The following is a 144,179-nucleotide window of genomic DNA, read 5'->3' on the forward strand; positions in this document are numbered from 1 at the left end:
GCAAACATAACAGATCATCATGAATAGTGTCAGGATTGGTTCTTGCCCATTGGATGGGTCTCAATTTGGGACCCAGTTTTACTCTTATGCTTAATTGTTGAAAAATCATGGTCCACAGATGTAAATTTTACCAAAATCCACGAGTTAAATTACATATGAATATGAAGTAATAGATATGTTTCTTTGGGTAGATGGGACCTATAGACAGCTGATAAAGAGGCATGATCAAATATTTCTTTAAGATGAATGTCAGATTGCAGCTCAGTACAATTCCATTAAAAAATCAGCAGATAACATGTTTATGTCAACTGAAAATGTAGTTACACATAGCCTCACATATTACCCCCATCAAATTTTAAAATTAGCTTTCCAAATCTTGTATCATTTGAAAGGCAAAACTACATTTTTCTTAGTATTTCCATCAATATAGTTAATGAACATGTTGAAGTTTATATTTGCCTTGATTTAAGATATTCATAACCTCAGTTTAGTTTAGAATGTTGTTATGATCTGAAATACTATATTGATAAGTTGGCTTTCACCTTGAAGGTACATATTTAGTTCATTTACATAAGAGGTTAATCCATTAAAATTGTAAGTCCATAAGTTTTACTTATCATATCTGGCATACCATTAGTAACTATAGCAGGTATATTGGCAATGGACAAGGAAAATTACTTTAGCACGTCTTTCATGCTTCACACAGATCTCTTGATTCAGCAGTTGTTAATGGATTTGTCATCGGAGCTCTTAATAAAAATGTCAACGGCACCTGGATTTGTATTATCAGAGCTTTCAATCCCGACCAAAGCAAAGCCTTTAAATTGAGAAGCCCCATTACCTGACATCCTGTGTTGGACCACCACAGAGAGTGATAAAACTGCTTAATAAAGCTCAAGACTGAACAAGTACCTAACTTGATGTTGTTTTGGCCAGCAACCTCCCCTCTGTCAACACTCACCACTACTGAATTGTTTATTTTCTCTTCTCCCCAACACTCTCTTCTGGTTAATAACATTCTAAAGGAATCGTTGTTCTCTGTACTTTAGGCATCTCCTTAGTAATTAATGTTACTCATTGAATTTCTGATTTAAGATAGAGACAGACATTTTAAATTTTCATTATTGTAATCAATAGATCAGATGGATCTACTTCAGAGTAAGGAAGCTTTTAAGAATCCAGAAAATATAGGTCCAGTAGCCATTCTTGAATAAATTAGGTTATGAGGAGGCACATTATAGCACTTTATTTAATTTTCAAATTCATCTAGATTTCATAAAACTCTATACCTTTGCTGTGTAATGACATTTACTTGACTAAACCATGTCCAATATGTTATAGTTCTTCAAAGATGCAGAAAGTGAAGGATTTGAGGAGTGGGGAGGTAGATTCTTATCTGGTCCCTTTAACTCAAAAACAACTCTTCCATGATGTTAGTTTGTTGCCCTGGGGACAGTTCAAGCAAATTGGATTTAGATGCTTGGCAATAATTTGTCTTTGAAATTTTAAATATTGATAGGTTTGGATCACATGACATTTAACAGTCCTACTGAGGTAGGAGTAAATCTTAGATGGCACTATTTTATTAATGCTATGTAACATGCCCCTTGCCAGAAGTTCCAAAGAAAACAATGAATCCTAATTAAGTTAGATGGTTATTTGAGTGAAAAAATAATCCAAACAATAATATTTGTTATTCTGAGGAATGGCTTAGATGTGAGGTTGGCTAGAAGCAAATTTACTAAATGTCAGGGTGAAATATAATGATGAAATTTGGCTCATTCTTATTGATAGAGGAAATTCCCATGGTTTGTTTTCATAGTTAAATTAAATTTAATAGAACTTTCTAACTGGCAGACTTAATTTTGTTATCCAACTCCCTTCATTTTACTGGAAAGATGGAAATAATTGAAATCAATACATACCTTATTCTTATTTTGTGGCCACTGTAGCAGCAACTGAGGGTATTGTAATAACAAGTCTCTGAGGTTCTTCAATACAGTGCATCTTACTTTTCCTATATGGCCATCCAGTAGTATTTGAGAAGCAAGGAATTCTATTATTTCATCATACTTTACTATTTAATTTTAAACTCATCTTTCCTGTTCAGTCCAGCTTGGTTACTGGAAGTTCAGGGACATAGTATTAGCCACTTTCCCAGTTATTACAGAACCTCCTGGCAAAGACAATCTAACAGATCAAAGGTTTGGTCTGGACCACATTTTGATATGAAAATACACCAGGGTGAAAGAGTTGGGACTGTGGGATCTTGAGACAGCTTGTGGAGTCCAGAAGCCAAGCCCAGTGTAAGTTAAGTGTAAGTTAAATCTTATCACCTCGATTAACCTAATAAAGAAGGTCTCTCACAGGTAGGCCAGAGGCTACCTAATCTATATAACCCTGTACAGGTCTGCAGGAGGCTTGTCTCCCAGGTGTTTTGATGATCAATATTAATCATTACATTTAGTGAGTTCTGCAAGCCATCAATGAGAAAATGAACAGGTTTGGTGGCATTCAGTCTACTGTGTCTGGATGCTTTTCCATTTTACAGCTTTACTTTTTATAACACTCATATCTAAATGTAAAGAAATAATGGTTTAAAATTGATCAAATTTGAGGTTATTTTAACCCTGCAACTTTCTTGGAATTACTGTTCATGTAAAGGAGAGTTAGAGGGACACAGGTAAAAGCAAAAGTGAAAGTGAATTCCCTGAAATGATGGCTTCTCAGTGCCAGAAGATTTGGGGTGAAATGGGAGAAAGGAACCAGTGGGTGGTGGTAGGGTATCTAAAGGGACAATTGAAAGAATGGGGAGGACCCAGTTGTCTTAAAATATACAGGAGCTAGAGCCTACTTAGTAGACTCCCAGCCTTAGTCCCTCTCACATGAGGATCTAGTAGGCTGTTTCTTTTCCATTTTCTGAATGTCCATCTTCCATCTTTCCAGACATTCAATTCCTTCTTCATTTCAGGAAACAAGCCTGCCAATCCCCTAGACGGTTACCAGCATCACCTTTCCCCATTACAGATATAGGACGTGAAGGAGTGTGGCTTGGAAAATCATTAACTCAAACAAACTGCATGTAAAACACTCATAAAAATTGTTCATAGAACAATTATCCCTTCCAAGTGGAAAGGATAAAGGGATATAGAAGATTGTTTAAGAAACTTATTTAAACAAAGCTGGAGCTGTTAACTGTACACATAATAGCATGCTATAAATTAAGGTAAATTTTCTTTGTTTTAGTTTAATAGCTAGGAAAACTAGAAAGTCTTATTGTTACCTTCTAAAATAGAAATGAGTCTACATGTTCTGAATTGACGAAAATTGTCAAAAAGTGGATGAAGCGCTCTATTGTCTGCAAAAAAGAAATAATGGGGACCAATTTTATTCTCCTTCTTAAAGCAATAGAGAGGGGGAAACTCAGACAGAAAAACATGGTTTTCAAGGGCAGTGGCCAACAGGAGACAGGAAACAGAGATGGTAAATGCTACAAAGGCCCCAGCTGGTTGCCTTGGGGATTTCTAGATGGGAGGTTAAGAAGTGGGGTTGGGATGTAGGTGAATGGGTAATCACTGAAGACAGCAAAGTTCAAAACACAAGTGTGCTGCACAGAGTGAAGAATGTGAGTTTGCATAGATCTCCCCTATCACAGAAGCAGTTCACTGAGAACTGATAGTCATATGTGCACAAGAGTAATGGAGGCCCATAAAAGAACCAACCAAGATGGCTACCAAGGGTAGATCCACCAGTGCTGAAAATTCCAACAATATTTAATACACAGAAAAGAAAACTTCATGGTCCACTAGCATTGGAGTAGCTCATTCAACAGGCCTTTGTTTCAGTAATGGGAACTAATTAATTGAAGAATAACCACATTAAAAATTAAAGACAACAAAATTTGCCTAAAGAAAGAAGTCATCATGCACTATGTAAAGGGACAGATTATACCAACTGTTGAGAATGATACACAAGAATTAGAAATCTCACCCCATCACCAATAGGCATGTAAAATGGTGGCCACTATGAAGACCTAGCAATTTGTTATTTGGCTGAATTATTACTGCCACATGCTTCTCCCAGTGTGCTTCTGAGTACTTTCTAGAAGAAAAAATACAGTACCTGCTTACCCTTCTTTGTTAAAATAATTGGTAAGTTAGTCAAATATCGCCTTTTGGAATGTCCGTGAGGATGTTTTCCACAGAGAACTAATTAAGGATAAAAGACAGACACTGGACTTTGACAGTGACACATAATAAGCTGGAGGCTGATGCAGAATATATAGGAAGAAAGAGGAGGTGTAGGAATGTTGGCATTTTCTCTGTTTCCTATCGCCAAGCTCACTTTTGTCATAGTTTCCTGACATGATGGTTGAAAATTTGAAACCATGAGATAAAATAAGTATTTGTTCTTAGGCTAGAGAGATTGCTCAGTGGTTAAAAGCATTCATTACCCTTCCTGAAGACCTGAGTTGGGTTCCTAGCATTCATGTAGAGTGATTCATAGATACCTGAAACTCCCGCTCTAAGGGATGCAATGTCATCTTCTAATCTCAGATAATCAAACACATATACACAAATAAAAAACAAATTAAAAAACACTTCCAAGGTTTATTTTGTGGTTGCAGGGTCGGCATGATACACCAATAGAGTATCCTTACAAAAACTTATAGATAAATGAACAAACCATATTTATTTATAGATCAAACTGAAAGGAACATAAATATCCAACAGTAAATGAATAAAAATATTAGTTTAGCTATATAATGTAATAATTACACAGTTTTTAAAAAGAATTGCTTACTGAATGATGATTAATCTTAGGGCTTTTGGCCTTGAATTTGAAGGTGCATTCACATTCCAGTTATCAAGCTTTGAACTGAAAACATCAATGCTGATCTATTCAGTTTGCATAGGGCATCCATAATCTTCAGAGATGATCTCATAATAAAATTTCTCACATGCATGTATGTATATGTAGTAGTTGGGAAGAGAAACTCTCCCTATTCGCTTTTGTACATTAATTAGAATGCAGTTGAAGGTGCTATTTGGAGAGTCTATAGAAATTTTAGTGCTATTGGCAGAAGTATGTTACTGGGGATGAGCTTTCAAAGTCTATAGGATCAGCCTACTTCTATTTCCCTTGTTTTCTTTTCTTTTTTAATTAGACATTTTCTTTATTTAAATGTCAAATGTTATCTTCTTTCCCAGTTTTCCCCCTGGAATCCCCCTATCCTATACCCCCTCCTACTGCTTCTATAAAGGTATTTACCCACCCACCCACCCAGTCCTGCCTCCCCACACTGATATTACCCTTACCAGAACCAAGGGCCCCTCCTCCCATTGATGCTGGACAAAGCCATCCTCTGTTACATATGTGGCTGTAGCCTTGAGTCCCTCTATTTGTACTCTTTGGTTGGTGGTTTAGTCGCTGGGAGCTCTGGGTGGGGGTCTGGTTGGTTGATTTTGTTGTGACTCTTTGTGTTTCTAGTATGCAAATAGTAGGGTCTTATGTATTTCAGAGCATGGATGCTTTCAGGGATGGTGAGCATCACATTCTATTTAATTTTGTAACTGTTCTTGACAATGAAGTCATTGGTTTAAATATTAAGCAAATTACATGCCATTTAAAGCAAGCACTTGGACTTGTAATGAGCTCTATTGTACTTAGGCTACATCTAGAGACATTTTATGGACTGGATAGTCCAATTAGGCTTGTGAGTTGACGTCAGAAACATCAGTTTTATAGGTCCTCTGTTTTTCTAGCCATAAGGATTCCACTAAATTTGCTGCTGTACCCTTGCTTATATGGAGCACAAGGACCTGTGTTCATGGCTAATGCAAAACACTCCTTTTCAAATCAAGTGTTTGCTCCTAATAGCAGAACAGTTCCCAATGCAGTTCTTGATAAAAGCATTTTCTTTGGTGAGCCCTTTTTTTTTTTTAATAGAATTCCAATAATTGAACAGGTATTTATTGGGCCATCTTGCATAGCTGCCTTATCAATTGGAGTACAAATTCCTTTCAATGTAGATTTGGACAGAACTATAGTTTCTAATGAAAAGCATTTGCTTTCATCTTGTACAGCCATATGAAAACTGTGGACCATATTTGCCAGTTTGCTCACAGACCTGATAGAGCATTCAAAGGATATCTGTCATAATAAATGCAAAGTGTTTGAATATGCAATGTCAGTGGAAGTGCTTTTTGTGGACATCATAGAGTTTGAGTCCTCTACCTCTGTACTCCGCTCTAGACTCCAGAGTCTATATATACCACAGATTCAGTTCAAGACATTCACATTTCAACATGCAATAACTGAATAAAATGCCTGCTATGAGATAATGTTTTAAAATTTCCTTGATAGCAAGTTTCAAAAGAAAAGGAATCCAAACTTTGTGTCACCATTCTGATAAACCTAGTGTTTTATCAGACAAAGCTTAAGACCTGTGAAATCTTAATATGTGAATGCTATTTGGTGACATGATGTCTACTTTGAGCAATACTCAGAAGCCCAGGCTAGCAAGGCCCTGACACATTCCACCGTGCTTATCCCATTACCCTGGATGACGACATGTATCTGACAAACAAAGGAACTAGGGCAGAATCATGAGAAAAGTTTAATATGTAGACATGAATGCAGAGAAAGTCACTTTTCATATCCTGTTGGTCAGGAAATTGTGATGTAATTTGTTCAAATGTTGTTTGGCTGTTGACAAGTTTCACACCTGGAACAAATGGCTGAGGTACCTATTTAACAAAACAAAGCAGGCCTGGCCTCTGGATTTTTCCAGCATCCTTCAGTCTCTACCTGTTGCAGGGTATGGCTTGCATGCCTCACTCTCTATACTAAACTCTCCATCCCAGGACCTGGGCAGCCCTTCTCTAAGAGGCTTTTTCTTATATAATACAGACATTACCAGCCCTTTTTACACCTTTGGGTTCCTGGCTGCTATACTTGTTTCACCTTTCTCCTTTTTCTGTTCCCCTTCCCCTCTCCTACTTGGTTCAGGGTTATTACCACTCTGAACTCTCCCAGAGTGTCTGTTTCTGGCTATGCGTTCCCATGTAACTATAATAAACTGAAGTGGACATTTCTAGAAAAAGTCAGATCCTCCCCTGATGCTGACCAGAGAGAGATCTGGAGTCCTCTGCTTCTACTCTTTTTTACTTTGATATACAGGATTTGGCTCCACTCTGGTCACTCCTCAAACTAACCATTTTCCTCAAAATGAAACTCATCTCTGGCATCCTCTCCATCAACTCAGTGCCTTAATGTTAACCTGACCTCAAGTACACTGTCCCCATCATCTCCCCCAGCTCATACCTGCTACTGCACTTATGGTTTTTACTCCCTAAGAGGAGCAGCAGGCTGTAATGGTCTCCTCCATGTACATGTGCCTTTTTCTGTGCAGACCTCCTCCAGATAGAAAAGCACCTCCTGTCTTTCTCTGTTGACTCTTCTAACATTAGCAAAGAGTTCTGTTGCCTTATTCAAATCTATAACATCACCTGGCATTAACTCTATATTATTTTTTTCCTCTAATCTTACCCCTGAGAAAAAGGATAGGGTCTAGCTGCCCAAGACCCCACACAGATGAGGTCCACTGCGTGGACAATTTCTGAACAGTTGGTTGAGGCAGACTAAGTTTCTAGTGGGCCCCCTACTGGAACTACCAGGCTAATGCTGAGAAATAGTCCCTGGGCAGAGTAGCCTGAGACTAAAATGGTTACTTGTCTCTTGACTGGCCTCCAAAAGACCCCTCATAATTTAATTAGTTTTAACAAAGAGACAGAGGCCATCACCCAATGGCCAGATGAAAGTCTTGCTGTATTCCTTGCCAAACTTACAGAGGCCCTCCTTCAGTGTATAAAGATAAATTCTAAGTCTCAAGAGGGCATACTTGTCCTCAACTCTCACTTTCTGTCCAAGTTAGTTCCTGATACTGGAAAAAAAAACCTTAAAGTGCTAGATTATGACCCTCAAACTCCCCAGAGCTATCTGTTGAACACGGCATTTAAGGTGCTGAATGGAAGAGAGGAGTAGGTAAAGATATATGAAGGTTCCTGTGACAGCTCTTGGCAGTTGCTCTTAGGTCCCTTCCAAAGATGATGGGGCACAGAAGAACTCCAACTGCACCTTTCTTCAAATGTGGCAAAGCTAGCTACTGGATAAAATACTGACGTTCACTTTGACTGCTATGACCCTGTCCAAACTGTGGACAAGCAGGATACTGTAGAGTTGATTGAATTTGGTCAGACAAGATATGCCAGTTCCTCCTCCATAGAAAAGTCTATAGGATCTTTGGGGATTGGCAGCCAAAGACCGACGTTATGCTGAGTCCTCTTTCCCCAAGAAAATCAAGATTACTATGGAGGAACCTAGGGTGATCTGGTAGTTGATAAGTCTCTGTCAGGTTTAATAAATTCTGTCTATATTTTCTTCTTACTCCAGTGAAACTTATCCTTCTCAGATCTCTGTGATAGGTTTTGACAGTCAGCCCCACCATCCATGTGCTACAGGCTCCCTCCTCTGCTCTCTCTCTTTCTCTCTCTCTCTCTCTCTCTCTCTCTCTCTCTCTCTCTCTCTCTTTCTCTGGGGCCTCCTGATAGCTCACTCCTTCTTCATATACATAGTTATTTAACCCCATTTTGGAGCAGAGATATCATGGTTAAGTTACAGTTTTCTCCTCTCAGAAGTGGTGGTGGTGGTTGAATGGGGTAAAGAACTCTGGGGGGGGGAGGGACTAGAAAGGTGGGCAACATTTGGAATGTAAATAAAAAATAATTTAATTTTACAAAAGCTACACTTTTCCTTTTCTTTTCAACCAACCCCTCTGGAATTTTTCCTCTCCTAGCCTCTGAAGAGTTCCCTCATACTAACATTAACGATTCCCTTACCCCTATTAGACTTCCTTGTTAAGCCATAAGTGTGGGACATTTCATCTCCCTCAGTTGCCTCACATCATTTGTTCCTTTCCCCCATTGAAATCCTATTCTCGGACTTAACCTTCTATCTATGTTGCTCTCAATACCATATTCCTCTAAAACATAGAGAAGGCTTAACATCTATCGTATGGAGCTTTCTGGATAAAGGTATTCTCAAGTGCACTTATTCACTATATAATAATGCTGTCCTGCCAGTATTAAAGCCTGATGGTTCTTGTTATCTAGTTAGGATGTCAGGGGTATTAATGCAGCTGTCATTCCTATGTACCTGGTAGTTTCTAGCCCCTGTACTCCATTCTCTCAGATTCCCTCCTCTGCCTCTTCTTTTACTCACCTAGAGTTTAATGATACTGCATACTCAGATTCACAGTACCTCTTCACCTGGTGGGATCCTGACATGGGTACAACTTACTTGGACTGTCCTGCCTTGGAGATTGTGAAACATTTTTTTTTTTTTTTTGTCTCGGCCTTTGGTCATTGACCTCTTCTCCCTAGATGTGTCCTCCAGCAACTTAATAGAAAATTAGATGTGCTTCTTCTCTAAAGCTCTTCACTTAACATTCTGTACAGTCTCTCAACTTTTTAGAACACAAAGGATACAGAGTCTTCCCTTCCAAAGCTAAAATTTCTGTCTCTCAGGTAAAGTACCATGTTTTTTTCTGCTATCCCTGAATAGTCATAAACTTACTCTCGATCACAAATAGTATCTGCAGTACCTCATACCTCCAAGAATCAAAGAAAATATTTTCTTCTTCCTTGGCCTGCATGATACCTTAGAACCTGTATTCCTAACTTTGCTGTTCTTGATCACCCCTCTACGAAGCACCTAACATCTCCCTAACTGAACCTCGAGAGCCTATCAAGTTTATTATGCCTGATTGTCTCACTTCCAAGATACACTTCTACAGGCCTCTGCTCTATCTATTCCTGATCTTAACCAACCCTTATCCTATATGCTACTGAAAATTGGAGAATGGCTCTAGAAATTTCAAGACAAATGAGAGGTCTCACCTTCACCCCTGTTAACCCGCTTTTCCAAAGCTAGATACAACAGCTAGAGGATGCAGCCTTACTGATGTTAGTGGTAGCACCCCTACTGCCCTAGAAGGCTTCTAAGCTCCCCTTTTTGGTCACCCTCTCTTTCATGACACCAGCTCAAAAATCTTCTGTCATACAAGAGTCTTTTCATTCTGTCTCCTTCTATGGTTCAGCTTTTTCATATTACCTTCCTAGAAACACCCAATATGTAACTTGGTTTCTGCCCTCCACTTATCCCTGTTCCAGTCCTTCCTAAGGCCATTAGTCTCACCAATTTTTGCCCAGAGTAACTTGCAACCCTTACTCACAGAAATCCACAGCTTTCTATTTCCCCTCTAGCATGTCTTGTCTATACTTGGTTTATAGATGGAAGCTTATCTCTCAGCTCTGCTAGCTCCCACCAAGCCATGGCTATGCCATAGTCTCCTCTGACCAGGTTGTAGAATCTGCCCCTCTACCACCAGGTTCAACTTCTCAGAATGAAGAGCTCCAAGACCTCAGTAGAGCCCTTACCTTAAAACCATCAAGATATGCACAGATTCTAAGTATGCTTTTCACACTCTATACCACTATGCTTCCATTTGGCAGGAGAGAGGTTTTCTCACTACCAGAGGCATAGCTATTACAAATGGGCCTCTGATCCTCTAAAGCAGTTAGAGGCCTCTTATCTTCCTAAACAACAGTTATTCACCACTGGGGTCATCAGGCCTCTACTAATGATATAGCCTTGAGAAATTCTTTTGCTGACAAGATTGCTAATGAGGCAAGACAACATTCTTACCCTCCTTCCTCTATTTTCCTCCTGGCCCCTCAGTGTCTAATCCCTGTCTGCTCTGAGTCCCAATGACAGGCACTCCAATCTATGAGAGTTTACATGGCTCCTTGTTCAGAAAAGTCATTGTCTCCCTGACTGTGAGTCAAACAAAGTACTTCCTGAAAGCCATTCCCAAACTTTTTATATCTCAACCTCTCTACCAATTCCTTTAACCCATCTTCTGCCTCAGCCTTTCTGACCTCCTTAAGGTTATCATCTAGGAATGTTCTACCTCCACTTGGTGTCCCCACAGGGACTCTTGCCACCCTCACCTTCCTTTAACCTACACCAATTTTAAGGAAGCTTTCCAGGGGAGGACAGGAAGACATATTTTACATGCATGCCTGTTGGGGACCACACTAGTCCCACCTTGGGGCGGCCAAAATAAATGTTGCAGCCCAGGCAAAATGTTGAGGCCCTGGCCGACCCACGTTTGGGTGGCCACTGTATCCCGGCCCAAGCTGCTGCTCCGGTCTGCAGGTCGGGGTTCAGCAAGAGCGAGGGTGACAGCAGATTCTACCTAATGTCTGTTGTGTATGAATCTCTCTGGTCTGATGTCTGGTTCTGTCTTCTATAGTCTCCCTAATGTCTGAATCCTACTGTCTGCCTCTGCATTTTATATGTCTTACTTCTAAGCCACGCCTCTAAGTTACACCTTTAATCATGCCCTTAGGTCTTGTCTCTAACTCTGATCTCTATACTTCTAAGTCACACACCTTTAATCTCACACACCTTTAATCTCACGCACCTTTAATCTCAAGGTATCTAAACCAAGATTATCGGAGTGTGCTCAGCTGTTGTAGGCTATTGTAATCCAAATCTCATGTCAGGGTATATGGCTCAAGATGGCTGCAAAGCTGATAGCCGCTTTTTGCTAAAAGTCAGCCCCCAACAGGTCCCCCTTTTTAAATTTTTTTCAAAAGGGAAGGCTGGGAAAACTTACAGAAACCGTGCCTGTCCTAGGTTGGAACAAAGGACCCCAGCCTCCCTTTCCCGTCCTTGGATACTCAACAGCCATTGGTTGAGCTCCTGTCTTAGGATAGTGAGGACTCCCTTCTTTTAGGGGCAAGGGTCTCAGTATGCTCTCTTACCCGTCACTGACTATCCGGCTTAGCGCGTAAGTTAGGGGATACACCTCGTTAGTCTTGATGACAGAGGTTTTGCAATCTCTTACTTCCAGCCTGTAATAATGGACCTGTGTGGGTTTCATTTGAATAGCATCTCATACAAAAGCCATCAGTTTGTTGAACCACATGGACCCAAAAGACAAGAGACTTAACAACGCCTGAATAGTTAGTATGACAGCAACACTCTTTTTAAAGGGCAACATATAACTCCCTCTATCAGAGGAGTAAAAAGTGTAAGCCTCTTCTATTCTGTTTATAAATGTCTTATATCAGAATCTAAATCTATATAAATACAAAACTGATTATAGCTTTGATCTAAAGAAAACTAAGGAAATCCCTGTTCCTGCTCTAGTCAATCTAAAACCCAAAAAACAACTATAGTAACTGTGGTAGTGGGTTTTCTCTTGGGTCTAAACAATCTAAATTCCCACTAAATCTAAAACAATCTAGTTCCCCACTAAATCATAAGTCAGGGAATCAAGAGTCCAATAGAGCCACCCTGGAGATATGGGTGGTGATGTCTCCTTCAGCACTGATAACTTTTCAGGTCAGATTTACTCGTTGATCTGTTCCAGTTTGAAGGCAATTGTGAAGCATCTTTATGTTTCCTGTGAAGAAAAAATATGCTTCTCAGGGGGTTTCTCCTCCCTGGATTTGTTATTGTTGTCTATTTGTTTAATCAGTCTCTCTGGCAGCCAAGGTGCAGCATCTGCAGTTTGGGAATATATGCAAACAGAACCTCTTCCCCAGATAAGCACTGGATCTGGCCCATTCCAGGTTCCAGTTAATGGGTCTTTCCAGAAGACTGTTGCAAAATTCTTTTTGGTATCAGGATGCCAGAATCTATCTGCAGCAGATTTTCCTTCAGAATCCAAAGTTAAAAAATTTAAAATAAAGAGTGCATGATGAAGGATATTTCTGGGGGATCCCTTGGTAGGGTACCATTCCCCCTTTTTAATTTTTTCAAATTGACATTTAATGGTTTGGTGTGCCCTTTCTACCATACCTTGGCCCTGTGGATTATATGGAATAGCCGTTTTATGTAGTATTCCCAATCTTTCACAAAATTGGTGGAAACTGGAGCTTGTATAACCTGGGCCATTGTCAGTTTTTATCTGTTTAGGCACACCCAATACAGCGATTGTAGCAAGCATATGAGCAATCACATGCTTGCTTGCTTCTCCAGTTTGTAATGTTGCATAGATGAAACCACTGTATGTGTCTACACATACAGGTATATATTTTTGCTTGCCAAATTCATTATAATGAGTAACATCCATTTGCCAGATACTGTTTGGTATCAGTCCCTTTGGATTTACACCCAAATGAGGAACTGGTAAAAGTTTAACACATGATTGACATTGTTTGACAATTTGTCTAGCTTGTTCTCTGGTAATTTTAAACATACATTTTAAAATTTTAGAATTTAAAGGTGATGTAACTCATGAGCCTTTATGGCCTTATCCAAATTAGAATTCTGATTTGATAAAGTCACTGCAGCTATACGAGTAGCTAGTTCTGTCTTGGTATTTCCTTTAGAGAGAGGGCTTGGTAGCCCTGGCTAACCTGGAACTCACTCTGTAGACCAGGCTGGCCTTGAACTCAGAAATCCACCAGCCTCTGCCTCCCACCGCTTGGCCTAATCCAAGTTAGATAATCCCTTCTACACTTTTTCCCAATCCTTTCCCTGGGGGAAAATCCAGGGTTTATCATTTGAGGTGTGATTACTTCATTAGGGCTGCACATAATCAATCCCAACTGGGATAACAGATCTCTGCCCCAGAGATTAATGGGAAGGCCTGAGATCCCATTTCTGGGGTTAATACTGTGTGGGTGGCAGAACTCTGAGGTCTAGTCCTGCGCTTCCTGGTGTTGCTCCACTAAGTTCTGAAAGGGATTGTTGTTCGCTGGTAGGACACTGACTGCTCCATAAGCCTGTTGTGGCTTGCATCGGTTCGGGTTCTGGAGCTGGCCCCTGTTCCCGTTTCCCTGATTATGGAAAAGGGTATTACCTTGTGCGTCTTGTTTAGACCTACAATCACTAGCCCAATGCCTTCCACGTTTGCAAATTGGGCAGAGCCCAGGCTGTTTTCTGGGCTGTCTCTGGCTTAACTCATTTTCTACTTTGCAATCTCTTGCAAAGTGTCCAGGCTTACCACATTTAAAACATGCCTTTCTGTCTTTACTTGCCAAAAAATCTCTTACTGATTTTCCTTGCATGGCAGCCACCATAGCTAAGTCCTGTTGGTAAGAGGGACCTATGTCAGATCAGAGTCTGATATACCCCGTAAGGTCTGTCTTCTTCCTATAAGGTCTAATGCCCGCTTGGCAGGCAGGATTAGCATTTTCATATGCAAGTTGTTTCACATAGTCTACACCTGCCTCTGCATTACCAAAAATCCTTCCTGCTGTTGTCATTAATCTATGAACAAAGTCAGAAAATCGCTCATCAGGCCCTTGCCTGACTGTTGTTAAAGATGCACCAGGGTCTCCCTTTACAGGAAGTTTATGCCAAGCCTTCATGGCTGCATTTTGAATTTGAGCAAATAAACCTGGGTCATATTGCATCTGGTTATCACTAGAAGCAAACTGCCCTTCTCCTACTAAGGCATCAAAGGACCAACCATTACCTGCCTGAATATTTCTCCTAGCTGTTTCTTTGCAATTCTCATGATACTCTGATTTCCAAATTAAATAGTCTCCACCAGTAAGAACTGCTCTCGCTAACGTATTCCAATCACTAGGAGTTAGCCACTCCTCTGCGGCAGAGTCTAAAATTGCAAGAGTAAAAGGAGCAGTGGCACCGTATTGAGATACTGCATTTTTTAATTCCTTAATAATTTGAAAATTAAAACCTGTGTGATGTCTCCAAGCAACTCCTTGATTGTCTCTAGTCTCAGATACAGGGAAAGCCTCAGCCTTTCCCTCCTCTGGTTGATCTGTGGCTAATCTTAAACTAGGTGATAGGGACTGCCTTTGGATTCCTGGTTGAGGAATGCAAGGAGCCAGGGGATTTTCACAGTTTACCTCTTGAGACATCTTTCCTGTCTTTAATTTTTGTAGCTGATTAATTAAGTCCTGATACTCTTTTTCTAACTCTATTTGTTGTTTAAGAACAGATATTTTTTTCCTGTAACTCCCTTATGGGATCTATAACCACCATCTCCAACACATGCCTTCTAACCATAAGTGTAAATATGTCATTACTATGGTAGATACTTTCTCTGGGTGGGTAGAAGCATTTCTTACTACAGCTGAAACTGCAGAACTGGTTGATTACCATCTCAGGAATGGTATCTTACTCAGATTTGGACTTCCTAGATGCACATAATCAGATAATGTCCTGCCTTCATTTCTAAAATCACTCAGTTAGTCTTGAGGGCCTTAGGGGTACAGTGGCACATCAATCTTTTCTACCAACACCAGTCCTTAGAGAAGGCAGAAAGGACTAATGGAAGTAAGACTTATTAAAACTGTCTTGTGAACTCTATGTTCTTTAAAGTCAACTTGAATCTCTCACTTTCGCTCACATCCAGGCCATGCCCAAGCCTCCTTTTCCTCAGCCCTTTTGAGTTAATGCTTAACCATCTCTTTCTTCTCAGAAATTCACTTCCTTTGAGACCATCCCTACTTTCTAACTATCCCTATCACATCACAAACCAAACTCTTCAGCTCTCGACACAGTCACCATTCTAACCCAGTTCTCAAGGCAACCACTTCAGCCCCCCTCCCAAGGTGACCACTCCAACAATCATCATATCACATATCAACCCATATCACAGAGTGCCCAGTCTAATACACAGTGGATGGCAAACAATCTGACTCATATCATAGGGCTACTACTCCAAACTACATCACAGGGTGACCATCCCAACCTCCATTACACAGAGACTTCTCCAACACACACCAGAGGGTAACCACTCTAAACTACTCTGCAGATTAACTATGATGGTAAAAGTTATTTTTTTTTATTTAATATTATATTTACATTTCAGATTTTATCCCCTTACCCCATTCCCCCCACCACCCAGGAACCTCCTATCCCATCCCCCCTCCTTCTGCTTCTATGAGGATGTGCTCCCATCTACCCCCCCACTCCCACCTCCCCATCCTTAAATTCCCCCCCACTCGGTGTTCAGCCTTCATGGAACCAAGGATCTTTTCTCCCACCTATGCCCGACAAGGCCATCCTCCCCTACGTATACAAATGGAGTCATGGGTAAAAGTTATTTTTAAAGTTTAAATAAATGTGCTGAAGAAATCTAAAACAAACATGTCTCTAACCTGTAAGCCCCACTTTCCTAAGGACAGATAAACCTGTAAGGTCACTTGCCCAAGAATAACTTCCTGGAATGATGGAAGCTGTTGCTCAAGTGAGAAAATAAGCCATGTGTTTTGGCTTTTGTAAACAAGGTTGGTTGCCCCAAATGCTCACCATATGCTTGATCACATACATGTAGGTGGGAGGTACGTAGGCAGTAGGCAGGAAGTACAGCAGAATGTCTGTTTGTCCCTGATTGGATGACAATAGAAAAGATGTAGCCTTGTGGGTTTTGGCTTTATAGGCCTCTGACTAACACAATCTGGCTCCATGCTCTGGAATTCCCGGATACAAACCTGGGATAATATGTCTACTGTCCTGACCAGTATTTAATAAAATTTGCTTCAATTTTTTTTTTCTCAAAAATTGTGGTAGTGGTCTTATTCTTATCTGGTGGTATTAATATAAAGACTCCAACCCACACCACAGGTTAAACACTTCAACCTACCATGCCATCTCACCTCAAAAGATGACCACTCCAACCCACTTCATGGAACAGCCAGTCTAACCCACTTCACAGGACAGCCACTACAACATACCTTACAGGATAATCACTCCCAATACATCTCACAGAGAACCCATTCCAACTCATCTCACATGTGATCCACCCTGCTTCCCAAGCACTGGCTCTGGAAACTATTGGATTGTGAAAAACTTGAAAGAAAGGTTTGGCCATCACTCTAAGGATTCCCTTTGTGGAAAGTATGATTTATTATTTTGACTTGAAAATTGTTAGGTCTTATTCCACGTGGATGCGGATGTTAGACACTACTGTCTTCCCAGTGGTGCAGTTATCTTGAGGTAATTCAAAGAGAGATTCAACAATGTGCCTATGAATTGCCTTGTGAAATGGTCAGAAAAGCCATTTCAATGATGGTTCAGCCTCTTTAAAAATTGGCATGGCTTTGGGCAAAAATTTCAGAAAGGCATGAATTATAATTTTTGCCAAGACTGAAACTGTCTCAAAAGCTTTATAAAATCTACAACTGTATGGCTAAATTGATAAAAAAAAAAAGTCTTAAGATTTTTAAAACTACCATACTGATATTCCTTCACTGCACAAACACATTTTTATTCCCAATAAAAACCACAAAAATATCATTGGGAACCTTTGATACTTTGAATACTTCAAAGGGAGATTGTATCATACATCAAAATTTCAAAGCTTTTCAATGGGACATGAGACACTTTTGGCAAACAGCACAGTGCTTGTTTTTGGAATTCTGCCCTCATTTATTCTATACAGATATTCATAAGTAGGCAATCCATTTCATCCTTCAGCTCCCATCTGTAACTAATAGATTTTTGGGAATTGTTCCCATGAAGAGTTCTGGACATGTTTCCTTTCTCTTCTGTCCTCACAGGTTGTCCTCTATCCCAGTCCTAGAAGGTGTGTCAGAATAGCAATAACAGGCAGATATCCACACACGCCACAAGAATCTGAAGAAATTTAAACAAAGACTCAGATTGCACAGAAATAGCTACTTCTGGAATTGGCCTTTCTTACAACTTAAACCATTCTGCATTTGGTTTGAGATGGATTATTGATCTGCAATAAGTGGAAGGAGATTCTGCTCCTCCAGCTCTGAGGGCTCACTAAATTTCCATTTCCAAAGCTGTATAATCAAGCACTTGAATAAGCTCTTAACACAGTCATAAATTGGCAGACCACATACCTGGGCAGCAATTGGGACATACTAAGTGGGAGGAATTAATGCAGATTTGTGAAATGAATGGCAGGCCACTTTCTTCCTAATGTTTTAAAAGGAACAAGGAGTATCCTGGTGTCAAAGTAAGTGGATATTCAAATATGTGACCTCCCAGAAGCTTCAGGCTGCACTCCAGAGAGCTAACCTTCTGGAATAGCACAGTAATTAGTGTCAAGAATCTTTTCAAAGCTGACCACAATTTTAACAGCAAAGAGCCCGAGAGCCCTGAGGATATGTCTAGAAACAGACTTCTGAGGACACAGTGATGAATCTGAAGTATGGTCTGTGTGGCAGAGAAGCTGTAAAGTTCTCTGGAGCAATCTGGTGTGCTTTGGAATATTTTTTTGGGGGAGGGGGGATTTTAAAATGCTCAGGAACATATATACAGTGGTTCTCTGGGGATTCATCAAGTTCAGGACCTCTGGGTAAATCACAGAGGGGCTGCAAGTGCATTTGCTGATGTTTATCAAGTTAATATCTCAAAGCAGATGGATGTTACTTAACTGACTCCATTCCTAAGTATTCACAAGCATATATATATATATATATATATATATATATCTTATTATAAAAAATTATAAAAATGTTTTCATTAAAAATCATCACACCCCTAAATTCACCAAACCTAAAGACAATTCATTGAACTTATATGCAGTTAGCGTAGCCACTCAGCTTTTTCTTATAGGTTTGATTTTCTAATAGGAATATATTAACCCATCAAGGACAGAATATAATTTTACATTCACATTTTAAGTTAATCCAAAAAGGCAGTGGTTTATTTTAGAACCCTCCAAACTCTTTTCACATTTCTCCATTCTTTTACTACCTTGTCTTAGTAATTTCTTACCTAGGGAAGAAAACTAATCAATCTCTGCTTTATCTGATTTCTGCAGTTCTCCAGTCCACATTCTTCCCTTGTCTAACCTCTGACAGAAGTTTGGGCACTTGATCCAGATTTACTGTTTAAGCCAGTGTACTCAACCCCTGCTATACATCTAGGGCTGTCACTAATGGTAACACTCCCTTACACTCTTAGATACTGTCTGTTCACTGTCCCAGAGAATCATGGGATCTACATTTTTCTGGATGGATGATGCAAATCTTGGTCTTCCTATCTTATTCTTGGAAAAGCCTGAAACTAGCTACTGCTCAGTTTTATCTAGAACCACTCTTGCTGACTATGCTTCACACACTTGAAGTTAGTGGTTTGCATATATCAGTGCATATTCATAGGTATCCAAGGCCTTTTTCATTGCATGCAAAGCACTTTATGAATGGTAGAGGGCGTGAACAATTTTTAAGGAAATCATGAGAGCCTTTTTCTCGCTGCCTGTGCACCATGTCAGTGGGCTTTGTTGATACTACAAACAGCATAAATGTATACCTTATATGCAAATATCATAAAATAAAATGAATAGACCTACTAAAGACATACAACAATCTAGTTACATATTTTTTATGTTAACTTGTAATAGAGGTGAGAATCCAGTTTGATTTCCATTATCTCTGGAATTTGTGTTTTGTAAGTCCCAGGGAAGTCTGGCGTCTTACTATTGTTTACTGAATAGAAACTGCCCTCATAACAGCAGCAATGAAAGACACAACATATGTAAAAATGTGTGAAAATTGGGTGAAGCACAGAACAAGGACAACTTCCAAAGTTATTGTCAGAATTAGAATAATTAGAGGAATGATCAGTAGATATTTCTAATAGGAAAGATAGTTCCCCATCAAAATAAAGGCATAAGAGAATGCTTGTTATTTTTCCTCTTAGATGCAATAATGGAATCATTAGAAAAGATAAAGGCAATTTAGAGTATGAAAATGTAGAAATAGTAAACTCCCATGTTTTTACCTTCTTTCATCTTCTAGGTTGTAGAACAGCTCTTACTTCCCAAATACTTCATATACCAGTCCAAATATCATTCTTTGTACACACAGCTGTGTATGGTTGGGGCTATTTTCTTTTATTACCACTAAGATACAGTTATAGACTTTACTCAGTCTCTAAATGGAATAAGATCATAATTTTATGCTTCAGCAACTTTCTTAAAAACTGTCTTATTGTCAACCACCCACACTAGTTTATATAGCACTAATCTCTTATTTTTATATGTGTATTTTATATATGCATATTATAAATAATGCAAGTTTAAAAATTTGTTTTCAGAATGGTTATTCACTGATCTGTGCTGAGTAACTGTTCTATATAATTTGAGAAAGAGGCAAAATCTCTGTACTCAGAATCACCTGACTGCAAGTTGTAGTTGTACATATGTTTAACTATGTGATGTTGGCAGATTATTTACAATCTTTTAACCTCATTCCTTTCATTTACAGAATAGAGATAACAATATTTAATTCTTTAGATGTTTTCACTATTAAATAAAATGCCATATTTGTTTGCCAACACAAGGTCTAATTGTACACGTCCAATTAACTTTAATTTAATACAATTCTGTGTCAAGTAGAAACATGGTGTTGGTGTTTGATCATTGGGTAATTGAATCTTAACTAATATAAAAAGGCAATTTCTCATGACTAACCTAATGCACATTATGTACTAAGCTTCATGCTCATTTTCAGGGAAGAATTTTTATTGAGGAGATGTTGAATTCAGGTAGTCCTTCTTACTAGTTTGTTTTGTATTACTGCAATGGAATAATTAATACCATTGACTTAAAATGAGAAAGAATTGTTTCTGAGGCTGGTTTCAGGAGAGTTCAGTCCCTGGGCCTTTAGAAGTGCAGTATAATGTAGAAGCAGTGCACAGTAAATCAGGCTACTTGCTTCTAGACCTCTATAATGCAAGTAAGAAACAAAAAGTTTTCAGGGACATAAGATTCCCCTTTAAGGGCACACTATCAAATGATAAGACTTCTTTTCATTAATTCTCTCTATTAGCTTTACTTCATGAGCTCCATGTTCACTGCCTCCCAGTAGCTCCAGTGGATGGAAAGCAACCCTTTCTTCCAGACATGGGTGTTTGAGGGGCATCCAGTACTCTAACTATAATATTATTTAATGGCTAAAGACTCAACATAAGGCATAACTCTATGTTGAATTAAAATAAAGATAATTGAGGTAATAATAATGCATGGCTGCCTAAGGTATGAACTAATCCTTGACTTAAAGGTTGAAACTTCTAAGGGAAACAATTGAATTTTCAGAGAGCATGATTGATTAGTCAGCCTCTTTTAGAAATACATGAAAATAAACATTATAATTTGAGAATGTTAGTAATAGGAATCTTGTTAAATATTTAGTTCAAATAAGACTACTGGAAATTAGATGATCATCTTAACACTGTAATTTGGTCAGCTACAAGATACTAGAAAAATTATACCACATGTATTGCTTATAATTAAGAAATGATGGCAAATTTAAGCTTACAAATACTAAATTTATTTTCTTATTTTTAAGCTTTAAGGAATAACATCTAAGAAAATGCTACTTGGTGACTCATGTCTTTAATTCTAGCACTTGGTAGTCAAAGGTAGGTAGATTTCTCTAAGTTTGAGGTCAGAATGATCTAAATAGAGTTCCAGGACAGCCAGGGTTATATACAAAGACCCTGCCTCAAAAAACCACACAAACACACACACACACACACACACACACACACACACACACACACACACACACAAACACACACACACAAAGAAATGCTACCTGTACAGTTAATCTCTTGTAGGATACAGAAAAATAAAACATGGCAATAGCAGGGAAGGATTAAAGGCAAATGTCTAGAATTTGAAACAAAATTAACATAGGTTTGTGGGCTATGTAAAACCAGGAATGGTAAACACAACACAGTCTTTCAGGAAAGCATGCAAATGATGGAGCAGAGAGGGAATAATCAAGGATGAGGAAGAGGCAAGTGCAAGATACAAAACACCCAGGACAGAAGAGGCCGGAAGATTACAGAATAAATTTGTGGTCTACAAAAGCTACTGCAAATCAAAGAAAATGAAGGGAAGATTGCATGAGAGGATTGATAATAAGATGCATTTCAAGTGCATGAAAACAAGATGCCTGTACAGAAGGCAAGAGTCTCTCACAGGTGGCAGATGGAATTTATTGAGACAAGAGATAGTGTTTCTGAAGCTAGATAATTAAATGACTCAGTTTTCCCTAACCATTTAGTGATGACAAGAGGGGCATTCACTTATAAGGGGACAGATGAGAAAAATAAGGCTGTTATTAAAATAACTAAAAAGGGAAGTGGATTAAACATTTGATAATTTACTTAAGGCTGACTAGAAACATGCTGGGTATAGAAAATTTGGACAAACTTTGTGATACCAAGTCAGTTGTTGAACATCTCATGGCTCAGCTTCACTAACTAGAGACTGAGGAGGTTGGAAAACATAAACCCTAGGTTAGTGCTAAGATTTGAATGTATCCTGGTCACTGGCTGTCCAGTACAACAATATTGAGATCAGGACCTTTACAAAGGTCTTAAGCCATGAGGTCTCTGGCCTTATTCAGATTGAAAAAACTCTTATGGAACTGTTACCTAACAAAGTTGTGGGATGAATGCCCACCTGAGAGCAGCAGAGACTCTTTTGACCTCCAGCCCTTTGGTATTGAATGAAAATGCAAGAAAGTCTTTACCAGATGTGGGCCCCTTAAGCTCTACAACTGTGAAACTTAATTCTTTTTTTTTTTTTAACCAGTTACTCAGTTTTAGGCATTTTACAGCAACAAAAATGGATGATGACAGGCAGGCTTGTTTTAAGAATGACCTTTGGGCCCAAAAGTCCATGTGTTATTTACTGACTTGTGTCTACATAAGTACAGACTTAGAGGATACTTAGAAATTTTATAACAAGCTGATATTGCTGTGACACTAAAAATATGTAATATTTTATTTTTAGAAGAGCTGATCTTCCATGGTTAATAAATTTTCAAAAGATAGCTGGAGAATCATTGTTATAAGGAACATTACACCTTAAAAGTTATGCTTATATTAGTTTCATATGCCTGCTAGGATGAAAGATTGTAGGTTTGATGGCTTAAATAACAGAAAGTTATTTTTTAATGATTATGGAGGCTGAAAACTCAAGATCAAAGTGATGCTAAGGTTGATTTCCTCTGAGGTCACCTTCTTGATTTGTCTTCCCAATGATTTTACTCAGTTCAGTCATATTGGGTGTCTGTGTTCTAATATATTCATAGATGATCACTAGCTAGATTGGATTAGTTCCATCCTACAGGACTCATGGTGCCATATTTACATTTTTCCAGGCCCTATTTCCAACCATGATCAGTAAAATTCTGAGGCAGTATGGGTTAAGACTGCAATAAAAACTTTGAATGAAACACCCCCCCAAAAAAAATGTTATTGCTTTTCTCATGTGAAGCATCATTCTGTAACCACATGATCAAATAATGCATAATGTTTGTGACATTAACACTAATATAAAAATTAGTGAGACACATAGAGTTTTCTGTGAGTTTGTATATTCTAGAAGTATCAGGAGCTCTGTCCATGTCCATGAAGTCTCTCTTCATGTTAGGGGATACCTAAACATGGCCTGAACAAAAAATGATACCAGTAGAAATGCTAACATGGAAGGGGAAATCTAAGAGACCTTAATCCCAAACGAAGAACTACAGGTATCTAAGGAATGTTGAAATCAGTAGAAATAGTCTTACCCAGGGCAGAACCAAGGCCACATTGTCAGTCCTGAAAATGTGTGCATGTGTGTGTGTGTGTGTGTGTGTGTGTGTGTGTGTGTGTGTGTAGAGAAGAAATGGAAGGGGAAAACAATGTAATTATATTACAATCTCAATTTTTCTAAGTATTAAAAATACAGTGACATTTTAATATAACTTTATTCAATTATATCTTTTATCCAAATAGCCCAATATTCTACACGAATCAGCATCAGAATGGAAACATTTTAGTTGTTCAAATCTCAGAAAGGCTTGGTCACATGAGAACTAGCCTGTCTGAGAGGTGATTCTGTCACACTTTTGTGAGGTCATCAGTAAAGGAAGCAGGAAACCTGGTCATCATAGAAGATCTCAGAATCAGCATAGTCACATATCAATAGATATGAAAATTCTTACCTATACTCAGCAAATGATTTAATGCATTTTGAGCTGTATTAAGTAGTTATTGACTTATAGAGTTAATTTTCATTCTGTTCTTCAACCTTCTAAAGCACATACATCTTCTTCATTGTAGACCAATCTGTAGGCATATCTAAGATGAATACCTTAGATTTATAAAAATAGATTACTTGGCCAAAGAGCCAACTGCTTTTCTGTAAGTATTTTTGTTTCTACAGCTGAACTGAAAATGTGTGCTTTGCCTTTTTCAGTAGAATATGAGAACATCTTTTCCATATAGTCTGTCCAGATTTGATGGTCACTATGCATTCTGTGTCTGAGAAGGAAAATGTGCTATCATTTTACTTTGTATACAAAGTTGCACAAAGTACCTGTTACAAATAAGCTTTCAGCTTTCTGGTTCACCAGTCATTATGTCTGTCCATTGATGTTCTGTTTAGTATAATGTCCTTACAGAAAACTCAAGGGATAATTTCCAAATTACTTTGGTTTTTATAATAGGAAAATGAAAAAAACTTAAAATCATAAAAATGTAACAAATTTATTTTTGTCCTTTTTGCTGTTCTTTCTTTTGTGCTTATAATCATGAAAGTTCAACTATTATGCAATGAGAAAATTACAACTAAGTTCAATATTTACTTTAATTTTAGTCCAAATGCAGAAAACAACTTCCAAGTTCACCAAAGAGAACAAGAATTGAACCTGAAATGTGTTCTTTGGTCAGGTCTCAGCTGTGCTCCGTGGCACTGCTTCCATAAGCAACAGTCAGAGTCATTGGAGACCATGAAACATGTGGAAGTCCCTTGCAGCTTATTTCTACATGGAGTCCTAAAGTTGTCTTAGTGATAAAGAATAATTTTTTTTCTATTTTGTGCCTTTCCTGTTGTCCCACAAATGGCCTGAGGTACTCTACTTCTGATTGGCTAAGCCTCAGGGAGTGCTTTGGAGATTTATCAATAAATCCCCACTCTCCTGAAAGACTGGCCTTGTACACTGCTTATGTTGCACAAAGGAGGGCTGAATTCCTGAAAATACTTTTTTATATCCAAAACATACTATTTCCACAGGACACCTATTTTGTATAAAGGGAAAACACGAAGAATGAAACAATTGGTTGAGCTAATGTGTGTGTGTGTGTGCATGTATAATATATATGTATATTCAGAGAGAGACAGAGAGACATAGAGACAGAGACAAAGACAGAGAGAAAGAGCAGGAGAGACAGAGGTGGGGAGATATATTAGTCATGGATCTCTAATATAACTCTTAGAATGAATCTCCCTATATAGAGAAAGAGGATTGATTAGGATGACTTATAGACTGTGGTCTTGGTAATCCAGCATTAGAATGGATAATACAATGGCTGTGAATGGCAATTTCAAGAATCCAGTACTTGCTTGGTATTTGAGGCTGGATATCTCAACCAATCTTCAGTATGTTAGAATCTCGAAGAAGTATTCTCTAATGCCAGTGAAAGAATAGACTTGCTATCAAGGCAAAAGCAAGCAAAGAACAAAAAACTTCTTTTATTCTATGTCATTATATAGTCATCTAGAAGAAGGGGTGTCCTAGGGTAAAAGTGTTTTTTCCTAAATCTAAAATCCTGGATTAAGGCAAGTCTTCCTGCCCCAAATCTGTATTAATTGTGTGTCCTCCTACCTTTTATATCCAATAGACCTTCCTATTACAAATTAAGAAAATATTCTTCATAGGTGTTCCCTCCATTTTGGGGTTTTAGTTAATTCCAGATATACAGCTAGTTACTAACCAAGAATAGGCATCACAGGAGTGAACTTTTACAATTTTACATAATATTTATTGGCTTTGTTGCAGATGTCTTTGGACTGAATATTACACATTTAAAATTTATATTGTTATAAAATAATTAAAAGATAAATTTTATCAACTTAACTGTTTATGAAAAATATTTCAAAGATATTAATTTGTATACACAACCATCAGCAGAATCTATCTCCACAACACCTTTTATTATGCAGAGATAAATATCTACAGGAATATTGAATATCTTTCCATTAGTCCTTCCCCAAGCTATAGGTTCTTTCGTTCTGTTTAGTGTTATTTTATTTCATTTTCTCCTTATACAGCATGTATCTTTCTGTGATGTGCTTATTTAGAATAATGTCTCAAAGTTCTTCCATATTGTACCAAAGAACAAAATTTCTTTCCTTTTTGAGACTTGAATAATTTACCACTGTATGCATATGTACAGATGCATGTGTGTGTATATTTACTGTTGTTTTCTTTCTCCTACTATTTGTTATTGCACAATGCCAGACTGTGGCACATTTTAGATTTTTCAAGTAATTCCACTACAAATCAACATTCAGATGTTGAGACTGTTTTCACTAATTTCACTGTATGCTAAGAAGTTGAAATGCTGGATCTATTTTAAATCTTTGAGAAACCGCGACTATTTTAGGCACTTTCTGTACTGTCTGTTTGCTTATCAACAGCTTCCAAGACATTCTAGTGTCTTCAAATTATTATTAGTCTTTATTATCCTTATTTTTTTATGGTAGCTGTTTTGATGGGATTTCACTAATGTAAGCTCTGACTTGTATTTCCTAATGACTGAAACTGTCGGGTATCCATCCTTTTTCTGTGTCCGTGGCTACTTGGATTTCCTTAGTTCTTTTTTTGCTAAATGGATTATTTAACTGTTGTTCTGTTTTTGAGTTTTAGACATTTTTTCTATATTCTGGGTACTCACCTTTTCATCGTATATGTAACATATATTTATCTCCTCCACTTTGTGAGCTCTGTTTCATTATGTTTGTAGTGTATTTTGTTATACAAATATTTTTAATTTTAACAAAGTCCAATTTTTGTATTTTTTATTTGATTATATCTTCAGTAGTTTTTCCAAGAAATCACTGATAAATCCAATATTGTATACATTGAGCCGTATGCTTTCTCCCAGCATTTTTATACTTTTAACTCTTATGTTCAATCTTTGACTAATTTTCAGTTAATTTTGATATATTAGGAACAGGTTTCAATGTGGTGTGGAGATGTAGCTATCTGTTGAGAAATAATCCATTTCTAGTAGAATGGTCTTGGCTGCCTTCCCACATATATGAGGATCTGTTTCTAGGTTTTCTGTTTGATTCCATGGGTCTATCCCTTTCTTTTCATGTCAGCACTACACTGTTTTTATTAATATAGGTTTTCAGCAAATTTTGAAATAGGGAACTATGAGCCCTCCAATTTTGTTTTTCTCTTCAATATTGTTTTGACTACTTAGGATTCCTCGAGGAACTATATGCATTTTAGGATAGATTGTTTCTCTATCTCTGCAAAAACATTGTTAAATTGTGACAGGGCTTACTTTTTCTCTGGCTTTTGATTGTATTATGAATTCAACAGGATAAAGGCTTCCAATCCATGATTACAAGACAGCACTCCATTTACACCTGTCTGTAAATTTCTTCAAGAAATGAGCATAGTCTTCCTTTTGTATTTTTTTTTGTGTCGTAGTTTTGTCAATTCCTAAGGTATTTTATTCGATTTAATGGAGTTGAAACTCTTTTCTTAATTTATTTTTATAGATGTAAATTCACTGGCGAGAGTTTTGTAATGACTTTATAAACCTGATTTGTGGTGAAGTTGTTTATAAATTCTTACATTAACAATATTTATGAAGGCAGATAATATTTTTCTTCTTCTTGTTTTCAAGATTTGCATATTCTTTGCTTCTTATTTAACTGTTCTGTTTGGATAAGTAGTGACAATTCATCTTATTCCTTATTTTTCTAACTCTTCTGTTGGAATAGGGCATCAACTGTGGGGTTTTATACATAATTTTTATTATATTGGGATAGTTTTCTTCTACACATATTTTGTTGTGTTTTTAATCAGAAAAGATATGGATTTCAGTAAAACATTTTTTTTCTTTATTTGAAGGAATCATTGTGTTAATGTGGCATATGATAAAGACAGGCTTTTTGTAGGCTAAATTTCCATTGATTCCAAGAGTAAGTTCTACTTGTTTCTGAAATAAACTGCTTTTCTGCAGTTTTTAATTGTCTACAATCTGTACTTTTCTTGCCCTGTCTCTGTCTGACTTTTGTATCAAGGTAATGCTCATGACATCACAGAAAGAATCTAAAAAAGATTGCTACCAGTGTGGTACAATCCAACATGGAAGTCAACAGGTCCAGGGCTTTGCTTTATTGCTCAATAAATGCTGTTGAGATGTTTTTGATTTTTGATTCAATATCTGTACCATTTAAAGTCGTTCTTTGACGTTTGTAGTTTTTCATTGTTCTCTCTTATTATTAATTTTACTTCTAGGAATTAATCCATTTCATCTGGGTTTTTTTAGTTTTTTTGGTGAGCATTGTCTTTAACACTTTCTTACAATTCTTCTATATTTTCATATTTGGATTTTGTGCCCCTGCCATTGGCTTTGATCTTACCATTTCAATCTTCTTCTTTACCATTACTCATTCCAGTTATGAGTCCATCAATTTGTTCATTAAAAAAAGAAACTACCTTTTAATTCTATTTGTTTAATTTATATTTAAAACTTTATTAACATATTTATAAATATTCATAGGGCTGATTGTGATATTTTCAAAGCTTAGTTTCCCTTCCTGGACTCTCCTGTATTGTTTTTCTAGTCTCAATCTTTAAAAATGTTGTTGTGGGCTCGAAAGCTGGCACAGTGGATAAGAGCACATTCTGTAGCTACAGAGGACCAGAGTAGGAATAATGTGAATTTCCACAACTTCTGTACTAAATGCCAATCTTAAGGATATAGAAACTCATTGGTGTTGTATAGATGACACAACTGATTAATTTTGGAGTATTATGTATCTATTTGAAGGGTTTGTTTTTAATAATAAAATTTATAAACTTAAAAATAAAATGTTTTATCATCAGATGTACTTTGGATACGTAGTCCATATTTTATCTATTCTAACAATCTTCTTTCTGGAAAAATTTTAAATCATTTACATTTAACTTAATGATTGATAGAGATTTGCTTTTTCTATTTTATTCCTTTTTTTATATGCCTTACAGTTTTCTTTCTCTCATCCTCTATACATTTTAGTACAATATCTTAATCGTCTCCTTATTTCCTTTTATTGTATATTTTATAACCATTTACATTGTAGTTACCAAGGTGAATAAATTTCACATTTGAAAGTTATAATACTCTAATTTAAATGTATGCTAGCTTATATTCAATAAAACATAAAATATTTTATATAAGAAACTCTTCTTTATGCCTTTCCATTATTGGTGCCACAAACTTACATGTTCGTAATTGCATACCCACAATCTTAAACTAATAATTACTTTTATTATACATTAATTTGTCAAATTATGTGGAAAACAAAATGTGAAACTGAACAACTCTGGATTTATAATGTGTAAATAGAATAATACCTGCTGCTGCAACACATTTTTAGTCTTTATTTTTAATACCTGTTCTCTAAATGGAAAAAAGAGAAATGTAGTGAAGGGTAAGCATCAGTCAGTTCTTCATGTTGTTAGTCTGGCCCAAGATGGAGTCTTCTAAGACACCTAGAAGAATGATCCATGTAGGAACTAGCCCTTTTGGGGAAATGGGAACTGAATGTTATTTTTCAGAAATAATCTGACCAATACATCAGCAGAGCAGCTTGATCCCAGCAAACTGATATTTATTGACCAAAAGTCCCCTTATAAAGATTTTGCTTACAATGGTTTTTTTTTTTCCTACATGCCCTTTTTTCTGGGCTGTTCTCCCTTTTCTAGCAAACAGTCTGGCATTTCATGCTCACAAATAAAGCTTTGCCTTTTGGTCCCAGTACAGCTCTGCTGAGGTAATTCTCTCATTAAACCTCACACATGTGCCTTCCATGTCGCTTTAGGGAGAGGAAGAGGCCAGCATCAGTATCAGGATGTTTGAACACTGATGGTTGTTCACCTGTTTCTCTGTAGGATGAACAGTTTATAGGATAAAGTCTATTTTAGTTTGTACTATTATATCTATCCCCCATAGGCTAATATGTTATAATTCTTGGTTTCCAGTTGGTAGAACTGTTTGGGAAGGATTAGCCTTGTTGGAGGAAAACGTCACTGGCAGTGGGCTTTGAGGTTTCCAAAGCCCATGCCATTCCAGTTAGGGAAGTTAGGGTCATGAGAGTGATCAGAATGTATTGTATACAGTTATGCCATTGTCAGATAATAATTTCTAAAATTATGTGCATACAGCTGCCTGCCACTGGATCAAGAATTTCAGGATAAGTATCCCCTGATAAACCAAAACCTGAAATTGACAAGTAAGCTTCTTAATTAATTAACTGGGTATTTTTTTCCATCTAACCTGCAAACCATTAATAGCAGAATGCTGAAATAGTTGAATTGAGCTGGAGAGACAGCTTAACTTACGAGGACTGGCTATTTTTATTGAAGACCTAGTTCCCACATGGCAGCTGAAAACCACTTCTGACTCCAGTTTCAGCTGATTCAACAATCCTCTTCTGACCTTCACAGGCAACATACATGTGATGCACATACATACTTGCAGCCAGAATGCTCATACATGTTAAGTTTTTGAGAGTTTCAAATGGTTGTATCAGACAGATTCTATGACTTTATTGTCTAGGTGGACAGACAGTCAGAGTCATTCTGCTATCTCTCCAGAACCCTACTACAACTACACTAATTACCAATGTTGAAAAAAAATCTGGAGCTATCACAAACAAAGGAATATTTCTAAACTCTGCTAAAAAAAAAATTGGAAGCTTTAATGGGCACTTGCTTCCTTTTGGCAGCAACTGGCAGAGCTGGTTGGTGACTCACTCTTCCACAGTATGCTCTTTTTAGTTTGGTATGACTTTAATCTCCTAGTGAACCATCATTTCATTTAGCCATGAACATGTATGGCCTACTGCATTAAGTTTTGCTTCTTGTAAGGCTCTTTTGCGGGACGTTGATTTATGGTGCTTATTGGTTCTTTCCCCAGTAACAGAACTGTGTGACATAAATGAGGTATCTCTATTCTACACTGGCTTGACTCATTTGTATACCTTTGTTAGATTGTTTTCAAGTGCTGCTTAGATAGGATGAACTCTATCTCCTAGAGAAGCATTCTGCTAATTGGACTTCATCCTGTTACAAACCTGTATAAGTTCCTTACCAAGAAAGCTGTCAGAAACCTTTCATAATAAAAATGTTACTCAAGTTTATCTACTTGTATGTGTTTATTCTCACCATTACATAAAGAATAACTTGAAGTTCAGTTTATCAATTTTTTTGATTTATTAATAATTAATTATTGGCATATTTACTTTTATTTTATAGTTCTTAGAAACAAAAAGGTCTCCTAGGTAGCAACAGGGCCTTGGGCACTTGAAATAGTGTTTGAAAATAACTGCCATCACAAACTTTCAAACTGGAAAGCAACAGTCACTCAATAGAACTTGGTGGGAAACATACTTTTGGGTAAACAATCTGTTTACACAATGGTGTAACCCAGGGTGATGAGTGATTTTTGAGGAGATGATTAGAGAATTCTTGTTGTGATTATTCTCGACAACCTTGTGAGAAGCAGCTGGGGATCAGCTGGTATAAATTCAAATTAGAGTGTAATAACTTTCAGATGTGCAATATAATCACCATGGTAACCACAAAAAAATAGTTACAGACTACAGAATAAAAGAAAGGGAAGATAATTCAGCATTTTATGAATATAAGCAAGTGAAAGATTTTTATATAGGTAATGGAGCCTATAACTGTTTTTAGTGTTTCAACTTGATTTATCTTTAGGCAGGGATTATCATTACAAAGATTTTTTTACACTTTTAAACTTTCTCTGTGATAATTCAATGAGTGAAATACTCAGTGTAAAGAGGTAGTTTTTAGTTCTCAAGTATTGAACTATGGAGTTTGTCTAAAGTTTAGACATTGGCCAGTGCTCAGTCAAATGTTGTGATTTTAAGTATAGGCATACTGATGGATGGATTCATTATCCATGTTAGCTGTAACTATCCATATCTGAGAATGTTCTATTTGACACCCTTAGGAACTTTGTATTTTGTTCTCAGAAATATGGATTTGAAGAGAGTAATGCTGCCACAACGGATCTTTAATTTGTGTTGATTAGTTCTTGGTATGAGTCTGTACTCGCTAGTTACTCAAAAACTCCACTTTTTAATAGTTACAGTCAGGTCAAGATGGCTGCAAGGATGATAGCTGCTTTCTGTCGGCTCCCCACATTTTAGTTTCTTAAAAAGTACACTAAGTGTTGGGTTAATTGTATCTAATGATAAGAGTTCTTATCATAGTCTCCACTATATAAAGTGGTATTTTTCTGAATGTTTGATGATTTACTTCTAAAGTTTTGATACTTAGAAAATTGACTAAGATATGTGTAGAATACAGTCAAATTACCAGGCATGGACAACTCAGACTCTGTTCATTCCCAAAATAGGTCTGTCTTCAAAGTGTATCCTTGGCTGGTTTTATGGAAGAGATCTTACCCTTAGAATATTCTTCCTGATAAGGATGTCTGTGTTTACTGAAGGCACTGAGTTATATAATATAGGTCCATATACCTTTATGAGCATGTAGTTAGATATGCAAGGATTAGATGCCTGTAGGAATGAGAGACAATAAAATTCTAGGCACTATGATTTAGGGATGAAAACAATGATTCTGTGAAACTGATTAGCTTAGATGCCTTGATGGAAACTGAATCATCTATAATATGCTTTAATCAGCTCCTAGAGAAATGATACCTTCACATGGCATTGGGCATGTGGAACTGTCTCATGGGATGTTAAGGAAGAACAATTCAAAGAGAATCAAAGCAAAAAAAAATCATTTATTTAATCTGAAACTCTTAAGATAAAATTAAAAGATAGTGTTGAGACAGCTGCCATAACTGTGCCTTGAACTTAGCTTTAGGAATCCTACTAATAAAAAAAATTATTCTTAGATGATAGATAACATATCCGTGACCTTGAAGATCAAGTAGGTATTACAGTGGGCATAGGCTGGGAAAAATTAAGAATGTGCTAAAACCAGAATGTTACTGTGTTTATGAGTTGATGTTTTTTGTGTATTAATGTAAAACCTTTCTCAGAATGAAAAATGAGCATCCACCAAGATGGTTCAGTAGATGAAAACACCTTTCACCAAACCTGACAACTCAAGTTATAATCTCTGTGACCCACAAGATAGGAGAAAATAACTCTTACAAGTTGTATTCTAACTTCTTCATGTACATTATATCATGCATGTACATAGACACATATGCACACACAAAATAAAATAAATGTAATATATATTTTAATAAAATGAACAATAAAACGACTAACTTAGGACCATTCTCCTTTATTTTCAATGCTATAGATTAGAGGAGTATATTCAAAAGAACTTTGAACTTATATATTGCTACTGAGTAACCACCAATAACTATACATGAATTAAGCACCTAACAGGTTGTTCCCAAAGTAACAGCTAGCATTCTGAGTAGCCTCTGTGAAGTCTGTTACCCTCTGAATGTAAAGTGTATCTCTTAAATGGCAATTGGAACTCCTAACCCAGAAACTGTTTTATGTACTAAAACACTCTAGCCAAACTTAGTACATTATATCAGGTTCATCTTATCTTGATTGAATCTTGGGTATTTGCTAAAACTATACATGGCTAAAACCAGCTATTATATTATCAGTTAAATTTTAATCAAAGAACTGAGAGTGATGAACTCCAGGAGCAGATATATCCTGGTGTTCTCTTCTACAGAAATGTATGCACACCTGCTCTTCCTCCCATGATGCCACTTTAAAACCTCAGTAGTTGAACATCCTTATTAGATGGGCCTTACAGAACCTGGAGCTCATCTGTCAAAATCATTTAATGGCTAAAAGGCCACTGTTCTGTAGAGTTGATCAGCTCTAGCTTGCTGATCTAAGCTTTTCTTCCCTGTTTGCCTCCTCATCCTATGGTATGTTCTGTGTAGCAAACCACTCCAATTCTTCTAGATATTTATATTTATAAGACAGATAAAGCAACAGTGAGTATTTGAATATACCTAATATTTGAAGAGCCAGTTTATGGTAAGAATAGGCATAAAGAATAATCAAGCTCTCTGTAAGTCCATTTCACAAAGATATATCTTTCTTTTATCTACTATTTTGATTGCTTATTCCTCCTACTATGTAATCATTGTAACCTGTTATAAAATTGTCCTGAATACTCTACTCAGCTACCAGCTTTCTATGTTCTCTACACACCAGTAGTTTCTCATTTTTAAGCATTATACCTTAAGGAGGCTTCAATATTATCTTTGAATACATTTGATCAGCCCTGGCAGTATTATCAGATTATTTATTGATATAAGGTACTTGACTGTTACCATTATTTCTTTGATACAATTCACTTTCATCAGTCATCAGTCACCCAGTCAGAATAACAGTGTCATTTACTCATTTACTATGTCTTCTCAAGAGAAGAGAGTCTTATCAATGTACAACAATATGATGAACAGACTTCACTACAGGTGATCACAAAGCAGTAACTTTTGTGTATCAGATCAGTGGGAACTAAAGCTACATGTTCATTTTTGCTTTTGGCTTGTAACTGTCTTCTTGTGATCTCATGCAGCCAGGGACCTGTCTATGCCATGGGAAATAATGGGATAGTAATCAGAACAACTCCAATCTGTTTCCAAATAGCACGTAAGAGCTGTCTTATTAAGGTCTGTGCTTGAAATGAGGGTGCACATGGCCCACCATGGCCCACCAGTGTAATTTGCGCATACCATGAGAAGTTTTTGTAAATTTTGGGAACTACAGTCTTTCCATCAGTGTTTCCCTTTGACCTAGGTTGAAGGAAAATCAAGTCATTACTATACGGCTTCTGAACCTATGGAAAAAGTGAATAGAACCTAATGAGTCAGGATGGGAGTCCCTTCTGAATGCTGAGACCTATCCTTATCCCTTACTATTTATTGATTTCATTTTATCTATCCTGAATTATCAGTGAAATGCCATTATTTCCAGGCCAATTCTCCTGTTTTTTGTCTAAAAGAGAGTTTGCTCCAAAAACTATTTAGTCATTTTTTATAAATTTACTATTATTCATTAAATGTGAATTCAACTTGGCTCACAGTGGTTTTCTTATCAGATACATTCCTAAATTTCTTCTATGTGTTGTGGGACAATGGTCGATTTAGCATTGTGGTATTACCACTATGTGGTATTTACCCAATTGAAACTAAGATGCATGTTATATGAGCAAAATGTTTGGCTCTTTATGCCAGCATCAGAAGTGTTGTCACCACACACACATGCCAGTTAGGTCATATATGCCATATGCCCTGTCACAGAATTCTTTGTCTCATTTCAGGGTCATTCTCAAGGAATTAGGATATAACATGTGGCAGCCATTTTTTTTATCATCATAAGTAAATTTTCTTATCCTATTGTGGTTAATAATCTTTCACAAAAAGAAAATACTGTGACAATATATGGTACACTGTAACTTAATTGGTAGGCAGCTACTATGTCAATTCTAACCAAAGTTCCTTTCTGACTATTTGGTCATTGAGCAATGTATATATAATGTTGTCTGCTGAAAGTCAGTCATAGGATGGTCTTCCTGAATGATATCCTTTGCAACTGTAAAAGTAAGTGAGAGCTGTCCGATTACTAGAATTCCACTTATGCATTAATAATAGATGCATTTAATCATCATATCTAAGGCTAAAATTATTGAGGAAGAGTATCTTGCAACCATTCATGTCCATTCTTAGACTTTTGCCATTTGCCAAGGCACAGAAAAAATCTTTAAGTGTCACTATACTATATGCTAGCCAAAGAGAGGACACTTTCTCTGTGTGAAGTCTGTGCTATTCCCATAACATAGGTGGCATATCTTCTATCACAGAATTCCTTGGGTGGATGAATTAACTTTTCTAGTTTGTAATATTTGTGGAAAGATTTTGCTTATAACTTTTTTAGTTCCTATTTCAATAGCTTCCCTTAATAAACACTATGTAGTGTTGTAAAATAAATAAACAAACAAATGAAAGAAATGATAAGCTGCTTGCATGCCAAAATTTAATTCTGAACTTGAGACTACACTGACTTCACAGTGAAGTACCCAGAACAACTGCACACAGCTTCAGAGACATAGCAACTGTTTCTGTTGGTGTTTATGAATTTCTTGGTTTCTGGTTATCTATCACACCCAAAGGTCTTCACTGATTTCAGGTCTTGGACTTTACATGCGTGGCTACAGTCTTGTTTCAGGAGAGCTAGCAGAAATTAAAACTATGTGCTCTGTCTTGGTGAGCTCTCACTATCTTGGAAATAACTGTTTTTGTTTGATTTCCTTGTTTTGTTTTGTTGAGAATGTGAAGCAAGCTTAAGAGGTTATATGTACACATGGAGCAAAACAGAGCTGGAGTTTCTATAATTGTATTCTAGTTTATTATTTCAGCTCTTTTCATCAATAAAACAGATTTCAGAGTCTATATAAAAATCAAATTAAGAGTCACTTTTGAATCTGGTACAATTGAAATGGAACCAATTATTAAGAGTGATCTCAGTGGAAAAGTAAATGCAATTCCGTCTGAAGTTTCTTTTGCCTTATTTCATTGTCACTACCATTTGTACCCGTATTTAGACATTAGTATTTACATGAAGGACAGTATGTTCTTCATACTGAAAAATGAAGAGGAAACTCCAAATCACAGAGGAAGAAATGTAAACTTATTTAAAGTAAAACCTGCCACTTTGAGTCCCAGTATAATAAATCACTTGTGGTTTGTTTTTCAACCAGCTAAGCAGCAGTGCCCCATGTTTATAATTCTCTTTCCATTTATGGATTACCCCTTTAATGGATTTAGATAGCTTCTTTATCCTCATCTCTCTCTTTGTATCCTGATTAAAGTTGCCTGAAGCTAGAAAATGTCAGAATTCATAGTTTTCCACTCTACAGCATCTCAAGCAAGCAATAACAATATATTTTCCATATACCATGTTGCTTTTTTTCCATGTTTGTTTTTTTATGTGTTAGGTTACACATTTCTGAAGCTTATGAAGTTATTAGTTTTAGCACAGAAACTAATACTTCCTAAATGCATAATTACAAAGTGCCAAGAAGATTAATTTGCTTTTCTCAGGCATGTGAGGGTCATTGTGGTCTATATCTTTTCAGTGTTGCTTCTAAAAATTTCTGTTATGTTGTCTTTATCCACCAATGCTTCTCATTTATTCTGATGACATTTCCTCCCCCCCCCCTTTTTTTTTTGTTTCCTAACCTCTTTCCACCTCATTTTCAAGGTTCAAGTTCAATGGCAATGTTTCTGAGATATTCCCAGTATAATTAGTGGTTTTGAAAATACAATTTAAAAAGCTGGGCTATGGAACTATGCTGACTAGCTATATGTCAACTTGACACAAGCTAAGGTCATCTGAATGGAGGAAAAAAATGCCTTCATAAGGTCTGTTTGCAAGAAATTTTCTTAATTAGTGAATGATAAGGATGGGCCCATGCCATTGTGTATAGTGCCATTCCTGAGGTGATGGTTCTTGGTGCCCTAAGAAAGCAGACTGAACAAGTCACAAAAATCAGATAATAAGTAGCAACCACACGTGGTCTCCGAATCAGCTCCAGCCTCCAGCCATGTCCATGCCCTGTTTCTATTCCTGTCTTGACTACCCTTGATGATGAATTGTGATGTGGAAGTATGAGCCAAATAAATCCTTTCCTCTCCAAGTTGCTTTGGATATGGGGTTTCAGCACAGCCACGGTAACCCTAACCAAGACTGGAAGTGAATGGAAAGTTCTCCAGAAACAAAAGGCTAGTAAATATTTTTTCAAGTGATCAGCTTCTGTTGCCATTAAGAAAATAAAAATTAAAACTACTTTGAGATTTTATTTCACCTCATTAGAATTTTTTTTTCATTTTTATTGGTTATTTTATTTATTTACATTTCAAATGTTATCCTTCTTCCCAATTTCCCCTCCACACACCCCCCCATCTCATTCCCCCTTCCCTGTACCTCTATGAGGGTGCACTCCCAAACACCCACACACTTCTGCCTCAGCACCCTAGTTTTCTCCTACCCTGGGTCATCGAGTCTCCACAGGATGTAAGGGCTTCCCTTCTAGTGCCCAATAAGTCAATCCTCTGCTACATATATAGCTAGAGCCATGTGTCCCTCCACACCCATGTTTACTCTTTGGCTGGTGGTTTAGTCCCTGGGAGTTTTGAAGGGTCTGGTTGGTTGATATTGTTGTTCTTCCTATAAGGTTGCAAACCCTTTCAGCTCCTCCAGTTTTTGCCCCATCATCTCCATTGGGGTCTCCATGTTTAGTCCAATGTTTGACTGCAGGCATCCATGTCTATATTGGTAAGGCTCTGGCCGAGTCTCTCAGAGGACAGCTTTACCAGGCTCTTGTCAGCAATAATGTCTGGGTTTGGTGTCTGCAGATGGGATAGATCCCTAAGTGTGGCCATCTCGGGATGGCCTTTCCTTTAGTCTCTGCTCTACTTTTTGTCCCTGCATTTCCTTTTGCCAGAAGGATTTCTGGGTTAATGTTTCTAAGACACACACACAGAGACACACGTGTGTGTGTGTGTGTGTGTGTGTGTGTGTGTGTGTGTGTGTGTGTGTGTGAATGTGTGTGTATTTTTAGCAACAAATGCTGGGGAGAATGTGGGGAGAATGTAAACTATGCAGCCATCATAGAAATCATTGTGTAGGTATTTGACAAAAATTTTAAAATAGAGCTGTTATAAGACTCAGTTACAACACTTATAAGCATATACCCCAAAGACATTATGTCCCTCTACTGAGACATTTATACCCATATTTATTACTACTCTATTCATGATAGACAGGAAACATGTCAGAGGTACACAGACTATGAATTCTACAATCTCTTGTGGCAGAAGTCTTTTGTTATAGATCCAGATAGGAGACCCATGCTCACCCAGGGTGGAAGTATGTTCACATAGTTCAAAAAAGATATAAATGTACTCCAAAAGAACATAAAAGACCTAAATGAAATTAAGAAGACAATTCAAGAGATGAAAACAGAATTCAAGAAATAGAAAATCCAATAGTCTATAAGCCACTCTACTAAATCCCATATACGTATTAATTCTATCAGACCTGTTCTTCTAGAGAACCCTAATGCACCAAACGTAAACTGACTAGATGACTCTTTCCCTGATGCTTAGCTTTCATAGTTGTCAGAAGATGATATGCAGGCTTCTGGGAGTGAAAAGACACCAATGATCTTACCCTTGGGATGTGATAATAATCATCAATCTGGCATGTGACTTGTGGGAAAGTCAACCTTTTTTTTTATTGAGTATAGGATGTGCTCCATAGGAAGAATTTCTTATCTGGTATTGTAACATGGAAAGTTGGCAAATGCACATGACTGAGGAGATGCTAAGCTCTAGGCCAGAGCCTAATATTGTTCACTTTGTTAAATGGCCATGCTATCTAGTTGCCTTCTAATTATTTATGCTTATATAAATTTGTACAAATTTCAAATGTGTTCAGGGAAGTTTCTTTTAGTGGTTAATGCAAAGACACACAACTAGTCAAAATAATGAATATAAGTAAGTAGGAGTCCTCCACAGTGGATGGATTATGTATATCATCTTTGCCCCATTCTAGATTCAGGAAATATTGTAAGAGAGGGTGTGGAGAAAATATGAGAGCAGATAAATGTGGAGAACTGTGAAATGTTAACTTCTAGATGTGGCATGGTATTTCACATATAAACTCACAGAAACTATTTCTTGCATGAAACCTGAACAAGATCAAGCCAGTCAAAATTCTACTTAGTTTGAGCGAGGAATTCTTTAGGTCCTACACTTAGAGAGGTGCTACTGACAATTTATCAATTCTAAGGAAATAAGATAAATTGATAAATTGATAAATTCTAAGGAAATGAGAGTTCCTTAGAAATGACAATTGATAAATTCTAAGGAAATGAGAGTCATTTTTCTGTGGGCAGTTGGCCTCAGATGAGTTGCCCATATGATATGGATGGCCACATACCCATATGCATATGGGCAACAGTAATTTTCCACAGGGAGTTATTAATGTACAAATTTTTCTTTATTTTTCAATTCAGCTGTAGGCCCTTGTAGCTACAGCAATAACCTGTCTGACAGGTGCAACCTTTGGTCCCATAATCACATGACTAGAAAGAGAATCTGTTCTAACATGAAGTATATAAAATAGAAAGATAGAAATTTTGTAAATTCTAGAAAAATTTTAAAAACTTTGAAGCAGGAAGGATACTTAATCAAAAGTGGAAATGAAATAGAGAAATAAACTCTACAATTAATTTCAAATAAGAAGGAAAAAATAAATAACTTAAGAACTTAGCAGATAAAAATTACATTTCATATAAATGGTCTAAATATGTCAAGTAAAAGGCTGAAATTGTTATACAAATATATTCTACTTTATGTTGTCTAAATGACAACTTATTTTTAAATATAAAACCCACATAGTAAAGAACACAGAAATAGTTAACAATATATCATATAACAATATACTATATAAATTATATATATGTATACACACACACACACACACACACACACATATATATATATATATATATATATATATATATATATATATATATATTCTATATAAACACTAACCAAGTAAAAGTGAGAATTACTATATTTGTGTTATATGTCATGCAAAGAATAAATTATATGGCTAAAGTGAAACATTATCTAGAGAACCCAAAAACATTATCAAAATGAATGAAAAACATCTGAAAGTTGTTTTTCATCTGAAATTATTGTTGATATTTCAAGAAGTCTCAGTGATGGAGCTAACAAGTAAAGCATCTATTAAGACACATAAAAGTTGAACAGCATCATGTACCAACTTGTTCTAGTTGACATTTTTATAGAATTAAAAATCTGAAATGTAGTTTTTAAAGCAGAAAAAAATTCAAGATATAATGTATTTTGAGCTATAAAAATCTTATTAAAGAAATATATTTATATTTTATGATTTTATTTTTACATAACAGAAGTACATTATAAATAAATTATGAACAAATATATGGTCACCAAATAGTTGGCTATTAAACAATTAACTTCAAAACTAACAACGAATCAGAGAAAGTTTTACAGAGAAATTAGATGTTTGAAATTATAGAAAATAAAAGCACAGAATCTAAAAGTTGTATATGTAACTAAAACAATTCTATAAAAATTATAACTACAATTTAAAAGGCTTTAAAACACAGTCTATATATTCATTTAAGGATACTAAAGATGAAGTGAAAACAAAGCTCAACTAACTAGAAGGAAGAAACAAAGAACAGAACAATAATCAATGAAAGATAAATAAAGTCTCTGGATGTAGATCAGTTGCAGAACACTTGACCATCATGCAGAGGACTGGTTGTTAGATTCCAGTACATAAACAAATACTCATTCGCAATGTAAAATGGAGAAGAGGACAATTAAGAATGCTAATAGTTTGTTCTTTGGAAATAATTAAGATAAATTTCTAATAATTCATATTGTGATAAAACAATACAAATGCTCTGCCTCAAAGGAGAGAAATGAGAGTCAGTCATGGAAGCATAGAAGTCAAAGGGATAAAAATTTCTAAACATTTGTCTTTTAAAAATTTTTTTGATTATTTGTCTCGCATCAAGAACCCCAGTTTCACTTGTCTCTCTGTCCCCTCACATCTACTCTATGTCCTTACAACCTCCTCCTCCAAAATAAAAAACATACAAACAAAAGGACAAATAAATAAAACAATAATAAGTATAGAAAAAGATCTTGTCCTAGAACTATAGAGTGTCACATAATATACTACTATGGGTATACACATCTTCACTTGCAAATGTTCATTGCAGTGAGTGATTGGTTTGATTCCAGGTCTCCAGTTTCTGTGATACTATCAATACTGGATCATTACTGAGACTCCTCCTAGTTATCCTGTTGTTACCCTGTGTTATGGAGATCCTGCCGTTTTGGGTCAACAGTTTCATCCCATTCCGGTGCTCCAACAGTGCACAGATAACATAGATTTTAGGGTGGGGATTTAATTCAAAGCTGTTATCTGGACCACTAAGGCAATCTCTTCAGCACTGATCCTGTTCTGTCACCCAAAGCCACCATCGACTGGAAGCAGAGTCAGCTCTTTTGTTTTCTTGCCCTTGGGGGCTAGTTCACACACATCCATGCATTCAGAGTTAGCTCCATTGTGCTGCCCACTCAAAGCACAAACCCCACTTTCCCATGTCGCAGCAGGAAGTGGGCTGGGCCACTTCTCCTGATCTTGCAACCTCAAGGCTAGCTAACCCACACATTTGCCATCAGTGCCAGCTCCACTGTGTTTTCCAGACATGTCTCAGGGCTCTGGAATTCAAACCTTAAGGGTTTGCAAGGGACAAGGCCAGCTCTCTCAAGTGCTGCTGCCAAAGAGAGGTAGAGCCAGCTCTCCAAAGCACTGCACCCACTGAGCAGTAGAGTCAGTTCTACATACCCCTGGACATCTATGTGATTGTTGAGAGCTGCTAACACCAGGAACATCCCCATGATTTCTTGTGAGAAATATGAACCACAGACACAGATCCCTACCAGGGCTTAGCCATGGACCTAGACATGCCCTTCAGTGGTAGCATGAGTTGAGACTTCACCAAGGCTTTAGTTGGTCAGTCTGGCTACTCAGAATAGGCTACTCCTCTTCTTCCTTGGGTTTTCAGTTTCATCTCTCTTCTTAATACTCAAACGTTTCCATTTCTCTTTGGTTCCCATCTGTCCACCACAGACTTGTACACTGTAGAAGCTCTTGCTGTAGGTGGGCCACAAGTTTGGCAGGTGTCTGGGTGACTTCCTCTGTCAGTGGTGGATAGTGGGCCTCTAGGTGTTTATAGCCTGGCCATGTGGTATGGCAGTGAGCAGGTCTGTGGACATTTTCCCCTCCTGCACTCATAGTGGTATATACGGGCTCTCTGAGTCTATGGCCTGCCCATGCAGTGCAGTGGCAAGCAGGTGGGTTGGTGACTTTCTCCACTGGTACCACATGGCATGGCGCTAGACAGCTTACATACCATAAAGAAGACAACTTAAATAAAGTGAACAAACTCTCCCAAAGACACAAGTTACACAAGCTTGCTAAAGAAATAATTGGTCCTGGCTCCACTATAATTTTTGAATCTGTAGCTAAATACATTCCAGTAAATAAAACCAAGAAAAACATGAGTAGACCTTTATATAGCGGGTAAAAGACTTTCCTTGGAATTTACTGACAATTCATGATTGAATTACACTACCCTACTCAAGCTCCTCCAAAAAATGAAAAGCAAGATTTCCATCTTAGGTTTGACATAATAATTATCTTGATATCAAATACAAATAAGAAAAATCAATTTCATGTATGTATCCACTAAATCATTAACAAGATGTTAGCAAATTGAATCCATTAGTTTTTAAAAGTATAATTCTTATTTAGAAAAAAGTCTTTATCATTAGAGAAAAGCAATTAATACAATTCATCATTTTTATCTTAAGAAGAAAATTCACATTATCATCTGAAAAGATGTAGAGAAGCATCTGGTAATATTCAACAGACAATTACAATCTAAAACAGATACTATGAAAAATAATTTATAGCAGGATCTTGAAAGCAAAGACTGAAACATTTTTTTTCTGAAATTGAAACAAGTTACAAGTCAACATCATCTTTTATTTTATTCCTTTTAAAAATAAATACATTTATTAATTATTTGGAATTTTCATATGCTCTATTTTATCATATTGTCTCAATTTCTCTCTTTAACTCTTCCCTATCCCAGCTTCCTGTTCTAATTTTTAAGTGTAATAAACATCGACTTTCTTAGCACTCTCCATGTACTTTTGAGTGTGGTATCATCAGTGGGAGTATTGTTGACCTACCAGGGACCACACTTTAAAGAACCCGAACCTTCCCCCAGAAATCATCAACTGTCCACAGCTTCTCAGAGGAAGGGCTCATGAAACACTTACTACTCAATGATGTCACATTGTATGGCTTGATCCTATGTAGGTCTTGTTCAGATAGCCACAAATACAGTGATCATTAGTACAGTGATTCTGTCATATCCAGAAGACTCTTTCACAGTTTTCCCTAATGTTTGGCTTTTACAACATTTCTACCCACTCCTCCATGATGGTCTATAAGACTCATGGATGAGGTCTGATATAGATGTAGCATTTATGGTGGAGAACTTCAAATTCAATTATTCTATGCATGTTGACTAGTTGTGAGTTTCTACCTTAGTCACCATTTACTGCACAAAGAAGTTTCCATGATGAAGTCTGAGAGCTGCACTAATTTATGGATAGAGAGATACAAATTTAAAGGGTCCACCAATGCTATGTTAATTTAGTCAAATAGCAGTAGTAGATTTCACTTGATGCCTGTGAGCCCAACCATAAATTCTTTGTTTTATTTATAGCACAAGATATGTGTTTTCTCCTGTATAGTGTACCTTAAATTCAATTAGAGTCATCGGTTACTTCATAATTTTCAAATAATTATTATACCCAAAGCCATAACTTGCCATATTGGTTATTATTTCAGTTCACAGAATTCACAGCTAGGTAAGACCATTAATGAATTTGTCTCCTCAATAGCCTACACATAAGATGTTTCCATACTATGAGAGCTATGCAGAGGGAAGTAGCTTCCTTGTTCTTAATAACTTAAATTCTCCATTTCATGTGACAAAAGTGTATAGTCTTTGTGTCTTCAGCAATAGTTCTTACAAGTTTTTATGAGTAACCAAGGACAATAGCAATAACCTGTATTGTTTAAAGCATCTTTGGTATGCTTCTGACATAAGGGGAGATGCAAGGGGAGATGTCCCACATGTGTCACTGGACATTTTATTTTACAATCTATAGTTTCTAAGATGAGCATATTCCCCTTTGTAGGGTAAACTATTTTTATATGAAAACACACACACACACACACACACACACAGAGTTTGAAAAAGCCACATGAGAACCTGATACTTTCTGAGCTTCATATATATATATATATATATAAAACTGTATATGTGTGTATGTTAGTAATCTCCCCCAACTCTTTCCCCTGCTCTATACTCCCATTTCTTTCCTCACTTACACCTTCAAACCCCACTATTCCTTTTCCCATTCCATATCTCCTGTTTTACACTCTAGACACTAATTCTGTGTCAGAGTAATATTTTTCCCTATTCTGTAGGTTGACACTTTAAATCAACACCTGGAAACCTTTGTAATATAGAAGTTTTTAATTTTATAAAGTCTCAATTTGTTGATTGTTGGTCTTATCTTTTGGATGACAAGAAGTCTGTTTATAAAGTCCTTACATAAACCTCTAGTATTCCCTACTATTGCTTCTAGGATTTTTATAATTTCAAGATTGAGATTGAGATGTTTGATCCATTTGAAATTGATTTGTATACAGTATAAAAGCAAAGAAACAGGTTTTATTTTTCTACATGTACAAATCCAGATTCCCCATAGTATTTACTAATGATGCTGTCTTTTCTCCAATATATGTTTTGGCACCATTGTTAAGAAACAAACAAACGAAAAAATGGTTGGCTATAGATGTGAATATATATATATATATATATATATATATATATATATATATATATAGTCATGAATTGTGGTATCAGATATCTAGTTGCAGCAATGCCTTAACTACCATTTAGTAGTTCCATGTAGGTTTCTTTTATTTATGTATATATTTTAGGAAGCTTATATAGTAGTAGGTTTCCACATGGTTTTCAAGTAGTGTTTAGTGAAAGTTGTACTTCCCCATATTCCCTTTTTACCCCTTTTTTATGGAGACAGAAATGTAAATCAGTGATACAAAATATTTCTCTAAATCTTCTCTTTTAGGGCTGTTTTAACCAACTGATTTTAATAATATATCTGAAGTGACACCTTCTGTTACATTATGTTTTCCCATAGCATTTGTGGTCTTTTTAAAACAAGTAGTCTAAAAGAACAAATTAGAAGACCCATATATGAGTATATATTACTGTACCATATAATATTTGAAAAGGATGTTAAAAACATATACTGGAGAAAATATTCCTTCTTCACAAATGGTTCTGGGAAAACTACATGTCCACATGCAGAAGAGTGAAATTATCTATCTATCTATCTATCTATCTATCTATCTATCTATCTACCTCATCACCTTACACAAACAAATACTAACTCCCAATAGACCAAAGGCTTTATTTTGAAACCTGAAACACTGAAATTGCTAAAAGAAAACACAGGAAGTGTCATACAAGATATAAGTATATGGAATGATTTTCTGAATGTTATCCCCTTTGCACATAAATTAAGGCCAATCGTTGACAAATGGGACCTCATAAAACTGAAAAGCTTTTGCACAGCTCAGGAAACAATCAATCAAGGAAAGAGGAAACCCACATAGTGGGAAAAATCTCTCCTAGCTATACATCTGCCAGAGTCTTAATATTTAGAATACATAAAGAACTCAAGAAACAAAGAGTCAAGAGCCAAAAAAATGGCCCAATTAAAAGGTGAGCTATGGATCAAAACAGAATTTTCTAAGGAAGAAATAAAATTGGCTAAGTAATATCTCAAAAATCTCATACATCTTAGCAATTAGGTAAATGCAAATCATTACAACTGAGATTTCATCTTACCACAGTTGGAATAGCTAAGATCAAGAAAACAAGAGACAACAAATACTAGAGAGAATGTGAGGGAAAATGGAACCCTCCTTAACTGTTGGTGAGATTGAAAAATAATCCAAACCACTCTAGAAAACAAGATAGAGAAGCAATAAAAACACTTAAATTAAGTTTATTCTGTGATCTAGCAATGTCACTCTTTGGCATATGCCTGGAGAACTTAAAATAGTATTTCACATCTTAGTTTGGGTTTCCATTGCTCTGAAGAGTCACCATGACCAAGGCAACTCATGTAATGTAAACACTTGAGGATGGCTTACAGTTTTATAAGTTTAGTCTATTATTGTCATGGTGGTAATCATGGCACGATGCAGGCAGACTTGATGCTGGAGGAGCCAAGAGTTCTACATATTTATCTGAAGGCAGCAAGGAGTAGGCTGCCTTCCACAGGCAGCCAAAAGGAGGGTCTGGATTACACTGGTCAGACTTGAGCATGTATGTGAGACCTCAAAGCCCTGCCTACATAGTGACACACTTTCTCTAACAAAGCTACACCTCTTTCAGTAAGGCCACACTCCTAATAGTACCACGTCCCATGGACCAAGCATATTAAACCACTGCACAACAGATACTTTTTCAGCTATATACATTGCTACTCTGCTCACAATACCTAGGAAGTGGAGACAATCTTCAGCTGACAAGTGAGTAATGCAAACATGGATGGATAGAAGGAACTGTAAAATATTATATTGAGCATAGTCTCTCAGAGCCAGAAAGACAAATGCTGCACATTCTCTTTTACCATTGTTTCTTAGCTCCAAACATACAGATGTGAGTATATAACCTGGAACAACTGAAAAATTCCAGTAAAGTAAAAAGAATTATGGAACTATGGGTTGAGATTGGAGATGGAAGAAAGTGGTATAATTATTTATTATAAAGCTATATATATATATATATATATATATATATATATCACATGATTTATTAGAGTGTCTTACAGGTTGTCATCCAACTAGTCTATAGTGCAACACTGGCTGTCTAGCAATGGATGGCCCACGAACACAGTAGTTGTTCAGTTAAGAGTGTATTCCAAAGAAGTGGGCTCTAAAGTCAATGAACTTGTTTTCAAGAGTGACCAAAAGTAGGCAAAGAGAAAATGTTACTTCTTTCATGTCCATTATATAGGCTACCACCAAAAGATTCAGCCCAGATTGAAGGGGGATTTCCCACCTCACAAGACCTAGATTAAATGGGTGGCCTTCCCAGTTGAAACTATTTAATTAAGAAAAATCTCTCACAGGTGTACTGAGATGCTTAGGTTTTAATTAATTTCAAATATAATAGCATGATACAAGTAATAAGAATATCAATGGGAAATGGGAAAAATATGAAGGAATCTTTAATTAAGAGGGAAGGAGAGAGGTTAATATGGAAGAAAAAGCAGGAAGAAAGGCAAAATAACACTAAGGATGTTTTAAAAGGCCATAAGAAACCATAGTATTTTATTTACCTAAACTTACATAATATATACACGTATGTATATATATGCATACACATACATATACACAGAAATGCATATGTATGTGTATTCATATGCATATGTGTATATGTGGCTTGACTATGCTATCTTCAAAAAACGCCTAGTACTAGGCAGGAAACTGCCACATTTAAGTTATTGGTCAGGGTTATTCAAGAGCCTTTCCCAAACAAATAATATATCTATGTGGCCTTTCTTTGCCTTAAGATCGGAATGCCTCATCCTTGATGACTAGCCTTCTTAAGACCAGAAGCTAATATACAAGCTATTAATAATAGATGTAACCAACACTCCTACCCAGCCCCGAATCCAATGAACCATACAATCAACAACATGGCAAGATATCCATACAGGTACAATAGTTACACGCATATCATGGTGGTACCCAACAGTTGACTAATTGGATGTAAGACCCCATCAAAAAGATGAAAATCATGCCTAATCCTGGAACCCTAGCCAATATGCTGGAGTTAGTGAGGTCATGGATCTTAGAAGAGAAGCTTCTAACACCACTTTACTAAAATGGCACAATTTGTAACTACATTCTAATACTTATCCTTATACCCTTGGTTAGGGGTGGCTCTCACCCCTATCAAAAAGCATCCCGCTGTAGCAGACAAAGACCATTACGAAGCACTATAACTGAGTTAATATACAAATAACAGCCAATTATAGGATGACTATCCCCAATAAATACAGCTACAATCCCTACACCTAAGATTCAATGAATATCTCAGAAGAAGCAACAAATTGTAAGAGCCAGAGGACCAGGAAATCTGCTATGAGATAATGACTCATAGAGATGGCAGGAAGGTTCACCCATGATACCTCAACAATATGGCTGTCTAAGAACCTGAAAAGATCACCTACGGTAGATAGGCATGGCCCCCAGTTGAGGGATGGGCCCACCCACCCATCTCAAAATTTTTAACCCAGAATTGTTCCTGTCTAAAGGGAATGCAGGGACAAAAAATGGAGCAGAGACTGAAGGAAAAGGCCATCCAGAGACCACCCCACTTTAGGATGCTTCCCATCTGTAGACACCAAATCTCTACACTATTGTTAATGCCAGGAAGTGCTTGCTGACATAACTGGAGTCTGGTATGGCCATTCTGGAAGAAGCTCTGCCAACACCTGACTAAGACCGAAGCAGATACTCACAGCCAACCATTAGATGGAGCCCGGCGACCTCAATGGAAGGGTTACAGGAAGAACTGAAGGAGATGAAGTGCGTTGCAACCCCGTAGGAAGAACAACAATATCAACTAACTGGACCACTGAGCTCTCAGGGACTAAATCACCAAGAAAAGAGTATGCAGCTCCTGCTACACATGTAGCAGAGGATTGCCTTATCTGGCATCAATGGGAGAGGAGGTGCATGGTCCTGTGGAGGCTTGTTGCCCCAACGAAGGAGGATGCTAGAGGGGTAAAATGGGAGTGGGTGGTTGGGGAAGCACCCTCTTAGAGACAAAGGAGATGGGGAATGGGATGCAGATTTTTCATAGGGGAGACTGGCAAGGGAAACAACATTTGAAATGTAAATAAATAAAATAATCAATAAAAAACAAAAACAACAACAATATGACTGTCTAACCTATCAGACCTGAACAATACTGATAAACAAGCTAAGGTGGGGAGGGAATAGGGATGTCATGGGGTTCATCCTTAGATAAAGAACTAAGGCAACTAATGACTGTTCGGTGAGGAATAGTCTTCCTCACAGTTGAGCATCATAATCGGTCATCCAATTCTAAATGATCATCCTTGAAATCCTACACATGCAGCCAATGCTAAAGGGACTAAGCAGGTTTTGTTTGTATTATCAATGTATTTGTATATACATATAAAAATAACAATTAAAAGAAAGAGCCAAGAATTCAATAGTGTGTGAAGGAAGTCGTGAAACATATAGAGGGAAAGAAAGAAAAGAAGAAATAATGCAGTTACCTTATAATTAAAATGTGAAAATATAAAAAATGAAATTAAGTTTGTCACATTTTACACACATATATACATATGTGTGTACGTATATATAATATAATATGTACATATACATCTTTGAAATACATATTTATAATCATAGCAAATGTCTGTTGAAATATTTAATAAATCAAAATGTTAATTTCAAATATTTGCAAATGATATAGTAAGAAATTATTCTAATCCTTTTTATATGAAGAACTCCTAAAATTCCATTGCAATTCACTAAAAAATATTCTAAACATTTATGGAAACATCTCATAGTTGATCAATATGGACCTAAATTAATGGTGAATATCATTAGTAAGATGATACAAACTAAAGTCACAGCTAGACAGTTCTAAAAACCTCCTAAAGTGTCTTCAACTAAACCACAACAACAAAATAAACAACAACAAAACCCACTTCTGTAGACCTCCTAGGCTTTCTTTACTTCTGAGAGACATTTCTTCAAGCCTCCTAGAGAATTCTTTACCCCAGAGAGCCATCTCTGTAGGCCTCCTAGAGTGTTCACAACCCAAACTATTGACCAGGTCATATGTCAATTAGGGATTGTTCATATGAATTGTTGGTGGGGTGATGTTAGCTGCTTTGAAGTTAAATATGCCAGGCAATGTTTCTATTAGGATTTTTACCTAAGTGAAATAAAACCATGTATCCTCTCAAAAACTCATATGAGAATGGCCATAAACTATTTTTTATGATAGTTTCAAACTGGGAACAAATCAAGTTTCTAACAATGGAAATACACAAATTTGCTGTAGCCACAATAGACATTACTTATCACTAAAGGGAATTAAGTAACATGTAGCAACATGGATGGAGAGGAAAGACTTTTTTTGGGTAGAAGTTCTGCTGGGAAGGAAATTATATGTATGATTCCATATATAGATACTTTTTTTTGAAACAGCTAAACTACAGTGGTATAAATCAGATGAGCAGTTACTGAGGATAAATTATGAAGGAAAGATTTATTACAAAGGATGTGAGGTGAATAGGCCAATAGGAAGGTTTGCATCTTATAAACCTATCTTACAATGTAGTAAAACACATGTCGTATTTCTACCTATTTGTTAAAACTCATTTAGCTAGATACTTTTAATTAGTAATTTTTGCTGCTTACAAGTTATACCTTAATAAAACTTGTAAAAAATGCTTTCCTCATTCAATTCAGGAAGCAAGCTGCAGTTTGTTAGAGGGTTTTGTCTTTTTTTTTCAGTGTTAGATGTTTTGTTGCAATCTGCTATTCACCAAGAGCTAAGAGGACTGCACTAATAAACAGTACACTTACTTTAAGGATAATGTGTGCTTCTATATGTTGAGTGAGCTGACAGTAAAAGTAAATACTCATCGGTCATAATCTAATTAGTTGCTAAGTGGCAGGATGTAATATGAAGAACTCCATATATGAAGAGAGCTCCTTTGGCTTAAAGTGCTTTGTTTAATGCCTGTTGAATGCCAGGTGTGGAAAGAAAGAATAACAAAATCCATCAGCAAAGCTGCCAGACACATTCAGGTCTTTGGCACTCTGAGGGAAAGGTCACTCTGCTGCTGAATCCAAAACGTTAATAGTAATCTTTCTTAGGCAGTAGCAGAGGTTTTATTACCAGCTAAGCAGGTTCTATTCTGAGTGATCAACAAGGTTTCCACCTTCAGATTCCTTCCTCCATAACAGTGCTTAATAGCTCAGGCTTTGCAGTCTTCCACATGTAAGAATTCAGTAGTGTTTGAAGCACAGAAACAAAACAGTTTCATGTGGTATTCATTTTTCATCTCTGCACTTTTGTGTGCAAAGGGATACTCTGCTCAGTAAGGCAGGCTGGTAAAGGAAGGGGAACCTGGGAACTTGGACTATGTTCTGCATTGCTCCAACGCTTCTCAATTCTTTTTTTGTAGCAACTTTCCAAAATCCAGTGTGAGTGGATAGTAATGTTTCTTCCCAAAGTGAATATGAGATGAGTTAGAAGGCTGACTTAACAGAAATAATGGGAACTGGAAACGTTACGACTGTTGCTAATGTGATGATTCAGAGAACATCTCCTGTAAGCCACGAGGTCGTAAGGTGCACAGCTTGTGAGAATTCACAAAGTCTAGACCCACAGACATGGTTCCAGAAGAGCCTGTGCTTGGCTTATTGTTTTCTTCATAATAACTTCAAACTGGTAAAACTTTTCAAAACTTTATTATTTTTGTTGTTTGTTTGTTTTGAGACAGGCTTTCACTATGTAGTTGTGGCTGGCTTGAAATAACTTTTATGGACCAGACGGCCCTGGAAATCATAGAGATCTCACTGCCTCTCCCTTCCAAGTTCTGGAATTAAAGGTATGAGCCACTGCACCAGGTACAATGACAATTTGGGGGTTTGGGTTTCTTTTAAAAACATAGAAAGAGCATAAGGTATGTTTTCATTTTAATTCCATGCATGAGATATGGGGCTGCTTCAGATTGTCCACAGCAGCTGACTATGATTTGCCTCGTGTTCTAGCATGGGCATGATTTTACCAGCTGTAGATAGTGTTTGTAATTGTGTAATGTTTAGTATTCTGGGGACCTTTTAGAGGTTATATAAATGATGAGGCTCTGAGAGGTGTGGTGCATGCATTGTGGGGGCATTTGGTTGTTTGTTGGTTATTGTTGATTGCTGTTGATTGGTTTGTTAAGTAGTCATGAATGAAGAAGAAACAAGAAGTATTTGGATATCCTGACAGCTAAAATCAAACTTGTCCCAAGGAACTTAAATCCCTAATCAGCAGGAAATACTATATCATTAATATTGCTCACTTTCAGACCTCTGACTTTATTCAGGGACATCATTCTTTCCACCTCTATTCTTTTTTCTCTCTTATCTAATGTTAGTGGAGTTGGAAGGGAGGAAAAAAATGGGTGGAGAAGGGGAAAAGAAAGAACAACCCAGAAAGTAATAAACGATCAGCTATCAGTTCTGTCTTTGAGCTTCTCTTTCAATAGTGAAGCCTGAAGGGAGAATGGACTGTGTGCATAAGCAGAGATATTCATGAGGCAGGTATACCTGCTGTTCCTTGTTGCCCATACCCATGGGTAACAAACACCATGGACTTATGTGTATGGAATTTCAGCAGATACTTGAAGCAAGAGGTTCAGTTGGACTGAATACGTGTGTGCTCGGTCTCAAGATGCTATGCTTTCCAATTGGGCCAGAAGCTACTTCAACAGCAGAAATTAGGTAATGACATTTGAAAGACTAATCAGAGATCATACTGTGTTCCCCAGGCTAGAGCTGCTTCTTGTCATTCGCTGATCACTACTGCTGAAAATGACAAGCAAGAAAAAAGAAAGCCAGGCTAACAGTTTCACTTTCTGTTCACTCTCTCTATAAGTTGAGCATGGTATGTTAGTAGAAACTGTTTACATAAAAAGGAAATAAAATGGTTGAGTTCACTTGTTCATAGGTTCTACTATTCTAATAAGAATGAATACAAATGCAGGCAGAGTTACAAAATAAAAATTTTAAGTTTTTATATTTTTTTATCTAAAGTGTGGTGTACAGTACAGAGTGGTAAAAATCCATGTCAATAATTTGTGAAAGGAATTTATTAGAAAAATACTGACAGTAATGGGGAGAAGCTAATGAAGAATGGAATAAAGTATTATATTTTAATAGCTTTGCTTATATCCATTTTCTTGTTTCTGTGACAAAATACCAGACAGAAAGCAATTTATGTGAGACAAAATTATGCTGACTCTAGTTCAGGGAATACAGCCCATCTTGGCAGTGTGTTGGGCCCCATTTCCTGCTTGTAGATCATGAAGCAGTTATCTATGGCACAATATCAGAAAGGAATCTGAGAGACTAGACCCGGAGCAGACAGATATCTAATCACCTGAGGCTTGCTCTCAAAGCATATTTGTTCCAGGCATCCCTCCTGCTTTATAGGATCCCAAAGCCCTCAAAATACCACTGTCAGTTGTGGACTAAGGGTTCAAACACATCATATAGCTGGGACCTTAAAATATACTCCAGTCTCTGAAAAATAAAACTGATTATACTGTTCTGCTTGTTAAATATCATGCAGGAAGGATAGTTATTTGTTATTAAATTAATGACAAATCTAGGATGAACAGTCAAATTTTAAATGTATTTTATGTGTGTGTTTTACTTGTTGGGGGCAATACCACATGCATGCAGTACCTGCAGTGGCCAGAAGAAGGAATTAGATCCTTTAGAACTGGAGTTACTAATGGTTATGACTCACTGTGTGAGTCCCCGGAATTGAACTAAGGTCTTTCGGAAAGAATACAGAGTTTTTAACTGCTGAGCCATCTTCAGCCACAAGCAGTCACTTTTTAAAGTAAGGATATGTTAATTCATTTAAATAATCAAGTAAGCTAGAAGTAGTTATGCAACACCTACAACACACCATGCACTCACCTGTAATTCATGCAGGAACATATAGCCTCCACCAGGGAAGAGCACACATGGGAGAGACTAATTATGTGTCTGGCAGGCAATGGGAGTCAACAGACTTGACTTGTAGAACTCACATTGCTTCAGCAGAGTCTGAGAGGCAGCCTCAAGACTGAAGAGAGGATATTTCAGGCCTAGAAGTATTTTATTCGCAGAGTCAAATTATTTGCAATGGTGATGCTTTTAAGCCTGAACTTAGTATTCAGTGTTGGTACTCATCTTCTTTGCTATTACATCAGGTTATACCCTCGCACCACTTCAGCTGTTTCCTGAATGATGTGCTTTAGTTTTGTGTTCGGGCTACAATAAAAGAACATTTTTCTTACTCTCAGTTCCTCTTTCTCTTTGGTTTTCAGTTCTTTTATTCCTGTATGGAAACAAGGACTCTTATTTTCAATCAAATGGGTCTATAATTTTAGCTTATTCACCATATTTTTAGATACTTGAAAAGGTGGTCTGTATTTTGGGAAATGAACTGCCACATTTTACTGTCATCAGTGAGAAAAGATGCACAAGGTTGCCATGGTGGTAAAAAGAAAAAAATCACTCTCAAGGACATGGCCCTATGAGTAACACCTCCAATGCAGTGACAGATGAGGACTTACAATTCAAGACCCACTTAACAGCTGCGATGATTTGACATGTGATATTATAATGACATACTGGTATTCTATGTAGCCTAGGAACTTTATCTTGTGAGGACCAACAAACAAATTGAGATTTCTTTAAATCTGTCTATCAGAGGAGCTGTGAAAACTGCAAGGCTCTCTTAACCCTCTGGGATTCTGATATCACAAAGGTTGCTGCTTTATACAGAGCAACAAAATTTTTATTTTTATTTCTCTTATTGTCCCCATTGCCTACCATGATAGTAATGTGAGTCAAGTAAAGCAGAACCAATCACAAATATAACATGGCTAAAGAGAAATTTTACAGGAACAATGTCTTTGATGTTGTTTTCTCCGGAAAAAAAAATCTAATAGTCATATAACGTATGAAAAGATACTCATATATAATTTTTATTTTATGGAGATTTGAATAAGTAAGATATGATTTAAAGAATCTGCATCAGTGTATCTGATTGAAGTGAAAATCAAGGATTCCAGAGATACGTAAAAGGCAGTACTTATTCTTTATGGCCAATGGGCTTTTAATAACAAGTACATCAAGAAGAAGTCATAATTAAATATCACACTGAAAACTTCCTTGCTTTAACTCATGCATGGTGATGCTTGCAAAACATTCTAAGTGATTACAGAAAACAACTACCATCTCGTTGAGATCAGAAATATTTGTAAAGAGAAAGAATGACAAAGGTGTTTAGAAACGATCATAAGTCAAAACTGTTGAGATAACTGCCTCCATGGAGTAAATGCATGGATATGGATGATAATCAAAAATATTAAAAACACAAATAAAAAGGTAACATTGGGGCCACAGGTAAACCCAGGGAACCAAACAGTGAGTAGGGCAGGAAAGGGACAAAGTCTGATCAAAGCTGAAAGGAGAGGGGACAAGGACATGGAAAGTGAATCTGAAGAATAGATTCAGACAGCATAGAATTCATGGGTATCTGTGGGGCATCAACAAAGGAATGTGGAAAAGGACTGGGAAGAATCCACTAGGAAAGCAGGAGACTGAAATGTCAGCCTGAGGGAATGTTTAGCCTTTCCCCAGCTGCTTGCTGTTTTCCTCTCACACTCTCCTCCATTGATTTACACAGCTTGAGCCCAGTTCTCTTTCCCCTCCTGGCCACTGAAATTGGGAACTGAATCAGGGAGCAGGATGGGAAGGTTGGTGTTAAACCATGTTTACTTATAAGCCTTTCTGTGCTGGAGGCCAAGATATGTACTTTGAGAGACTGTTTTACTTTAAAGATAAGTGTTTTCTAGGCATACTTTTTCATCCTTTCATTCTCTAAAGAGGTTTTGTAAATGTTCTCTCATTCTCTTTCTTGGACTTTTAGCAGCAGGAAACCCAAGAAAAGACTCAAGTGTGGTTTTGAAAGCCCTAGGAAAGAGTTACAAAATAAGACCTGCAAGTGTGGAGGGCTGTTCAGTGACCCCTGATGTGCAGAAGGCCATGAAGAAATTATGAGATTATAGGATTCAGAGATGAGAGCAGCTGCCTTCAGCTGCTCCTTACTGATGAGTCTTGTGAGTGGAATTTAGATCTAGCAGTAGAGAGTGAAGAAATGATTACTCTCCACCCTGAGGTAAGAAGAGAGGTAAAATGACTGGGCAAATTACATCACAAACTGGAACATTTGTGCCTCGAGGTTCATTATAGATCTTCAGTAATTTACAGGAAGCATTAGTAAATCTAGAAAAGTTTGCAAACCATTCGAAGAACTTCAAAGCTTTAAGATAAAATAAACATGATTAATGACTGTCTTGGAAAGAATTACAAGAATATCCAGTTAAAAGTTGCCTTTTGTGAGATTTCACAAGGCCCCACCTCTAGGTGACTTCTCTAGGAATAAGCCCTGTGACAGGTTACTCAATACAAAGTGGTCAGCAATGAATACATATGCATGTGATTGAGTTATAGGGAAATAGGAAAAGCTAGAGGGAGAGCAAAAGAATGCAAATAAATTATCCATAGGAAATACTGGAAAAAAAACAGATGTTTCCCTATTCATAAATGAACATACTTAAGCTTTTGCCATTTCTCAATTAAGAACATTCAAAAACATCCTTGAACAAAGGAAGTAAAATTTCTGATTTATTTTCACTAACAGAAATCTACCTGCCTCTCATCTTTGTGATTCTCTCCGCCAAGATGACTCCATAGCTCTCCTCTTACTCATGCCTGTCCCCTCCAGTCTTGTAATTATGAACCAAAGTTCATCTTCTCTCATTTCTCTCTTCTCTTCTTTTCCAATTGATTGTGCACTGATATTCCTTGCATACTGAAGGCACGCATACCTTCAGCCCTACCTTTTCTCAACACTTCTATGAAAATACCATTTGTCATTTAGACCTTTCTCACATCATTTAGTTCATAGACTCCCATTTTATTTATTTATTTATTTATTTTATATTTTATTTACATTTCAGATGCCATCCCCTTTCCCCATTTCCCCTCCCTAGAAAACCCCTATCCCATGCCCCCTTTCCTTTTTGCTTTTATACATTTTTTTAAAAAATGTTAATCAAAAGCTTTATAAGTTTGATAATGCTCAATCAGAAGTGTAACCCAATACCCAACCTAGATATAACAACTATCTTTGACTGGTGGAGACACATGGACATCTGCCTCCACGCCCCCCCCCCTTTCTCTCTCTTTCTCTCTCTTATCACCTAGCTTCTCCTCTCGTTCATCTTCTCCTCTCCTTACTCCAACTCTTCCTCTCGGTACTCCTTCCCACTTAGCTCCTCCTACATATCACACTTCCTGTTAAAATAAAAATTTTCCCTCAAAATACAATTAGAGCGTACTTATTCCTAATTGTACCAGTGAGGTAAAAGATAGTCCTAATACCCAGTCCATCATTTTGTCGATTAACCAGAACCTCTGTCATCTCTCCTAACTAAAACACTTAGTTTTGAACCTGGCTTTTTTCTTGGTTTTAGAATGAATGTCAGCTGATAGACTCCCATTTTAAAGCCAAGCATATTTTCTTTTTCTTTAGAGAATAATGTTTTTTCCCTTTTTCTTTAAAACTAGAGTGTTGTTTCTCAATCTTAAAATATCTGGTTTTCTATTTCTTGGCCTTAATCTTTTCTTTCTATTATTAATCTTTTAATATGTACAATCATACCCTCTTAAATAACCTTAGGTTTTCTTCCAGTAAAAATTAAAAAGCAAAAATCTATACATTTCTTTGGTGACTTTTTTCTTTTGATATGTATGCCAGTGTGCTTGGTTATGCATCTAGAGGCCAGAAATCAACAGTGTCTTTCTCTAAAATGTTCTATTTTATTTTTGTGACAGAGACTATTATTCAACCTGGATCTCCCTGGTGATGCTGAACTAACTGACCCAAAATCCCCATATAACCTCTTATCTCTATCCCCCAATGCTCTGATTCCAGGCATATATGGCTACTGCACCCAGCTTTGCCTGAGGCTGCTAGGACTTAAACTAAGGTCCTCAATACTTTACCCACTGGGCTCTCTTCCCACCCTCTGTACCCAGAGAGCATTGGTACAAATTATCTTTTGCATCATTCTTATTCTCTATTCACTCCAAGTACATTTTAGCCCTTTAAAGGCAATATTCCATGTTTCCTTTCAATTTAAACCAGATCCAAAAACAGTCATAAACCTTGTACACCAAGAAGCCAAAATTCATGTAATTGTTCTTTATCAGTGTCTTTAACTCTGTATTTCCCAGAATACAGACATAGTTGCCTTTCAGGCTTAATTTCTTGATTTGCTCTGTAAGTGCATGTCTATGTGTTCTACTCTACCGTTCCCACTCTACCTTCCATTCTCTTTATGCTTAGTGCTATTGTTTGTGTGAATTAATTTACTGTGTCATAAATATTTTGGAATAAGAATTCTGTTCTTCCTGTCTGGATACAATAACTCTTCATTGGCTCCTTTACCTGCTACCAGCATCATCGATAGTAAGTAAACTCTGCTTGGGTCCATTAATGCATCTCAATAATTGCCTATCTTCCATTCTCACTGAAATAAATTATACAGTTAAAAAATTGCATCTGGCTAATAATTCCTCCCAAAGCCTTTTTAACTAGCTGCTGAACTGTCAAGGAAAATGCACAGAAAGACGAAATTTTGTACTTCTGCCAAAAACTGGGAATTTCTAGTCTTGACAATTACGATTATAGGAGTTATATTCAAAAGAGCATTTTGTGACTTTCTCCAGATCCTAACTGTCTGAGAATGGATGGCTTCACCACCTAATGACTGGTTATGTCAGAAATACCAAGTTGTTACCAAACAAAACAAGGAAAAGACCCAGTTATTCTTTATGTACAGACTCTCTTTGAGATAACAGGAATCTTATTATTCTTTCTTTTCATTTTTTTGTCAAGAGGCTTTCTATTATATAAAATTATGAACCACAGCTTTGTTTACAAAAATTAAAGCAAAAACAAAACAAACAAACTTAAAACATCCAAACTGGCAGAAAGAAGCAAACCAATAGTAATAAAGTTACTGATTTGCATTTTAAGAGCAGGGGGTGGGTTGGTGTATACCATGGAAGGGAAGGTGTTTGTCACATCCATTTATTTATATCAGAGAGGAGACAGTTTTAGGCTAGATGACTCACAATTGATAACTAAGAAGCAGTCACTGAACTGTTTAGACTTGACATATATCACTTCATTTTCCATTTGACATCATTCTTTTACTGGAGTCTAATCTGTAGAAGCTAAGTTTTAATTCCAAGTTTTCCTCATTATTCAGGCCCTTTTGATTGGACACATCTAGAAAACATGCATGTGTCCATGCATAGAATGATACTGTGATGCTGTGGCCATTCCTACTGATTTTACACAGCATGTTGCTGTCCGTTGTTATATACAAGACACTCAATGGTGTAATATTATAAGAATTTTGAGATATCTTGAGATTTGTGTGCATGTATCACAAAAGTAAATAATATCATTAATAGTAGTTAATATCTATTTGCAGATTTTTCTCTAGAATAAGAAGATATAATCATGCCATAGTGTTCAAAGTGTACTTGGGTAGATTCTTCTCCTTCATTTGAATTATGTCAAGCTCATTTTCTTCTTGGATTCAGCTTTAATATTCTTTCCATTCTTGTTAATATAACTTTAGTTTAGCCTCTGTGAAACATTAAAAATTGTTCATATTAGAAGTAAGCAATTTATTTCTTAGACTTTCTAAGCCCACATCTTCATTGATTTCTCCTTCCTTTGGGGCTAGTTTCTGAAAAAAAGATGTGTTCTACTTCTTTTTGAGAGGCAAATCACGTGAAACTGTGATTTATATGCATGATTGTCACACTATGTGATGGCACATAATCTTTTGCATATTGTTTTACTTAATGTTATATCTAGGAAACTATTTCACATAAATTAAGCCATACAGATATTCAAAAAATATAATGAATGATAATACTAGACTTACATAAAACAAAGGAAGAGTAATATTCAACAGTATGTATGTTTTTAATTTTATCAAATTTATTGTTTAAAACCCTGAAATTAAGAAAAAACTAATCAAAATGAATCAGACCCAATAGCCATTTGGAATGGAAGTTGTGTGAATTTTATACTTTCACTATTGAATAAGTTTTTATGTACTTATCCACCACCAAAAAATGAAAAAGCCGATGACAGAATTATAATAATATATGTATATATGTAAGTAAATATGTACATTGATATAGTATAAAATATAGAAAGAAGAACAAGAAAGTATGAGTACTAGGGGCGAAGAAGGACTGAATGCAGGTGTCAATACAAGTTATGAAAACTCACAGAAAGCTGAATGTTTTAGTTCATGACAATTCTATATAGCTACAACTTTCCATCTTCAAATGAAGAGAAATATGGACATATCCTACAGATAAAGTTTCAAAAGGAAAGAATCAAACTGGAATCACACAATGACTTAAGATGGCAAAGCTCACAAAATTCAGGGATAGAAATAATCTCACAATTATCCAGGCAGATGGGAAGTCATGTTTCTGAAAGCAGAATGAGATTGTTCAGCTTTCTTCCTTTCTTTCAAGCCACAGGCAGTGGTGCAAGGTCAGTAGACTTTGAAAAAAAATGTGGGTCCAGTCCAAGTTGGGATGGTAGCACAGAGAGCACTTACTACCTTGCAGGAGGTGCTTTTGGGTTCTGTCTTTATATGGTAAAAAAGAAGCACTCCGAGTGTCTTTCTTATTATACTTGGTGCAAGCTCCAGCAGAAGAACACCTTCATCTTAACCTGACTACAAGTGGTCACCTTTCCAAGTATTATCACACTGAGGAGTCCAGGACTCAACAACCGAATTTTAAGGAAACACTTTTTTCAGTTCATAGCAAATGGCTAAAAGGGACAACTTATAAAGCTAAACATTCTGAGATAGTATAGGATCTCGAGACAAAGACAAGGCTTGTATCCATGCTGAGGTATGAGAAACAGTGGCTAGATCAAGCCTCTAATTTTAATCTCATTAAGCACATTAAGAATGACACAAATATTAACACAGATAGTACAGCTTTAGTTTCCTGGATACTCTACTATGTTTTGAACATAGGAAGGTTCTTCACATAGATGGCTAGCTGCTTTCCCATGTGAGAAATCCCTGAAGAGGGACAGCAGAGAGGTGTTAGCTGCAGCTATTTTTCTGTAGCTGAGAATCACAAAGTGAAAGTCCAGAAAACACACCATAGCAAGTCGATATTCACCTTCTATCAGATGGAGGATTGGTAAAGCTCTTTTCTCATTCTGTTGGTTGCCATTTTGTCCTATTGACAGTGTCTTTTGCTTTACATGATGGATGATGGTTTCAGTGTGTTCTTAGATTCAGTTTGTGAGAATTTTATTGAGTATTTTTGCATCAATATTCATAAGGAAGATTGAAGTTCTCTTTCTTTGTTGTGTCTTTGTTTGGTTAAAGCTGTTATACTAGCAATAATCAAGCCACTACCCTCTTGCTTCTGCTTAAAGCCTGACTCATTTCTTCCAGTACTTGTGAGCTATTTTTAGAATACCAAGGTTCTATGATACTCAGGGCACTAAAACAAAAGTGGGTTGATAGACCTGCATAACTCACATGCTGAATTTCAAAACACAAACACAATTAGAAGGTGTACAATCAATGAAACTTACATTAAGTATTGTAGAAGAAACGAAAGTATTTTTAACTTGACAATTAAAAAACCCTTAACACATGTGCTAACACACATTTGAAATCCAAATCCTGCCCCAACTTTATCTCTTGCTAGCATAATATCATAGAGAACTGCAGCTAATTTCCATATATGTCTCTGAAAATGTCCAGAACCAGACTTACAAATGAAGACTGTTATTTTCAATATTGGATTGATTCTAGAGCAGTTCATGACTGAGTCCGAGTAACTTGTCACATTTAATAACAATATAAGAGGCATTATAACTTTTCTTTTTGATTCTCTTTTTCACAAGGTCTAAGAACTTGAGGCAAGGCAGCTTATCCCATCAGGGATATACGTAAGCAATTGTGGGTTGGGAATTTATGTCCAATACAGCTTCCCAGTCACCATTGTCAGGGCACTTATCAGGCTCACAGTTTAGCATCATTCTTTGTCCTGGCATCAGTATGTCTCACCCATCGCATCCAATTTTTTTTTTTTAATTTTAAATAAAAAATAAAAAGAACACTATTTAAATAAATTTGTGGTATACAGTTATATATTTCCCCCTTTTTTATTTTATGAAGATACTGTTTTAAAGTTCCATGGGCCCGTTCCACAGTCTCTTGTCCTTGACAACTATAAGGAATCCCCATATTATGGGTAATGTTAAATTGCTGCTAAAAAGTCTAAAATGTTTGACATCAATAGCCAGTACCATTATCTGTTTTGTTTGTTTTTCTTTCTTTTTGTTTATTATTGGGTACTTTTATTTATCTACATTTCAGATGTTATTCCCTTTCCTCATTCCCCACCCCCAGATTTAGATAGGTATTTGGAAGAACGAATTGATGCTCTTTATCTTATTGAAATTACTGGAAAGAGGTTCAGAATTTAAGGGTAAGGAACCATCTTGAGTGTCAAGCCAAATATCATTAGATTCATGTTAGTTCTAAAATTTACAGTGGTAGTCATTATAATTACAAAGAAGTTTAATGACACTTGCAGTGTATTTGGCATAATTCTAACACCTCTTTGGAAGTTTTAACGATACAAGAGGGAGCTTATGAATTTCAAGAATGCTGCTCTGCTGAGCACTGATGCAGTAGATATTGCAGATAAAATTATCCATGGCCTGAGGTCAATATTTCTATTTTTGTCAGGCTTCAAAAATGGCATATTTAGCTTGATCATGCTAGCCCTTTTTGTCCTGGGAATACTTTTATTCCTGCTCATTGTGTTAAAGCTTTTCTTCAACAACATCAACATCTTGGCAGCTAAAGTACATGACTTGAACCTGAAAATGTACCCCAAGACAGAGTTATTGAATTAACAGGCTGACAAGCCAATGATGGGTAAGATTCTCCACAGAGCCTTACCTACCTAAGATAGAAGTGCACTGCTTTTGATAATGCATAATCCACAATGGGTAAGGAAGGCATTCTTGTCAGAATGACCTAAAACAGGCTCAGTATTATTAATGAAATAAAAAAAGGGGGAGAGGTGAAGAGCCTTTGGGGTTGTTTGGCAAGACTCTGACATGGGCCAAGGCAAGGAAATGGGCTGCTTGGCAGAAATATGACATTTTCCAAGGGCAAGGAAATAGGCTTCAGGCAGGAAGCTAGAACAAAGAAGTAGTTTCAGGCAGGAATCTAAATATTAGGCTAGAGCAAAGTAGTAATTTCAGATAGGATTCTAAATTTTATACTAGTACAAGGAAGTAGGCTGCAGACATGAAAATGACCTTGGGCTAAGATAGGGAAATAGGTTCAGATACTTTGGTCATCCTGATAAGCCCTTAGAAACAATTATCATGGGAGTGTTCATGTAATTGTGTTTAATGCCTTGCTTGTTCTTTGACTATTTGTGTTTATTGTCTTGCTTGTACATTGACTATCTGCATCTATTGTATTGCTAGACCCTCAACCTAGAACTTCCTTTTTTTGTTGTTTGTTTTTTTTTTTTCCTTTTCTTTTCTTTTTTTTTGGTTTTTTGAGACAGGGTTTCTCTGTGTAGCCCTGGCTGTCCTAGAACTTACTCTGTAGACCAGGCTGGCCTTGAACTCAGAAATCCACCTGCCTCTGCCTCCCAAGTGCTGGGATTAAAGGCGTGCACCACCACTGCATGGCAGAACTGTTCTTAATACATGCATGTAATTAAAATGGTATAAAGGCATAAAAGAGGAGGGGAATGGGTTATGGGGTTCTACGGATGGACAATGGGGAAAGAGGATGACACCTGTATTGTAAATAAATAAAATATCCAATAAAAATTTAACAAATAAATAAATAACAATGTAAAACAAAAAAAGTTTGAGAATTCTTCAAAGCATATACATGCATTATCATTGACAAGCCCATTCATTTTCAATCCTTTAGTGTAACAGAAAGCCTAACTCTCATATTCTGATGCCATTTACCCCATCATAATAGTGGCATTTTAAAATTTACATTCTTTTTTTTCCTGCTACAATAAACATTGTTTTGGCTATCTGACAGTTACAAAATTCAAATGACTGGGACTCTTGCTACATTTGCACACACACACACACACACACACACACACACACACAGACAGACACAAAACCTTTCTCATGCAACTAAAATTTCAAAACACAAACACAGCATATTGCAGACACAAAACCTGAGTTGACTGAGTTAATCACAGAATAATAGTATTGTAATATTGGGGTCTTGCTAGGATTATTCACTAAGAACTGTGCTCCTCAGAGAAAGCAATCCATCTCTTAAAGGACATATGGTTGTATCCAGAGACACTTTTCTTGTTATAGATAGGTGGAGGTTGCTAATGGCACCTATCAACTAGACTGAGATATAGCACTAAGCACACAGCATGAAAGGCTACAATAGTGATATATCAAATCTGGGATAAGTTAGAGCATGCCCTGTATCTTTGAGGACAGGTCCAGCCTTGCAGTCTTGACTCCAACTGGTACTTCAGCAATACTTTGAACAGATTGCTATAGGTAAAATCTTTTTGATGGTAAAGCATCTTACATATATACATTTGCTGTACAAGTCTTTAAGGATCCAACAACATTACCCAGAGTTCTGTGCTGATGGGTTAAAATATTGCAAGTTCATTGTGATTATGTTGCCTCAGGTCTTAGAGAGCTAAAATCAAACTCACACCAAGTTTGAGTTAAATCTTGTAAGAGATGAACCATTACATACCCTAGGTCTGTAGGTTTATGCTAACTTCAATTTGCTTCTGAATGGTTCACAGGAATCTTTGAAATCTACTTTTTAAGTGGGGAGAGGATCATGAGTAAACCCAAGTTTCTGTGCATGACTGGAAAGTACTTAACCACTGAGCTGTATCTTTGGCTCCTAATCTCTACATTTCATTTTATGAGTGGGCTTGGGTTTTGAACATTGCAAGAAATAGATCAGCCTTCTCGAAATGGAAAGAAATAGCGTAGAAAATATCTATGGACAATTGAGGTCGACTATCCACCAACTTCAGTCTCATTTGTTATTTAAAGTCAACTCTAGTAATATGTGGTAATAAGTCTTACTACTTCAAAACTGTTTACATTTCATGTGCTTCTTGTCATACCTCCTTATGACCCATTTATAAATTGTTCCCTTGATTACCTGGTCAAAATATTTGCCATTGTCTATTTCTTCAAATATAGAATATAACCAGGCAATCCTCTTTTCCACAGGTATGTGACTAATTGTATTGCTGAAACTGCCAGTGAAAGTGTCAGGCCAGCATACTTGTTTACACTGTCATCCTGAATAGACATATAGTGAAGTTATCCAGGTCTAGCTCTTACTTTTATTCTTTAGAAAAATAAAACTTATTGATTCTTTGGGAGTGTCATATCATGCACCCCAATCTCATTCATGTCACTTTTTCCCTGTGCTCTTACAAGCTCCCTCTCAAAGAAAAGAAAAATGAATAAATAAGTAAACAAAACAAAACAGAAAAGATCTTGTCATGGAACCTGTAGTGTGTCGTTGTGTCCCACAGTATAACCTTTAGTCTATACATCTTTACTTGCACATGTTCATTTCAATAAGTCATTGGTCTGGTTTGAGTCCTTTGGCTTCTGTTATACTATCTATACTGGATCCTCACCAAGACTCCTTGGTAATAACTTTGTTGCCCTGTGTCATGGAAATCCTGCAGCTTTGAATCTTCAGAACAAGCCTTTTTACATATTCCAGCAGTTCACAGATGAGATAGATTTTGAGGTGGGCCAAGTCAAAGAGACCTGGATCTGGGCCTAGGTGGCAGCTGGGAAAAACGTGCCAGCTCTTCTGTACCTTGTCATCAGAATGAGCTCCCCAACACTGCCCCAGTTAGGTCACCCAATGCTGCAACTAGCAATAGGCAGGGTCACCTTTCCTGTTCTCATGCCCTCAGGTCTGGCTCATCTACACACTCATGCTACCAGAGCCAGTTCTGTTGCCCAGTAAAAATATGAGCCCACCTTCCCAAGTGCTGCAGCCAAGGATTGGCTAGGCCAACTCTCACGACTCTGGGGCAAGCTGTCCTGTAGGTGGCAAGGTGGGAGGCAGGGACAGCACCACCTGAAGGTTATGCTACCTCATGACACATTTGTGGTGGAACCAGTTCTCTCATGTTTATGGCCTTGAGGTCAGCTCACACTGCCACCAAGCCAACCCTACTGAGCTATCCAGAGGAGGTTCACAGTCTTCCCTCCTAAGTATTGCATGTGGAGACAGGTGGAGTCAGCTCTCCAGAATGCCATAATCAGGAAGGGGGGAGGACAGCTCTGAACATCTACATGGTCCTATGTGGAAGCCCAGACTAGGAATGTCTGCATGATCTTTAGTGGTGATATGATCCATGGACATCAACAGAGACAATAAGATTAGCTTACTCTGAAGAAATCCTTTGGAATGTACACCTTTTTTCACTGTGGCTCATTTTTATGTCTTACTTCCGCTTACTGTTTTTCCACTTAATTTTTCAGAATTTTGTGTGGGTGCACATGTGTGGCTGCTTATGGATATGGAGGCTGATTATCAAAACTGTCATCCCTTAGGCATCATCAACCTTCTTTGTTTTATTGACCAAATGATTACTAAATATTTAAAATATGTGTTTATGTGTGTGTGTGTGCATGTGGTCTGGTGGGAGTGTGGATGGCAGCACCATGTGAGATGGCTGTAGGTATGGCTTTGTACCCATTTTTCTTCAAATGAATTTCTACTGGATCTTGAAACTTAATGAGTTAGTTGGAACATTGATTGTTTTAGGCCATTCTGGATACAAGGTTACTTGATGCTTCATGATATTTTTCTTACCATTGTAAAAGGCTAACACAATCAATAACATTTTTATTGACTGCCTACTGGTCTGTTTTTGAACCCCATGTTTTGTCAGCCAACCCATAATGTACTTTAATTTGGACTATACTTGCTGGAATCCAACCTTACCATCCATTACATTAACTAAACTATCCTAATCCCAACAACTAAATGCTATTACTTGGACTCTATTATTTTTAAAACCACAGAGTTCCCCACTACTATCATAGGCCCAAATTCAGTACTTATTTTGTACCTTCAGGCTGCCATACCTGACTACCTCTTAGCTTTGAGTTGCTTTTATGGTCCTATTACATGTGCATCACTTACTCATTTGGTAAGTAGGACATTTTGGATATTTTCTCAAAATAAGGTACTCAGGTGGACATTCTGACCTTAAGGTAGGTTTCTATTCTATCCAATCCAATTCTTTTATTATGTACCTGCCTATTGTGGTAACCTGAATTTATTTTCTTATTGCTAGTGCTCTGCCATGCTATCAAAAGCAACATGATTTCTTCTCCCATGAACACGTAACTCTTGTCAGGTTGAACTTTTTTATCACCCAGTGACATTCCCATATCCACAAACTATTCTTTTTTGTGGTATTTTATTTGATGTGCATATTAGTTAGGTTGGTCCAGGCATTTCAATAATGTTTGCCACATGGTTATCTCATAGTAATCTCATAGATCCTCATCTCATTTGTCTAGATGTCTCAGCAGTCCAAAGCTTGTGCAGAAAGCCTAAAGAACTCCAAGAGAGCTACTGGTCCATGTTGAAAATCCAATGCAGCTGGTTTTAATAACATAGAAATACCACATCAACAAGATAGATACACTTGTCAACAAGCATGAAGGCAAGTAGGAAAAATCAAAGACTTCTTTTATGTCCTTCTTCTGGACATAGCTGCCAGAAGGTGCTATCTATATGCAGAGCCCACTAAAGTAATGTGGTAAAGTCCGCAAGAATGGCTGGAGAGCTATGTTTTAGCGGATTCCATTTGCAGTTGGGTTGACAACCATATTTAGCCATCACAATCTAATAGAACTACAATGTGCTTAGACATTTGCTTAGATATTATGTTGTATGTATAAGAGAATATTTCTAGATGAGTAGTAATGTTGTTTATATTATGAGAACATTATAGAAGAGATGCAAACTTTTACTAAAATATGCCTTATAGCCACAACTGTAAATTAGATGATTCATATTTACATGCTGTTTTAATGAGGTTAATGATTGTTGTCCAACTTTCTTAATTAAGGTAGATGACTGTAAATGTACTAGTGACAGGCATTCAGATGCTGTAACCACATCTACATAGACATGATCCTACAACCTATCTTCTGAGCCTATGATTTTTTTTCATCCAGCCTCACATCAGAAAGCTAGCCTTCTACTAATCATCAACAATTAGTATTTTTGATGAATTCAAGATTGGAGTTGATAGGTTTTTTTTTTTTTTTTCTTTTTCTGTTGGGATTTTTACCACTCCTGTTTCAAGTTTTATGTTTGTATTTGAATCTAGGGCAAATACTTCCTTATTGTTTGTGAGGTTTCTGATATCTTTGATTTGTGGTTTGGTTTCCACAAGACTTCTCTCTTGCTCTCATGATGTTAGCAAAAATGACATTCATTTGCCTTGCTTTTCAACTTTTTTTTTTTTAATCTTTCTTAATTTTTTGATTACATATTCTGAGAAATGAAACAGACTGTTTCCTGTCTGTAAATAAAGGCAGCTCATTTATGGTCATTTTTTTTCCAGTTACTAGTCAAACTGACCTTTTTCTGAGAGACTGATACCCACAATATATGCCAGTACTAAAGGACTTGAGTGATTATCATGTTACACCAACTTTACTTGCTAATCTATGAAATATACAAAAGAAGCATTTATGTCAGGGTCACCAAGACAACATTCAGACAGTGTTATTTGCTCAGAATTCAGAAGTAAAAAAGTTATGGTATATACAATGACAAGACACAGAACAAAATCAGCAAATGAAAAAGCATGTATGGAGAAGTCAAGAGAAATCATGCACCAAGGCTGATCTGCATTTATGTAAAGTATACAACAGACTGTCTCTGCTAGTTTATATTTCATAGATGAAATCCTTTATAAGTCATTGGTTACCAAGTTTCATTTAAATGTGGATAAGTCTGCTGGAAGTTGTATATTACATGGCCCAGCAGAGAGTAGTCACTGGCAACTACCTGCCAAATGGTATCCTACATAATAAAGACTCTATTTCTAGAGTTCATTCAGTTTTCAATAGCTCATTCTGCTCAACATAGCACATAGAAAGATGTCCTCTATTATAGTAGTCATTCATACTTGCAGGTTTCCATTCTATATCATCACATTGTACAAAAGGAGTGCTGATAGCCATGGCTTTACTCTCTCAGACACTTGGCCTAATCTTGCTATGAGACGAGATTTGCTTTTTCTACAAATGCACACTTTGTCCAGTGTGGCTCATTTTCATGTCATACTTCTACATACTGTTTCTTTTTTTTTTTTCATAAGTTTTTGTATGTACACATGTGTGGCTGCTTATGGATATGGAGGCTGATTATCAAAAGTATTATTCCTTGAGCATTATTAGCATTCTTTATTTTATTGATCAATTGATTACTGGATACTTTGTGTGTGTGTGTGTGTGTGTGTGTGTGTGTGTGTGTGTGTGTGTAATCATGTTCATGTATGAGGTTGTTAATATCCTACAGTGGATATTTGGAAGTCAGAAAAGGACCTCAGATAATGCTCCTCACCTTCCACTTTGAGGCAAAATTTCTTCTTTGTCTCTGTGCTCTGTACTCCAGACTAACTAGCCTATGAGCTTCCACATGACTCTTCTGTTTATTCTTTTTAATCCATTTCTTTCTGTGGGAATACTGAGCTTTCAGACAGGTGATATCACATCTAAAATTCAAGGATACCAACTCTGTTTCTAAAGCCTACACAAGTGTTTTTATCTTATGAACTATCTTCCTGGGTCCCAAATTGGTTTGTAAGACAAGCTTTCTCATTGGCCTGGAACTTACCAAGTTGGCTAGACTGGCTGGCCAGAAAACCTAGAGATCTCTTTGTCTGTACCTCCTCAAGGAAACCATGAATCCCACCATTTCTTATGTAAGGTCTATGGTAAATCTAAAGTTCCCTTGTTAGCAAAGCGAAGATCCAACTAAGCTATTTACTCAACCCCTAGTTTGTCATGAATTTTAACTCCAAGTTTCCACTTTTAGGAGAAAAATACAGATTCTACTATGGTACTGGCCCCAAATTCCAAAGACAGCAACAAGGCTGTGACTTTGCCTTTAGTCCCTTTTCATCCAACCAGGGTATGATGCAGATACTAGAAATGTTGTGACCTTGTAAGAGTTCATCATTAGCAATTCAATTTTGTCAGAAAAGAGGAAGGCATAGTTTTTCCCATCAGATATTTAGGAGAGTTTTAAAGCTACTGCTATTGGCTCTTGTGAGGGCTCATTCCTATGTTTGTTTGTTTGTTTGTTTGTTTTGTCTATATCTCTAGGTTTTTTTCTGAACTATTGGATCAAATAGAAAAAAAAAACTTGAGAGGATTTGTAAAGAGCTATACAGTCAAATAATGTCTCTTTCTATTTGTTGATTCTCAAATTCCAAACAAAAGTGGAAAAATGTGTGCATTGGGAGTCTAGTCTGGGTCGTGCTGGGCAGAATGTCAGTAATCAAAAGAATCCTTCATGTCTTCATCAACTCATCTTGCATAGCAAATATTCTAATTGTCTGTTCAATTTTCTACCAAACCACTACTTTGAAAACCATAGCAATGATTTGTCTATATAATAATATAATATAATATAATAAGATGTTGCTTACTTCTATTTTTAATTTTTTGTATTTAATGTGTTGTTTAATACTAAAAATATCCATAACTGAAAATTTGAAATGAATGCAATAGTTTTCTAACTTTTTTATTGGATATTTTATTTTTTTAAATTTCAAATGTTATCCCCTTTCTGGTTTCCCCTCTGGAAACCTATCACATTCCCCCTCTCCCTGCTTCTACAAGCGTGCTCCTCCACCTACCCACTCCTGCCTCCTTGCCCTAGCATTCTCCTGCACTGGGGCATCGACCCTTCACAGGACCAAGAGCCTCTCCTCCCATTGATGACCAACAAGGCCATTCTCTGCTACATATGCAGCTGGAGTCATGTGTACTCTTTGCTGGTGGTTTAGTCCCTGGGAGCTCTAGGGGGGTCTGGTTGGTTGATGTTGTTGTTCTTCCTATAGTGTTGCAAACCCCTTCAGCTTCTTCAATCGTTCCACTAACTCCTCCATTAGGGGGGACCCCATGCTCAGTTCAATGGTTGGCTGTGAGCATCAGCCTCTGTATTTGACAGGTCTAGCAGAACCTCTCAGGAGACAGTTATATCAGACACCTGTCCACAAGCACTTCTTGACATCTGCCATAGTGTCTGGGTTTAGTGTATGTATATAGGATGAATTTTTTTATTCTTTTGAACTTTACATCTACCACTGCATATGCAAAGCAGAGTCTACAGGACACCTTCCTTGTCAGACTGACTATAGCCTCCTGGACAGCAGGCAGCAATCTGACAAAGTACCAGGTATGTGAGAATCTTCTCCACAGCTATTCTCGATGTGAAGCTTCTTCTAGAGTTGTATGAGTTCATATTGAGGATTGTTTAGAAGAAAATGATAAAAGTAATTTAAATTTTCCTTTAACTTGCAGTGGTTTTTCCCTAAACCTTGGCTCTTACATTTTCAACCATTTTTTCATGATGTACCCCAAATTTTGGGAGTATGTGTGATAAAGGTCCATTTGTGAATGAACACATTATTGGCACTTTTGTTTTGCAAATTTACCTACTGAGTTTTTATACTATGTATCATCCACTGCAATAAGAAACGTCTCTTATAAAGGCTGAGAGCTGTGCTAATCTAGCAAGTGGGCTTAATCCAAACACACACACACACACACACACACACACACACACGCACGCACACACACACACATTCATAAATGCACACATATGTGCACACACATATAAATACACACATCATGCACACACATTCACATTAATTCTCAAATAATAAATAAAAGCATTTAAAAGTCTAACATAAAAATAATGCAAATGGTCCCTAAAATTATCAAAAACTATTTCACCATATTTGTAATAAGGCAAGCACAAATTACAAAACATGCCAAGATAAAATCTCATCTGTCACATTAAAAAAAATATCAAGAAGTTTGATGTTACCTTTATCAGAGATGCTGTTGGGAAACAGGGACTGTCAAATCTTCCGACTGAGAACCCAAAATTTCCACAGTCTTCATGGAACAAACATTGTTTTTATTTAGCAAAATTCTGGAGAGCATACAGTTTCATTTTAACACACAGCCCAGTGCTGCATTGAGAAGTTGATACGTGCTTGGGGATATTGCTTTGCACTATCCTCACAAAGCAAATAAAACAAGCAAGCAAACCAAAAACCTTAAAGCCTTTTCCTACGTATGTTGTCACATAGATATTCATCCCATCCAATTCAATTTTTTTGATGTATTAACTGTTTGCCTGCTTTTCAGTTGATCTTGAGTCATTCTGAGTTTATACATACTTTGCTAGAATTTTTCTAACATCCACTCCATGTTATTGCCATTATTTTCTTTTACATATGACTGTGATTTTTACAATAATGATAAGCAAAATTGGAATGATTATTATCAAATGTTTTCTGTGCAAATTCTCCTTTTCCTCATTGTGCTTTTTTGTTTTTATATAGCTAAATTTTTCAAGGGTTAGTTCTTTTGATCAACTTTATTATTAGTGACATCAGAAAAACAAGCGCAAATCATCTTCAAAGAAGTTGTGGATAGAAGTAAATAGATTAGGGGTAAAATGAATGAAATAAAAATGAAAAATAAATCAGAGTTGGTTCTTTGAAAATAAACTTCCAAACCTTAATCAAATTAACAGAATGAAAGGAGATCAAAATAATAAAATTAGGGATGAAAATGGAGACATTACAACAAATACATGAAATTGAGAGATTGTTACAACATACATTAAATGTTTATGTTCAACTAAATTTAAAAAATTTAAAAGAAACAGATGAATTTGTAGATGTACATGACCTAGCAAACTTACCTAAGATGACATAAATAAATTCCAGAGATCTATAACAAAAAATAGTATAAAAAGAGCAATAAAAATTTTCTCAAAAAAACTCTTGGGGACTCATGGATTAAGTGCAGAATTCTATCAGGTATTCAAAGAAAACTAACATCAATACTATTCAAATTATTCTGTAAAATATAAAATATAGGAGCTCCCCCAAATCCGTTACATGAATTCAACATTACCAAGGTACCCAAACCACATAAAATCCAAGAAAAATAAAATTATAGGCCGATCACTTTGGCATAAGATATTTCTCAATAGATTACTTGCAAACTGTAGTCAATCAAAATCACATTCAAAAGATCATTCACTGTGATCAAGAGATGGCTTGATCTTAGTGATGCAGGATGTTTCAACATACCTAAATAAATAGATGTAATTCACCACACAAATGGATCCAATAAGAAAATGTCAATTGATGCAGAAAGATCTATTGAGAGAATTGAATTACTTTCATGACAAAAACTAGAGATGAAGATAATCTGATCCATGTTTTACTGTGTCCATGTATTTGTCCTTTTCCCCCCTAAATTTGTTCATTTTCTCAATGTCTCAATCACGTCAAGTCCCTGGAGCCCCACAAGAATGTACAACTATCCAATGAAAACTTAAAGCCAATTAAGAAATAAATAATTAGAGAAGATGCCAGAAGTTAGCCAATACATGTGAATTGATTAGTAGTAGAATGCCCATCGAACCAAAAAAAAAGAAAATCTACAGATTTAAGGTAGTCTCCATCAAAATTCCAGTGACATTATTTACAGAAATACAAAACAAAATAAAACAATAGCAGCAACAGCAACAAAACCTCTTAAAGTTCATATGAAAGCACAAAATGTCCTGGATAACCCTAATTCTCCTACTGGAGATGCCATATCATATTTCAAGTAATATGACAGAATCATGATAGTAAAGCAGCATGATACTGGTGTAAAACCAGGTAGACTAATTAATATAATATAGGTGAGGACCCAGAAATAAATATACACACATGCAGCTACCTGACTTTTTGACAAGGATGCCAAAGCATACATTGGAGAAAAAACAAAATCTTTAATAAATGGTATTGGAAAAATTGGTGTACCCATATAGAAGGATGGAACTTGATCCTTGTCTCTCACTTTGCATTCAAATAAATTACAAATAGATTGCAGATCCCTGCTGTAAATACAAAACTCTGAAACTTCTAGAAGAAACATATGGAATATGCTTCAGGATATAGGTTCATGTAAGGACATTCTGATGGGCTCATGATTGCCTTGGAAATAAGAGCCAAGAAATTGACAAGTCTGACTCTATGGAATTGAAAACCTGTATTACAAAGAAAACTGAATTGACTGAAGAGTCAGCATACAGAAACTGAAAAGAACTTTGCCAGTTATCTATCTTACAGAGTAATGTTATCTAGAATACACAAGGAATTAAAAAATAAAAACTAAAAGAACAAGAAAAAATATGATAAAAAGTGAGATATGGAAGTTAATAGAGAATTCTCAGAAGAAACACAAATGGCAAAGAAATATTGTAGAAAGTGTGGACCATCCATAGCTGGCAGAAAAAGGTAAATCAATACTGTTTTGAAATTTATTTAATCTTTTTCCAGTCAGAATTTATATTAAAGAAAGGGAATAAACCAGACAACTAATGCTGGTGAGGATTTAATGAACAGGGAACATTTATTTATTGCCAGTGGGAGTTCAAACTGATTCAACTATTGTAATCAATGAGATAGTTACTCAGAAAACTACAAATATATCTAAAATATGACACAGCTTCACTACTCATAGGTGTATTCTCCAAAGACTGTATTTTCTTCTACAGAGACAACCACTCTTACAAATTCATGACTGCTATGATTAAAATACCTAGGACATGGGAAAAGCTTAGATATTCATCAGCTGATGAATAGACAATGGAAATATGGCTCCTATATGTGCCTTAGCTAGGTTTTCAAATGCTGTGATAAAATACTACAACCAAAAGCAAACTCAGGGAGAAAAAAAAATTCAACTCAATTTACATATATCTCAGCATAGTCCATCACTGTGAGATATATGGGCAGGAATACAAACAGAGCAGGAATGTGGAGGCAGGAGCTGATGAAGAGACAAAAGAAGTGCTGCATGTAGGCATGCTATTAATGGCCTGCTCAGCCTACTCTCTTATATGCAGTACTATTAGCCCAGGGGTTGCACTGCTCACAATGAGCTACATCTATCATCAACCAAGAAAGCTCACCACAGGCTTGTCTACAGAACATTTTAATGTGGACATTTTCTCAACTAGAATCCCTTTTCTAAAATTATTCTAGCTTGTGTCAAGTTGAGAAAAAGCTAACTAGCACAATATACAATATAATTTTATTCAAGTGTAAGAAAAATGAAATTATGAAGTTGGCAATTTAATGTTTAAGGATGAAGAATATTACATTTGGCGTGGTAATCCAGTCACAGGAAAACAAAGATCATATGTCGTCACTCATATGTAAATCTTAAAATAAAAGGAAAACAGAAAGAAACTATTTGTCATAATGGGAAAGAAAACTCTTAAGGGAGGATGTGTCATAGAACACATGTGCTAAGGGGACTGGAAAAGCAATGCGGAGAGTAATTAAAGTGGAAAGAGACATGGAAAGGTAAAGCAGAAGAGGTATTGGAGTAGGGATCACTAAAAATAAACAGGTTTAGATTTTTTGAACAGCTCTCCTTCACACACACACAAACAGAGAGAGAGAGAGAGAGAGAGAGAGAGAGAGAGAGAGAGAGAGACAACAAATTGGAATTTTTCCTATACAGGGTAATATAATCCCCCGAGAAAGCATGTGATCCCAAATATGTAATGTAGTGGCAGATATAAGATGATGCCTTCTCTTACATTGTTGGTCAGAGGTGTCTCAGAGACCATCAAATAACACAAAATACTGTCATTGCTCTTAGTTGCCCATGACAACTTGATGTTAAGACCCTATTTCAGAAGACAACACACATTGGCCACAGAACAGAGAAGTCATGTTGCTACTGATAAGCTTCCTTCCTAGTGAACAGCTTTTATAACATAGGAAATGCTATACTAAATGGTGGCGAATACCTATTAGCAATTTTATCCAAGTGTTAACACTGCAGACTGCATAACCAGTAGTATAAGATATGCCCATAGAAAAAGAATGACACAAAATGTTATAGGGTAACTGTTTTAGGGTAACTGTTAATTTTGCATACTGCGAAGAGAAACTATGACCAAGGCATTACTTATAAGGGACAACATTTAATTGAGGCTGGCCTACAGCTGCAGAGGTTCACTCAATTATCATAATGGAAGAAAGTATCTAGGCAGACATGGTGCTGGAGAAATAGGAGACAATGTATATCCCACACTGAGAAGAGCTTGAACACTAAGTACGTCAAAACCCACTCAAAAGTGACACATTTCCTCATACAATGCCACACTTATTCTAAAAAGTACATACCTCTAACAGTGTCACTCCCTGTGGGCCAAACATCCAAACACATGATTTTATGGGGGTCAAACGTATTCAAACTACTACATGCCACTCTCCGGCCCCCATAGGCTTCCTCAAACACATTAGTCTCTGGGGGTCATACCTAGCTATAGCATAATGAAAAACACATTTACTCCAACCTCAAAAGTCCCCATAGTCTCAAAATTGTGAAAAGTCAAAAGTTCAAAGTTTCTTTTAAGGTTCATCCAATCACTTTGTTAAAGACTAAGTCAAATATTAAGTCCTATGTGGAATAAGGACTAAGTCACATGGTAAGGCCTAAATGGAATGTTGAGAGCTAGATAACTGTTACCTGGCTAGCCTGCCATTTTGTACTATTACTAATAGTATAACGAAATTTTCTCATATGCTGTTTCTGCTGCTAGTGGGAAACTTTTTCATGCCCAAGTTGGTTATATAACTTGTTATATTCTGCACATTTGGAAAGCAACTATGATATAAATCAGTAGAACTGCTTTGTATAGTTACTCTCAATAAGCTTCTAAGGGAACCAACCACCCAGCAGCACTTCCTTCATCTGTGTATAAGCTTTTATTGTATTTGGTTTTATAAACAGTCCCTAGGACAGTCCTCAACGTTAGAGAGACATCTGCACCAATATAAAAAACTACTTGGAATAAGACTTCCATTTTGAGTATGAGTTGAATAAAGTTTATGTTTCTGGGATTTGACATCCTACTTGGCAGAAAGAGATATAAGTTACATGAGTAACTGATATCCTGGTTGGCAAGTTAAGGCATAAGTGTTAGACAAGGCAAGATCCCTTCCACAGTTGAATAGCCCATCAATGGGAACGGGATAAATGTACAAGCAAGATATGTTCCTAAGAAAGTCCCCTTAACCTATGTCCTGATTGGTGGAATAACTTGACATAGATGTTTGTCGATCTCAGGTTTAAAAAACCCTACATGTTGTTTTCTCTAGGTCACAGTCAACTTCCAAGTCTGATCTGTGTCCCTGATTGATCAGTCTTGGGGTGTGCCTTTAATAAACTGACCTTGTTTGACTAAGATCAGTATCTGATTGGTTTGTGCACTCATTCTCAGTCCCCAACAACTTAACTGTGATTCCCTATAAAATTAAAAACCAAATCACATACTTCCAATGTCATAGAATTAGCATTCCCATTGCAAAATGTAATAGTGAGGAAAAACTGGATTAATCAAGAGCAGACTTCAATATCTGCATCTCTATGTCTGCTATCCAACTCCTTTTAGCTTTGCTGACTCTAGCAAACTTATTTCTTTTAGCTTCCACTCCCTGTTAGTAGATTTCTTTGGCAGGTATCCCATGGATCTGGCATCATTAACATCTTGAGGTCTCCAAGGCAACTTCAACTTAACAGCTTTTTGTTTCAATGTCTGGGATCCACACACAATTTCCTAGGCTTCTCAAAAGGGCTTGGGTCACTTCTCCAGCTCTTCGCTCTGTAGCCTTCTCTGTTTTGATTGACTCTATTCCATTGCTGCTGCTATTCTTAGTGGACATCCCTTTGTACTAGCCTCTCTAATATGCTGAGGTTTTCTTTTGCAACTGAGCTTCACCATTAGCCTCTGCACGGTGCCAAAGCTTAGCTCCTTTTTAAATTTTTTTTATTGTTTATTTTACTTATTTACATTTCAAATATTATCCCCCTTTCCAGTTTCCTCTCCGCAGCCCACTATCCTATACCCCCTTCGCCTGCTCATCTATCCACCTATCCACACCCAACTCACCACCCTAGCATTTCCCTACACTGGAGCATTGAGCCTTCACAGGACTAAGGGCTTACCCTCCCACTGATGCCAGATAAAGCCGTCCTCTGCTACATATACAGCTGAAGCCATGGGTCCCTTCATGTGTATTCTTTGATTAGTGGTTTAGTCCCTGGGAGCTGTGTGGGGTCTGATTGGTTGATATTGTTTTTTCTATGGGGTTGCAAACCCTTTCAGCTCCATTAGTCCTTCCCCTAACTCCTCCTTTGGGGTCCCCATGCTCAGTCCAATGGTTGGCTGCAAGGATCCCCAAATGTATTGGTAAGACTCTGGCAGAGCCTCTCAGGAGACAGCTATATTAAGCTCCTGTCACCAAGCACTTCATGGATTCAGCAAGAGTGTCTGGGTTTGGTGGCTGCATATGAGATGAATCCCCAGGTGGGGCAGTCTCTGGATGGCATTTCCTTCAGTCTCTGCTGCACTCTTTGTTTCAGTATTTCTTTTAGATAGGAGCAATTCTGGGTTAAAAGTTTTGAGAAAGGTGGTGGCCCTATCTCTCAATCGGGGGCTGTGCTTAACCTTTGGATATGGTCTCTACAGGTTCTCTCTTGTACTTTTGTTAGGTATTTCAGCTAATTTCATCCCTGTTGGGTCCTGGGAGTCTCTTGTTTTCCTGCCATTTGGGACTTTCTGGTGGCTACACGAAGGTCCCCATACCCTATTGCTACACAATTCTGTTCAATTTCCTGACCCTCCATACATCTCCCTGTCTCCTCCTATACCTGATTCTGCCCCCTTTTTTCCTCTCCCCATCCTCTCTGCCACCAAAATCTTTCTCTCTCTCTACCCCCCATGATTACTTTCCCCCTTCTAAATAGGACTGAAGCATCCACACTTTGGTCTTCCTTCTTCTTGAGCTTCATGTGATCTGTGAGTTGTTTTGTGGGCATTCCTAGCTTGTTTCCTAATATCCACTTACTAGTGAGTATGCATCATGTGTGTTCTTTTGTGACTGGGTTACCTCACTCAAGATGACATTTTCTTATATCAGTCAGAATGGCTAAGATTAAAAAAAAAAAAAAACTCAGATGATAGCAGATGCTGGTGAGGATTTGGAGAAAGAAGAACACTCTTCCATTGCTGGTGGAATTGCAAGCTGGTACAACCTCTCTGAAAATCAGTCTGGCAGGTCCTCAGAAAATTGGACATGGTACTACCTGAGGACCCAGCTATACTAATCCTGAGAATATACCCAAATGATGCTCTAACATATAATAAGGACACATGCTCCACTATGTTCATAGAAGCCTTATTTATACTAGCCAGAAGTTGGAAACAACCCAGATGTCCCTCAACAGAGGAATGGATATAGAAAATGTGGTACATTTACATGATGGAGTACTACTCAGCTATTAAAAACACTGAGTTCATGAAATTCATAGCCAAATGGACATAACTACAAAAAACCCTTAACTTCTTTGTATGACCCCTTCAATCCTGGGCCATCAACTGCAACCTTTATTAATGGCCTTCCTTACCTGTGTCCTTCCCCCAGGCCTGAGCAGGCCTGCAAAGTCATTTACCACAATAGACCAAGCAACAGTAGGACCTAGGAGATGCATTGCATTACCAGCCTTGGCACTTTGGAGCCTGCTACCTGAGCTAAGAAGAATGGACTGCCTGCTGAGCTAGCCTTGACACCTTCCAGACTGCTATCTCCTTTCCCAGCCCCTGGGCTGAACTGAGAAGAGACGCTGGGGGTGGGGCTTCCCCTTTATATGTGAAAGCAAATGATTAAACTTCGGGCCTTGATCAGAATACTTTGTCTTGGCCCCATGTTTCTCTCGCCCTCCATTCCCGTTAATTCCCAGGCTTCCTCTCAGGAGAACCCTGTACTCGTGGCTGCAGGCAGCTACACTTACCTATCATAGTGTCAAGCCTCAACTGCTCTCCATGACCCCTTTATGCCTTCAAACTAGTACCACCTTCCAAGTCCAGCTACTAGCAGGAGGTACAATCTTCGTTATCTCTGGAACACAGTTTATTTGTGCTGTCAGGACAGACTTTCAAGAAGATTTTACCTCAATGGTACTGGTCTCTTCTTAATCACCACTCATTTCTTAGCTTGTATTAATCAGTATCAATGGTCCCAGTAGTCCCTTTTATTCTTGACTCTAAAGCCAAATTCTTTCTTTCTTTCTTATATTGTTCCAGTTTTTCCTATCTATAGATTTTCATGATCTATTATCAATTATTCTTTGATATTAAATGCTGGGACATTGTTATTTTCTGTTTTTTTATGAGCTGACATTCCCTTGAGGGGCTTACATGACAGTCACTGAGTTTTAGAGATTACTGTTGGAGACACAATTCTGGAGTCTCATAGAATCTGAGATGTAAGACTTCCCCAGAGAATTTCAGGTCTCATTTTTCTCTGGATGAAAAACTTTTTAAAAGGTCTAGTCAAAGTGTCACAACTTGTGTTTTATAGGCCAAATGAGTATTATAAGTTAAAATTACATTCCCAAGCTAGAAATAGGCTTTGAGATTTGATTAACCCCTGATGATTTTTCTTGTCCCATTTAACATATATGCAGTGATATTATTTTCCTGTTTCTTTAGCTCAGTTGTAGAGGAGAAATAATTTTGGGTTTAAATTTTGTTAAATGAGATGGAAACCAAAAAGAGCAAGACATTTTCAAATTCAAAGCCATATTTCCCTTCATCTCTCTTAGGAATTTTAAGATCATAATTTGGAAACTCTTCTTATTACCTCTTCCTACCCCAAATCAATTCTTCCTGCATTAAAAATATAATCTGGTTCTTGAAAAAATTATTTAATAAAATCAATTTTTCTAGCTTTATGTTCTTTTACATAGAAATTACCACCATATACCAATCAATTCTGCCATTATGTCATCCCTTTCCTCCTTTGATCATCTTTAGTCCCATTATTCTGCGGTAGTTCACATCCTCAGTGTTTCCTAAGAGGACAATTGTAGTTTTGACAGACTACCTTCAAATAGTGAAATATTGACTTGATCATGAGAACAACTTGACTTAAAAAACTGTACTATTATAAAATTTCTACTACTGTTGCTACTAAAGATTTTCTCTTTCTTAAGATTGATCAGTTCAATCTATCTCAAGGTATGTTTGAGTCTTTTATCCAAAGACTAACTCAACTGGGATCCCATTCTTGTAGAAAAAAAGAGAAAGAATAAATAATGGACTCCCATTTATCTAGGTTGTGTACATGAGCTCTTCTCTGTCAATAGAGACTGAATAGATGAGTATCCTTTACCTAGATACTGAGTTGGTTGGGTTCCATGTGTCTTGATTATAATTGTTAAGGCACTCCTTTATCTAGAGACACAGTGAGTGAGGTATTTTTGCCTAAAGTTTAAGTGGAGGCGCTCTCATTTGTTCAGAGATCCAGTGCCTGATCTCTGCTTTATCTAGAAACCATATGAATGAGTTTTGCTTTGTGTACACAAAGTTGACCAGCTTGCCATTATGTAGAGAATAAGTGGATGAGCTCCTACTAACCACTGAGTGAATGTGAATGCATGTTTTGTCAGACAGATTCTTTTTTACCCTTTTGTCATACTCTATTGTCAGGCTGTTTCTTCTTTAAAATTTTCTCATTAGCACAAATGAATTATATATAACAATTAATTTCAATATAATATCACATACAAACACACATGTACACACGAGAGAGAGAGAGAGAGAGAGAGAGAGATAGAGAGAGAGAGTAAGCTTTGAACATATACACTCCCATTACTCTACTCTGTCAGGTCTCCCGCATACTCCAGTTGATAATTCCCCTCTACTTTCATTTTTGTGTCTGGGCTTGGTGAATTTGTAAGTGTTCATGTGGGTCCCCCAAACAACAGGGTTTTTTCCTGAGCCTGTTGCCTATCTGCCTGTCTGCCTGGAGATCTTGTGTCTATCAAATAGACAGCCTTGTCTGGCCTCAGTAGGAGAAAATGTGCCTAGTCCCAAAGCAACCTGATGTATAGGAGAGGGGTGGCTGACACCCAGAGGGGGGTATTTTTTCATTTGAGTAGGGAAAATGGGGGAAGCACTTGTATCAGGGTTACTGTGAGGAGAACAAGGGTTGATGATGGGAATAAATACATTCAATTTAAAAAGTTTTATTTATAGAACACAGATAAGTGGTAATTTACAGAATCAAAGACTGTAAATTTACCAATGTTTAGACTACTGAAAATGATTCTCTGTTCCTCAAAAAACATTAGCTACTAGGTCTTCAAGATACCTTACCATGAATGAATGTTGATGGACTATGCTATATAGGTCTTGTGTAAGCAGTCATGCCTGGGAAGAGTTCAAGAAAGCATTGGCTAAGTCATGCTTTGAGAATAAAATTCCACAATACTTTGTCTCATCTTCCAGCTCTCACATTCTTTCTTATCCAATCTTTAGTATTCCTAGAACCTTGAGGATCCCCCCCCCGTCTCTCCCTGTCTCTCTCCCTTCCCCTCTCTCTGTCACACACACACACACACACACACACACACACACACACACACACACACACACAATTTTATATTGAGCATTTTATGGTCAATAATTTTTGGTTGGTTGCCTAGCTGTGGTTGTCTTCAGAAACCATTTCTAGTTGTAGAAAGAAGCTTCTTTCATCAGCATCTACAGCATTAATTCACTATGGGCATGAATATAAATATTTAGAGTGCAACTAGACACATCATGTTCATTTGAAAAAAATAGCAGCAATGGCTTCCCTCCTCATATCATGGAACTGCCAAGCCACAGGCTACTGATCAGATTTAGTGTCAGCTGTGAATTTCCTCTATGGGGCAGGACTTAAATTTAACCCTGTAACAGCTACAACATTAATTCAGCAGCAAGTATATATATTTCCTACTAGGTTTTTAAACACACTCAGAATCCACTGACTAAGCTAAGTAAGACTATTGATGATTCCCCTCCATAAGCCTGTATAGCAATTTCTGGCACGGCAAGAACAAACTGGAGAGGTGGAAGTTTTCATCTCTGTTGCAACCTGATTTCCTTATACGCTACATTCAAAGCATGTAGTATCTTTATTATTAAGGTCCTGCCATCTAGATCTGACAGCCAACCTGCAGCAGAGGTGATAGCAAATAAAAGCCTATATTATTTGATGAAGGTTCAGAGACCTTCCTGGCCAACAATTCCTATGAAGGTAGCCCACCCATGGCACTTGGATTTGAATTTAATAATTTTATGGACTTTGTGAGAAAATTTATTTAGCCACACAAAGTGCTCTCTTTTTCTTCCAAATTATTTTTTAAACAGTTGAACTTCTGTCTGTAGATATATAGAATTTATTTTGAGAATATTCCCTTTCAAAATCCTCTGTCTTCTCTTATTGTTCCCTCTTCTCTCTCCTACTGGTACCTTTGTTCCTCTAGGTTCCTCTAGACCTTTTATTTATAACTTTATATCATATATACATATGATTTTATATATCTCTGTAAAATCTAGGAACTAAAAATGAGAGAAAACAGACTGTTGTGTTTCTGTCATTGAATTAATTCATTAATATAATTAGTTAGAGTTTTATTCCTGTAAAGTCAAACCTTCATTTTTTAATATGAAAAAAAATGTTTCCATGATGCATATGTACCCATCTTTAATATTCATTCTTCTGTTGTTTGTTACAGAATCTGCAGCCAAACAGATGTGTTATGCCTGCTTACTACCCTGTGTAATCACAACTCCTTGTCTCTAAAGTCTACCAGGATTAGCTCCTTTTAGGTAGTTGATTATGTTTACAAATTGTCTATGGTCCATATCTCTTGTCTGTATACTTTTCTCCTCCATAATTGATACAGATAACTTCTTTATGTCACCATTTTCTTTCTGCATATCTCTATTTTAGCAGCAAGATATTTCAACCTTAATGCTTAAATGTCTGTTTTCCTTTTAGATTTTGAGCTCACATGGTGTAGGATCATTTTTCATTCATTTTTATCATCTTTCTATGCCTAGCAAGTCTGTTGCCAAGAACAGATGGTCAGTAAACGTTTTTAGGTAAATTAATAGAATAATACAGCTGCCTTAACGTATCAAAGAGCAAGAGGAAACTGTTTTTAATTGTATACAATGTGCATTTTTTCATCTACTACCTACGGAACCAATCAAAGAAACAGTAAGCATCTAATTGTATGATTCCTGCTGATGTTGCAGCACAAGGAGATAATTGGCAGATTTTTTTCTTTGAGTTGTAATTGGAAAGTTATTTGTCTCTGATAAGCAATGCAACTCATTAATTATTTATGTTAACTAATATGAATATGAGTACAGACTTTTAAAATTGCTTTTTTGTACCAACTTCCAATACAATTCTATCAGATTTATTAGGATATAGGAAGTGTTAAGTGATATATAAAAGTTATGTAATTGACAACATTTATATGTATTTATAGGACATATTGATAATTCATGAATATATACAGTGTTTAATGGTTAAGTTGCTATATTTGGTTGTTCTATCTTCTTTAATACTTTATTTTATACCCATTATTTATATTATATACTTATATAATAATTCTTCAATACTTATTCTTAAGGGAGATGCTTCAAATGTCTCTCCAGTAGTTCTTCATTAAAAGTATAAGCCCTTAGAAATAGTGATCACATGAGTGATCACAGGACTCTGTTTATTGTCATGCGTGTTTTTGCCTATCTGGGTTTATTGTCTTGCTTGTTCCTTGACTATTTGCATCTATTGTATTGCTAGTTTCTCAACCTAAAACTGACCTTAATATTTGTATGTAATTTAAACAGTATAAAGGGAAAGAAGGAGGAGGAGGAGAGATGGGCTAGGTGATTGATGGGGGAGGGAATGAAGAAGGGGGATGGCATCTGAAATGTAAATAAATAAAATATTGAATTAAAAAATAAAAATATTTCTGTGAATATGCAAAAAAGTATAAGTTATTTGTGTGGACTGTAGTTGCCCTTCTATGCTAGCAAATTCTGCCATTTACAACAACAAAACTGAAGCTGGAATATATTACATGAGACAAAACAAAGAGGATTTGGACAGACAAAGACCTCATATGTGGAAGGTGAACAACTAGATTTATAGTAGTCAAATAGTGTTGTCTAAGGCTAAGGATTGAAGGAGGCTGGGAAACACTTATCAGAATTGAATTAAAATATTTACATAGGGTGAAACATTGTTTTATTTTCTTTACTTAGACTATGGACTCACATAAATTTAGAATTGTGTGAAATATTCGTACTATCCTGTTGATAGCAACCATCAATACTATCAACATGTTGAAAGTATTTATATAATATGTAGTAAAAGTGGTGGGGTTGGACCACAGTTTGTTGTTTTGTTTGAAGTAACATTAAAGTGGTCTATTATTTTGAATACAGTCAACTTTAAAAAGAAGAAAGGTCTGTAGTCAAATCTGGCTAAGAGATATATAAAAAATATTTCTCTTATCACTGATACAGAAGATACCTCTGTCTTCTCAAAATCATGTCCTTTTTGGGGGGACTAGGCACATTGATTGTCATGTTTTAAGTCATGTGCAGAGGAAGAAAGGTGGCTGGGTTAATGCAATCTGGAACCACTTACAAAAGCAAGATGCTGGGCAATGGTGACCATGTACACCCTAGAGGATCAGTCTCTGTAAGTACAGAGTCTTCTCACTCTTTTATTTTATTTTTTATTTATTTTTATTGGATATTTTATTTATTTACATTTCAGATGTTATCCCCTTTCTCCCTCCCCCCCAACAGAAACCCCTTATCTCGTTCCCCCTCCTGCTACTATGAGGGTGCCCCCACCAATCCACCCACTCACTCTTCCCTCCCCGTCCTCGAATACCCCTCCCCCACACTAGGGCATCCAGTCTTCACAGGACCAAGAACCTTGTCTTCCACCAATGCCTGGTAAGGATATCCTCTACTACATATACAGCTAGAGCCAATAAAAAAAATAGATGGAACTAGAAAATATCCTAAGTGAGCTAACCCAGACCCCAAAGGACAAGCATAACAGGAGCATACCATAAATGTCCTCTGAGATGCTCCACTCAGCAGCTGATTAAAACAGATACAGACACCTACACCCAAACATTGGATGGAACTTGAGGAGTCTTCTAGAAGAGTTAGGGAAAGGATCAAGGGCCAAGGAGGGAATGGGAACTCCACAGGAAGACTGACATTTAATTAACCTGGATCCCTGGAGACTCCAGAGAGTGACCCACTAAGAGCATACACAGGCTGAATCTACACCTCCCTCCACACATATATGTAGCAGATATGCAAATCTGTTTTCATTTGGGTGCCTCAACAACTGAAGCAGGGGGGTTTCCTTAAATCTTTTCCCTAATCATGGACCCTGTTCCTCTAACTGGGCTGCCTTGTCTGGCCTCAGTAAGTGATGAGGTGCCTAGACCTGCAGAGACTTGATATGTCAAGGTAAGAAGATACCTTCTCAGCAGAGGCTCAGCTCTCAGAAGAGAAGGGGAGGAAGGGATGGGAAAGGGATTATGTGGGGAGGGTGACCAGAAGGAGGGGGGAGTCATTGATCAAGATGTAAAGTGAATAAATAAATAAATAAATAATTGGGGGAAAAGGTGAACACTGCTTCACTTAATGCCATTTTGTTTTTCACATTTGATGGTTTTCTTTCAATATTTTAATATCATATATGGCACAGATACAAACATTTTGTCTAAATTTCAATATCCATGTTTATGAGTACTATTTCAGCGTTAAATCAAACTACATATTAAGAATACAATATATATTGTGTATTACTTGTGAGAAAGTAACCCTATCCCATCAGCAACATAGGAGGCTAAGTACTGTTTTGATAATAGTAGGTAGTTTTTAAAAAGTTATTTGGCCTTTTTTATTTTTGTGGCTCTGTAGTGACAACTGTGGCCTAGCTTAAGCACTCTGAAGCTAAGTAATACTTTGGTACTACTGTGCTATAACTGTTGTTGAGTATATAAGACTATTGTTTGGTCTTGAGTATCTTTTGTTTTCTTTCTTGTTTAACAGTAGTTGCACAGTGTTCTTACAAATCATCAAGGGCAAGATGGGAACATAATAGAATAAAAGCAAATCACAATGACACTCAAATTTTGCCTTAATGAACATCTTAGATTAGAATAAACAATATTAATTATAATGTTCAGTATTTTTAATTAATTGATTGACTTAGTGCTGAATATTGAATGTAGGTCCTTTCACATGCTCAGCAATGTTCTATCATTGAACTACTCATCGGACCATTTCTGACTCTTAAAGCTTCCTTGCCCTATAAAAGATAGGCAGATCTAAGCCAATATTTATTCTTCTTTTACTATCAGGTAACGTAATATTTTTACATATATTTGTGCATCACACATATATCTAATGATTACATCAATTCATGGTATTTTAACAATTACATTATTTCAAGTAGTTTGATGCTTCCTAGGTCAGGCTAAGCACATATGAGACCAAATGATTTTTAACTCTTACTAAAAGTAAAGACATGTAGGTGCCCCAGTGTTCATGGCTTAGTTTGTTTTTCCAGAGAGTTATTCTGCTTTGGAGTTGGTGAGTATGAATGTGGGTACTGTATCCCTTCCCTGAACAACTCTTCAGCATTGCATGAGCACTTCATCAAGAATGTGATATCATTAAGTGTAATGGTTATGCACGATTGCAAAAGGTCAATTTTGGTTTGGGTATCAAACTTATAATCTATAGAATAAAATATTATTCTCAGAAGACACACATCTTCTGAAAGGTATAATATTTCTCTGCTTTCATCTTTAACAGCAAAAAAACAAAAACACAGACAAAATCTGGAACTTTAAAAAAATCCATCTGTAGATATTTTACAGTCTTGCTTCCTCCCCCCCCCATCTTTTCTATTTTTTAAATCTTTAATCATCTGTTCTCATTATCAGCAACCCTTAGAAATATATTATTAGCTCCGGCCCCACTCAGTCCAATAGGCCAATATACTATGAGACCACAAAAAGCTGCAGGCACATTGATAGCACAATCCCTGCTTGTAAGCCATGCCTGGCTGCTCCTGAAATCTTTCTGAAGCCTGAATTATTTGTATTAAGAAGGGCCAGCACTCAGACCCCTGTGAGTCAATTCTTTGTAACAGTTGCCAATATTTTTATACCTAAGAGCATGGCTCCATTCTTTATTATCACTCAGGAATCAATACTCCCATTGCCTCACAAAATGCTACACAAGCATTATTGGCATTTCACTTGGCAGTGAAGAGGATCAACATCAATCTCCAATGCACACGCTGCTAACCTGCTCCCCCCACCAAACGCCCTATGATGCTGTCTCCCTGAGCAGTCATCTGTGCTGTCCAGGCTGATTAACCTGAATGGGTAGCCAGTGCTGCTCTGTCCTGCTTTGGAATATGTAACCAGAGGCACACCATTTATCCTCTCAAAGCCACTACCCGTCTATGCTCTCCCTTGCCCAATCTGTGTCTGAAGATTTTGCAAAATTCCCACTGACCCCTAGTTTTCTAAAATTGCCCTTTCAGAGCTTCTCATTAATCACCAAATGGCAGCTTCTAGCCTCACTACTGGAAATTATTTTGAATTTTAATGCAATTTCTGGGGATTGAGAATGGCTCTTAAAGAAACAATTTAAAAAAATAGAAACTCACACATATGGAGGTGTTTTTTAAAGAAATAAACCTTAATACAATAAAAACTCTCCATCCCTCCTCTTTGTCTAAAACACACACACACACACACACACACACACACACACACACACACACACACCCTTCACAAAAAGCCAGGCAGGAGCTGCAGCTTGTTCTGCTAACACTTAGCATGGACTCTAGCTACACCAACAGTTTCAAAAAGCCCTTTATCTCATGGACATTTCTGTTTCACCATGCAAGTATTGATCGATGTACTAATAGAATCATTGATAGGAGAATCTACTTTATGTCAATATCATGTCTGGCACTGTCAACATACAACTGACATTCTATCCAAAGGAATATCCAGAATACATAAGAAACTTTTGCATTTAGTATTAAATTGTGAAGTAGCCCAATTAAAAGTTGGCAATGATGTGGATGTGGCAGCATACTTGAGATCTAGCACTTGGGAGGCTCGGCAGAAAATTTATGCAATGAGAGCCAGTTTGGGGTATATAGACAGTTTTAAATTATGCTGAGTCACATGCTAAATTATCTTCTCAAAACAAGACAAAACAGCAAACAAACAAATAAAAAAACCTCAAATCATCAGTGAACATAGTGCTTCATCTCTTTCCACACAGTATAAAGACTGTACTAGTTCCTTTTCCTATTGCTATGTTACTCTGACAAAAGCAACATGAGAATGGAAGAGTTTGTTTTGGCATCAGGTTGAGGTTAAGTCCATCATTGCAGGGAAGGCATGTCAACAGGAGCTTGAGGCAGCTGGTAATAGTGCAACTGAAGGAAACAGAGAGAGATGAATGTCCGTGCTTAACTAGATTTCTATCTTTCATTCAGACCAGGAGCCAAGCCTGGGTAAAGAGGTTGCCCACTATTTGGATGAGCCTTCCTTCCTCAATTAAACTAATAAAGGTAATCACTCACTGACATGCCCAGAGGTTATATTTATCTAAATCATTCTACACAGATGTACCTGGCAGTATGTTTGTTGGATGATTCCAGATTCTGTGCAAATAACAATCAACATAAGCCATCATAAACACACACACACACACACACACACACACACACACAATGTGGAGAGTTGGAATCATCACTCAGTGTTAGAGATGTTAAAGAGAACAGCTCTTTAACTCTATGTTAAAAGTTTGAGAGTTTTCTAAGAGCTTAGGATTCAGTGATTTTATTTCTATCCATTTAACAAAAAAAATAAAGACAATGTTTTAAATGAATACTTGTACAACAGTGTTAATATTAGAATTCATAACAGTCCAAAAGTAGAAACCAGCCACCAAAAGATGAAGGCATGAACAAAATATTAAATATAAATGCAGTGGTGTTGGTGATGATGGTAGTGACAATATTTTATAGAGTGTTCATCATGATTAAGGTGAAATATGCACCAATTATTTAGTTATGTTTATAACGATATTAGCTGTCTGAACTGTAGAATACTGTAGTTGTTTACATTAATTTTTTAGTTCAGACCAAAGACTGAAAATACTTGTGTCTTAAGGAGATATAGTAAAGATATTAGACTTTGCTGTTTCATAAAACTATCAGTTTGTGTTTGTGCTCAAACCAATATGTGAGCCTAGATTGTGAGGTTATCTGTAACCACAGAATTATAAAATTTCAGTGGTGGCAAAATGGCCCTGGTTAGTTCTTTCCCAGGAGAGAAGGAACTAGGTTTGTTTATGCTATTTGCCAACATTTTCCTGAGAAGGTTTTCTTCCCTGAGACTCTTTCCCCCTGCCCCCGGTAATAATGAAAATAACTTTTAAAAAAATGCTTGTTTGGTGCATATACTTGATATCAAAAGACAGTTCTTTCTGAAAGTGTTGTAATCACTTTGTTCTCTTAGACTTCAAGTTCTGTAGATATTACTGTGGAAAATTAGTTTATAATATGCATATATTTTGAAGCAAGAAAATACCTGAGGTAGGAGTTCCACTTCTATTATGTCTTCCACATGTGATATGATTGTAGGCAAATTAACTAACTTTTGCCTTGTATATTTGGTTGTATAATTGGGTTACCTGTTTCATGTGGTTGTTGGTGTCAACTGAAGTGTTGATACCATATTCCATTAAGATAAACAAACAAAGTTTTCTGTTGAGAGTTGATGTGGTCTGTGGCAGTACTGTCTGATGTCTAGATAGGCTGAACCAGCCTCTTTTTTGAATCTTCTCTCCCCAGTCCTACATTATGGTGATATTGTTTGCTTTCAGTCATATTGCTTAACAGGTAATAGGCATTATTTGGTATCCTGTCATAGGACAACACAGCACAGCACAGGACAGCACAGCACAGCACAGCACAGGACAGCATGGCATACACAGCACAGCACAGCAGCTGTAGCAACTTGTAATTTCCTAGGTATTGTAAAGAGGTTGGTTGTTGAATTTCAGGAAAATAGCTTTAAGTTTCCCAGACTTTTTTTTTCACATTAAGTTGTTTGGTGTGTCTTCTAACCAAAGTAGACCACAATGAAGACCCTTAAAGCAGGTAAATATATGACCACCTAACAAAAGAAGGCAATCACCGAATTGTGAGCCTAATCACTGAAATGGTCATGTGTAAGCAATGAATGCTCTATGACAGCTACCCCTTGACATTTGGACTTAATTCTAGGTGAAGCGGAGAAATCTCAGAGTTCCTTGAAGGTGATAGTCATATCAGCAGCTATGCTGTACTTTTGTCCTCCACACAAAATGAAGCATGCTCCCATAGCAGATGCTCCTTGGAAACCAAAATGTGTAAGCCGGGCATGCAGCCTCCAAGGTCCAGAAGAAATATTTGACTTCAATGTGCAGATAGCACAGTGACTGCTTCCATTCAACACCTAACGTGCAGCTCTGCCCTGGCCTCTGCTACTTACTTCAGACTCTTGCTCTGGCTTTGATCCGATCACTGAACTCTTAAACTAGGCCTCCTTGTTCAGAGCTCTTAATGCATTTCCCATAGAACTGAACTTGCTCCTCTAGCTGCACTAATTAAAAACATAGAATGCTCTACACTACAAGTAATGATTTTGCAGTTTGATAACCAAAAAGCATAAATTCTGCCAGCACATTGGTTATGTGTTACATTAAACTAATTACACATGATTGTTTTAAATTGAAAACACCTTTATCTTCAGAGATGTTTTCCTACTCATTTGGCAGCGGGTCTAGGTATCTCTCAAGTCCTTTCCCACAGAAGAATAGACATACAAGAGCAGTATCCTATAATGTGCTGTGGGTTTAGTTTCCTGGGATGCTCTATCTCTTCTGGGGCTGGAAGGATGAAGTGATATGCGAAGGCAATGCTCCTTCTGAGATAAATAGGGAAGATGCTTTCTTTCTGCCCGATTATTTTAGTGGCTTCGGGTATCCTAGGCTTTTCTTGGTCTGGAGCTATGGCTGTCTCTCTCTGCCTCCATTGTTTATGTAGTTCTCCTATGTATCTATCCATACACTGGAACTTCCCTTTCTAATAAGATCAACTGCCATATTATATTGTTTCATAATAGCAGTTTCTTTTTAACTCAGTACTACTAGTCAGAAACACTAGTATGAGGTCTTTACACATGCTGTCAGTTAGGACTCAGCATACCATTTCAGGGGAAGCAATTTGACCTTAAGACCTACTGATAATATTTTTGTGGATAGTAATCCTGCTGACTGCCAATATAATACTATCCTTAATTTGTTGTTGTTGTTGTTGTTGTTTTTCAAGACAGGGTTTCTCTGTGTAGCCCTGGTTGTCCTGGAACTCACTCGGTAGACCAGGCTGGCCTCGAACTCAGAAATCCGCCTGCCTCTGCCTCCCAAGTGCTGGGATTAAAGGCGTGCACCACCACCGCCTGGCCCTATCCTTAATTTTTAACACATATTTCTATATTCTAAAGATGTAAGGAGAGAACTACCTGATTGCCTGTTGATTCACTGAGATCCTCATAACCTTTGTGCTGCAGGTTTGTGTACTACTTAAGTCCTGTAATCCTTTAAGAATAACTGAATGAAGAGTGTATTTCCTGCCAGTCCTTTATATAATATATATGGTAGCTGTTCCCCTTCCAAGGCAGGCAGAATCCACTCTTTCAATAATCCATCCTTGTATATAGAGGTTTGGTGCCAAACCAATAGTTTTCTACTTGAAAATGGGGCTGGCTGGCTTTTTTCCCAGATTTCATCTGCTTTTGTCCTTTTCTAAGATTTCTCACAAAATAAGGATGACTGTGGGATGATTTTGCTTCTCTGTTTCCCTAAAGCCTTGGGGTACAGTACTATGAACCAAATGGCTGAATCTCATGTAAAATTATCTTAAAGTCTTTTCATTTTATACTCTCTTGTGAATAGTGTGTACCTCAAATAGAAATCAAAAAGCAAATCCAGGACTGTAAATTTACTGTTCTGCCTGTGAAATTTTGTGAGAAATTTCTTGAGAAAGTTGTTGTGTTGCGCACACAGTCTATATCTCTACTAATTTTAATCTTGGGCTTCCTGACATTAAAGCACCAAATATATCCTTGATTATTTATTTTTCTTTCCATTCTTAGAATATATCCAGCTTATTTGCCTAAGCTGATTTTTCATTTTATAATTTCAATAGCATTTGTAAAACTGCCCAACCCTCTGAGATCTGATTCTTATTTGAAATAATAGTCATCAGGAGTGTGAAGGCACAAATCACACTGCAGGGGAATCGTGAACCTTGCAATATCTTAGCAGGATATTTTAAGCAGGCTTTTATACTACATTTTCTCTGTAGCTATTATGATCTGACATGACAGGTCTGATTTAAATAATAATAAAAATCTTACCATTTCCTATTCTCCAAATAACTTCTTGATGTGTTACAATAAAGTCTATAGCTGTTCTTAATGTCTTTTCAACTACTGGCAAATTAAGAATGAAGTGTACCATTAAGGGATAAAACAGGCAGGATGGGTGACCCCGTTTATTACCTTCAGCACGGGGACCATCTGGACAGTTGTTTTGTGTGACTAAAACTCTGATGGAAAACCACAGATCTCTTGAGTAATCAAAGAACAGAGATCTGGGCAAAAAGGAGCCACTGGGAACTTAGGGAAGAATAGGAGACAAGTTGATATATGAAGAATTATAAAAATGAGAGTCAGTGATGAAGCTAAAGAACAATCAAACAAGGTAATGCAGGTCTTACAAACTGATTTATGAGTCAAGAAATATGTACTCGTGAATGCAAGACAAATAGAAAATTTGAAGTATTAATAATAGATAGAACTAAATATAAAAATAGCTGAAATAGAAACTTAACTATGGAGTGAAGAAGACACTAAAACAAATGGGGTTGTGATGTCTATGTCCATGTTATCAGAAAGCTAGGAAGAAAAGAAAAATATCTGATAAAAATATTTGCCCCAAATTTTCAAGTTGGTGAATGACACAATTTTTGAAGGTTAAGTATCTCAAAGAAACTCAAACAGGATAGATAAATGCATGTGTGCATGTGTGTGCATGCACACATACACACTCATGATGTTGAACCAATTAAATGAAATTACTGAGAGAATTCAAAGATGATGAAGTAATCCTCAGGTCTGATAAATCCCTGAGATGAAAGTCACCTGAAACCCTCTTCCCTAAGGACTAGTTTTTATGGCAGCTGAAGACATTATGAAAGCTTCCAAAGGAAGGAAGCAACTAACAGTCCTACCAAAGTATAATCCTTATGAACCACAGCATGGTCCTACATTGCATGACAAATCTAAGAGTGCAGTAGTGGCATGGATAATCTGGTGGTAACCAACAGTTCTCTAGTTGAATTTAAGTATCACTCAAGAATGGGCAAATCAGTCTGGTACTGGAAACCTAGACAACTACCCAGGGCTTATAAAGTCATGGACCTTGGAGGAGAGTCTATCGTTGTCACTTTAATAAACCAGCACAATCCCTAAGTACATTCTATATTATTTGTCCTTATATCCACAGATAACTGTAGTTCTTATCCCACATCAAGGAAACTTTTGTTTGCAACAGGCAAAGACTATTATCAAAATTTACAACCTATCAAAGAATGCATCATAGTAGAGCCCAATCTCAAAGTTTACATTTTCAAAAAATTTCCACCCAAAGGCTCAGGCAACATGGCTGAAAGGAGGTAAAAACATTTTAAGAGCCAGAGGATCAAGGACTTTACTGTGAGATTTGCTCTTGTAGCTATTTAAAAAGCAATAAAATAAAGTCTCCCAGACATTATTGCCTAAACATGAGCTGAAAGAGGTGACATTAATAGACATGTTAATGTGGATAGAGCTGGGCAGAGAAGATGTAGCTGAAGAATGCACCACATTTTATAGAAAACTGTAGGCAATTAAGGAATACTGAGAGGGAGCAATAGTCTTCCCCAGGGAAGAGCAAACCATTTGGCTATTCAATACCAAATGGTCAGCACTGAACAGATACAAACAAGTAACATTATGCAGACCAAACAGGTTGTATTTAGAACTATGTATGTATATACACATAGCTGTATATCCATGTACATCCATCTATATAAAAAATACTATAAAGGCCATATATTTGAAAGAGATATAAGTCACATATTAGTCATGTTATGAAATACTGCTAGTTTCTTACCAGAAAAACATGGATGCCAGAGGAAAGTGAAAGATGGGTCTTTAAAATGCTGAAAGAAAAATTAAAAAATCCTTATTCAAAAATTCTCTATGCGATGAAGATTCCACATTTTGGACAAAGGCAGTGCTGCCTGAATATGTGAAGTCATAGGGAAACCTTGACAAGAGTCTGTTGTAGTCCTAATAATTTTGAAGTTCCACTTTTCTCAGGGCTACATCCTAAGAAATTTTGAATCCTTGTGTTTTAGCTTACCTTTCTGTCTTCTCCTGGGGCCTCACTGTCAAAACCAGAAGCCCTGTAGAGACAAGTTACACTTGGAATATTTTTCTATCCAGATCATAAAGATAGTGACTATTCAGTATTAAAATAAAGGGGGATTGTAATCTAATATTATTTCTTCCAATTATCTTGTGTCTGAAAAGGTAACATAAGTCACTTCAAGTGAAAAGTACAGTGTTGGTATCATTAAGGTATGTGAATGTATGTCACTTATGTTTTTTCATTTAATGTGACTCAGGAAGGAAAGCTTTTATAATGAAATATAGAAACCTAGCCACCCCAGTGTCTGGTCATTTACTTTATGTTCTTGTTTTAAGACAGGATCTTTTGTAGCTCAATGTAGCCTTGAACTCACAAAATAGCTGAGGATAATCTTGCCTCCAATACCAAGTACAGGGACTGATTAGTTTTAATGCTATACTTTGCCTGATATAGATGAGTCAGCTGCTAGTAGAGTTTCTCAGGGGACAGTCATGCTAGGCTCCTGTCTGCAAGCATAAAATGACATCAATAATAGTGCCAGGGTTTGGTGTCTGTGCATGGGATGGATCCCAAGTTGGGCCAGTCTCTAGATAGCCTTTCCTTGAGTCTTTGCTCCATTGTTGTCCCTGCATTTCTTTAGACAAGATCAATTCTGGGTTAAAATTTTTGAAGATGGCAGGTCTCAAATGAGGGCCATGTCTGTCTACTGGAGGTAGTCTTTTTAGGTTACATAGCCCCACAGCTGGGCATTTTGGCTAAGGTCATCTTCAATGGGTTCAGAAAGCATCTGACATCCCTGGTGTCTGAGACTTTCTAGATGTTTCCCCCAAACCCCCACCCCACAATGCTGTATACTTTGATTCATTCTACTGATTCTCTGGGCTTCTCTCCTGTCTTCCCCCATACCTGATTCTATAACCCCTTTTCCCCTCTGCCTCTCCTCTCCTACCCAGATCCCTCCCTCTGCCTCCCATGATTATTGTGTTCACCCTTCTAAGTGGTATTGAAGTATCCGTACTTGGGCTTTCCTTCTTGTTAAGTTTCATACAGTTTGTGAGTTGTATCATAGGTATTCTGAACTTTTTGGCTAATATAGACTTATCAGTGACTACATATTTTGTATGTGGTATTTGTATTTTGTATTTTGGGTCTGGGTTACCTCACTCAGGATGATACATTCTAGTTCCCTCTATTTGCCTGTAAAATTCATGATGTTTTTATTTTTAATCAATGATTAGTATTCCACCGTGTAAAGGAAACATTTTCTGTATCTATTCTTCAGTTGAGGTATATCTGAGTTGCTTCCAGTTTCTGGCTATTAACCTGGATCTCTGGGAGCTCTCAGAGACTGAGTCATCAACCAAAGAATCCAGATGGACTGGAATGAGAATCCCTGTACATATGTAGCAGATGTGCAGCTCAATCTCCATATGGGTCTCCCAACAACTGGAGCCTCTGGCTCTTCCTAAAACAGTAACCTGACTGTAGTATTTGTTTCCAATCAAGGCTGCCTGTCTGGTCTCAGTGGGATAAAATGAGCCTAATCTGGCAGAGACTTGATGGGTGAAGGTAGGAGGATACCCAAGGGGGCTCCAACTTCTCAGAAGTGCAGGTAAAGGGGGATGGGGAGGATCTTTGTGAGGGGGAACCAGGAGAGAGGTCATTGTTTGGGATGTAAATAGACAAACAAAATATTCAAAGACACACCCCCCACACATACACACACACTTTCACAACAACACCACACCTCTTTTAACAAATCCATACCTCCCAAACTTTCTTAAGTAATGCCTCTCAAGCTTTCAAATATATGGGCTTATTGGGGCCACTCTTTTTCATACCATCACTAGGCTATATTAAAGTCCTTCTATGCTGTTTTCTTAAATGTCAGACCTAGATATTTTCTGTGTCATTTTGTTTGTTTATTTATTTTTTAAAGCAACACAACTTAGTGTTAGGGTCCATGAGTTGCCTCATAAACCACACAAACATTGATCTCTGTAAGACAGGGATGGTTTATTGAAGACATATGCTGATACTAATTGATCAGGACTGCCGCTCAGAATTTGAGGGCTTCAGTAAGGCCACGAATATTTCTCAAGGCAGGCTTATAAAGAAAAAAACCTACAAAACCCACAGAGAGCTTATATGCAAGTGAAGAAAGTGCTGCCTGGTGGTTGGCTCTGATTCAAGCCATTTTAGACATAACAGTTTATACTGATCTTTAATTTGATAGGTCCTATGGTAAAGCTTTGTGGAATTGCTTAAGATTAGCAAACCTAATTCAGAACATACCAGGATATGTGATCAGCATGACCTTGTTCTAAGTCAAGTTATTTTTCTGTCAGTGACTGGCAGGCATATTACATCAACAATATGAAATAGGTAGCAAACATGGATTAAAATGGCTACAGCTATTCTGGGGTGTGGGGCAGACCTCAAAATGTAGTGTGTCCTTCAAAATTAACAGAGGAGAAAAGAATAATTCCTCACTTCTAAGTGATTTTCCAGTACCGAGAACATATCCATTTCATTGAAATGGGGATGTTTTGTTATACCCTAATTTTTTTCATTCTTTTTTGTTTTGCCTTCATTAATTTAATATTTAAGAAGGCAATGTTTTTGCTATTCTTTGTATTGTGGTTCAGTTCTAAAATTGGCATCACAAATACATTAATAAATGAATTATTTGTCCTTCAGGAATTGGGACTCCTAACTTTTAGGGGATATTGATATTTGTTATTAAGTGTAATGAGTTAGTAATATGAAGAGAGCCTTTTACTTCTTCTACCTTCTGCTTTCTCTGTAGGTAAATGTAATGAAGTGATACGACTTCTGAGGTAACGTGCTTTAACTTGAGCTTTACTACCAGACAGAGCACCGTATTACAGATGTAACCATGTACTTACTCTTGCCCACCCTATCCACCTATATCGATGACTGCTCTCTGGATCCTTCATATTTCACATTGCATTAAATCATTAACTGGTCCATAGTGTTAGTCACACTGGATTTTAGGCTTCAAAGCCCAGCTAAAATAGATCCTTTGAGATTCATACGTTACCATGGAACATGAACAGACTTGCCAAATAGCAGGAGTAACTGCTGCTACTCTGGCAAGGGATTTGATAGTACAGTAGCTTTGGCCATTGAATTTTGGAGTGAAAGTGTCTAAATCCTCAATATGATCATGTGACTCATGGTTTGAGAGAGACTGCCAAAAAATCAGCAGGCTCATTCTTTTAAATTTTTATTTCAAACATTGGCTTCATTCCTAAATTCTAAAGCTCAGCTTGTAAGACTGACATTGTCAGGTTGATTTCTGTTTAATCTTCATCAGATACTTTGTTTCCTATTTTTTGATCTTCAATTTGATACTGTCATTTATTTTTTAAAAAAACCTTTCTGTTAAACAACAACTGGTCTTAAAGTCATGAACAAACTATTATGTCAAGACAATATAATGAAAGATAATCTTTGTGGACTTACCTTGAAGGCTGCATTAACTGCATGAATTAGTGTACTTGATTTAAAAGTCTATCCCCTATAGTTCCAGCAGATCTCTGTTAGTACTCACTAGGTAGGGAGCCATAATATATTAGGGTTGCCAGTGTATATATAACTTTATGTGTATAAGAGTCATAAATTGGGATAGCAGAAAGCTCAGTTCTTATGCTGGATTTGCAAAGCCCACAGGATATGGCATACTTGCTGTTTAAGCTGAACAAACCATTAAAAGTATTAGAATTATTCATGAGCACATTTCATCAGTACATATTATATGTTACTAGAGACTATATAATAGGTAAAATACAAAGTTGAAAGAAATCTGTTGCCTCTTTTATAAAGGATTTATTGTTTAGTTAATTACAATACCATAGTTTCCATGTAAGTTGAGCATTAAGTTATATAATTCTTAACTATATCTGAATACTTGTTTTGAGCTAACCCTGATGGGGTATACTGACTATCCTCACTGCTTAGCTATTTAAAGTCCACACTGTTTTTGTGGTCATGTTTTTCATGACTTAACTTTAGTCAAGAAGAATCCTGTGTTGTGTTGTCCTCTACAACTGTGGTTGCCTCAGAAAATGACAACAATGTGTCAACATCTCTAACTCCTATGTTGAATATTTCTCAAATGTGCTTTGGAGTCATATAGTTATAATATGCAACACTGACATGATAAGAAAAATCTACTAATCTATGATTAAAAGAACACTTTAAAACTCCTAGAAAAGAAAGTGAAGAAGGTATTAGAAGATGGGAAGACATGATCTTAGATTTGAAGAACTAATATTGGCTATCTAACTAAAAGCAATAACTAAAATTGCAATATTCTTCTTCACAGAAATAGAAAAATATCTTCTGATCAAAAATAAATAAACTAGAAGCATTAACAGAGTTTATTTCAAGTTCTGCTGCATAGCCATAGAAACAAAAGCATACTGACACAAAAGCAGACAAACAAGTAGATGGGGGAAAGTAGAGTAGAGAATCTGAAGATAAAGTCATGTAGCTATATCCTTGATTATTGACAAAGATGCCAACATGTACATTGGAAGGACAATCTATCCTCAAATAGCGCTAGAAAAATGAGACATCAATATGTATATGAATGACAGTAGATTTCTATCTCTCTCATCATATATAAAAACATTCCAAACAATCATGGTTAATACGTGAAGATAGAAACTCTGAAACTCTTAGGGAAAACACATTATTGACAAAGAACAACTTCAAATGGGATTTCATTAAATTAAAAAGGTTCTGCATAGCAACAGAATTAATTGAGTGAAGAAACTCCCTACAGAATAGAAGGAATTCTTTCTGCTGACCTTCTGACAGGGGTGTAATATCTAGATGGTTCAGAAAACTTAAAAAACTAAAAATAAAACATAATAAGTAGACACTTCTCAAAAGATGAAGAAAAATGAATACTTAGCATGAAAAATATTAAACAATTCCATGATCACGTGAGAAATGCAAATTAAGACTCTAATGGGCTCTCATTTAATCTAATCTGAAATTTAGGTGATAAGAATAAAAGTAACAACAAATAATGGTGAAGAGGTGAGAAAAAGGGAACACTTACTGTTGATGGGACTGCAAGTTGTTAAAACTGCAAAACAAAATACAAAACAAAAACCTTTGTAGAAGATTCTAAATTTGGAAAAGTGAGGGGCCTTTGAGGCTTCAACTTTAGCACAAGAGCTATTGAGAGAAAATGCATACTGGTGGATGGGAAATCACTTCTGGGAGGTACCTGCTAATTAAGTTATGCATAATTCACTATCCAACATTCATGTTCACTCAAACATCCCTGATTAAACCTAGGGGGTTGCATATAAAAAGAGAAAGAGGGAAGGCAGAGTTTTGGAAAAGAAAGGGGGATAGAGAGGAGGAGGCAGAGGAAGAGGAGGAGTGGAAAGAAGAAGGGGAACATGGATAGAAAAATGTTGCAGATACCAACCAGTGAGTAGAAAGGAGAAGTGAGAAGTAAAATAATGAAAATATAGTGTATACATATATAGGACAGTCAAAAATAATTTTAAAAATTCTGAGGGAGAGAACATTAGAATAAGAGAAAAAAGAGAAAGAGAAAAAGACAGAGAGAGAGAGAGAGAGAGAGAGAGAGAGAGAGAGAGAGAGAGAGAGAGGATATATCACTAACAGACTTGACCAACATCAAAATGAATACCAGTGGCTAGCAAGATGGCTTAACAGGTAATAGTGCTTGCCAGGAAATCCAGTGACTTGAGTTTGATTACTGGGACTCGAATGGTAGATAGTAAGAATCAAATTTTGTAAGCTGTTTTATGATACTCCCTTGTATCTTAGCATGTATAGTCTTGTACTCACACCAATACAAACAAACAAACAAACAAAATAACAGAAAGTGTGTGTGTGTGTGTGTGTGTGTGTGTGTGTGTGCATATCCAATGTTAGGACTCCTAATTTTATGAAAAATAAAAGTCAGGTAGGTCCTGATTCACCAATAAGAGTGATAACCTTAAATACCTTTTCCTTTGTTTTTAATACTGTTTATTCAAATGAAAAAAAACCCTACACAGTAGATCAAATGACTTTACAGGCTTATAGATAATATTCTATCATACTAACACAGAACATATTCTGCAATAACCTTCTTTAAAATAGACTTCTTTTTAAAAACTAGTCAAGTCTTACTAATGAAGAACAATTAACCAGACCAGAGAAAGAACATTTGGAAAGGTGTGTGTGTGTGTGTGTGTGTGTGTGTGTGTGTGTGTGTGTGTGTTTAAAGATGGCATCTCTTTATGTATTCATGGCTATGCAGGAAATTCCTTCATAGACCAGGTAGGTCTCAAACTTTCAGCAATCCTCCTCTCTGTGCTTTCCGAGTGCTAAAACTTAAGTGGGCATCACTATGCTCATTTTAGGATTATATTCCTTTGATTGTAACTACCTCTGAATTAACAAAAATGTTTGTATGAGCATATTTTGGTGTGCATTATGTTCATTATATATAATCAGGCTTTTATTCTGAGGAACATTTTATCTCAAAGATTATTTGGGAGTTTTTGGCCCTCCTCATATTTTTTTTTTGTCCATGCCCTGGTTTAACAAGGCAAAAATGTTAATTCTGGTGATTTGGAACTTAGATTGCATTGAAAGAGACAAGATAGCATATATCTCATGTGACCATGTACAACTGCAAACATACAAGTGACTTCTTCAGTAATAACCTGTGGTGTCCCTCATTGATTTACAGATACTTCTATATCATCATGAATCTTTTGGTCAGAGAAAATTATTCACTTAGGCAATCTTCACCATGTGTACATTTGCATCTTTCTCTGGGTGACAAACTAAGGTTTGTGTCATTCATCTTGGAAAGAGGAAGAGTTAGGTAAGTGGTGGAAAATATGAATAGATTATAGAAACATCCTGAGGGAGGATATTTAAAAAATAATATTGTGTTGGTTGTCATTTATGAATTTATTTTCCAAACTCACAAGATGGCTCAAGTTACCACTCTAATGAATCAAACACTGCTTTCCAGTGAATTCAGAATATTGTTTCAACAGCTTTTCAGAACTGGCATCTCTCTCACAGTGTAAAAATTACAGTAGAGATGGTGGAGTAAGCTTCTTTCAAAAGCCCCCATCTGTCTCTCTACCATTACTTCTGTGAAATTCATGAGTCAATACAATCAGTTCTTGTTTGAAGGGGATGACATTGATAAACAGATCATATTCAAACATGCCTTAAATTTTACACAACACCTCATACATAATAGGCCAAGGCTAAGCCTGGTGAGCCAATATATTATCTTCAGTATGATCCAAACGGATAATGCTCAACAAAGCAGCTGTTACTGCAGCCCCAATAAAATTTTTGTGTTTTCTATTAATAATGAGGCTCAAAGGCAATATTTTTCATTCCAAATTCCCTTTATTCATGTGCATAAGGGCCATGAAATTAATAACCACAATTAGCAGTGTTCACTGTATAATGTGGGATATATCAGTTTGCAACCCTAACATAATGTTTAAAATTAAGTGTAATAAAACTATTTTTAATTCAAAACGTTTTAGGTATAGTTAAAGTATATATTGTTTTAATTGAAGTATTTGTTTCAGTGTTCTCTGAATGGGGAGATGAGAGTGTAGTTAATAATACTAGTCAGATGGTCCAGTAAGGTGTGGGAAGTAAACATTAGAACTTTTTATTCCAGTATCTGGCTAAAGTAGAAGTAACAAGATTAACTTTTACCATGTGAGTTGTGACTCCTTTGATCAGTTTCTAAAATGGCCATACCTAGCTCATGAGGAAGCCTGAGTGGAGACAGGAGCTCCACACGGATAACTGCCAAAGTCTTTGTTCATTAATTATGGAAGCGTATCTTAAAACAGAGAAAAGAAATAGTGGCCAAAGCACAACTGCAATATACTAAAGGTTAAAACAATGATTATTTGATTATATCTGTTAAGAGGAAGGGAAGTTGAGAATGAAATTAAGTATTAGTGTACTTGCCTAGTGTAGACAATGGTTCTATCCCCATACTTGAAAAAATGGCCACATTATTTTTAAAATCAAACAATCTATTAAATGAAATTTTTTCCACCTTTACTAAAAAGAAGCAGTGGGATAAGATTTAATCAACATAGATGCAGTAATATATAAATGTATGTACATGCATGATATATATGTATATAACATGTATAAAGACAATTCAGGAAATTCCTTCTTTTAATTAAATATATGGGTCAACAATTGAAGAATCCTTAGAACTAGGTGTAGGAGCCGACAGAAGGCAGCTATCATCCTTGCAGCCATCTTGAGCCATATACCCTGACAAGAGACTTGTTTACAATAGCCTACAACAGCTGAGCACACTCTGATAACATCTTGTTTTAGATACACAGGATTTTCTTTTGAGTGAGTGAGACTTAAAGGTATGATCTAGAGCCGAGACTTAAAGGTGTAGCTTAAAGGTGTAATTTAGAGATAAGACTTACAGGCATGACTTAAAGGTGTGACTTAAAGGTGTGGCTTAGAAGTGAGACATAAAAAAGGCAAGAGGCAGACAGAAGAAAGGATTAGACATGTGTACTTGGAAGAGTACTTGAGACTTGAGACTAGAGCTGGGAACTTGGAACTGGGAAAGAGACTAGCAACAAGGAACTAGGACAAGGACTTGAGACTTACTACAGCAGGAACAAGGATTAGGACCTGAGACTGGAAAGAGAGAAGAAGTGAGACTGAAGAATAAATGGGATTGAATCACACTCTGTCTGGTCTCTATTCTTTGCGTCCATCCTCACTCTCTCTCTTGCTGAACCCTGACCCATGGACCGGAGCAGCTTGGGGCAGTGCGGGCTCTAACAATTTAGCCCCCAAGGCTTTTGGCAGTGTGGGTTTTAACATTAATAGAGTGGTCCCTGACATTTTGGCCCCCAAGCATGGGGCAAAGCGGTTCTCAACATTTTTGGCACCCAATGTGGGGCAGCAAGAATGAGAGACCCAGTGAGGGACATTACTGGAAGAAGGACCTGCTGAAAATTCAGAAGTGAAACAAAGGTGATCACCAGGAAATCTGCCGCATTGAGAAAGGTAAGTCATGTTAATGAAAATGGGCAAGAAATAAGTCAGCCTGAACTTGTTTTTGTTTTGTTGTTTGCTGCTCATGTGTGTTAATTGTCTGCTTTTGTTTCGTTGTTTGAATGCTGTCTTTCATGTTCAAAATAAAAAGAAACATATTTATCCGAAATTAGGATCTAAAACACAACCAAAGACTGAAGATGATTTGTCAGAGCCAGATTGTGCTGACCTAGAGGAAGAGGCAGCCGAACATTATGACCCTGAATGGCCCTCTTCCCGAAGACTCCCTCCCCCTCCCTATATGCCTCCACCTCCAAGTACTCCCCCAATTGAGATGGTGGTTATAGATCCCATAAGGGAGTTACAAGAAAAAATATCTGCTCTTAAACAACAAATAGAGTTAGAAAAAGAATATCAGGACTTAATCAATCAGCTACAAAAATTAAAGACAAGAAAGATGTCTCGAGAGGTAAACTGTGAAAATCCCCCAGCTCCTTGCCTTCCTCAACCAGGAGTCCAAAGGCAGTCCCTATCACCTAGCTTAAGATTAGCCACAGATCATCCAGAAGAGGGAGACACTGAGGCTTTCCCTATATCCGAGACCAGAGATGCTCAAAGGGTTGCTTGGGGACATTACACAGGGTTTAATTTTCAAATTATTAAGGAATTAAAAATGCAGTGTCACAATACAGTACCACTGCTCCATTTACCCTTGCAATTTTAGAGTCTGCTGCAGAGGAGTGGCAGAGCGGTTCTCACCAACTAGGTAGCATTTGAAATTGAGTATCACCTAATTTTGTTTATGTTTCTGATTCAGAATCTATGTATCAACAGAAATGAACAACAACAACAACAAGAAACCAAACAGATAGCTGGAGAGATGGCTCAGTGGTTAAGAGCACTGACTGCTCTTCCAGAGGTCCTGGGTTCAATTCCCAGCAACCACATGGTGGCTCACAGCCATCTGTAATGGGATCTGATGCCCTCTTCTGGTCCTCAGGAACACATGCAGGCAGAATACTGTATGCATAATAAATAAATTAATTTAGGGAACTGGCAGTGGCTCAGCCTGTAAGGCGTCTGCCTGCAGAGGGCGCAGGTCTCTCTTGGCGCGTGTTCGAATCCCGCCCACCTCCTCCCGCGTCTTGTAAGGAAAAAAAAAAAAAAAAAGACAAAACACAAACTGAGATGATAGTTTAAAAAAAGTACGAAATATCCAGAAGCAGACAGATTTATAAATTTCCTCTCTTAAGCCTGGTCCTTGTGGCTGGAACAGTCACCCAGCTTGTCTGCTTCCATGTGGGCACCGTATCCCAAGACATCCTAGAGAGGCTGCTGACCTTAGAGCCAGAGCGGCAGGTAAGAACAACCACCTACTGCCTTGTGCCCCAGACCTACAACTGGAAGCAGGGAGTGCTCAGGACCCACCAGGCACCCAAACCCCTGCGGAATACCACTCCCCTTCCTCCCTTCATCTGGTCCTTGTGGCTGGGGAAGATATCAAACTGGTCTGCTCCCATGAAGATACCTTATCCCGAGACATACTAGAGGAGCCACTGCACTCAGAGCAGTAGATACCATATCCTGAGACATCCTACAGGAGCCATTACACTCAGAGCAGCGAACAACTAGTTGGTCTGCTACTTGGGAGACACCACATCCTGAGACATCCTAGAGCAGCCACTGTACTCAGAACAGCAGGATCACAGGATCACAGGATCACAGGATCACAGGATCACAGGATCACAGGATCACAGGATCACAGGGATATCTGGATCCTGAAGAGTTCTGACATAAGCAAGATAACTGGAAAGGCAGGCTCCAGTCAGAACCAGTGAGTGCAGGTAGCAATAGAGTTAACCAGATAGCGAAAGGCAAGTGCAAAAAAGTAAACAACAGAAACCAAAGTTACTTGCCATCATCAGAACCCAGTTCTCCCACCATAGCAAGCCCTGAACACCCCCATTACACCAGAAAAGCAGGATTCAGAATTAAAATCACTTCTCATGATGATGATAGAGGACTTTAAGCAGGACATAAATAACACTCCCAAAGAAAATGAGGAGAACACAGGTAAACAAGTAGAAGAACTTAAAGAGGAAACACAAAAATCCCTTAAAGAATTGAAAGAAAACACAAACAAACAGGTGAAGGAATTAAACAAATCCATCCAGGATCTAAAAATGGAAGTAGAAACAATGAAGAAATCTCAAAGGGAGACTACCCTGGAGATAGAAAAGCTAGGAAAGAGATCAGGAGTCATAGACACATCACCAACAGAATACAAAAGATAAAAGAGAGAATAGCGTGTGCAGAGGATACCATGGAAAACATTAACACAACTGTCAAAGAAAATGCAAAATACAAAAAGCTACTAACCAAAATATACAGGAAATCCAAGACACAATGAGAAGGCCAAACCTAAGGATAATAGGTATAAAGACTCCCAACTTAAAGGGCCAGTAAATATCTTCAACAAAATTATAGAGGAAAACTTCCCTAACCTAAAGAAAGAGATGTCCATAAATATACAAGAAGCCTACAGAACTCCAAATAGTTTAGACCAGAAAAGAAATACTTCCAGCCATATAATAGTCAAAACATCAAATGTACAAAACAAAGAAAAAATACTAAAAGCAGTAAGGAAAAAAGGTAAAGTAACATATAAAGGCAGACCTATAAAAGTTACACCAGACTTCTCACCAGAGACTATAAAAGCCAGAATATCCTGGACTGATATCATACAGACTCTAAGAAAACACAAAGGCCAGCCCAGACTGCTATACCCAGCAAAACTCTCGATCACTATTGATGGTGAAACCAAGATATTTTATGACAAAACAAAATTTACACAATATCTTCCCACAAATCCAGCACTTCAGATAATTGATGAAACACTCCAACACAAGGAGGGAAACTACAACCTAGAAAAAGCAAGAAAGTAGTCTTTCAACAACCCCAAAAGAAGATAGTTACACAAACATAATTTCACCTATAATAACAAAAATAACAGGAAGCAACAATCATTTTTTCTTAATATCTCTTAATATCAATGGACTCAATTCTCCAATAAAAAGACATAGACTATCAGACAGGATACATAAACAAGACCCAGAATTTTGCTGCATACAGAAAGCACACCTCTGTGAAAAAGACAGACACTCCTCAGAGTAAAAGGATGGAAAACAATCTTCCAAACAAGTGGTCTGAAGAAACAAACTGGAGTAGCAATTCTAATATCAAATAAAATTGATTTTCAACCAAAAATAATCAAATAAGATAAGAAAGGACACTTCATACACATCAAATGAAAAATGTACCAAGATGAACTCTCAATTCTGAACATCTATGCCCCAAATGCAAGGGCACCCACATACAGAAAAGAAACTACTAAAGCTCAAAGCATACATTGCACCTCACACAATAATGGTGGGGGACTTCAACATCCCACTCTCAGCAATGGACAGATCATGGAAACAGAAACTAAACTAAACAGAGACACAATGAAACTAACAGAAGTTATGAACCAAGTGGATTTAACTGTACACACACACACACACACACACACACACACACACACATAAAACATTTCACCCTAAAACAAAAGAATATACCTTTTTCTCAGTACCTCATGGTACCTTCTCCAAAATAAACCATATAATTGGTCACAAAACAGTCCTCAACAGATACAAAAAGATTGAAATAATCCCTTGTACTCTATCAGACCACCATGGACTAAGGCTGGTTTTTAATAATGACAAAAACAATGGAAAGCCCACATACATATGAAAACTGAACAACACTCTACTCAATGATGACTTGGTCAAGGAAGAAATAAAGAAAGGCAAAGGACACTGTCAATAAGACAAAATGGCAACCAACAGATTGGGAAAAGATCATTACCAATCCTATATCCAATAGAGGGCTAATATACAACATATACAAAGAACTCATGAAATTAGACTCCACACAACCAAATAACCCTATTAAAAATGGGGTACAGAGCTAACTAAACAAAGAATTCTCAACTGAGTAAATTCAAATGTCTGAGAAGCACCTTAAGAAATTCTCAACATCCTTAGTCATCAGGGAAATGCAAATCAAAACAACCCTGAGATACCACCTCACACCAGTCAGAATGGCTAAGATCAAAAATTCAGGTGATAGTAGATGCTGGCAAGGATGTGGAAAAATTATCCACTATATTTTTTAATTTTGATGTATCCATTAATAATGAATAATACATAACATTTACTGATGTTAGTATCATGTTATGTGGATCCAGAGAGCCAAAGGATTAGGAGAAGTTGGACTGGAGCAAGAGTGGGGTCAAGGTCTATCTAAACCGTGGAAATCTTGTCCTGAGATTGGCAGGAGTAGGATTGCTCCTCCCTGTCCTGTGCCTATGTGTCCTAGAGGAAATAGCCATGTACAATCACCTTTGTCCACCAGAGGAGGTGATGTATCCTGGTAACCAGGTTAAACTTCCTTTCTCCATATAAGGTTATGTCTGGAAGTAGCTGGAAATCCTCCTTATGCAAATGAGGTATCAGAGCACCCTGACACCACCCAGTGATGCACACTCACCCTGAAAGCCTCTATCCTCTCCCCAAAGATTTAAGTAGCCTTTGATTTCTCATTGACCATCCATCTTCAAGATTCTGTTCTTACAGTGCTCACAGTTGCCTGAAGTCACTCCCAGCTGTTCTGTTATTCACATGCATTCCTTTCTTGGTTCTTGAAAAGAACTTTACAAATATATGTTATTATTGTCTTCATTTTACAGAGAAACGGAGATGCTCATACCGGTGAAAAACAGGCCTTCTGCTTTGCCTTTGAGGTCGTGAAAGGATCTAGACAACATAACTACAGAGGCCTAAAAGCCTACATGGTCCTTTGTAGAATTTGTTCATTGTGAGACTTGGCCTTGAAATTGTAATCAGGAGTAGACAAAGATACATGTACACCCCAATCCAATGACTGCTGCACTAATTAGCTATGGTGAACTTGGGGAAATCAAGGGTAGTTAAAGTGGTTTCAGGAAGAAAAGGTATAGATAGAAACAATATGATTTTAAGTATGATTTAGTAATAAATAGTATTACAATGAAAGTATAAGAGGCTATGAAATGAGGAAACAAAGATCAGAGAATTAAAAGATAATGTAGAAGCATATAACAAGTTAGTTCTTTGTTCTCCTACCTTTTTGAAGAACTGTAGATGATAATGCCTGGAAAGATATTAGAGAGAGCTTACAGTTTACTTAAATAAAATTTAAAACTTTGTAAGGAATCATTTCTACTTTAGTAGCCTGTTCTCTCTACATTCTTACATAAAATAGTTACTAAAGACTGATGTCTGCTGTACTAGGAACACTACAAGTGCTGTGCTCAGCTGCCCATGTAGAACAGGCTGAGTAAACCTGTAAGGAAATGGGCTTCTACTTTGTGTTTAGTTTCTGCTCTAAGAAAGCAGAGGTTGGAACTTCGGATCTGGGATTCACAGAATTTATGTAAACTTAAGAATTTTTGAAGATTATTAACAATGATCAAAGCCTTTAATGATGTAGCTTTAGTAACTAAAAGACAGGGTTCATGTTTTCTGGTTTGGAGAAGGCTAAAGAATGATGAAAAAGGAGAGTCATTGAAACAGTACTGCTCATGCCTGCCATTCTCAGTACCCTCTTTAGGCTGATGCTAGACCTCAGTAAGCATTCTCTGAATATCCCCAGACAGCTTACCCAGATAGCTAAACTCTTGTAGACCAGTCTTTCATTTACATATCAAATCAGTCATGTACTCCACGTCCCCTTTTCATCATCCCATGAATCAGTATTCCAAGACCTCAGTTCTCTGATTCTAGAAAGAGCCAGTAAGCAATATTTATTTTTTAAAAAACACTACAAAGGAATTCTGAGATTTGCCTATCTTTGTTAAAAACAAACAATAAATAAACATAACTGGGTGGGACTCTGTCCTGAGATTACCATTTCCACCACACATGGACCTAAATTCTCTGTTTCAGGCTGACCATAAACTTAGGAATCTGACTGCCTTTGTAAGCACAAACAAAAACTTAGCTGGGTGGAATCTTGCCTAGACCACTCTCTAATTTTTTTTATCTTCTTTCTTAATATCTTTCTGTCAAGCTGCTTCATAGCTCATCTCCCTTTGTTCTTTTAGATCTGTGAAGCTCCTAATAGGATTCATATCACATTCTTTTATTTTGCATAGCTAAGAAATTATATATATAATTATTTATATATATAAATATATATATTAATATATATTAAAATATATAATATAATATATAATATATTAAAATATATAATATATTAATATTATATTATATATTATATAATACTAATATATATTAATATATATTTTTTAACTCGTGTTTTTAGAGTTGTTTCCAATAGCCTTAAGAACTGTCCCAAAGGTCTCATCATTTACCATTTTTGCTAAGAACATAGACACACCCTCAACTCCTGGACTCATGCTGTCTCTGATTATCATGGTGTCATTGACATTGGCAGAAAGGACATTTCCCTGTAGAAGAAAAATAAAGTTCTGTGTATACACACATATACACACAAACACACTTTTGTACATACAAGCCTCATAGCCGCATACTCACAGAGATCTTTGAGACTAGTGGAGACCCATACCCTGCTGGCTTTTCAGGGGCAAGAACCATGTCATGTTGATCCTACCAACACCACACAGGACTCAGGAAATTATCCCAATTTCCCCTTAGAATCCCAAATTTTGGGTATCACCTAATCAGTGGTTATCCAGAAAATAACAGGCATCAATGAGTTTAAAATTCAATTCTAATTTTTTCCAAACTAGACTGCTAGGATTGTCCATAGGAAATAATTTACTGGCATTAGTAAATCTAACTCTGTGACACTCCCCAATGTATATGATATGTATACAACATATATAATGCACACACACACACACACACAGACACACACACACACACACACATACCACACATCTTTAGAGAGAGGACATACAATATAGATTGTACAGGAAAAAGGAAAATCCACACCCCAGGAAGAGTTTATGAGTTCTTTTCTACCTTCTCATAAGCATGAAACTGGCCAAATATAAGTCAAGGACTAAGCATGCTAAGTAAACTGGTAAGATTTCTATCTATTTCATAGGCTTGAAAATGAAGAATGTTGAGAAGGAAGTGATGAATGATATGGCCTTCATGTCTCTTGGTGTAGCCTAGAACACAGGAGTGAAATGTGACAAAAAGTGTGTGGAGAGTTAGTAAGTCAGCTTTTTCAGTTGCTGTTCCTTTTCAAGGCCTCAAAATAGAGAAAATAAGAGTCATGATCCTAAAGTGAGAGAGGAGAGATATCATCTTTCCATCTCCACCTCCTATGACTAACTGTGACAGCTTTGGGCTGTCTGTATTTCAGAAGACATGTGGATAAAATATGAGTTTGAAGTTCTAAAAGGAAAAGCACCAAAATAAGTGTGAACATTTGTAAGACTGGGTGCCAGAAACCCAACAGGAATGGAGACATAGAATATAAATATTTTATATAAAAAACCTCACAGCCTTTTATGGCAACATGTTGATCTTTATATAATAAGTGAGTTATTCTAAGAGATTCTCTCCTTTTACGATCAAATGCCCTTAGCATTTATTTCTCTAGATTGATCTAAGAGCTTTTTACTTACCCTGGCAGAAAAAAAAAAAAAAAAAAAAAAAAAAAAAACTTGGCCTTTCTTCCATGTAGCTAATCTTAAATTGTTCATACATTTATTCATTCTGTATTTATTGTGCATTTAGTGTGCCAGACTGAATGAATAAGCTAGATTCCTGGGATAAGCAAGCTATTCAAATGCTCAGTTCAAATGATTTCATATGGAATAAAAAACTTGTTCTTATAGTGTTTGAGTCCTGGCAGATACTGCACAGAATAAATTGTGGGCTTTATGACTTAATAGTATCTGAATGGCTTGAAGGAAACACTAGTAATCATGTGTCCTGAGTTTTTCAGGACAGTCTTGGTTTCTTTTAATTTTATTTTATTCTACAATAAAGTAATTTTATTCAACATGTAACTAAATGTAATTTATTTTTATGAGACTGTAATGCTTCTCATTAAAATTTATAAATGATGAACCATGCTTTGTCAGACCAAATGTCTCAAATTTTTTAAAACTGTGAACACTATACTCTAGGCTGTTTGGAGGAGCAAATTTAGATCAGGATGAGAAAATTACTGCTTATTATAAGTATAGCTTTACTGGAAACTATATGGCTTGGAATAGAACAATTTTTATAATGTAAAAACTGCAGTAATCCCCAATGTAAACTATGGTAACATAATGCCCATGCTTTGGAGGCAATGAACTGATGACCCCGAATCTTCACTCGGGCTATACTTCTTGCAGTCTTATGAAAGAAGCCAGAGGAAGAAAGTTGAGATACAGGAACAAAGAGAAAATAGAACATAGAAGTGAGGGGCCAGACAAAGGGTATATCAGCTAAGCTTTAATCTCAGTGATGAATGGTTATACAGTAACCATGTTGATATACAATAATGGCTGTACAATAATGGATGGCTATACAATAATAATGGCTATACAGTAATGCATGTTGATAATAATCAGTCTTTCCTTTGCTTGTAGATGCCTCTTAGTTTTATTGTGTAATATAAAGCATATTTTATGCCACTTTTCTATTTCCTATTGTACAAATAAATTTATGACATCCTATGGGCACCCTGGGCAGCTCTTCAATAATCCATTTGTGTCTTTGGAGCTAGTTTCATTCACCAATGAAACCTTGTTTGTTGCTGGCATTATTGTCACTAGGGACATAATCTCTGGTTATGTCCTGTATCACACTACTATGCAAAATACCTTATAAATTTTAAAAAAATATTTTGTCTTTGTGTGTGGTTGTTCTAGAAAACAGAAACCTTGCAGTGGCAACTTGACATTTTAGAAACATGTTCTTCCACTTTCCCCAGTGTTAATGAGTAATACAGCATGTTCCCCTCCTGCCAAAATATCCATATCCTAACTTCTAAAAGTGATGAATGTGTCAACCCTCACAGCAGGAGGGACTTTTCATATGTGATTAATTTAAGGACCTAGCAATGGAAGATTATTTTGAATGCCATAGCTTATTTCAAAATAATTATTAGGCTTTTTAAAGTGGGAAGAAGAAAGAAGCAAGGTCAGATAAATGATGTTACAGTCAAGGCCAACACAGATGTTCTGCTTATGGTACTGAAGACAAACGAAGGTACCTTAATCCAAAGGATGTCAGTCATCTTTGAAAATTACCAAAAACAAAGAAACAAGGTATGCCTTCAGTACACTCAGAATGAACACATCCCTATTACTTGAAATTATCTCAGTAGAATTGTGCTAGATTCATATGATATGGAACCAAAATAATTTTTGTGCTATTTATAAAGTCCCCACATTATAACAGTAACAGAGAACTAATATATAAATTATTTTGAGTATTGTAGATTGAATTCTCTACTCACTAGTTTTTAACTGCATGATTTAATAAAAGTCTTCCTAGCCTCTCTGGTCTTTCATTGCAATAGTTTACATACATAAATATTCAGTATTGGCAGAAAGTTTATTACATCTTACACTTCCTTGTCAATTTTTGACCTTTGTAGATGCCAGTATCTTTTGCTGGGAATATCCTCATACTTCAGTAGTCCTGTACTCTTTATACTAACATCTAATTTTAGTCAAATTTGCTAATAGATAGAATACACAGGCTAGATGGTTTTATTGCAGTTTGTAAAGTGGTAGTTAAAATGAATGATTTTCTACTAGTATTTCTCTTCATATGAATTTTAAGAGTAGAACATGCCAGGTTTTAGACTTGGGATACTGTCATGGCAACTACTTAATGAACTGTAGTTTTTATTAATCAACATAGCTCATCTTGCAGGGTAAATATTAGTGTCTGAAATTAAGTGTACATTGGCATAATTCAGTTGGCAGCTTGATTAATTTCATTTACTTACATGGATGTTAGACTGCAAAGCACGACTACCAACCTCTAAGAAAAATCGTCATGCATTTTTACTCATTTTATACTACCTAGAAGCATGTTGAGGTTTCTTAAACTTTCACACTACATATAAGAAAAAAAATTCTTGGCTGAGTTTTGTGTGTGTGTGTGTGTGTGTGTGTGTGTGTGTGTGTGAGAGAGAGAGAGAGAGAGAGAGAGAGAGAGAGAGAGAGAGAGAGAGAGAGAGAGAGAGAGAGAGAGACGTGTTTATTAAGAGCTTGGTAAACCTGTATAGTTTCCCTGAAGTTAGTGTCTTTGAACAAGTTCAACTGTGATAAACAGGAACAATGACACTCTTAGAGGAGTTTTATGTACAGAATTAACAAATGTGCTGTAGTGTTGGGGTTGATTTTATTGTTGATTTCCATTATTGGAAGCTCAATTCAACTAAATCTTTAAACTGTAAAACTATCCTCAACTGACTGTGAAAACAATTTCTTCTGTTAGTCTCACAGACATGTCACATTCTTTAGAAACAGGACATTTGTACATGCTTAGAAACATTTTTAATATTTTAATACTTTATTTTTATTTCATAGTATTTTCTGATATAAATGTTTAATATCACACCTAGTGTTTCTTTTATGACATAGTATTGTTATTAATTCTTTAAGAAATTTATATAGGGATACATTCTATTTTGATCATATAAATCCCAAACTTCTCCTAGGCTTAAACCTACTGCCATACTGTTCCTCACAACTTCCTATCTTTCTTATTTTTTTCTTTTTAATAACCAACTACATCGAATTTGTGCTTCCCATAAACTAATGGATATGATGTTACCATCCACTGGAGCATGACCAGTTTATGAAGATCCACACCCTTTGAAAACTGACTCTCCCTTCTTCAAAAACCATCCAATGTACTTGACTCCTAAGTGAAGTGTAAGACTCAAGAGCCTCTCTGCCCTCCATGTTGGAATATTCAGGGATTGCTTTTGTGCAGGTCTTCTTTAGACAACTGCAGATGCTGTGAGTCAGGAAGATAATAGCTCAGTCATTTCCAGAACCTGTCTCCTGATCTTTTCCAACCAATGGATATTAAAATCTTTTGGTCCCTCTTCCAAGATACTTCTTGAACCTTAGGTAGAGGGAATGTGATGTGATTATTTTATTTACGGCTGATCATTCTATTGTGCTTTGTCTTGTGAATTTCTGTGTTACCTGCTATCTACTATACATAGAAATTTCTCTGCTGTTTTCTGAGAACTGAACTAATCTGTGGGCATAGCAGTATAAATTTAGAGATCAGTTTGTTACTAAGTCCACTTAACATACTAACATTAGTAATATACTAGTAGGCTCCTTCCTGGGGCCTCTGAGAATCCTAGTCATGGATTCATGGTCATATGTATGTATAGCATGAAGTATTTGTGGCCTCCTGTGGAACAGACCTTAAACGTAAGCATAAAACAAAGGGTGATTTCAGTAAAATCTGTGTCACTATTGAATCCATGAGCAAATCTTGCCAGGCCATTCTTTATTGAAGATCTCAGTCTTCATAAATAAATAAGACATTTTATGTCTACCCCTCCCTGCCACCACCTTGTGTAGCACCTTCCTCTACTATGAAAGCTACCCATCAAGGAAGAAGCTTTTTGGGCAATTACCAACTATGATTTTCCATGTTCTGTGGAGGTGTGAGGTGTCATCAAAATTAGGGTTTTTATTATCCAGGATCCAGGGGAACAAGAAGAAAGATGCCGTGGGAGGAAGGACTGTAGGATAGATTGAAGAGGAAAGAGTAAGCAGAGTACTGGGGAGGGTGATTTAAATGGGGAGAAGGATAGAAGGTAAAACATCAGAAGAGTTGGAGAGGAATAACTAGCACTAACCATGTTTAGAAAAGCCATGTGGCAGCCTTTCATTTATAGGCTTCTCATGTGTGAGTGTGTGTGTATGTGTCTATGTGTCTGTGTGTGTCTCTGCATGTGTGTGTTTAATTGGAGTTAGTCATACATGTAGGTGGATAATGTTCCTCCTAGAAGCAATAGGCTGTGACAAAAACACCAGATCACAGGTAAAGTACAGTTCTACCTACATCGTTAGCTAAGAATGTTCTGGTTATCTCTCATATAATATTCAGTATTGACATTCTGGTCACCTTTAACTAATTTCTTTCCCAATTAAACTTCTGTATATCTATTACTATCATCTATTTATCCTTTTACTGTCAACAGAGCTAAATTCCATTTATATCCCCTCATAAATATTTAATTATTTTCATGATGCAATAATTGAATAATATATATTATATATTTTATGCATAAAATAATGTAATATATGTAATATGTACATATGACTAGTAACCATATACTTAGTCTCCTATAACATCACACATACAGTGATTTCAGATATAATACAAAACTACTACACCCTGTTTTTTGAGATCAGATTAAGTTGCAAGTTACCTAGAGAAAATATTTGTTGTATAAATATTGAAAATATTTCCAAATAATTCTTATTTCCTTTAGAGGATAGTAACCTTATAGGTTAACCATTGAAACTGACACTAAATCTCCACTACTATCATATTTAGATATTATTTTACAATATGTTATGTTCCCGTGCATTTTATGGCTACTATTATTTGTTCATCCAGGAAAGACTAATATGTAGGAAAATGCTCCTCATCTTAGCGGTAGAATGGTACATGTAGCCTAACTGAAGGTTGGTTATAAGGCTAGCCTAACCCCATATTGTACTCTCTGTTAGTCTGTTATCTGTGTCCTCATGTCCAGTCACACCTGATGCCAAACTGATGGAGTTGTATGATCTTAGATTTTCAGTTTCAAAACAGGAAGATAAAGATATTCATTTTCTTTCTTCCTTAAATAAAATCTTAAATTTCTAATGTGTGCATATTTATTGTAAAACTTCATGTATTGAATTATATTTTAATACATATACTTTTATCACCTGTACCATCTCATTAACCCATTATGCATCCTTGCTTCTGGAACCATTGTCTTTAAAATAGTTCCCATCCTACTGTCATATCTGTTTTTAGAATCTGCATTTTACATTGGAGAAAACAGAGTCTAGCTTATTTCAGTTGACATGATATCCAGTTCCATTTATTTTCTGGAAAATAACATAAATTATTGTTCCTTTATAGCTGGATATAACTCTGTAGTGTATACTACAGTGTATACTAAGTATTTTTTATCCATTCATCTACTGGCTGATTCCACTGTTTGACTATTGTCAATATTGTTGTCCAAAATATAAGTATACACAGTTCTTTCTTGTTTTATGGCCGATATTTTTCCAGATATATATTCTGAACAAGAATTGCTGTTTCCTACAATAGTACCATTGTCAAACTTTTGAGAAACTTTCATACTGATTTATATCATGGCATACAATTTATGTTTCTACTATAAATATTGGTTCTTTTTCTCCCATACCTTCACCAATATTTCTTTTTGGCAAAGGACAAATTTAATAAAATTTACCTTTGCTTGAATATTTTATTATAGTAACTAAAAGGGGTACAATATAATGTACTTCACTAGAATTCAACAAAAATTATATTTGTCAATTATTTTAATAGTAATGAAAATGGGCATTTGATAAAGTCTGAATTCAATCTCATGGCTTGAATTAGTTACCTTGACAATAAACCAAACCTAATTTTCATCATAAAACTCCTATATATTATGAAGCTATTTTATGTGACATCACATTTTGTACATTTAACAGTCTCCTGTACTACCTACTAAATTAATGAGGCATAGATTCTCTACATTCAATTGAGCCAGAAACATGCACAAAACATAAAATAATTCTGTAGGAAGTGGGTACAAGAGAGGGTAACTAAGGTGTACTGGATAAATTGTAAATTGGGTGATGGTAAACAGTTTTCTCTTTGTAAGACTTCATTGGCCATTTGTTGTTTAATCAATTAGTGTACATTTCCTTTGTAATTTTCTTTTGAGGAACTATTAGTCAGGGCCAGAAATGGTAAAATAAGAGTAAGAGAAGAGTAAGAAAAGAGTGAGCTAACAATAATTTTTCTTTCCTGCTGACATAGGCAGCATTTCTGAAAGCTGCTGCATTTCCTCCCCAAGACTGTTGGTGAACCTTGCACTCAGTGGCTCCAGTGCTCACAAGCAGATTGTCTTGTGGTTTGGTTTGTACTATAAATCCTTGGATTTGATGTATCACTAAAACTATACTCTCTATTTTATAGTCCTATAAATTGATACTGGTTTATCTGCTATTGCTAACTTAGGTATTACCTTATGAACAGTTGTGTGATAACTAGTACGTACTAAATTTCCTTTATATAAAATGAGTAAAGTAATTTATGTTGTACTAATTAGATGTTGATCAATAACATATTTTTGTTGTACTGAAATTAGTCCTGAAAAACAGATCCCCTGGAAGGAATTTTGGAATTAAATATCTTAATACTTTTTTGAATGCAATAGTATCTCTTATATTAAAAAATGAGCCTATATAATTAGTCTATTCTATCAAGTGTCATCACATTGACTCAAATTATTACCTGGCTTATTTGGGGTGATGTGCCAAGAACATTTTGATAATGCAAGTAATTGTATTTGATTACAAAAGAAACAATCTTGATGTTCCTGCCTCTGCTTGCAATCCTTATAGAAGAAAATAGTGAGCACAGAGCTTTAAAATCTTAGGTCACAGGATAGCCACAAAGCTGGACACTCTTAAAGTATTTTCATCTGGAGGGAAACTTCAACTGAGGATCAGAACTCTGTATAATTTCTATAAAGTGTGAAAACATAGACTCATTCATTATTACATCGGTGTTAAGAAATTAAATTTAAGGTTTGGAATCCTCTGAAGTGGGGTTACAGATATTTGACGGATGTGGGGGGTGAATATAAGAACTCTAAGCGTAACATATCCTCAAATTCTTGTTATTAAAAAATGCAGCCATGTTAAAGAAGCTCACCTACTTTTACTTTAAAATCCTATAATTTATGCTTCTGAAGAAGTTGCCTTGAAAATAGGTGTGTAGGTGCTTCGCAACTCATAAAATACATGACTTCCAGATCCATAATTAGAGTCTGATGAAAACTTGTTCTTTGCTTTATAGCTACTTCTCTAGATTGAAATGTACGCCACCCACCACACTGAAGGGAGAAGAGAGGTTCACAAGAGTCAGGAAGCTCATTAAACTTAGAGAACTCAAGAGACCAAGAGACCTCCTCCCTGAAGTTGTATAACCAATGCACCAGAGATACTTTGGTGGAAATCACTAAAGTTTGTGTATGGAGCCTCCTCCCTGAAGTTGTATAACCAAGGACCAGAGATACTTTGGTGGAAATCACTAAAATTTGTGTATGGAGCCCCAGAGATGCAGCTTTCCTAATCAGCTCCTTGGATAGTTTGGTAATGTGGCTGTTCTGAAGTCACTCAACCTGTGCTTGTGGAAGTACTCCCTTAGCCGTGCTCCATCTAGTAAATAAGCTTAATGAGTTGATCAAGCTGGGCATGGGTAAAATAATGTCTTTGATCTCTCATCAGTGTGCAAAGTGAGCTGAATAGGCATATGTCACATCTCACCAGAAAAAAAAAAAATATATCACTCAATCCAACTGGTACATGAACAGGAACTGAGAACCATAAATGAACCTCAGAGGTATAGTTGCAATAAGCTAGTAGAAAAGTACAATGTGGCCAGAAATATTGCTTGGCTGCCAACTTTGAAATATTATTTGGCCTGAAATTTGAGTCATTATACTATTTTCTGCTGTATGGAAACATTGAAATCCTTGGGCTAAACTTAATCTTCACCATTGGAATATAGGTGGGAGTTGTGGGTCTCTGGTTTTGGATTATTAAATTCTGTAATAATATCTAATTAAAGGTCTGTTTAGAAATCTTTGAAAGTTATTATTAAAGAAATCTTGACAAAAAGTTTACAAGAGAGGGTACAATTAGTAGATTAAGAGGAAGGTAGGTAAGAAAGGAAATATTTAATCCCACACTTGACTGTCAATAACATGCTGGTCAGAAGCATTGAGATTTTCTTTATATTTTTGAAAACTTGTCTGGAGTTGTTGAATTTTGTCTTTTCCTATACCTGTTTGGTTGACACAGAAGTAGCATTCCTCCTTGAGAAAGGCAATGACTCCCCTTCTCCGATGTTAAGAGGTTTCATCCTCACCTATTTTCTCTAATGATTTTTAAATGGTTTGCACTTAAAACATTTAAGTTTTTCTGTTTTCCATCTAATGATTTACCAGAGGCATGAGTAGTTATTAGTGAGAGCAGATATTGCAAACCGAGTTCTTTTGTCCTGTTTTACTCTTATTTCCTTATCACAGTCAGGTAGCTTATCTGACACGGGACAGAAATTTTGGAGGAAACCTTTAAATAAACATGCTTCGATTTAGAGGAGGAGGGTGAGTCATAACTCAATTCCCGAGCCAACTTTACAATAAAGTGGAACATAATAAAAAAAAACTTTAATATTACCTGAACTTCAATGATTTTTGAATTCTACTAAACAGAATTCAATAAACAGAAACTGCAGAGAAATTATAACTCCTGGCCATCAAAGCAGCCATGGCAAGTGGCATTAGCAGTGGTGACTGACCACTGCCAGAAACAGAGAAAGCAAAAAGAACACAGAAATCTCTCATGCTCAAAAGATAATGGTCAAAAGCAAAACATAGAGTCCCACCATCATTCATACATTTAGCTGGGCCTGACCCATTTTCTTTTAGCTCCCATGTTTGCAACAAGACTTAGGACACATCAGAAAACACAAATCTATCTATACACAAAAACAGACAAAACTTTCCAAATAATCAGAACCAAATAGATGAACAACATTTTGCTTTTTTCCTGGTAAGAAGTGAAAAGGTCTATAGTTGAGTGAAGAGAGGGGGTTGATGTTTCACTATGGCAGGAGTTTTGGATATCCTATACCTGGGAATGAACCTGGAAGACCAGCAATGGCAAATTTTGTGATTTTTGAGGAGAAAGAAGAAGGTAATGGCTGGTGAGCCTGAGATCAATCAGATTGGTGAAGTCCAGGCTAGAAGCTCCCTATTTGACTAAGAGATCCCCCACCCCAGCAAGGAGACAAGGCAAGTGGCTACCACTTGGAAGAAGTAGGTAAGGAAGATATCACTAAAGATACAAATAAGTAATGGAGTTTGGTCAGGTTGGTAATGCTGTCTCCCCAACCCATCAATAGGGGAAGGAAAAGGGAAGGTGTGTCCCCAAAGCTCTGTCAGGACCAAGTAAGTAGCCCTGGTATCCAAAAAGGAAGGAGGTGTGTTGTTCTGACTATGATGACTACCCAGAATTCTTCCTGTTGAAGATGGTGGTGGTCAGGCTGAGGGAGCCTTGGCCTGCTCATTCATACATGGCTAGGTCTAAGAGTTCTGCTAGAGTGCGATCTGGGCCTGATGTCCCATGTCCCAAGGGATAGGGGGCCAGTCAACAGGCCAACATCCCATTTGATATCACCTTGGACATGTTCAAAGTGGTTTATGAGGGCTGAAGCAGAACTGGGTCTATGTTTGCTGCTCAAGGGGGCAGGTCAGCAGAAGATAATTTTCCCTTGGCCTGTTACTCTATAGGTAATATACTCTCATGATCATTCATTCCCTGTGTGGCTTCTTTTCCTTTTGTGGTATAATATAGTGCATTTCTTGCTGTAGTAACAGTGGTATGCTCCCTACTATGAGGGGTAATACATGCAACTGAGACTAAACTGCCTAAGAACGGAATAACCAGAGGATTCCAGAGTATAGAAATAGTACCTATTTCTGTATAGGTAGGGTAGCATGCTTCCCTGGTAAACAAGAGCCACAATAGAAGCATAAGAATGCAGTCCAAATGACTTATGAACTAAAGGATATTATTACAGTCACTGGAAGCATCACTTAGGAGATATGGTCCTAAGCAGGCTGTGGTGGCACTGGTTTGGGCCTCCGCTTCAGACAATATGACATAACTGAGGTTGAGTTATTTACCCTAAAAGAAATTGCTGGCATAAGGGAGGAATTGCAGTGTGTAAAATATATCTATGTGGATGTTACCATTCACCTGACCCTCTGATTTTCTAGGAGAAGTAGGGGAGAGAACAGGATGGAGGTGCTGACTTTGTGTTTTCACAGCTGGTAATGTGAAAGGAAAAGAGAGTGTAAGCTATGTTTGTGCTGAAGTGCAGTCCTGGGATCCCAAACCTTGCAACCTAGAGGAAAACCAATGTTACTAATAAATAAAGCATGGTATAAACCAATAAATGTAACCCAGGTGAGTTTACCTTTGAAAGAGAAACAGGGGCAATCCATGAGTCAGCATATATGGAGAATTTAATAATGTCTCAATAAAATACGTGTTGATAACCAAGGCATGTTATGCCCTTGAACTTGTTGAATGTGCAAGGCTTCATGCAAAACACACCCACAATGTTTTATACTCAATGTTATAAGACAACAGAGGATGGAATTAGCCTGAATGCTGTGAAAGGTACACAGAAAGTTATGTAATTTAAATCCTCTCCTCAACACTGTTGGGATTGATATGTGGCTGTTTTCTGTGAGTTGAAACATTCTATTAAGACTCGGGGGATAAAGAAAATCCACAAATCCCAGAGAACTCCAGCCACTTATGTCCTTCCTGGAGGTTACTTAAGTGTTAAGGGTTCTCCAAATGACTGACCTGACTGCTGCCAAGTTTCCAGGGATAGAGCTTTCATAAACCATCCCCTGTGCCATGGTGGGCATTTTGGGGATGCTGCTGCATTTAAGTCATCTATGGTCTTATAAATAACCCCTTCCATCTATTCCTGTAAGTCACCCCTATATAATCACTGGTTCATTTAGCTAGAATGGGTGAATCTGTTTCTTTTATCTCTTCTGTATCCTATGAATTAATATTTGTTCACGTCTCTCAAACAAGTCACACAGTATCTTTGTTGCCTGAACCTGGAGCAATAAATCCAAAAATGTCTTAGAGAAGAGTAGGCTTCATGACCTCTGGACTGACTGCTGCGGGGTACAACGAAAGGTATCACGTGATAGCAGAGTGTCTGCAAGCACATTCTCAATAAGACTTTGTTTCTAATTGTAGTATGAGATTGTGGCTTCCTCCTTGTTGTAATTCTATGTATTCTGTGGTGAGTGATAGGACAAGCAAACAAGCCCTGTAGTGGTGTAGCATCCTTGCACAATGTAGCCTTCTTGCAGATGGTTACATTTATGACATGATTTGTTGTTAAATGAGTTCTACTACAAGAATATGGGAATGATCATGCCAGCCCCAACTCTAGATGGATTACAAAATATAAGGTGTCCCAGAAAGTGTGTGTGTGTGTGTGTGTGTGTGTGTGTGTGTGTGTGTGTGTGTGTGTTAGGATCACCAATAGGCTCTGGCTTCATTTGGATGGCTATTGTTATGAATGAGCAAATTACCCAAATCAGTGAGGAATTAAAATGGGAAAACAAAATGATGCTGACCTCTTAATTAGGCTCTGATTTGGCAGGAATCGTGAATAAAAGGGAGGCTGAGATAGAAATATTAATTCCCGTTTCTTACAGCTGGCAGGATGTAAGTGATGGAGTACAAATTGGTCTTGTGGGATCCAAAAACTTGGAACCCATGTGAAGAATAAGAGAGTGGGGAGAAAGATAATATAGTGGAAGTGAGAGATGGAGGCTCTCAGGTCTGACATTAAATCTGACTTGTCATATAAATGTGGACCATAAAAATGAACAGTGAGAAAGAGAATATGATAGAAGATATTACTCAGGTCTGGCTTTAAAAGAGAGGGAGGGAAAATTGCAAATATGAGAAACTATGATCTTCAGGCCATAGTTAGCTGCTTCATCATTGTAACTGGGAAAGTCTTTGAAACAAGCAATGAAAAAACCCTCTCAAAGTCAGGCTCCTGAGGCCGTGAGACAAGAGTTCTGATAGGATCTATCCAAGTGCCATGGAAGCAGAGAAAAGCTATAGCCAATGGCATATCTGTCTTATAAACAAAGGTTACATGATCTGAAGCAATAAAGCTGAATGACGTCCTTAATGGATTTTCTCACATAAGCCACTACAGACCCTTAGTTATCATGGTGTGATATTCCTCATCAGTAATTAGAACACAATAGAGATACAATTGAATTACTGAGGAACTAGACAGAAGAAGGACTGCATTGCATACCCACTGCATAGTCTGGTGAACAAGACTAATGGCCTTGTTGAAGCTCCTTGTAGTATACGATATTTATAAGGAAGAAGAGCTGGAAATTCTACATGACTTAGACTAGTATTTAAATCAAGTTTATAAAGTGCAAAAGCAGTCAGAGAGGGGGGATAATACAAAGACAAATCAAACCAAAGTGTCTGTTTAGACCACTTTAAGGCAAACATGACAAGATATGTGTTGAACCATATCCTGGAGTACCAGGATAAAAATCAAAAGAAAAGCAACTGCTATTGTAATGAGATTTTGAAGACCTGAGCAACAGTGCAGGTCCAGAATATGTTAGAACTAGGGAGCATGGCTGTGCTTTCCTTGGGCCTGAGTCAGGTTGAGCAGTACAAGTCAGCTGTAATTTAGAATTGGGAACAAGCATTGTAGGATAGCAACATTATCCCAGGATGATGAGATCAGATAGCTTGCTGAAAATATCTGTGAACTATGTGGGGGTAGTTGTAGTATTGTTTTTCCAGCTCTGTCCAACACTTTTTTGTCAATGAGACAGTTGATAGGAGTAGATCTTTCAGTACTGTATTGGATTTTGCTAATATTTTTATTCCAGCATCTCCAAAACCAACTGGCACCTAGTTGGTCTGAAAGGTTTTGTCAAACAATGCTGTTTGGTTGCAAGCCAGGATTTGGATATTAAACACTTATTGTTAAATATATCATGTGCTTTGGCTGAAGGACATGGTGTCAATGTAATTAGAAGCTCCTATACAATGTGATAGTTTTCCTAATGTTGAAACATTCCTCAAAGGATGTTAGAGGAGCATTATCATCAATAGTCCTTCTCATCCATATACCCATGTGCTATACTACCAATATGTCAGGCAAAGATGTACCTACTAGGGCCATAGTGACCTATCATGGCTACAAATAATTGCTTCTCATTGTTATTAAGGCCTACTCCATAGGAAGAAACTTGTATCTGAACAAGTATGCATGGGGTATAGATCCAATTCTTTCTGGAAAACACACTACTATTATTTTTCTTTAAATGGATGGGTTGAATATATATATGTATATATATATACATATATATACATACACACACATGCACACATGCACACACACACACACACACACACACACACACACACACACACACATATATATATATATATATATATATATATATATATATATACATGCACACCTGTAAATCTATATGCATGAACAAAAACTGAAGGCCACTTTTTGTTCATGCATATAGATTTACAGGTTTTGTCAACTTTATCTTGTCATAAAAAAACAAACTTCTTTTTACAATAATATACTGAAGAGATAAATAACTAGTCAGGCTTTTGAGACTGTCTGTCATGGGATAGTGGCCTAATACTCAGCAATACATTGAGGAAAATAAACATACATACCACCATTCCAAAGCATAGGGAGGATCTTTGAAACCCAGAAAGAATGAAATACCTGGAGAAAAAAGTGGAGTGTTGTCTATCTAATTCTTCTTAATCAAAATGTAAAAGTAATCCTCAGAAGGTAAAAAGAACCTACAATCCTCAGAAATATCCAAAAATGTGTAAGAAACCTCTTTCTACAGTTATTGAAACAGTAACAATTTCTGAATGTAGGAGAAGTTCCAACTGGCTGAGTTATTTGTAGCATGTTGAGGAAATTCCAGGATTGGAGCTTTTTTTGCAAGTCATGAACCATGCCAGGGTCAAATTTTTGGTGATGAAGTTGCATTTGAGTCATCCATGCTACTTTAAATAACCCATTACAACAAATGGTGCAGTCATCTAGATTGGGTAAAATAACATTTTTGGTCTTATGCTAGTACAATATGTGGATATCTGGAATGGGTAGAGATTTATTTACAAAATCCCAAAGAAAGTTACAAACACAATAGAGAAAAAGGTTAAAAAAAAAAACCCTTTTCAATATAAGGAAAATATACTTGGTTATTAAATACACTTGGTTATTTCCAGATGAAATTACAATGAGTATCAGTGACCTAGAGGCAATAGAAGGCTTTTCTCAGGGAACTGCCAATAACAGAAGTTGCTTTTGATGTCCTATTTAGTCATTGGTCCTGATAGGACTGTTAACAGAGTGTTAAGAAAAAAAATTAATTAAATAGGGACTTCAGGTCTTATTTGGATCTTTATTGGCATTACTAAGCTTTGTGGGAGTGAGGGGCACTTTTTATAAATGGTGTAAGGGATTTTGGTGGATCTCTGTGATTTAGATTGGGTATGTGAATAGTCAGGAGGGAATGGGAAAACAAACCAGGATCACTACAAACCTAATATGGCAAGATTTGTGTGGAGTTTGAATTAAAAAAAAAAAAAATGCCTGAAAGCCAAAAATTGTGTTTGTAGTCTTTGGGTAGGTTTAAAGTGTGAACAGCAGTTCACTAAATGGCTGACAGAAGGGTCAAGAACATAGTAGTATAGGTAAGACAGATTAATTTTTCCTAGTTGGCAGTCATTTATTTCCCCAGATTGTATTATACACATTTATTCCATAGGTGATGAGATTATTCTCATAGCCCAGGTCTGGTTTATCAGTGATGGGGAGAGAAGAACAATGGTACCAGTTTTAAGAACCTAACAGGCAGTGGTGGCATATGCCTTTAATCCCAGCACTTGGGAGGCAGAGGCAGAATTCAAGGCCAGTCTGGTCTACAGAGTGAGTTTCAGGACAGCCAGGACTACACAGAGAAACCCTGTCTCGAAAATAAAATAAAATAAAATAAAATAAAATAAAATAAAATATCAGAACCTGAAAGCCAGCTTGATTGGCTTAGCAGTTGAGAGTATAGACTTGATATCCACTGGTCTCAGACTTAGAAGAGTAGCTCAAACTATCCCCTATGGAAACTAATGAACCTTGAAGATATATGCAAATCTGTTCTACTGGCCTGAGATGAGGAGTTTAGAAGGCTCTTGGAGAATTGGTTATGAATTATAGAAGGCTAGATCAGTTTGTATCCTGTATTCCTACAGCTGTACCCAATGTTTCTCTTATGATAAAACTAATAATCCAAATGATGAAAGGGCACTAAGGAAAAATCAAAGAAATGCTTCTACCTACATCTAGCTTGGTGAACAGGTGAGTTCATAGGGTTTCTTAGTGAAATGTGGAGTTACTTACATTAGCATGTGTGTTGACTCCAAGGCAGCCGATCACCACAAAGCTCATCCCCAAATGGTAATGGCTCAAGAAACTTGGATCACTTGAGTTCCTCTCACAATTTTTGGGCAACTTCATTGAACAGTTTTCTCTACCACTGTAATTATTTACTGGTTATGTTGCCACAGGGGTATTGAATATGACTCAGGGGACCTGTACCTTCTTTGACCCACTTGAGTTATATATGCTTTTTGAGCTTAAGACTTCCTGCTCATAGGGGGTATTTTTATGTGAGGAAATAAGTACACTCTGCTAGCTTGTAACTCTACTTCTTACATTTTGTCTGTTCCTTTTTATGTGGTGTTCTTTAAGCCTTGAAAAGATAGAAGTGTCTGATCATTTTTTTTTGAAATATTAATACATGTTTATTGTCTTAGTGTGGCTTAAATTATCTAGTTTCAGGAGCCTAAAATTATAGACAAACTCTATGTGATTGGATAACTAAGGTCCTGGATTTAGTAGTGACTCTCATGAAATGGCAGACAGATACTAGAATAACTCAAATACATAAGAAGAAAAGAACTTGGGGTTGTTTTCATTATTTATTGTACTAAGCTTACTAATTCTCTTGATATTTCTGTGAGAATGTACAGAATTTTTCTTTGAAAACTACTGGTAAGTACACCAAAGTAGTTCCAATATCTTTGATTATGTTTAGTGATTTATCCTCTAGAGTCTGTGATGTAGTAAGAGAAAATGTTATGTAGATGATTTTAGTCAAAAGATCAACAGTCAGATGACAAGGGATCAGGGAGCACTAGCATTTTGATGTCAGAGGCAAGATGACCATGAGTTGAACAATGTGCAGATATGGTTGAGTTTCAATCAAAAGCATTGTATTAGCATGAATTTTTCATGGTAGCTAAGTGATCACAGTTTCTCTAGGCATATAAGAGAAAAACTGCCATTCTATTGTTCAACATAGAATTTCTTATTTTATGGAGAAGAAAACCCAGAATGCATTGATCAGAAAGCTGTCCTAAACATGTGATAGGAACTTATATACTTTCTTCTTCTTTATAGACTTGAAAAACTTAATAGATCCAGAACCTGGATCTATTAAGGAAAAGGAAAATGTTCTCCCCAGAAGGATTCTACAACAGAGCCAACAGCTGCAGACTTAAAATTATTGATTAGAATGACCATTTAAAGGAGAAACAAGTACTTGTGAAATTCATTAGATTAATGTTTTTTCTTCAAGAGCAAATGCTCTGAGAGAGTAAAAGACCATCAACAGAAGACAGAATTAGCATGAGCTTGAAAATAGTTTGTACAGCAGATTACATAGCTTGCCTACAGATACAGCATTTGTCTTGAACTAGTGACAAACACGGGCTATTTTGAATTTTACCTGAAATATAATCATATGACCTCTCCTTTCCCCTTTCCACCACCAACCCCTCCTGTGTCACTTCCTTTCAAGCTGGTGGCCCTTTTTTTCTTTAATAGAGGAGTATTTTCTACTACCACTGTACTTGGGTACCAGAATTCTTAACTGCATTCTAAAGCTAAGTTTTTTTTTCCCCCCAGGAGATAAATTCTCACCCTGCAACAAAGAAGTTTTTCTTTTGAACAAATGGAGACCATTACAGAAAACAAGAACTGGTCATGTACAGAGATCAACTAATCATTCAGACTCTAAATCTATCTAAAACAAAGGTCAATTTTTATTCTATGTCCTAGAATTTGAAAATATGGATACCAATGTGTATCCATAACATGTCATAGGAACTTATATACTTTCTTGAATTGAAGCCCCATTTTATAATACCTAATGACAGCTGGACAAGTTTATGAGATCTCACCAGAGGAAAGCAGGAGGTTCTAAGAAAAAGATATGTTTCTAAACTAAAAGCAAAACAGACATTGTCTAATGACACATTTACAGAATTTGTGTTTTCTATCCTCACCCCTGTGCCCAGTTTTAAGATTTGGTTCTCAAAAGGAGGATAACTCTGTGGGGAACAAAATAGTCAATTCTAATAATTCTGAGCTATGTTGGGCTACCTGTGCCACTGAACAAATGGAAAGACTCAGCGATTGATACTGAGTTGGTCACTAATTCTGGTCAATAAGACTAATTAGGTTGTTCCTATATACCAGAACAGTAGAGAAGGGCTCTGAGTTTGGGTCTCAGATTCTATTCATTAGTGGATTCACTAGCTCTTCTTAGTAATTTATCTGCAACTGTGTCAAAGAAAACATTGTGGACTCAAAAACAACAGAAAGCTGACTATGAAGATATAGAATAAATGTTTGGAATGCCCAACCAGTTAAGAAATTCTGACCAAACATATGGCTTAGAGCCATGGAAACATTGTGTTTAGTAAAAGAACAAGCAGTATCAATTATGTAAAAGTTATTGCTCTATGATGGAACACATTAAGAATTCTAGAACTTAGAATTTATGCCAAAGAAAAGAAGAAGAAAATAGAAATTATGCCTCCACACAGTGACACCCACATGTGTAGTGACATGATGTTAGTTGTAGTAGGCAGAAATTGTCAATAATACAAATAGTCATCATCAGGTGAGGGGAACACATTTTATAAACTTTATAAGAGACTACTACTGAACAATAAACTGGAATGTTTAATGGGACACATAACACTATTGATGTGTATCAAAATAACTCAAGTCAAAATTACTAAAGTTGTATAATAACCTATAATTCAAGGGATATAAAATTTTTTAAAAAATCAAGGTAAGGTTATATTGATGGAAGATCAGTGCTTACTTAGGACTGGAATAGAAGGCAAGAGAGGATTGAATTACTATGAGACTTGAAGAATTTTAGAGAATGACAAAATTTTGTTATATTTATATGTCAAAATACACCAAACTGTATACTTTATGTATATTTCATTTTGTGCCAATAATTTCAGTAAAGCTGTTAAAATTATATCAAACTCTATATGCTGACTGCTTGTGGATTGCCACAGTTGTACATTTTATATATATATGCATTATCATTCTCTCACTTCCATTAAAGTGAGTATTGTTCCAATGTATCAGTGCCACTTTTTTCTTTTCTTTATTAGTTATTTTATTTATTTACATTCCAAATGTTGCCCAGCCCCCTGCCCAGAGTTCTTCATCCCATTTTCCCCCTTTTGCCTCTGAGAGGTCCCCCTCTCTGCCAGGTATCACCTTTCCCTGAGACATCAAGTCTTTACAGAATTAGGCACAGCCTCCCCCCACTGAGGCCAGATAAAGCAATCATCTGCTACATATGTGCTGGGGCATCCTGACCAGCCTGTATAAGTTCTCAGGTTGGTGACTTAGCCTCTAGGAGCTCCCAGGGGTCCAGATTAGTTGACACTGTTGGTCTTCAACCCCTTCCATTTCTTCAATCCTTCCCCTAAATCTTCAATAGGGTCCACAACCTCAACCTAATGGTTGGGTATAAGTATCTTCATTTTTCTCAGTCACCTGTTGGTAAAGCCTCTCAGAGAACAAAGCAAAGCATACCATCAGTAATAGTGTCAGGGTTTGGTCCCTGCCTTTGGCATAGATCCCAAGGTGATCTGGTCATTGGTCAGCCATTTCTTTTGTCTACTTCACTTATGTCCCTACATTTCTTTTAGACAGAAACAATTCTGGGTCAAAAAATTTTAAGGTGGGTTTGTGTCTTCATCCTCCCACTGGGGGCCCTGTCTAACTACTAAGGATGTTCTCTTCATGTTCAATTTCCCCGCTGTTGGGCATTTTGGCTAAGGTCACCCACGTTAAGTCCTGGAAGTCTCTGACATTCCAGGTCTCTGAGACATTCTAGATGCTCTCCCTACTCCCAGACTCCACCCCTGGCAGATTCATATTTCCATTCATTCTTCAGACCTTCTGGGCTTCTCTCCTGTCTCCCCTATACTTGATCCTGCCCCCTTTTTCTCTCCCCCTCCTTTCTCCCACCCTGAGATTCCACCTTACACCAATCAGAATGGCTAAGATCAACAACTCAAGAGATAGCACATGCTGGCTAGAATATGGAGAAAGGGGAACACTCTTCCATAGCTGGTGGGATTGCAAACTGGTATAACCACTCTGGAAATCAATCTGCCAGTTCCACAAAAATTGAAAATAGTTCTACCTCAAGACCCAACTATACAGCTCTTAAGCATATACCCAAAAGATACTCAACCATACTACAAGGGCACATGCTCTACTATGTTCAAAACAGCTTAATTCCTAATAGCCAGAATGAAACTGGAAGCAACCTAGTTGTCTGTCAACTGAAGAATGGATACAGAAAATGTGGTTTATTTACACAATAGAATGCTATTCAGTTATTAAGAACAAAGGCATCATCGATTTCTTAGGCAAATAGATGGAACTAGAAAATATCATCCTGAGTGAGGTAACCTAGACCCAAAAGGACATGGATGCTAAGTACTCATTGATAACTGGATATTAGCCAAAAAGTACAAAATACCCATGATATACCCCACAGACCTTAAGAAGTTAAACAAGAAGGAAGATCTAATTGAGGAAGCTTCAATTCCATTTGGGGGAACAAAAAGTAGAGATCACTTTTAAAGTTAGTTGCTACTTCTCACTGAAGACCTAAAGTGGATGACTCCATATTATGTTGACAGTACCTACCTTCAATACAGATGTTGTCACTGATGGACCTTGAGAATGTCATAAGAACACGCTTATCTAAAGCAGGGTAGTTACTTAATGGATAATAATCTGTGGAATGGGAGAATGAAGCTATTACGAAACACAGTTAAATATGAGAAGAAAGCACAACGGATCCAGAACAGCACATAATTAGGGCTGTGTAAGTTAGTTACCTGACATTTCCTCTCATATTCATTTTCTGTATTTCTCAAATCTGTGTTATTAAAAAGGAAATTTCTGGAGTCAGCAAGATGTCTTAGCAGGAAAGGTGCTGTTGGCGAACCTGATAATCTGAGGGCATGAATTCATTTCTCAGAACCCACATGCTGGATAGAGAGAACCAATTCTGGCAAGTTCTCCTCTGACCTCCTCAGGCCCTGGCATGCACCTCCCTCAACCTGCTCCCAATATATAAGTTAATGTAAAATAAGTGTTAAAATGCATTTACTGGATTCTCCTGTTTGTAACTATTAGATATGTCTGCACAATGAGAAGTACTAAGGAAAAATAGAAAAAAGTAAGTGTATTTCCTTTTCCTGTTATCAAGCAGCTTCTTGGAAATTGACTTTTTTCATTTTGTTTTCAGGGAGAGCCCTGCTCTGCACTGACACTCTTCTCAGGGCAATACCCACAGTAGTACTTGTCATAGCCAGACATTCATCGCTTCTGTTAACATCAGAACACAGTTTTGCTATTAATGTCTGCACTTTCTCAGTGGGAGTGTTAGTTTCTTATCTTTTCTATCACTTATGTAAATAATACCTTGTCTTAGTTTTCCTTGTTGGAAAATTAATTCCTTGTGTTTGAAATACCAACTGATAGCAATAGAAAGCAGGGTAAACAGTAAAAAAAAAAAAAGGTCATTTCAATTCCACTTGAGGTTGTTATTTCAAGCAAGTAAACTTGTTAATTCTCTTTGATGTGTTGTTCTACAGTTGACACATCTTTTCTCAACCAGACCTCTCTAATACAGCTTCGACATACACTGACAACTCCTGTACACTCCTAAATTCAATCAGAAGAATCTCTTTCCCTTATCCTGTTGGATGCTGCTTACATCACCACGGATTGGCCAGCTCTGAGTTAGTTTAGTTTCTCAAGAATTGTTTCAAGTACCTCTTAAAATGTGACCCTTTACTTGACCTTTCCATTGACCACTTTGTGCTTTGTTTCTTGACTTTGTTCTGTCAGTTTTTTTGCATATTTAAGAGCTTCCAGATAAGGAGTCTCTAATCACCCTCTTCCTATACATAGAAAAGACCCTCAAATATTTAATGAACAAATTGGGAGGTGGAGAGAGGTTGATGGTGTTGAGTGATGTTTGTGTTTGGCAATCTTTAAAGATCAACCCATTACCTTCTCAGTAACAAAGTAAAGCTTCCAGTCACATGTAGGTTGACACAGGAAATATTAAAAGACAACCTATGTCCACAACTTCCCTCTTGTAGGGTCCATTTGAAAGACATTTGGACTTCGCTTTGGCCCTCCAAGTAGATAAGACAAATGCACCAATCTGCCAGCAGCTTGCTTGTTTTCCAGCCCATAGGATACTGGCCATAGTCCCAATGAACAAATGTTGATTAGACTAAAGAAGGCTGTGAAACTGGGATAAATAACAGCCCTGTGACAGGTTGAAATAAAGCATATTTAAAGTCTTTGGAAGGCATATCAGGAATTTTAGGTTAGTGAGCAGCCTTCAGTTTTAATGTTTTGGAGTATTATAATTAACTTTGAGCAACTGAAATGATAGTTCTGACAGAATGGCTCAATCATGCTCAACCCTTCTGTAGCAGTGAAATAACCAGAGCAGTAGTCACCAGGAAGTTTCCTCCTCTCTTTAAACTTAGGGGAAGGCTAAAACTGATTTGTCAGAGTCTTAGGTGGTAAAGGCCCTCACTCTAACTCTGTTAGAGAGGGACTTGAACTCCTGACTTCTGTGTGATAGAAAAGGAGACACCAGAGACTTATGACCGTCCTTTTTCAAAGGCACCAGCATTAAACTACTACATAAAGCCGTGGCTAGGAGGATTCCACTTTTTCTGCCTCTAGTCTCTGGTAGGGGGCAGGGTGGGTCTAGAGAGGCTTACCCTTATTGGTTTTTTGTTTGTTTGTTTGTTTGTTTGACTTCCCTTTGCAGCCTGTAAGGAAAACAGAGATAAAATGTATTGGAGAAATGCCCTAGAGTAGTAGCCTGTCTGGGCTCTGATTCATATCCACATTGCTGAGCCAATAGAAAGTATGTTTGGATTTGCCAGAGGGAGAATGGACTATTTGTCCCTCATATCATGACTAGTGTCTGAAATCCATTTGTGAGCTTGAGGCAAAAAAAAAAAAAAAAAAAAAAAAAAAAAGGGCAGTCTGCTGCCTTCTGCTTCAAATGGCTTTTCCTGTAGTATACAAGAGTGCCTGTGTTTAAGAAAGGCCAAAGTACCCAGGGCTACCTTTTTAGAACAGAAAACCTTTGTGACTAAACCTACAGCACAAGAGAACAAGCTATTTTACCAAATTCTACTTACTGGTGTCTGCTGTTTTTTTATATTTACCAGAACTTTTGTCTCCTTTTGATGATCTATGCATATTCAATAGTAGTTAAATGCACCTATGGAGGCTTTGGGAAAATATCTGGGACTTGATTATACAGTGCTGTTGCCGCTGTCTTCCATGATGTAGGTCTTTTAGGAAACATACTTTTCATGTCAGATAAGGCTAAGAGCAAAGTCTGTTTGCACTAATTTCTGACATGACTGTACAAAGCACCACAAATTTGGTACTTTGAAACAATAAGGAACGTATTCCCTTGCAAGTCTGGATTACAAGTTCAGAATGACTTTCATTGAAAAATCCATGTTGTTCCTTCTAAGTAGATCCAGCAAATTGTCTTGCTTGTCTTTTCCAATGTAGGTCCCGCCTACATTTTTTGGTCTGCAATCTCAGAATCTGTCTTAATTCTGTTTTCACTTCCTTATTTTCTTTGACCTAAGTATTCCTGACTGTGTCTTATAAAGTCTTTCTCTGGTACCCTGATTGTCTCACAATGATTGACTTATCACAGCTTCAAAGTTTCTCCACCACTGGAGTCACATGAGCTTACAGAGCCATAGGTTGTGTGGACAAGCCTGAAAGCTGTCATTTCATATAGAGATCTTTATTCTCTCAAGCTCATGGTGTATTCCAGTTACCAAAAGGGTGTTTTCTTTCTTTTAATGGATAGAACTACAATTCTATTTTTGTTCTCTTTTGTTTTATGGATATCTATTCTTTTATTGATACTACTCATTAGTAAGTGAGAGACTAAATAAGTCCATCTTTCACAAATCAGAAACTGCACAATTATTCCTGCACATAAACATACTTTGGAGTGTCTGGTACTGAGACAAAATAACATCAATATTTGGCTGTATTCCAATAAATGGATGAAAGAGAAACAGACAAAATGACAGTAATAAGGAACAATGAGTTGACGTTGGACACAGATGACCTTGTGTGCTGGAGTTTCGTTTGTGTTTGGGGCAGTAACGTGTGAAGTGTTGATATAAATTATACAGAGTCATTCTTCTAAGTTAACTAAGCTGAGATTTCGATAACTTTCTCTATCTTCTTTATCTTCTTCTCTTGCCTCAACAGTTAAGATATTTTTTATTCTGAAGTACTGTGGAAGCTTGAATATCAGCATGGTATTGTTTGGTGATTTAATTAGGCTATTGACTCAGTATAGAAACTGGAGTCAGGGGTTAATGGAATGCTCATATATGTGGTTAATTTGGGAAATTATTTGAAAAGTTTTGTAGTTCTGATTTTAATCTTCTTTTGTGTACTCCTGGACCTTCTCATATTTTTTTTGTTGGTGCTTTTTCATATAGTACAAAAAGATTTTTAAATGAGTTATACTTAACTTCCTAAATTGTATGTTTAGAATAAGCTTCATTCTTGCTTATTAGCACTTTGTGTTTGCTGCAATGGTTTTGATTGATCACAATATTCTGTCTCTTTTCTTTTAGACACACAGGGATGATACCTCTATCCATTATGAATTTAGGCATAACCACATCTCTGGCTTTGGCCAATGAAATGGAGAGGACCACATGAATGCACCAGTAAAATGGAGCTTTCTCAGCTTGCACTGCTGTAAGGATTATGAAAATGAGGATTGATTTATTGATGCACTTTGTACTTGGATGTCAATGAGAAATGAACTTTCCTAACAATTTGGAGTTCTTTTTATTACAACCTATCCTAATCTGCTTGAAGAAAAGTAGAATCCTTAACCTGATTTCTCTATATTTTCAAGTGCATGACAACATGCCTACGACAGATTTTAGTAACCTATGGAGTGGTGTAGAAAAGTTGATTCTATCAATATAGACAGCTGAGAATTGGGACTTGAGGAAGGGAATGGTCATGGGATTTGGAGTGAGATCCCAGTCCTAGCTTAATTTGATTCCCTTCCATGTAGGCTAAATTAAATCCATAAGGTATTATTTATTTCAAAAAGTATTCCCACCTGTAAAAGTGATTCATTATATATGGAGTGTCCTTGCTATTAATTGGCATGGCCTTGAAATACCAACTAAAATTTTACTTACTCAGAAAAAAAAAATGTTTACTGCTGATAAAAGATAAAGTTATTCACTGCTTCTTCTTTCTATGAAACTATTTGGTTAAAATCTATTTATATTAAAAAAAGTACTGTGGAACTGAGTGATGACCAAGGGACTAATGCTTACTAAGTGTGAGGGAAGCCAATGAAGATGAAAGAAGAGGCTTAAAAGCAAATCCTCCATGGGGGCTTCAGCTGCCAAAGATAAAGCAAGCATAAATGGCAGATACTGGAATTATTCCTCAGGGCCAGTGGCTTCTTGATGGTAGAAGGAAGAGGAGGTTGGTGGGCATCCTGATTCTCAAGAAGCTGTAATGACAGTTGGTGGATGGGGAATGAACTATAGAGATCCAGAGTGAATAAAGAGAGGGAAAAATCTGAAATTAAAGGCTTCCTGTTCTGAATATTTGCCAAGGGCTAACCTGAGTAACCCTCAGGAGTATCCAGATACAAAAGGCTTTCCAACTTCTCCAGGCCTGATGTCCATTAGCAGCTTCCATGGGACACCATGTCAAGGCCTCTTTGGCAACTACAAAAGATTTGCAAACTGTGGCAGCTCTCAGCAAGGATGACATTTTTTATTCCTATCCTGCTCATGAGCTTTCTCTTTTAGTTTTTTTTTTCACAAATTCTGTTAGGAAGCTGAGTACAGATAGAAAGATGAGGTTTGGAGTCAGTTCATCGAAAAGCCATCAAGGTCTCTAGTCTCATCTCCATCAATTTCTTTTCATAACTTAACATTTAATATACTTTTAACAGTACTTCATTACATAATACCACCCATTCAAGCTCATTTTATATTTTGATCCAAAAATTATAAGCAAGATCAAATGGTTTAAAATCATTTAATTTGAGGTAGTTTGTTTTGTCGTGATAGGTGACTGCTTAAACTGACTTTCAGATCTTTGACATTAATTTTTTTAAGATAGGGTTTGTATAGAAAATGTATCCTTAATTCTTTGAGATGGTTTTCCCATTTGGATTACGGAAATACTGGATCTATTTTCCCCTTCGGAATCCAGAGGTCAGTATGTTTCCAGCAACCTGGACAAGTAACTTGGAGACTAATTGCATGCAGAATCTAAAGATAACATGATCTAGGGTTGAGAAATGTTTGGTGGGAAACCATGTGTAGTCCTTGTTGCTGTATACTGTGCTTTCCTAGCCCTCTCTAGGCTTAATTTACACAGGATCTGTTCAGAAGGATCTTGCTCTAACTTGCATGTAACTCTAACTTGCTTTCCATCTCCTTTGGTGTTCTTTGCCAAGTGCTAGGGCAAAAATCTCATGCCAGAATGTCTTTCTTGGTTTTATAATATCTAACCAACTCTCATCTGTTACACAGGACTGCACTAGATAAACTCTCTTAGCTTATATAGGCCTCTTCTTTTCTCTTGCTTTCACAATCACCTGAATTCAGACTATAATTTCAAATGGTTCATTGAGTCATCTGCCAATGAATAGGTCCCTTTGAGAGATAGTCAGTTTCCTGGGGAAAAGTTTCACTGCTCCTTCTAGGGCCTACCAATTGTCTAAAAAGAAAATTTGAAATAAAGGCTTACTGAGCCCTCTATTGCCTTCAACCAAGAGAAGCCGCCTGTGAAAGCATTAAGTATTACCACTGTTGAGACATCTAAGGACCTGCCTTTGGAAGAGTAAGAAGGCTTCAACTGAAATTAAATTGTACCTAAGGGAACACATTTTCATTCCTTTTCTCTTTAACACATATATTATGAGACAATGTCTTTGTGTTTTTGTGGACCCGTGGCACTAAGCACATCACACCTGGTGGAAGACAGGCTTAGTGTTGGCTCATGGAAGAGTCATCCTAAGTCAGCTCTGGTCAGCACTTATCTTTCCTGCCACTCTTGATCTCATTTTCATTTTCTCATTTTGATTCTGTGTGGGGTCTCTTTCTCTCCCCTTTGTAGAGTATGACACAGTAAGACTATTCCTTTACTGGATCTCTTCTTCAGTGGGTGTGAAGTTTCATAAGAATAATCTCTTGGGTTCTAGTTCAGCCTCTGCTACTACAGACTCCAAGTCTTCAGTTTTTTTTCCTCTATAAAAGTAGGAGAATAATTAAATATATCCTTGATCTGCCAGTGAGGTGGATGTTAACCCGACGGAAGTAAAAGGACTGAAGAACTTTGCAAAGTGAACAGATATATAAATATTTGGTGAGACTTGTGTGTTCAACTGCTCTTTACCTTTCACTGTCTAATTGTGTAATTGACCCCCTGCTATGCACTCAGCATTGTTTCTGACCACAAATCCTGGAAACAATTAAAGTCTGCTTATCAGATTTGTCTTCAAGGATTTCTAAGGCCTGCCACTGTGGCACTTAATAGACAAAACCAGATAGGTGGAAGCATAATGTGATGAATGTGCTGTAATTGGTCTTTGGTGTGACATAGTAATAGGAAAATTCATATAATTGACAATGTAAAGGCCCCTACTGTTAGCAGCTGCTTTAAATTTAATGGAGCTGAGATTGTTAATAGTTTTTTCATCACAGGGGTCTTTTCTTTGGCAGCCACAGCAGATCAGTGTGTCCCAGCATCCAGGCTTCCCTTCAGGCCTCCAGCCCTGCCTTGCTGAAGCAGAAGATTGTAGGGAACAGGGCCATTTTCACTTTTTCATCATGTCTTAATTATCTGGTAGAGCCATCAGTGTGTGATATGTGGCATTCCCTCCCTATATGACATCTTATACTGCATGGTATTACAAGAAAGAGAGTTCTGGACCTGAACCAGGAATATGCCAGATACTAACTGCAAATGTTGACAAGCTACTTAGCCTTTTAGCTGTGTTTTCTAGTAGCAACATGAAGATTAAAAGCTACATATTGAAAAATGCATGACACATGGCTAGGGGGTATTTATTAAATACTGACCTCCTATTTCCTTTCCATACCTGGTAGTGGTGTTAAGCCATTTAAATTAGCCAAGCACCTCACTCTACATTGTATCCTAATTTTCTCTTTTGTCACTTTTATCAATTTCCTCAATCCTGATAAAAGTTATTTTGCTTCCTGAAGCTATACAAAATATGAGTCTTATAAGGAAAATGCAGAATTCTCAATGCAGGATCCCATTACTGGAAAACTTGTATTTTTGCCATTGGTTGAGCTTACTGAACAAAGATTGATTTGTGGGTTTAAGCCAAAGCCAGAACAACCATACTTAATTCTACACAGACATTAAGGAACATAGTTTAAATTAGCAACATAAGATTATGAAGATTTGTACACAAATGACTATGTATACATGTATAACAAAGAAAGGACGCTGAGCAGGGAGGAGACAGGAGAAAACTACAAGATAGTTGCCTGTACGAAGAAACATGTTTCATATAGTTTCTCAGTACACTTGGTATTTTAATTGATCTCCTTAGCTAAAGATTAAGCTTATTTTTTATGCTTATTACTATACTTCTCCAAGTAGAAAAAAAGCCATAGGTCTAAGGTCAAGTCTCTGTTTAATCACACAGTCATTTTTTCTATAACATTTATACACTTAATATTAGAAGATTACAACTTATCTTGTAAGAAGATAGGGCTTAGTATATACCTAATCAAACCAATGGAACATTTATACATCGATGCTGTCCTGAGGAACATTGATACTTCCTTAGTATTGACTCAAACTCCCCTAAGAAAAGAGGTGTTTATGTCCTTTTTATATGTGGCTCTTTAACAAGCCTGTTTTCTCCTGTACTATCTATTCATTATGTGTTTTTTTCTCAGAAATAAGCAGTGAGAGATTTGATTTGATATGAAAGTTATAAATTGTAGGTTGTAGACATTCTTCTTAGCTCTCACGTTCTGATTTGCCTTTTGACATGGCACCGTGTATTATATATACTGTGTCATACTCAGAAGTATGTAGCTTTTTTTTCTATAAAAGAAAAGACATAGAAATATATAAATTTTACTCCACCAAAACTACTGCTTTTAGGAAGACACCAATGGCCATGTTAAAATGGACTGGGGAAAGCCCAGGAAGCTATAACTCTACTAAAGGAACCATAGGTAACCAAAGAAAGCTGAGACTAGGTGAGGTGATATAGTCCAATGAAGAGCACACAAATGAGTTGTTCAATGCCAAAAAGTCATTTCTAAAAACAAACGTACAAATAAGTTTATAGCATTGAACAAATTACATTTAGGAATATATACACATATATGCATGCAATAACAATTTGTGAAAAAACGAGGCCATAATTTGAAGGAGGGTTTGGAGAGAGGAAAAGAAAAGGAGAAATGTTGAGATTATAAAGTCGTCTCAAAAATATTGCTTTTGTATTTCTTTCCACATTTCTAAAATAGGTATTATCTCTTGGAAAGTAGTATCTAGTGGCAATAATGCATTGTTCAACAGAAATAATGAAAGGATTATACTCTTGCCATTCATTAGAGGACAAGTGACAACATGGATATTTGGATATGTGTATCTACCAGAAAAGCAATACAATGCCTGAGAAACATCACTACCCTAAATTTATGAGCATTTGATAGTATATACATAAATTTCTAATGAATGAAATTTTGTCAATTGTCATCACAACCATTTGCAAATATTTTAAGCCATCTTGTATGTTTTCTAAATGTTTGCAAAACTAATGGAATTAGGATATCTTAACTACATCACTCAGCACATTGTCTCCCTTCATGAATGTCTCTTATACTCTTCAAGCAGAGCCATCCCCATCCCCATGAGTGTGAGAGTTGGAGCAGCTTAAACAGAGGTTCCCATCCTCAGAAAAGCTCCATGTTTAGTTTAATGTTCTACTCTCTCCACCTTGATAGTTTTTAATAATTTTTAATAAGAAACTCAACAGTTTTATTTTGCATGGGGATCGAGGAATTATGAAGCCAGTGCTAACTCCAAAGTCATTTATTTCTTGCCCATTTATGTAGCAGCTCCCTTTCTACTCCTAGGAATACACCACTCATCATTCTATGCTGGTGTGGGAACCACTCATCATTCTATGCTGGTGTGGAACTGTAAAAAGGATAGCTTGGTTTCTGGTAGAGCACTGGCTAGAGATGGCTGTATACCCTGCAAGGGACAGAATACATTTTGCCATGCTCCCAGACTCTAGGCTCCAGACACAGGATGGTCTAAGACTTCCATTGATCAGTGCCTTTCAGTCACATAGGGCAACTCCTCTTCCAGCCCCTCCACAGGTAGAGGGCATGACTACAGGCCTCAGGGCCTCAAGAAATCTACATACTAATGAGATGCCTGAAGGCCAGAGGGTGTAGCCAATTAAGCATTCTTTCCCAGACCCTCCTCCTTCCCTATTTAACTCAAGTCTGCCCTGAGTAAGGGGTGGGGGTGGGGGGTACATCCAGATTCATCTACTTTCCGACATGACAATAAACCTCTTAAAACCACGGACTTCCTCATGTCTTTGGGGCCCCACCATGGGGAACTGTGGAGAAGGCCTTTAACTAATGAGCAGTTGCCATTAATTTCCCACCTGAGCACTTCTCTATGCTCTCTCCATGGCCGCGGCCAATTCAACCAAGCTAGCCAATCCAATCTGAGCCTTGATCCAGCCAAGTGAGTGTCATACCAAGAGTCTCAACAGACAGGGTGCTGTCGGGGCATCCCTCCCCCTTGTTCCTCTCTGCTGCAGGCCAGTCCTGCCTGTATGCCCCCAGTCTCTGTTCTTCTGTGGCCCTTAGCAGTGTC

The sequence above is a fragment of the Arvicanthis niloticus genome, chromosome 5, assembly GCF_011762505.2.
Source record: "Arvicanthis niloticus isolate mArvNil1 chromosome 5, mArvNil1.pat.X, whole genome shotgun sequence".
NCBI classification, from domain to species: domain Eukaryota; kingdom Metazoa; phylum Chordata; class Mammalia; order Rodentia; family Muridae; genus Arvicanthis; species Arvicanthis niloticus.